This window comes from Zingiber officinale, chromosome 6A, assembly GCF_018446385.1.
Source record: "Zingiber officinale cultivar Zhangliang chromosome 6A, Zo_v1.1, whole genome shotgun sequence".
In the NCBI taxonomy this organism is placed as follows: Eukaryota; Viridiplantae; Streptophyta; class Magnoliopsida; order Zingiberales; family Zingiberaceae; genus Zingiber; species Zingiber officinale.
Genome location: NC_055997.1, coordinates 8,878,763 through 9,022,941, shown reverse-complemented (window position 1 = coordinate 9,022,941; position 144,179 = coordinate 8,878,763). Strand labels below are relative to the sequence as shown.

At 39.6% G+C, this 144,179-nt stretch overlaps 4 protein-coding genes across 5 annotated transcripts; 1 reads left to right on the top strand and 3 right to left on the bottom strand.

The window, feature by feature from the left end:
- Positions 1-41,279: 41,279 nt before the first annotated feature.
- On the bottom strand, positions 41,280-47,857 carry LOC121995744 (polyadenylate-binding protein-interacting protein 8-like). Its single transcript, XM_042549510.1, has 10 exons — positions 47,402-47,857; positions 47,046-47,156; positions 46,833-46,877; positions 43,347-43,419; positions 43,155-43,267; positions 42,954-43,013; positions 42,753-42,800; positions 42,602-42,670; positions 41,878-41,939; positions 41,280-41,768 (listed from the first exon to the last, which is right to left on the bottom strand). Exons 1-10 carry the CDS (start codon positions 47,675-47,677, stop codon positions 41,651-41,653), a joined length of 975 nt encoding a protein of 324 aa, XP_042405444.1. The 5' UTR covers positions 47,678-47,857; the 3' UTR covers positions 41,280-41,650.
- Positions 47,858-49,205: 1,348 nt separating this feature from the next.
- LOC121994593 (putative RING-H2 finger protein ATL21B) lies at positions 49,206-87,454 on the bottom strand. The gene is made up of 2 exons (XM_042548576.1): positions 86,991-87,454; positions 49,206-50,064 (listed from the first exon to the last, which is right to left on the bottom strand). Exons 1-2 carry the CDS (start codon positions 87,452-87,454, stop codon positions 49,464-49,466), a joined length of 1,065 nt encoding a protein of 354 aa, XP_042404510.1. The 3' UTR covers positions 49,206-49,463.
- Positions 87,455-109,379: 21,925 nt separating this feature from the next.
- Positions 109,380-110,843, bottom strand: LOC121995743 (zinc finger CCCH domain-containing protein 2-like). The gene has a single exon (XM_042549509.1). The coding sequence runs from the start codon at positions 110,742-110,744 to the stop codon at positions 109,572-109,574; it is 1,173 nt and encodes a 390-aa protein (XP_042405443.1). The 5' UTR covers positions 110,745-110,843; the 3' UTR covers positions 109,380-109,571.
- A 4,726-nt stretch (positions 110,844-115,569) lies between these two features.
- LOC121995741 (K(+) efflux antiporter 4-like) lies at positions 115,570-131,932 on the top strand. Of its 2 annotated transcripts, XM_042549507.1 has the most exons (20): positions 115,573-116,028; positions 116,673-116,716; positions 117,775-117,833; positions 118,058-118,136; positions 118,299-118,360; positions 118,438-118,513; positions 118,680-118,754; positions 119,172-119,243; positions 119,339-119,422; positions 123,882-123,950; positions 124,616-124,693; positions 124,862-124,950; positions 127,873-127,969; positions 128,085-128,138; positions 128,917-129,012; positions 130,288-130,476; positions 130,547-130,624; positions 131,070-131,114; positions 131,244-131,330; positions 131,413-131,932. In XM_042549507.1, the coding sequence occupies exons 1-20, from the start codon at positions 115,812-115,814 to the stop codon at positions 131,494-131,496; spliced, it is 1,734 nt and encodes a 577-aa protein (XP_042405441.1). In that variant the 5' UTR covers positions 115,573-115,811; the 3' UTR covers positions 131,497-131,932. The 2 variants fall into 2 exon arrangements, with proteins under 2 accessions (XP_042405442.1, XP_042405441.1); XM_042549508.1 differs by lacking the exon at positions 130,288-130,476 and having other exon boundaries at positions 115,570-116,028.
- Positions 131,933-144,179: the final 12,247 nt, after the last annotated feature.

The following is a 144,179-nucleotide window of genomic DNA, read 5'->3' as shown; positions in this document are numbered from 1 at the left end:
GCAATTATAATAAGCATAAGCAGTCAATGTAGGGAATAGATGTCCATTATATATATATATATATATATATATATATATATATATATATATATATATATATATATATATATATATAGAAGATGACATGATGATCAAAGTAAAGATGACGCAGCGGTTAAAGTCAAAGTGACATGATGGTTAAAGTCAATGGAGGAGAGTGTCCCTCACCGGACCTTGATTATTTGCCCAGTGCTAAGGCTCGCCGGTCCAGCCCATCTGGATTGCAAGCCGTTCGGATAGGGTCGTCCGACCCTTAAGTCGATCAGACCTAAGGAATTTAGTGCTTTACTCTGGAGCTAAAAAGGCAGAGTGTCCGGGCATTCAATAGCAGACCGGGTTTAAGGATGGCTGGCCTTACAAGTCAGCCGGAATGTCCGATCCACCTCGTACTCGATCGACAATAGGTTTGGTCAAAGGAAAGGTCAGACTCCTTACTCCGTACGAGCCTCTCTACACACGCTTGGCCGGCCCTATTATTGGCCGCCCCTATGGGTGGTTACACAACAATATGCTTGTGTATCCATTCGGTCATAGAACTGAACAGGTTTACACACCCGGCCGGACAAAAGGCCGACCGAGCCTAAGGCACCTCGGCTTAAAATATCGATTAAACTTCTCAGAACACAGCTTCCTTTCTCTAGGTGGCCTATTATATGCCCATTCCGACAAAAGACTGACCGGGCTTGTAGTACTTAACTTCATATTGCTCCCCAGATGGATTTCCAGTACGCCTAGTTCATCATATTATTATTTCCCGAATGGATTTTCAAAAGCCTTCAATAAATAACAAAGCAACTTAATATAAGGACATGCATAAAGACAGCCGGCCTTATGGCCGATATATACTCAGAAGATAGCATGAGCAGAGAATCCAAATAAACTGTTAGAACAACAACTATGTATTAGAGAATATTCTTCTAGAACCTTATTCAGGGACCATCATGTCTCTCATCAGCAGACCACTTATGATAGCATATTCCTTCAACAATCTCAACAACGATATAAGGTATAAATGACAAAAGAGGTATACATATGGGTAAATGGAAGATTCCTCAGACAATTATTGAATATTGCCTAGGTTGTACACTCTACTTTACCTAACAACCTCTGATATACTTTGCCACCTCATGATTGCAGAGGTAATGAGAGGTGGTATATAAAGGGGGGCCCTCTCCGTTGTCAAGGTACGTTCTCTGAACATCTGAACTCTACTCTCGCGCGCATGTGCCTTCCTGTTCTCCATTCACCCGTCTGGACTTGTACTGACTTGAGCGTCAGAGAGCCTTCGCCAGGAACTCCCCCTGGTTTTTGTTATCTCATCTCTGTGTGCACAAGATTAAAAAGGAGCCCCTCCGTGAAGTAAGAAGTCTTCTCTTAGTCAACCATCAAGTCACCGTGCCCAGCGCTCCATCTCCACATCTTTCAGACATGATCAAATTTAGTGTCGTCTATGGGAACTTTCGCTTGAATCTGAAGATCAGAGATAGAAGAAGCTGGACAACTCATCACTATCACCTTAACACAAGAAGATCTAGATGTGTTCATCAATGCCCGAGCACAAAAACTATTGCAACAACAACAAGTAGAAACTGGTGGTACTCTGCCACCACCTAATCTCATCGCATCAACAACAACACATCAAAGGGAGAGAGGAGTTAGGGAGGAAGGCCCAACTCATCTGCCTCCTGCGTCCCACTCACCAATCCCTCATCATCGGGCTCTCTTCCGTATGCCTGAGCACATGGGTCAAGAAAGACTACACTAAGATTCCTCTAGAGAAGCACCTGTCTGAGACAGATGCAAACGAAAAGTGTTGGAATGTATACTGAAAGCCTAAGCTTTGTAAACATTTATTATGAATAAAGAATCACATTTGGTCTAATTGTCTACATTTGTTTGTAGTTGTTCATTTAATTTATATTGTAGATAACATAGTATGTGGTATCACATACAGAAGATGATGTTATCAGTACCTTATAAATTATAAACAGTAGCTCACGACCAAAATGGAAAAGGAACAAATCATTAGAAGGTCGTAGTGTAATTAGGTATTAGTTTATCTTGACTATATAATTACACTAGTACACTCAGAGTGTATTGAGTAGGACCATTTGAGGTCGTTTCTTTTATACTGACTTTATAAAGGAACAAAGACCTTAGTTATTATGGAAGTGTGTGCTCTTAATCCTAATATAATAACAAGCACATATATTTGATATTCATTTCTTTAATTTATCAATGGGTGAGATTTAGTTCGTTGAATCAATAAACCCGATAAGTTGGGAAATGGTATCACTTATAGTGTGTGTTGTTGATTATAGAAGGAAACTGTGTCCTAGAGATACTAGGTTGATAATGTCCTCAAGAGGAGCTCATAAAGATTGTCATGTTAAACCCTGCAGGTGGACTTAGTCCGACATGACGATAAGGTTGAGTGGTACTACTCTTGGACTTAGATATTAATTAAATGAGTTGTCAGTAACTCACTTAATTAGTGGACATTCGATATCTTAAACACAGGGAGACTAACACACTCATAATAAGAAGGAGCCCAAAAATGTAATTTGGGATTGGTGCGGTAGTTCAATGATAGTTCTCTAGTGGAATGAATTATCATTGATAAAATTAAGTTGTGTGTTCGGGGCGAACATGGGATGCTTAATTTTATCAGGAGACCAAAACCAATTCCTCCTCTCGGTCCCTATCGTAGCCTCTTATTTATAGAGTACTATACCCACATATACCCACCTTCTATACCCACCTAAAGGGGGCCGGCCAAGCTAGCTTGGGAACCAAGCTAGGGCCGACCTAAGCTTGGGTTTAAGGTGGCCGGCCCTAGCTTGAACCCAAGCTAGTAGGGCCGGCCATAATTAATTAAAAAGAAATTTTAATTTTAATGTTTATTATTATGTGGAAGATTTAATTTAAAAGAGAATTAAAATTAAAATATCTCTCTTGTAAAAGATTTACAAAAGATTAAAGAAAGAGATTAGATCTCTTTCCTTATTTGTAGATTGGAGAGATGTTTTATTTTCTCTTTAAAATTATTCACATGTTAATAAAATTAAAATTATAGATATTTCCTTTTATTAACCATGAAGAGATTTTAAAGAGAAATTTTATTTTTTAAAATTTCCGGAAACAAATTAGGAAGTTTTAATTGTTGATTAAAACTTGTCCTCTTTTGTTTCCAATGATGTGGCCGACCATCTCAAGTTAATTGGGAAATTTTGTTTTATTTTTCTCAATTAATTCATGTCAAGGAAAATTAAGGAAGTTTTATTGTAATTAAATTTCCTAATTTGCCTAGGCCAAGGAATATAAAAGAAGGGGTAGGGGTGCCTTCATGAGATACAACTTCTATTGTTTTCTCTCCTTTTCCTTGGTGTGGCCGGCCATTATCTCCCTCTCTTCCTCTTGTGGTGGCCGAATACTTCATCTCTCTTGGAGTTCTTGTGGTGGCCGGATACTACTTGGAGAAGAAGAAGAAGAAGGAGAGAAAGTTAGCATCTCTTGGAGCTTGGTTAGTATTTTGATTTTCTTCTTTGGTAAAGTTCTTCCTTTGTGGCCGAACCTTGCTTGGAGGAGAAGAAGGTGGTTGGTGGTTTCTCATCTTGGTAGATCGTTGCCCACACAACGTCCGAGGTTAGAAGAGGAATACGGTAGAAGATCAAGAGGTTTTTCTACAAGGTATAACTAGTAATTTCTATTTCCGCATCATGCTAGTTATTTATGGAAATAATACCAAATACAAGAGGCTTACGTTCTAGTATTTCGAATATGTTTTTTTGAAGTTGTGTTCTTTTGTTTCTTTCTTTTCCTTGTGATTTGATTGTTCTCTTTGGTTAACCTAAAGTTATTTTAGGAAATTAAATATTAGCTTTCTATTAAAGGTTTTGTCTAGTCGGTGGTGGTTACTCCCATATCCAAGAAGGTCATGTGCCTCGCCACATCAGTACTGGGAACCTTTTATGGAAATTAATATTTAATGGAATTAGTAACTTAAGGAGACTTGGGTCGAACGTGTTAAGTTCCGCAGGAGATCCAAGTCAAAACCTAAAAGAACAAATAGGTTAAGTTTTGGATCAAACGTGTTAAGTTCCGCAGGCGATCCAAAATTTAATTTAAAAGAACACATGGTAGCTAGGAAAAGGTTCAGACCTTTGTACAAAATTTTTGTACAGTGGAACCTATAGGTTTTCCGAGTAGCAACCAACAATTGGTATCAGAGCTAGGGTTTTGCCTCTGTGTATTTGGTATTTAGTTTAATTATGCACATGTCATACATAATTTAGGCAGGATAATAGTAGGATGTGCTAACTTTGTGGATGCAGGATCCAACTATTATGGCTTTTAGTTAATTATGTGTGTGATTGGACCCTTGGACATGTCAAGGGTAATTTATATGTGTGTGCATGATTGTATTAAAATACAGCAGTATTTAGTTTTATTAGGATTTTATTTTTGATCTAGATACATGTACATTCCTTTTATGGAATATAGGATCAAAATGTAAAATTCTATTTATGTCGCGGATCGAATCTTGCAAAGCGTGGAACCTTCTAAGGACCAGAGGCGCAGCGGAACTCGGAGCAAAATGGATGCGACAGTTAGACCCGGTGGCGGTGGCCAAATATGGCAGCAGCTTCGGATGACAACACACGAAGGACAATTAAAGATAAAAGCCATAATAGTTGAAAATTAGATTTTCTATTTATTGCTTTTATATTATGCTGTGTGTGCATGTTAGTTTACAAGTTTAGTAGGCTAGTATAGTTAAAATTCCTCATTTATAAATAACTAAGTGGGAGAGGGATTTTTAAATAAATCTCATGGTCTCCATTACTGGTTTGTAAGTGATGCAAACAAGCTTGCGCGTTGGCTCTGAGTGCCTTCCTCCATAACGGATGAGCTTGTTTGTGGATCACTAGAACAGACTTCCATTTTTGGATGACTATAGGAAATTAATTAAGAGTGTGTGATCTTCCCCAACGGAAGGGGCATAATCTTATTAATGGACTTAGTGTCAAGTAATGGTATACACTTAGACACATCTAATAGTATCCTCCCCAACGGAGTCACTATTATTATTTGTGTGACCAAATAATACCAACTATTAATTTTATTTGTCAAAAAGTTAGGTTGACAAAATAATAAAATTAATGGGTTAAAACCCTCCTTTTACAAATGTTGAATTTGTATACGTCCACACTAACGTGGCATACAAAATTCACGGTGTGATGAGGTGTTGGTTAATTTAAAATAGTATTGTTTGAGGAATCAATATTATTCTAAATTTAGAATTCTGACCAAAAGTTATTTGTGATTCTTAGGATGTCTTTCAACCCACTGTCCATCATACTTCAATAGAATAGACTAACTGGACCAAACTACATAGATTGGAAAAGAAACCTGGACATTGTTCTTCTGAAAGTTATAAATATGTCTTGGTAAAGCGGTGCTGATGCACCCATCTGGTGAATCTACCCAAGAGGAGATTGAATATCATAGGAAATGGGTAAAAGCGATGAGATGGCGCGGTGTTACATTTTGGCTTCAATGTCAAATGTATTGCAACATCAAGATTCAATTACCAAGACTATGATATTATGAACAATCTCAAGGAACTCTTTGGTCATCGGATAGGGCTTCTAGGCAAGAAGCCATGAGAAAGATAATGACCACCATGCAAGAGGGTACTCCTGTAGGGATCATATCCTAAATATGATGGCTTATTTGAGCGAGATACTGATCCTTGGAGGAGAAATTGATGGGGAAACCCAGATCGATATGATCCTCCAAACGCTACCTAGAAGTTTTGAGCAGTTTCGCCTGAACTATAATATGAATAAGAGGGCTTATTCATTAGCGGAACTACTGACAGAACTTCAAGCAGCAGAAGGATTATTTCGTCACAATGCTCATATTCACTATGCTGAAAATGGTTCTACTTCTAAACCGAAAGGAAAGAAGAAGAAGAAACAAGCTGGTTCAGCAAAGAAAGTGAATAAATCTCAGAGTACGGGATTTAAAGCTGGAATGAAGAAGCCGAAGGGCAAGTGCTTCATCTGTAAGCAAGCAGGACATTGGAAGGCGGACTGTCCTCGTAGGAACCAAAACAAAGGTATATCTCATACTCTAGTTGTTGAAACATGTTTAGCGGTGTTATCTACCAGCACCTGGTGTGTAGATACGGGAGCCACTGATCATGTCTGTAATTCCTTGCAGGGGTTTCAGGAAACCCGACGACTATCTGAAGGAGAAATTACCGTCTACATGGGCAATGCTACTAAGGTGGCAGCTGTTGCAGTGGGAGACGTCTACTTATCTTTTAGTAGAAATAGGAATTTGGTTTTAAGAAATTGTCTTTATGTACCCAGTTTTAGAAAGAATTTAATTTCAGTTTCTAAACTGTTTATAGATGGATATTCAGTTTCTTTCAGTAACGATGTAGTTATTAAAAGAAATAAAGTGATTATCTGTTCTGGTGCATTAGTTGACAATTTGTATATTTTAAATCCAATTTCTTCCACAAAGCAAAACATGGAAATTTATAACTCATCTTCTAATTCTAATAAGAGAAAAGAACCTTCAGAAATGAACCAAGCATATCTTTGGCATCTAAGACTTGGTCATATTAATTTAAGTAGGATTCAGAGGCTTATAGCCGATGGACTTTTGAGTTCATTAGAGTTGGAAAATTTTCCAACTTGTGAATCTTGCTTAGAAGGTAAAATGACCAAGAGGCCGTTCAAGGCCAAGGGGTATAGAGCCAAAGAAGTGTTAGAGTTGGTTCACTCTGATTTGTGTGGTCCTATGTCTGTCCAGGCAAGAGGAGGTTTTGAATATTTTGTCTCTTTCATAGACGATTATTCAAGATATGGATACATTTACCTAATGCGCCGCAAGTCCGAGTGCTTTGACAAGTTCAAAGAATACAAGGCTGATGTGGAGAAACGATTAGGTAAAAGTATCAAGACACTACGATCTGATCGTGGTGGCGAATACCTCTTAGGAGAGTTTAGGAATTACTTATCAGAGGCTGGGATTCAATCCCAATTATCCGCACTGGAACACCCCAACAGAATGGTGTGGCAGAACGAAGGAATAGGACTCTTATGGAAATGGTTAGATCGATGATGAGTTATTCAGAATTACCAAATTCGTTTTGGGGATATGCTCTGGAAACAGCAGTGTATGTTCTGAACTTAGTACCTTCTAAATCAGTTTCTTCTACTCCCATAGAATTGTGGAATGGGCGAAAACCCAGTCTAAGACATATTCGGATTTGGGGTAGTCCAGCACATGTGCTGAAACCAGATGCTGATAAGTTAGAATCTCGTACAGAAGTTCGTGTGTTTGTAGGATATCCCAAAGGAACGAAAGGTGGTTTATTTTATAGTCCTAAAGACCAGAAGGTCATTGTTAGCACCAATGCCCAGTTTTTAGAAGAAGACTATATAATGGATCACAAGCCCAGTAGTAAAGTTGTTCTAGAAGAACTTAGAGAGGACATGTCTACTTCAGTACCAACAGTACAAGATGAAGTACCACAAGAGACTGCAACACGTGTCACACACGATACACAACCACAGATAGTGCCTCGTCGTAGTGGGAGGGTTGTGAGGCAGCCTGAAAGATTCATGTTTTTGGGAGAGTCTTCGGACTTGATCCCGGGTAAACATGAACCTGATCCCCGGTCATATGACGAAGCACTCCAAGATATAGATGCAGCATCTTGGCAAAAGGCAATGAATTCTGAAATAGAGTCCATGTACTCTAATAAGGTCTGGGAGCTTGTAGAACCACCTGATGGTGTAAAAGCCGTTGGATGCAAGTGGATCTACAAAAGGAAAAGAGGGACAGACGGGAAGGTAGAAACCTTCAAAGCTAGGCTTGTTGCGAAAGGGTACACTCAGAAAGAGGGAATCGATTATGAGGAAACCTTTTCACCGGTAGTCATGCTTAAGTCTATCCGGATACTCTTATCCATTGCTGCTCATATGGATTATGAGATTTGGCAAATGGATGTCAAGACAGCTTTCCTTAATGGAAGTCTTGAAGAGAACATCCATATGAAGCAACTAGAAGGACTTATTGAAAAAGGCAAAGAACATCTAGTATGCAAGCTCAATTGGTCCATTTATGGACTGAAGCAAGCTTCAAGGTCTTGGAACATCCGGTTTAATGAAGTAATCCAATCATATGGATTTATTCAAAGTCCGGATGAGTCTTGTGTATATAAGAAGTGTAACAGAAACGTGGTGGTATTTCTTGTACTATACGTAGATGATATTTTGTTAATTGGCAACAATGTCAAGGTATTATCAGACGTAAGGGTATGGTTGTCCAAACAATTTGATATGAAGGACTTAGGAGAATGTGCACACATTCTTGGGATCAAAGTTATAAGGGATCGCAAGAAAAGAATGTTGTGTCTATCCCAAGCTTCATATATAGATACAATCCTTGCTCGTTTTAGCATGCAAGACTCCAAGAAAGGTTTCTTACCTTTTAGACATGGAGTAGCTCTATCTAAAGAGATGTCTCCAAAGACATCAAAAGAGATAGAGGACATGAAAGCAGTTCCTTATGCTTGGTGTAGGAAGCCTAATGTATGCAATGCTATATACGAGACCCGATATCCATTTTGTAGGGCATGGTCAGCAGATATCGAGTAATCCTGGACAAGGACATTGGAATGCGGTAAAGCATATATTAAAGTACACGAGAAGGACTAGGGATTATATGCTAGTTTACCAAGCAGATGATTTGCTCCCTGGGTTACACGGATTGATTTTCAATCAGATAGGGACAATAGTAAGTCTACATCGGGCTATGTGTTTACTTTAGGAGGTGGAGCCATTTCATGGAGGAGTGTTAAGCGAAATGCGTTTCGGACTCAACCATGGAAGTCGAGTATGTAGCAGCCTCGAGGCAAAGAAGCAGTATGGCTCGGGAACTTTCTAATGGACTTAGATGTGATTCTGGTTTGCCCAAGATCATCACAATTTATTGTGATAATAGCGATTGCAAACTCGAAGGAACCACGAGCTCATAAGGCAAGTAAACATATAGAGCGCAAGTACCACCTGATACGAGATATCGTGAAGCGAGGAGAAGTTGTCATCGCCAAGATTGCATCGGCGGATAACCTGGCGGATCCTTTCACTAAGGCCCTTCCTTTCGATCGGCATGTGGAGGAATGGGAATCGGATGTATGGTAGAAGATATGGCGACTTAGTCATTAGTATAAGTGGGAGATTGTTGGAATGTATCTTGAAAGCCTAAGCTTTGTAAACATTTATTATGAATAAAGAATCACATTTGGTCTAATTGTCTACATTTGTTTGTAGTTGTTCATTTAATTTATATTGTAGATAACATAGTATGTGGTGTCACATACAGAAGATGATGTTATCAGTACCTTATAAATTATAAACAGTAGCTCACGACCAAAATGGAAAAGGAACAAACCATTAGAAGGTCGTAGTGTAATTAGGTATTAGTTTATCTTGACTATATAATGACACTAGTACACTCAGAGTGTATTGAGTAGGACCATTTGAGGTCGTTTCTTTTATACTGACTTTATAAAGGAACAAAGACCTTAGTTATTATGGAAGTGTGTGCTCTTAATCCTAATATAATAACAAGCACATATATTTGATATTCATTTCTTTAATTTATCAATGGGTGAGATTTAGTTCGTTGAATCAATAAACCCGATAAGTTGGGAAATGGTATCACTTATAGCGTGTGTTGTTGATTATAGAAGGAAATTGTGTCCTAGAGATACTAGGTTGATAATGTCCTCAAGAGGAGCTCATAAAGATTGTCATGTTAAACCCTGCAGGTGGACTTAGTCCGACATGACGATAAGGTTGAGTGGTACTACTCTTGGACTTAGATATTAATTAAATGAGTTGTCAGTAACTCACTTAATTAGTGGACATTCGATATCTTAAACACAGGGAGACTAACACACTCATAATAAGAAGGAGCCCAAAAATGTAATTTGGGATTGGTGCGGTAGTTCAATGATAGTTATCTAGTGGAATGAATTATCATTGATAAAATTAAGTTGTGTGTTCGGGGCGAACATGGGATGCTTAATTTTATCAGGAGACCAAAACCAATTCCTCCTCTCGGTCCCTATCGTAGCCTCTTATTTATAGAGTACTATACCCACATATACCCACCTTCTATACCCTCCTAAAGGGGGCCGGCCAAGCTAGCTTGGGAACCAAGCTAGGGCCGGCCTAAGCTTGGGTTTAAGGTGGCCGGCCCTAGCTTGAACCCAAGCTAGTAGGGCCGGCCATAATTAATTAAAAAGAAAATTTAATTTTAATGTTTATTATTATGTGGAAGATTTAATTTAAAAGAGAATTAAAATTAAAATATCTCTCTTGTAAAAGATTTACAAAAGATTAAAGAAAGAGATTAGATCTCTTTCCTTATTTGTAGATTGGAGAGATGTTTTATTTTCTCTTTAAAATTATTCACATGTTAATAAAATTAAAATTATAGATATTTCCTTTTATTAACCATGAAGAGATTTTAAAGAGAAATTTTATTTTTTAAAATTTCCGGAAACAAATTAGGAAGTTTTAATTGTTGATTAAAACTTGTCCTCGTTTGTTTCCAATGATGTGGCCGGCCATCTCAAGTTAATTGGGAAATTTTGTTTTATTTTTCTCAATTAATTCATGTCAAGGAAAATTAAGGAAGTTTTATTGTAATTAAATTTCCTAATTTGCCTAGGCCAAGGAATATAAAAGAAGGGGTAGGGGTGCCTTCATGAGATACAACTTCTATTGTTTTCTCTCCCTTTTTCCTTGGTGTTGTGGCCGGCCATTACCCTCTCCCTCTCTTCCTCTTGTGGTGGCCGAATACTTCATCTTTCTTGGAGTTCTTGTGGTGGCCGGATACTACTTGGAGAAGAAGAAGAAGAAGGAGAGAAAGTTAGCATCTCTTGGAGCTTGGTTAGTATTTTGATTTTCTTCTTTGGTAAAGTTCTTCCTTTGTGGCCGAACCTTGCTTGGAGGAGAAGAAGGTGGTTGGTGGTTTCTCATCTTGGTAGATCGTTGCCCACACAACGTCCGAGGTTAGAAGAGGAATACGGTAGAAGATCAAGAGGTTTTTTCTACAAGGTATAACTAGTAATTTCTATTTCCGCATCATGCTAGTTATTTATGGAAATAATACCAAATACAAGAGGCTTACGTTCTAGTATTTCGAATATGTTTTTTTGAAGTTGTGTTCTTTTGTTTCTTTCTTTTCCTTGTGATTTGATTGTTCTCTTTGGTTAACCTAAAGTTATTTTAGGAAATTAAATATTAGCTTTCTATTAAAGGTTTTGTCTAGTCGGTGGTGGTTGCTCCCATATCCAAGAAGGTCATGTGCCTCGCCACGTCAGTACTGGGAACCTTTTATAGAAATTAATATTTAATGGAATTAGTAACTTAAGGAGACTTGGGTCGAACGTGTTAAGTTCCGCAGGAGATCCAAGTCAAAACCTAAAAGAACAAATAGGTTAAGTTTTGGATCAAACGTGTTAAGTTCCGCAGGCGATCCAAAATTTAATTTAAAAGAACACATGGTAGCTAGGAAAAGGTTCAGACCTTTGTACAAAATTTTTGTACAGTGGAACCTATAGGTTTTCCGAGTAGCAACCAACAAAAAGCTCCAGCAAATTGTAGCTCTCTTGAGAAAACTAGTACTTCGTTCTCTCAGAGGGTGCTAGAAGATAAGCTGCCCAAACATTATCAATCCCTAGCGATAGGGGAATACTCAGTGTCAACTAACCCTGAGGATCATTTCCTCAAATTTAAGAATTTCATCCTCTTGCATCAATATACAGATGACGTAAAGTGTCGGGTGTTCCTTACCATCCTCTCTTGCTCAGTAGTATGATGGTTCAAGCGACTGCCGGCTAAATCCATCTGTAGTTTTAAGAACTTTCATGAGGATTTCTTTCATCATTTTGTCAGCAGTCGCCATAACCAAAAGATCCCCCTGAGCCTTTTCTCTCTCAAGCAAGGACCCAAGGAGACGCTCAGAACCTATATCAAAAAATTTAATCAGGTGGTTATGGATATCCCTACAACCACCACCAAAATTTTGGTGAGCGCCTTCTCTCAAGACCTCATCGATAATGATTTTTTTCGTTCCTTAATCAGAAAATCTCCAAGGAACTTCGACCATTTACTTGACCGGGCGACTGAGTTTATCAATGTCAATGAGGTGCAAGCCACCCGAAAGAAGGAAGTTACTGCATCGACTAGAGTTCCAGCGCCCGAGCGTCAAGCACTACCGGCTCCACCACATAGAGGACCCCAGACGAGTCCTCAACCTCGTCATCAAGAACCACGGCCCCACACCATGCAGCATATGGAGGCCGAGTGAGAACAATATCCCGAGCCCCCTCGGAGAGCCTCGCGACAGTGGTGCACATACCACCGATCAGCCACTCATGACATCCAGGATTGTTATAATCTGGCAAGTCACCAGAACAACAATTAAAGATTCCACCGACACTCCCCATCACCCAATCGCCACCCTTATCAATGGCCGAATGGCTCACCCAAAAAGACCAACGGGAGGCTGAACGATGCCAAAGAAAACCCCCACCGCCAACCGACCGGGCACAAGCTCCCACTCGGGTACAACTAGAGTATTGATACAATTTGCACTAATGTTCTAACTCATTTTTTGTTGAATGATAAAGGATCTAAAGTTAGAGTATTTTGTTGTCTAACCTTTCTACCAAGTGTGCAGGAGTTGACTGATCTAAATGACCTGACACTAGGCTGAAATCCAGCTAGGTCTGCAGGACCCGACAGCTATTGAGAAGTCTAGATAGGTCCATGAGGCCTGATATCTGGTAGAAAGTCCGGTTGGGTCCGCAGAACCTGACAACCGACCAAAATCTAGTTGGGTCTACGAACCTGACAATTGGCAAGAAGACTTGGTGAGTCAAAGGCAAGTTAAGTGACTGCAAGTGGTAAGTGAAGGTAAGCAACTAGAGGAGAGATCCAATGAGGGTGTGTTCCCCGTTGAGGGAATTGCACACTTCAATCCAACTTAGGTCCATTTGAGAAACCTAAGTTGAGATCTTGGCTATATCCTAGTCTTAGGGAGACATGATCTAATTACTATAATCATATTTTATCATGTTGTGCTAACTCTGTTTTGCAGGGTAAAAATATTTTCTATTGTCTGGACTAACCTTTTTCTTGTAGGAGAAAGCTGTTGAAGAAAAGGGGGTCTGGGCGCTTGGACTTCGGGCGCCCGGAGCAAGCTCACTATGGCAGGTGCTTGGGGTGCCCTGGCAGTCTGGGCGCTCGGACCTGAAAAATCATCCATAAGCTGATGTGAAGCGCGTCGATTGGCCAAGCCACATGGTCCTAGCGCCCGGAGGAGTTCCAAGCACCCGGAATGGACCTATTTAAAGGCCTTCGACCAGGAGCTTCAAAAGTACAACTGCTATAACTTTCACTCTTGCTTGGTGCTCCGAAAAAGCTCCTGCGATATTGTGAAGCTCCTCCGACAACCGACGATCAAGACTCTCTTACTTTCTTTATTGTCGATAATTTTCATATATAGTTCTTGTACTCAATTTGTAACCATTCGAATTATTAGTGGATTGCCCAACGAAATTACTTAACGAGTATGAGCCTTGGAGTAGAAGTCGTCGAAGGCTCCGACCTAAGTAAAACTAACTTGTGTTAGCATTGTCTTTTTGTTTCCGTTTTCCACTGCGTAACTTAGTTTTAAATTGAGTTTTTCGACGAACGCTATTCACCCCCCCCCCCCAGCGTCTTTCCAATCCTACACAGAGCTCCCAACCCGACAGGAGGGGAATCGCAATAACGTTTTCTGGGGTAATATTAGCATGATAGTCGGGGGTCCAACTGATGGAGACTCCAACTGAGCGAGGAAGTCACACGCTCGCCACTTAGAGATTCATGCGGTCGGCTACAGTACACAACAGGCAGCCGAGCCCAAAATCATGTTCGAGCCCAAAGACCTAGATGAGTGGAAGTCCCCCATGATGATACTTTAATAATTATGGTTATTATAGTCAATTATAATATTTATCGTACTTTCATAGGCACAGGTAGCTCAGTTAATATCATATTCAAGCAAGCATCTGAGCAACTGCAAATAGATTCGAGCGAGCTTCAACCCATGGCAACTCCTTTGTATGGGTTCATGGGCAATGAGGTCTAGCCGCTCGTCGAAATAAAGTTGGTCATATATTTGGGGGAGGAGCCCTTAATGAGGACATGTCGATCGACTTTCATAGTCGTGGACACACCCTCAGCCTACAACGTCATTTTGGGCCGACTGACCCTAAATGAATTTTGGGTAGTTATCTCAACTTTCTGCCAGAAAATAAAGTTCTCTATGGATGATTAGGTGGAGGAAGTCAAGGGGGATCAGCTAGTAGCACGCAAGTGTTACGTAGAAATCATCAAGACAGAGGCCAACTCTGCACAGAAGGTGCAACAGATGGAAGTCAACACCATCCGGGAAACACCTCCCACCCTGGTCTATGAACAGAAAGAGGAGGTTCAAATTCGACCAGGCCGGTCGAAAGCCACTACCCATGTAGCTGTCGACTGACCTCCAGAGCTTAAAGAAGAGCTTGTTGCGTCTTTGACACGTATGAATGATGTTTTTACTTAGGAACCTAAAGAGATCATGAGCGTCTCTCCCATAGTCATGGAGCACGTGCTCCATGTCTAAAGGTGTCAATTCGGGTGGGTCAGGTCAGATTGGGTCAGGTTGAATTTTTTTAAAAAAAATCTCAACCTGAACCCGAATTCAACCCGAAACCCCTAAACCTGAACCTAAACCCGACTAACCCGACCAACTTGAACTCGACCTGGATAACCCGAAAACTCAATTCAAAATAACTTTTTTTTTTGACTATTTTTCCTATAATTCTTCATTTTTATCCCAATACTCCATCATTATCATACTAACATTGATATTAATATATATAAAAATATCTTAATTTTCAAAATAAAATTTGATTTAACCTGAAAAAATTGAATAAACCCTATATTTGGGTCAACCCGAACCTGACCCGACCCAACCCAAAAATTTTCAACTCGAAAACTCTCCAACCTAAACCCAACCCGAACCCAAAATGCCCAACCCGAATATGAATTTTTCGGGTCAACTTGGGTTGGGTCGTCGGGTCGGGTTCATTTTTGACACCCCTATCCATGTCTTCCTTAAAGCCCGGCTAGTCAAACAGAGGAAGAGAGATTTCAGAGCAAACAAGAACACGATCATCCGCACTGAAGTAGACAAGTTACTAGAAGTTGATTATATCTGAGAGGTATAGTTCCTGAGCTGGTTAGCCAATTTGGTTATGGTATCTAAGCCAGGAAACAAATGGAGGGTCTGCATCACTTTAGGGACCTCAACAAAGCATACCCCAAGGATTACTACCCCTTGTCGAAAATTGACCAGGTAATATATTCAACTTCTGGCTGCAAGTTAATTTGCATGTTGGACGCTTATTAGGAGAGTCATCTGTTGGTCCCTTTGGAGGCCGACAAGAGGGGAGGGGTGAATTGTCCTACAAAAATTAAACCAAAAACCTTTCTCGGATATTCAACTAATTTAACAGACACTTGTAATAATAAAACTAAGAGACTAAAAGAAAAGAGCAGACATAGGAGATTTACTTGGTTTGCAATCAGGGGATTGTTAATCCAAGGAAAGTAAGCGCACTATCTGATAATCTCCTTCAGGCAAAGTAGCCTTCTTATAGCGTTGACAACACAAATAAAAAAAATAGAAATGAAAGTACAGAGAAAACTGATTACAAGTGAGATAATTTAACTATGTAGATCAGTGTTATATTTATAGCACTGGTCGGGGCGCCCCGAAGGGGTTTCGGGCGACCTAGGGGGGATAAAATTTTATCCCCTAACTATTAGATCGTGTTTGACGCAATCCTAGTCAAAATCTGGGTCCGGGCGCCCGGAACCACCAGGAAAGTCAACACAGTTGACTTTTCTCGGTCCGGGACCTCTGCTCCGGTTCAACTCGTCTCGGTCTGGGTCTTTCACTCCAGCTCCGCTAGCTTGGGTGATCTCGGCCATCCGGAATTGGGCTCACCCGAACCCAAGTTCCGGCGTTCTCCTCGAGCAGCCTTCCTTCCCGGTTTCTCGTCCCTCGAACGTCGCACACGTTCTTCTCGTCCATCGGTGTACTCTTCCGCGGTCACCTCGTCCCTCGGACGCACCGAACCCATCGGCTCTCTCCCCGTGTCATCCTTCTCGCTAGCCGTGTCTTCCGCTCGACTTCCTGTGTTCCTAAGCTCCTGCACACTTAGACACAAGGGTTAGACAACGTAGGACTTAACTTAGCTTGTTTGATCACATCAAAACGCTTTGGGTTCCAACAATCTCCCCCTTTTTGATGTGAGCAACCCAAGTTAAGTTAGGGAAAACATATGCAATAAAAACAGTTAATTTGCAAATAAGTCTAAAGATATTTCAATTAAAAAAATATATTACCTCCCCCTAGACTTAACATCTTTCTCCCCCTTTGATCAATAAAAAATAGGGGTTCCTAAACAAGTCTAAGGTAAAAAAAAAATAAATTCTATGGCAAATCTTAAAAACATTTTTTTTAAAAAAATATTCTAATTTTCAATTTCTAAGGTAAAAATTTCTAAATCAATTTTAAATATTTTCTAACATAAATTGAATAAATCTTTTAAAGCATTAAGTAAATTAAATTAATGCTTTTTCAGTTAGTTAATTAAACTTTTCATTTCGATACTTGGCTTCTAGGTCGTGGTGAGGCATTAGGCCTTCTTGGTTATTAGAGCAACAACCACTTCCTTAGACAAAGTCTCATAAAGAAATTAGTTGTTTAATTTTCTTACTGAAAATGCTAAGTCTAATTTTAATTTTAAATTAAACAAGTTTTTGGAACCCAATAGAGGTTCCTTCCTACAGGGTTAATTAAATATTTTCTAGGTATATAGGCCTTTGATATTTTTCTAATTTGATTTTGGTGAAATCTATAATACCAGTTTAGTCCTCTATATTTCTAAAAGTAGAAATATTTGAACCATTAGACTTTTTCAATCTTTCTATTTCTTCTTTTAGTTTTTCATTTTCAATTTTCAATTTATCTAAATCCTCTATAAGACATGATTTTGCCAAAATTCATTTTGTTTCTAAAATTTTATTTTCTAATTTGGTATTTTATTTTCTAATTTATACATGGATTTAGCCATTGCCTTAATACCAAAGTAAAGTTGATCAGGGGGTAAGAGGCATACCTCACTTACCATATCAAACTTGAAGCCTGAATCTCCCCCTGCTTCGCTGCTTTCATCTGAGGTCGCTCCCCCTTCATCGATGCTAGTGTCTGATGTGCTTTGCCCTTTGTAGCTTGCCATCAGTGCTAGCCCGGTATATTTTTGAATCTCGAACTCAGATGATGAAGTATCGTCCCAAGTAGCTTTTAGATTCTTGTGCTTCTTGGGAATTTTGCCTTTGTCCTTCTTTAGTTCTGGGCAATCCTCTTTTAGGTGTCTTTCCTTTTGACACTAGTAGCAACGCATCCTTCTTCTATTTCTTGGATTCTTTTTATTCTGCATTTCTTTGAATTTATTAGATCTAAAAAACTTTTTAAAGTTTCTGACCATGTATGCTTCCTGATCGTCTTCTGAATCTGACTCGGGTTCATCCTTCTTGGTTGCGTTTAGTGCAATCATCTGGCTTGCTTCCTTTGTTGTCCCGGCACACCTAGTTTCATGTAATTCAAGAGTGGAGAATAGTTCTTCTAAAGTACTTACCTCCAAGTCTTTCGAAATATAGCAGGCATCGACGATTGATGTCCATTCTGAAGTTCTGGGACACGCGTTGAGTGCGTAGCGTATTGTGTCCCGATTTGATACCATTTCTCCGAGGTTCTCGAGACCAGTAATCAGATCTTTTACTTTCGCGTGTAGACTAGCTACCTTCTCACCTTTTTCCAGTCGGATGTTCATCAGCTTGTTCCGGAGGATGTCTCTTCTAGCGAGCTTTACTTCGGACGTGCCTTCGTGGAGTTCCAGGAACTTCTCCCAGAGTTCTTTGGCATATGAATAGCTTCCAATGCGGTTGACCTCTTGAGGCGGCAACACGCTCAGCAAGTGATATTCCGCACGGCTATTTGCTACAGACTCATTCTGCTCCTTCTTTGTCCAATGGCTCTCTTCTTTTTCATCTTCATCATGATTCATCGGAGCTACAAAACCATACTTCATAATAAACCAAATTTCAAAATCAGTTCTTAGGAATACCTCCATACGTCGCTTCCAGTCTGCGAAGTCCCCCTTGAATTTTGGTGGAACGATGCTTGGTCCGGCCATCTCGTTGCTTCAATCGGTGGTTAGTCCTCCTGAAGCATCTTACTCTGATACCACTTGTTGGTCCCTTTGGAGGCCGGCAAGAGGGGAGGGGTGAATTGCTCTACAAAAATTAAACCAAAAACCTTTCTCGGATATTCAACTAATTTAACAGACACTTGTAATAATAAAACTAAGAGACTAAAAGAAAAGAGCAGACATAGGAGATTTACTTGGTTTGCAATCAGGGGATTGCTAATCCAAGGAAAGTAAGGGCACTATCTGATGATCTCCTTCGGGCGGAGTAACCTCTTTACAGCATTGACAGCACAAATAAAAGAAACAGAAATGAAAGCACAGAGAAAACTGATTACAAGTGAGATAATTTAAATGTGCAGATTAGTGTTATATTTATAGCACTGGTCGGGGCGCCCTGGGAGGATAAAATTTTATCCCCCTACGATCAGATCGCGTTTGACGCGATCCTGGTCAAAATCCAAGTTCGGGCGCCCCGGACTGGTCCGGGCGACCGGAATGGTTCCGGGTGCCCAGACCAAGAAAGTCAACATAGTTGACTTTTCTCGGTCCGGAACCTCTGCTCCGGTTCAGGTCGTCTCGATCTGGGTCTTTCGCTCCAGCTCCGCTAGCTTGGGTGATCTCGGCCATCCGGAATAGGGCTCACCCGAACCTAAGTTCCGGCCTTCTCCTCGAGCAGCCTTCCTTCCCGGTTTCTCGTCCCTCGAACGCCGTGCACGTTCTTCTCGTCCATCGGTGTACTCTTCCGCGGTCACCTCGTCCCTCGGACGCACCAAGCCCGTCAGCTCTCTCCTTGTGTCGTCCTTCTCGCTAGCCGCGTCTTCCGCTCGACTTCCTGTGTTCCTAAGCTCCCGCACACTTAGACACAAGGGTTAGACAACGCAAGACCTAACTTAGCTTGTTTGATCACATCAAAACACCTTGAGGTTCCAACACCATCAAGTACCACTCGCCAAGCACGACCAAGAGAAGGTTAGCTTTATAACTGTTGAAGACACTTACTGCTACAATATTATGTCGTTCAAATTAAAGAATGCAGATGCTACTTACCAACGACTTATGAGCAAAGTGTTACAAAAGCAGATTGGGCGAAATATGGAGGTTTATGTGGATAACATCCTTATTAAGTCCCTCAAAGCGGTCGACCTATACACTAAGGCGGAGGAAATCTGCCAGACTTTAAGGCGGTACTAACTGAAACTTAACCCCAGTAAATGTTTGTTCAGAGCAAAGAGTGAGCGGTTCCTGAGATACAATGTGACTGAGCGAGGGATAGAAGTCAACCCGAGCAAAGTGCAAGCCCTCCAAGACATGGCTCCCCCACATAATCTAAAGAAGGCACAAAAACTGACCTATCGGATCTAGCCCTGTCTCGCTTCATCTCCTAATCGGTCGATCGAAGCTTGCCTTTTTTCAAGATCCATCACCGAGTGACTAAATTCCAATGGGATGCTGACTGCGACAAAGCTTTTAAGGATTTAAAAAAGTTATTTGTTCGCCCTGCCTATACTTGCTAAGCCAGTGGTTGGCGAACCTTCGTGGCTGTATTTGTCATCCAATGAGCACGTAGTCGGATCAATGCGGGTAAAGCAAAAGGGAAAAGAGTAACAGCATGTATACTTTTTAAGTCATTTATTAAAAGGAGTCAAGTGTCATTACACCACACTCGAGAAATTAGCATATGGATTGGTCTTAGCGGCTCAAAGGTTATGCCCCTATTTCCTTTCTCACCCGATCATGGTACCTACTAATAACACTTTGGGTCGAGTACTTGTCAACCTAGAAGCCTCTGGGAGGTTGATTAAGTGAACCACGGAGCTTAGTAAATATGATATACAATATCAACCCCGAGCGACTATAAAGGCTCAAGCCTTAGCCGATTTCATAACAGAGGTGCAAAACCCTAAGTCTAAGGGAACTTAGAAAATATACATAGATGGATCCTCCACTTGGTAAAGTAGTGCAATAGGTATTCTAATGACATCGCCCAGGGAAGATAGAATGTAGCTATTTGTTCGGCTGAATTATCAGACTACCAACAATAAAGTAGAATATGAAGCGTTGATAGTCAGGCTACAAGCTGCTAAATATGTGCAAGCTTATCGGGTTTTAATTTATTCAGATTCTCAGTTAGCTGCTCAGTAATTATCAAAAAAATTTGAAATCAATAATGAGCAGCTCAATCTCTATGCAGAGGCATTCAAGAAGCTTAGAGCCGGATTCCAAGAAGTGATCATACAAAAGGTTCCTCGGGTAAAAAATCAAATAGCAGATGATTTGTCCAAATTGGCTTCCTCTATAGTTCTATGGATCCTGGATAAGCTTGTAGAATAAACACTACTAGTAGTCTGCATTGAGCGACGGGCTGACCTTGAATTACAGAGTGACTGGAGAACACCATTCATCTTGTTTCTACAACAGGGTGTTATACCACCTGAGGGAGAGCAAGCACACATGATTAAGAAAAGGGTTAGTTGGTTCACTATGATTGGAGACCATCTTTATAAACCAATCTTCTCATGTCCTTTACTTAAATGTATTATGTCGAACGATGTCCAATATATTTTACAGGAAGTTCATCAAAGTTCCTGTGGAAGTCATGCTGGTAGTCGGTCTCTCACTTGAAAAGTATTACTGACCGGATATTTTTGGCCCACTATATTGGCTGATGAAACTCAGTTAGTAAGAACTTACTTATCCTATCAGAAACACCAAAACATCTCATACCACCCCACGGAGTTGCTAAAAACTTCCATTGTCTCCTGCCCATTCGATCAGTGAGGTAGGGATATAGTGGGGCATTTCTCCTAAGCCCCTGCCTAGAAAAAATTCTTGTTGGTGACAGTGAACTATTTTTTGAAAGGTGGAGGTCGAGCCCTTGGCTAAGATAACTAAGTAGATGGTTATTAAATTTCTATGGCAGCATATCATTTATAGGTTCGGAATTCTACATAAACTGATTTCATATAATGGAAGAAAATTCCAAGGCAGAAAAATTTGAGAGTGGTCTTCAACATATGGTATCACACAAGCCTTCACATCTATAGTTTACCCTAGAGTAACGTCTAGGCAGAAGTAACAAATAGAGAAATTATCAGAGGGTTTAAAATCAAATTAGACCATGTTGGAGGAAGTTGGGTTGACGAGCTACCCAGTGTACTATGGGCATATCCTACAACCCTCCCCCCCCCCCCCCCTCGAGAGGCAATAGGTATAACCCCTTTTCACCTGGTTTATGATGGTGAAACAGTGGTCCTGGTCGAGATTAGCATGGAGTCCGATCAGAGGCAGCTGTATGACGAGGAAAATACCGGTCGGCGCCTTATGGAGCTTGATTTGATAGAAGAAGTCAGAGACAAGGTGGTAGCTCAACTCATGGCATCTTGTCAAAGGATAAGACAAATTACAACAGAAGGATCATCCCCCAATTTTTTTCAGGTTGACGATCTGGTCTAGAAGCGGGTCATGCCAATCGTGGATGTTAACAAGCTAGAGACAAAGTGGGGAGGACCATACAAGGTGGTACAAAAGCTCATCTCGGGCTCCTATTATCTCCAAGATGCAGGTGGAGCGACCTTGGAGTACCAACTGCTTGCAGCCTTATAAGTGTTAGGACCTTCGGATGCGGCTAGAGAGAGGGGGTGTGAATAGTCGACCCCAAATTCACGTTTCTTCCTATAATTTTAGTTAGCGCAGCGGAAATAAAAAGTAGACACGAAAATGGAGAAGATCAAACCTCAAACATGACGATATAACGAGGTTCGGAGTGATACTCCTACTCCTCGGCGTGTCCGTAAGGTGGACGAATCCTATCAATCCGTCGGTGGATGAGACCACGGAAAATCGGCGAATGAAAACTCCTTCTGGGTGGAGAAACCTCGCCACAATTTCTCTTGCAACAGCAAGATCAAAGTACAAGAAATACAGCAAGAAGCCAAGAACAATATGAATGTAAAAACACTAGTTTGCTTGCCTTCTTGTCGACTGTTGATGAAGCAGCAACTTCACGGATGCCAACCACAGCAGCAACTGATCGGTTGGAAACCCAGCCGAGGGAAGCTCACACGAAGCTTCAGTAATGGAGAGCTCAGCAAAGCTCAGATCGCAAGGAGCAAGAAGAAGTCCAAAACTTTTCTCTTATTTTCTGTAGAGGCCCTCCAACCTCGATTTATATCCTGAACCTGCGAAGAAGACAAAGAAGACACAGAAATCTAGCCGTTGTGACTCAACGGCTAGGCCTGGACCGATCAGGCTCCACCCTGATCGGTCCAGGATGGGTCTAATCGGTCATGGGACCGATCAGGCCCTAGGCTGATCGGTCCCCAGACCGATCCCAACTCTGACAGAGAGTTGTTGCCGATCCCTGATCGGTCTGTGGACCGATCAGGTCATAGGTGGATTGGTCCACAGACCGATCCCACCTATTCCTTCTCCCAATCTGTTTGTTTACTTATCGGTTACCAGACCGATCAGATGACCCACAGTGAGAATCAGTGTATCACTGGATCGGTCAGCAGACCGATCCAATTTTCCAGCCTTAAACCCTAAAGTCTTCCTGATCTAGAGAACGAGCTACCGAGCCCTCCCTGACCTAGTCCAGAGAACGAGCTACCGAGCCCTCTCCGACTTCCACGTCCGGTCCAGAGAACGAGCTACCGAGCCCTCTCTGACCTAGTCCAGAGAACGAGCTACTGAGCCCTCTCTGACCTAGTCCGGAGAACGAGCTACCGAGCCCTCTCCGACTTCCACGTCCGGTCCAGAGAACGAGCTACCGAGCCCTCTCCGACTCCATCCAATCCAGAGAACGAGCTACCGAGCCCTCTCTGACCTAGTCCGGAGAACGAGCTACCGAGCCCTCTCCGACTCCATCCAGTCCAGAGAACGAGCTACCGAGCCCTCTCCGACCTCCCATGCCAAGCTTCCATACTTGGACTTTTCCCGTACCAAGCTCCCTGCTTGGACTTTTCCCGTGCCAAGCTCCCTGCTTGGACTTTTCCGTGCCAAGTCTCCATACTTGGGCTTTTCCCGTGCTAAGCTCCCTGCTTGGACTTTTCCCGTGCCAAGCTCCCTGCTTGGACTTTTCCGTGCCAAGTCTCCATACTTGGACTTTTCCCGAATCAGGTCAACTCAAGTCGGGTCAACCAGGTCAACCTTGACCAAAGATTGCACCCACAATCCCCAAAGTTCCTAATCTTGTCAAACATCAAAATATAACTTCTCTTCTCTATTCTTGTCAAACATCAAAATATACCTCGAGTCGGGTCAACTCGAGTCGGGTCACCCAGGTCAACCTTGACCTAAGATTGCACCAACAATCTCCCCCTTTTTGATGTTTGATAAAAACCATAATCAAGTTAGGTTAACCCGATAACCTAACTTAGGTTTTCCAATAGTTCTCCAATGTTCTTCCTTGAACATTCTCTGAATATTCTCCCCAAACTCCAATGTTCTTCCTTGAACATTCTCTGGACATTCTTCCCCTTTTTGACACACATCAAAAAGAGTGAATCAAGGTCAAGAGTTTCTTCCTAATGAAAGTCTCATACCTTTCATTGAAACCCTTAATTTCCCCCTTGATACTAAAGTCAACAATCAACTTAGTGATAATCCCATATCACTCATCCTCAGAAATCTTGACGAGTAAAAACTCCCCCTATAAGTCAACTCCCCCTTGACCAATAGGTAAAACTCCCCCTAAAGGTCAACTCCTCCTTGACCATTGCACCAACAATGTCTTGGAGAGTTTCAACCCTTTAGAAATCTAAAGCACCAACTTCTATAGCTGAAATTTCAGACAACAGTCGAAAATCAGCATTTTGGCACGCTCTGATCGGTCACCAGACCGATCAGGACTCCACTGGATCGGTCACCAGACCGATCCACACTGCCCTGGATCGGTCCAGTGACCGATCCAGACTTCCCTGGACCGATCAGGATCTCCTCTGATCGGTCTACGACTCTCTGATAAGGATTTCTGGTTTTTCTCCCGAAATTCAGAAACCCCTAAAAAATTATAGAAAATTTCAAAAATTGTAAAATTTTGAGGATGCATTCCTCATAACATATATTATCATGGAAAAATAGTTTTCTATGAAAATAACTCCCATTTTTTAATATTGATACAAAGTTCGAAAGACTTTGAAATAGCTCAAGGTTAATCCATCTTTGTATCAACTTGCTCAATGATGAATGCTATCACTAGAAAAGCTTCATCAAGGTTTTTCAAATCAATTTTGAAATGATCTTAAACCATTCAATTTAGGACCACAATCTTAGGGCTAAATGTACATGACTTGTATACAAGTTTTCCCTATGATCCTCAAATTCGAATTAGGCTCATCTAGGTACAAGAACTATGCACCTTGATCCTAACTCATAATCCTAATATCTCACACACATCTAAGGTGTATCAAACACATCCAAGTCAATTTTGATGTGAGATATGGGTTTAGGTCATCTTAAGCTAAGTTCTCATGCATTTTCTAAATAACAATTTGATCTCCATATCAAATCATGTTTCTATCCTTAAATCAAGTTAATTGATCATAAATGCAAGAGATGATGACATGGCATAAAATAATATCATAAGTGAAAATATGTGCCAATGTCATGATGTCATGTCATCAAGTATGAAACTTAAATAAGGCATGACATATAACTAACCTAAGCATTATCATGACATTTCAAATGATAAGAAAATAAATATGATGTCATGACATGGCATATGACAAACAATGTATGGCAAATAACATATAAAGGTATAGAAAATACCTAATTCTAGCCTTAGTTGTCATTTTTGATCATTTTGATCATTTTACCATAAATTCTATATTCCTAAGTGTAATAGACCTAAAATCATATATTAAAGATTTTTAGATCACTATGTGCCAATTAGATTGACCCTAGAAAACTCCTCAAATGTGGTTGGCGCATCCTAATCACCTTAGGAATAATTTTTTGATTTCATTTTCAAGGCTTGATTACACCTTGAAAATTCTTAAAATGTCACCTTTTGCCATGAGTAGGTTAACTACCTATCCAATTAAGGTTGGCACACCCTAAACCATCTAGCGTGAAGGAATCACGCTCCTAGGAACCCAATACCTATTTGAGCTCATTGGGTTCACTAAATATATTCACTAGGGATGACTTCCCTAGCAACCCTCCTAATGACCCTCCTAGGCTTTAAAGCCTTGGTCATTTGGGACTCATCAAGATCAACTCTAGGGGTGACTCCCCTTGTGACCTTGGTGATTGTCTTCTTAGCCTTAGGTCTTGTTCCGTAATCGAATGGAACATTATGATAAGCGGGCTTGACCACTTGAGACTTAGGTTTGTAACCCAAACCTCTCATGTCCTTGGGCTTTGATTTTTGACCCTTAGACCCTAGAGTTGACTTCTCCAAATTCTTAAGAGCCTTTTCTAAAGTGTCAAGTCTTGACCTCAAGACTTGATTTTCCTTCTTTAATACCTCAAGCTTTAATTTTCCATTTTTCTTTGAGTTATTCCTAGGCATATGTCTAGTTGTTTTGGGATTCCTATCTAGGTTTTCCTTAACCTTAGATGAGTTAACTCTAGGGTTGGCATTTCTAGCATTGCCTTTATCTAGGCTAACATGTTTGGCACCTAAGCACATGTATCGGTTTCTATGGTTATCATGCTTATCATTATTGACAATTGCAACAAAACTACTAGCATGTGTCTTATTAGAATTGCAAGAATGTGCCTTAAAGGATACCTTAGGATTTGCCTTAGCTCCCCCCATAGATGTGCTTGGTCTCTTGTCCTTGTGAGGTTGCCTCCCCCTTGGACATTGACTCCTATAATGTCCCCTTTGCTTGCATTGGAAGCACACCACGTGCTCCTTGCCCTTGCGTATCGGGACTCTGGCTTCCTTGACCTTTGGCGCCGGTGGAGTCTTCCTAATTCTCTTTGGACATTTACTCTTGTAATGCCCATAATCCCTACACTCAAAGCACATTATATGTAATTTACTTAAGATTAAGTTGCTTGAGTTACCTAGGGTTGATGATGGATATAAGCTCTCTCCTTCATCCCTTCCGGAGGTAGAGGCTTCTTCTTCTTGCTCCAATCTTGAAGAAGAACTCTCCTCCTCTTCTTCCTTAGATGTTGAGTAGCTCTCAACTTCTAATTCCATATCTCCATGATGTGAGCTACTTGGCTCACTTGACTCCTCTTCATGACTTGAATTGGAGCTCTCCTCATGGAACTTAGCCAAGTTGTTCCACAACTCCTTGGCATTGTTGTATCCACCTATCTTACATAAGATATCATTAGGTAATGAAAATTCAAAGATTTTCGTTACCTCGTCGTTGATTATGGATTGGTGGATTTGTTCCTTCGTCCACTTCTTCTTCTCGAGAGGTTCTCCTTCTTTATCCACCGGAGGAATAAAACCTACTTGTACACAATTCCAATTTACTAGGTTAGTCATAAGAAAATACTTCATTCTTATCTTCCAATACACGAAGTTGTCACGATCGTAGAAGGGTGGAATCGTGACATCTTCTCCAAGTTGATCCATTCTCTAGCTCGTGCTCCCCCGGGTGTTAATCCGACGAAAAGCGACCTCGCTCTGATACCACTTGTTAGGACCTTCGGATGCGGCTAGAGAGGAGGGTGTGAATAGCCGATCCCAAATTCACGTTTCTTCCTATAATTTTAGTTAGCGCAGCGGAAATAAAAAGTAGAGACGAAAATGGAGAAGATCAAACCTCAAACATGACGATATAACGAGGTTCGGAGATGATACTCCTACTCCTCGGTGTGTTCGTAAGGTGGACGAATCCTATCAATCCGTCGGTGGATGAGACCCCGGAAAACCGGCTAATGAAAACTCCTTCTGGGTGGAGAAACCTCGCCACAATTTCTCTTGCAACAGCAAGATCAAAGTATAAGAAATATAGCAAGAAGCCAAGAATAATACGAATGTAAAAACACTAGTTTGCTTACCTTCTCGTCGACTGTTGATGAAGCAGCAACTTCACGGATGCCAACCACAGCAGCAACTGATCAGTTGGAAACCCAGCCGAGGGAACCTCACACGAAGCTTCAGTAATGGAGAGCTCAGCAAAGCTCAGATCGCAAGGAGCAAGAAGAAGTCCAAAACTTTTCTCTTATTTTCTGTAGAGGCCCTCCAACCTCGATTTATATCCTGAACCTGCGAAGAAGACAAAGAAGACACAGAAATCTAGCCGTTGTGACTCAACGGCTAGGCCTGGACCGATCAGGCTCCACCCTGATCGGTCCAGGATGGGTCTGATCGGTCATGGGACCGATCAGGCCCTAGGCTGATCGGTCCCCAGACCGATCCCAACTCTCACAGAGAGTTGTTGCCGATCCCTGATCGGTCTGTGGACCGATTAGGCCATAGGTGGATCGGTCCACAAACCGATCCCTCCTATTCCTTCTCCCAATCTATTTGTTTACTGATCGGTCACCAGACCGATCAGATGACCCACAGTGAGAATCAGTGTATCACTGGATCGGTCAGCAGACCGATCCAGATACCCATAGTATCACTGGATCGGTCAGCAGACCGATCCAATTTCCCAGCCTTAAACCCTAAAGCCTTCCTGATCTAGAGAACGAGCTACCGAGCCCTCTCTGACTTCCACGTCCGGTCCAGAGAACGAGCTACCGAGCCCTCTCCAACTTCCACGTCCGGTCCAGAGAACGAGCTACCGAGCCCTCTCTGACTCCATCCAGTCCAGAGAACGAGCTATCGAGCCCTCTTTGACCTAGTCCGGAGAACGAGCTACCGATCCCTCTCCGACTCCATCCAGTCCAGAGAACGAGCTACCGAGCCCTCTCCGACCTCCCATGCCAAGCTTCCATACTTGGACTTTTCCCGTGCCAAGCTCCCTGCTTGGACTTTTCCCGTGCCAAGCTCCCTGCTTGGACTTTTCCGTGCCAAGTCTCCATACTTAGACTTTTCTCGTGCCAAGCTCCCTGCTTGGACTTTTCCCGTGCCAAGCTCCCTGCTTGGACTTTTCCGTGCCAAGTCTCCATACTTGGACTTTTCCCGAATCAGGTCAACTCAAGTCGGGTCAACCAGGTCAACCTTGACCAAAGATTGCACCCACAATCCCCCAAGTTCCTATTCTTGTCAAACATCAAAATATAACTTTCTTCTCTATTCTTGTCAAACATCAAAATACACCTCGAGTCGGGTCAACTCGAGTCGGGTCACCCAGGTCAACCTTGACCTAAGGTTGCACCAACAATAAGGCCTAAGAGTACACTTGTAATACATTGATGTAGTACTTTAAATATTTTATACTCAATGCAAATGCAGGCGATTCTATCTCAAAAGGTCCTACTAAATTCTAGACTCCTGAGCCTCTGGACGGGTTATAAGCGAGTATGCTCTCGAGTCTATATTCCAAACTCCCGAGCCATCGGCCGGGTTATAAGCGAGCATGCTCTCGCACCTTCAAATTCCATACTCCCAAGCCACCGGTCGGGTTATAAGCGAGCATTCTCTCACGCCTATTTTCTAGACTCTCACACATATATTCTAGACTCCCGAGCCACCAATCGAGCTATAAACAAGCATGCTCTCGTGCCTATATTCCAGACTCCTGAGCCACCAGTCAGGTTATAAGCGGCCATGTTATCGCGCTTATATTCCATACTCCTGAGCCACAGGCTGGGTTATAAGTGAGCATGCTCTCACACCTTTAAATTCCAGACTCCTAAGCCTTCTAGTGGATTATAAGTAAGCATGCTCTCGCGCACTCCCGAGCCTCCAAGCGGGTTATAAGTAAACATGCTCTCGCGCCTATATTCTAGACTCCCGAGCCACTGGCCGGGTTATAAGTGAGCATGCTCATACACCTATATTCCAGACTTTCAAGCCACCGGTCGGGTTATAAGTGAGCACACTCTCGTGCCTATATTACATACTCTAGAACCACCGACCGAGATATAAGTGAGCATGCACTCACACCCATATTCTAGACTCCCAAGCCACCAGCCGAGTTATAAGCAAGCATACTCTCGTATCTTATATTCCAGACTCCCGAGCCTCTGGCCAAGTTATAAACAAGCATATTCTCACACTTTTATATTTTGGACTCTTAAATTCCCGCATGGGTTCTTATTATAAGGGGTGCATCGTATTAGTCGGCCTAGTTATTCCACTCAACATTAGTATCTCGTCCGATTTATTATTCAGTCCAACAATCAATGATGAAAATTAGCCGGCCTGGTTATTCTGCTCAACATTATTATCTCATCCAGTTAATTATTCAGTCCAGCAATCAATGATGAAAAATTACTAGCCTGGTTATTTCATTCGGTATCATCTCTCCCAGTTTAATATTCAATTTAGCTCGACGTTAGCATTTCACCCAACATATTATGTAGCCCAGAGATCCCTTCTTAGATAATTCATTCGCTCAGTTTGATTATTCTGACCGGCGTTACTGTCCCGCCCAATTTAGTATTTAGACTGAGATATTTCATAAGGAATGCATGCATAAGTCATTTTACAAGAAGTACTGGTGGTTCTGAAGGTATATCGGGAAACATGTGTGATTTAATAATGTTTAATACGCATCTTAACATTCAATTTCTATTCCTTTCAACAATTACACACTATGAAAACATAACATGAAAGATACTAATCGAACTTGCTCAAGAGGTCCTTCGGAAGCTCTTTGAGATGTCCATGATAGTCTATAGCTTGCCAAGGAGGTTCTGTCAATAGATAGATGCCCTCCCATAATTTTTGGGCAACTCCTCCGACTGCATAGGAGAGCATTCTTGAAATGCGCTTGGCGAATTTTTTACTGAATTTATTGGAATCGAGATAAGCCCTCTATCTGACTCAAAATACTCGTCCTCCCCGATTTTGTACGTTTCTGGTTCAGTTTTAGCATAGTCTAACTCTGCTTGTAGCAGCTTCAGCTGGTCTTCTTGTGCATTCAATTTCCTCTGTTGTTCCAATATTACTAAGTCCTTGAAAGATAATTCATCGGTTTGTTCAAAGGATCTGGACACGTGAGAAAGTTTTAGCTCCTCTAGCAGGATATTTTTCTAAGCTAGGTCGAAAATGGTTCTGGCCATCATAGCCCTTTCTACTCAGAGTTGAGATTCACTAGTTTGCAACAAGACTTCTAGTCTTTTCTTGTCCATATAGTGAAAATCCGCCAGCAATTGAGATTCCTTCAAAGTTTGCCTCATGCTTAAGAGAAGCTCGGCTTGAGCTTTAACCACTTCTTGCAAGTTGGTTGTTTCGGTGCTTAGAGCAGATACGACAGATTCTAATTCCTCTACTTGTTCTCTTAAGAGCTTGTTAGCACGTTCCAAGTCCATGGCCAGTTGGCTTAAATGTAGCCCAGAAGCGTAAAGCTGAAAAAGAACAATGATGAGGTCCCAATCCATATGGTAGGCCAAGTTAGGAGTTAGGAGCTTACCGCAATAGTATTTTGAGTGTGTTCATCTGTGCATGTCGATACCGTGGACCCTTTTGACTATCCACGTGCCTTCACCCAAGATTCGGCTAACAGACTATTTAGCTTTAGTATCCTATAGGAGGATGAGGCAGTAGCCCCTAACCCTTGTTGAGAGGGTAATCCGCGGGATTGTTTGGAGTACTAGTGGGGGCCAGTCAAAAAGTTGGGCCTTGAAAGAGGAGCACCTAAAGCTTGTGGCGATGCCAGCCGAGCTGGTAAAGTTTCTAGCACTATCTTGACCGATTCAAAAGCATGTACGATCTCAGAAGAAGTAAGTATAGGGTCGGTCGGCTTCATGACGGGTGCTAGTGTCGAACTCCCCAATATAGCTGGAGTACCCAAGACCTTCGGGGTGTTGAACAAGCAGACTCCGGCACTATCTAGACCAATTCAGAAGCCCCTACGACCACATGACGTGCAAGTGTAATATTGGTCGGCTTCGCATCAAGCTTAGATCAAAGACCTTTGGGGGGCATGGGCCCTTTTCCTCAGGCAGAAAAAACTTCGGTCATATCGATGGAAGTCCTCTCATCCAACAATTGCTTGAGAAAGTCTAAAGCTTCCGATCTAGGTCTTTTACGCTTGAGTATGAGGGGAATATCCGAATTAGAAGAATTTGAAGAGGAGGTTTTTATCGGGCAATCCATAGGAGGAAGGTAGCCAACAGAAGATGAGGCTCGCTCGATTTTGCGCTCATTTAGCAAGCCATCACCGAGGCGGTTTAGAGCGTCCTCCTTTATTTAAGTACTCTTAAAAAGAAATGATGGGATAATGACCTCCACTATAAAAAAAAAAAAAGTAAATACTATAAGAAAAGCCTTCATAAATAATTAGGAGGGGTGATAAAATTCCTTACCAAAAGTGGCGCTTAGCCCAAGATCAACCAGACTAAGCCCAAAAACGTACAACAAAATCAATTGGTAGTTGAAACCAATCGATTAAGAAGACTGCTTTTGGTTTAAGTGGTTTGATTTTAGTCTATTAAGCCACGTTTAGTCAAGTTAACTATCCCTAACCTTTTAAAATACTTTCATAAGTATCTAAAGGTAAATTTTCTTGATGAAAATAAGAAAGGAATAGTTAAAGGGGATTAACTTGGAATTTGGGAGGAGGTTCAGTTTTAAAATTAAATTTTGAATCTCAAAACTTTAATTTTATGTTTTTAAAGGTTTAAGAACTCTAAATTATTGTTAGTGCAATGATAGATGTTTAGTGCAATTTTGAGGGGGAGAACTTCCTTAAAAGCATGATTTTTTTTATATATATAAGGATGAAAAAACAATGGAAAGTAAGAAACCTTCATTGTTATGAATGCTTGAGGATGAGCATTAGAAACAATGGAAGATTAGAAATCCTCATTGTGATGGAGGTATGCTCAAGGTTGAGCATAGGATACAATAAAAAGTATGAGGCTTTCATTGAGTTCTTTTGACAAAATTGACTCTTAATGTAACGAGTTTTTGATGTGTGTCAAAGGGAGCGAAAATGTGGGGTTTAAGTTAGAAACCCACATTCATGCATTTGGGTTAATATGGATTAGCCTAACTTAAACATATTGTCAAACATTAAAAAAAAAGAGATTGTTGGTGCAATTGTCCCTAGGTCAAGGTTGACTAGTTTGACTAACCTTAAGTGGATTCGAGCTTGAGTTTTGATATTTAGACAATATGTTTGAAAAATATCTGAAAGAGGTTAAGTAGGTCAAGGTTGACCCTATACTTGATGATATATAAGAGGAAAGTCAAGCAGATCATGGAGGACCTATACTTAACCGGCAAAATCTTAACTCAAGGTTTAGGCAAGGGTAAAATCCTAATTGGAGGTTAAGCAAAGGCAAAGTCCTAACTCGGAGGTTAGGCAAGGCAAAGTCCTAACTCAAAGATTAGGCAAAGAAAAGTTCAAGTGGGTCAAGGAGGATCGCACATTGATAAAGGGAAGTCTAAGTGGGTCAAGGAGGATCGCACATTGACAAGAGAAAATTCCTAAATGCTGTTAGGCAAGAGGAAAATCTAAGTCGGTCAAGGAGGATAACACTTGGTGATCGAAAGTTCAACAGAAAGTTGGCACAAGATGGAAAATCCAAGTGGGTTAAAGGTTAACTAGACACTTAGTGAAGAAGTCCCAACAAGTCACGGTTGACTGAATGTTAAGTAAGGAAACTCTAGAATCAGGTTAAGTGAGTTAGGGTTAGGAAGTTGATTAGGCCAAAGCCAATCGACTAGGTGACCGATTGGGGGATGTTCTCGTAAGAATAAAGAGGCGCTGAATCAATTGGCTAATCAATTCAACACTCTTTAATCGATGGGTAATCGATTGAAGAGGGGTTTTTCAAAAAGCACGATGTTTTATTATGTTGAATCTATTGGGAAAGTACCCAATTGATTGGTAGAAGCTTGCGACAAACAATGGGCTTCTAAATCAATCAAGTGATTGATTGAGTTACATGAATTAATTAGTAGATCAATTGGGAGAAGTTCGCGAGCGGATAGTAGGCTTCTAAATTGATTAGGTGATCGATTAAGAAGCCTTGTAATTGATTGACTAATCTATTGAGAGAAGAAGAAAACAGTTGTTGCGAGATTTGGACGGCTGGATTTGTTTGGATCTGACATGGTAATCGATTGGGGATAAGGTCAATCGATTGAGAACCCTAATTCGTGGGATACAAAGGCGTTAGAAGATTCAAATTATCAAATTCTTCTCCACTCTTCATCGTCGGGTCTTGGAAGACTCCTAGAGAAGTGATGTTGCATTTTCAAGCCCACGAAAGGCATTTTAAGCAACAAGAGATCAAAAAAGCAAGGTTTTCATCTGTATTGTGTATTTACATCTTGTTGTCATTGTATTCTTGTATGTGAGCTTGTACGAGGTTTCTTCACCTCTAGATTATTTCCAAGAAAGAGTGATTTTCATAGTGGAGTGTGTGCATCGTGTGTATCATTGGATTAGTCACCTCAATGAGGTGGATACCAAGTAAATCTGGGTGTTAACATTACTTCAAGTTTTTTCACTGCAACAAATTCTCATCAATAAAGCGATTGGAGCTAATCCCCCTAGCTCCCAAAGTGTCCTAGAAAGTGGTATCAGAGTGTGATTACTCTTCATTGGACTAATTGCCGAGAGAGAAATGAGTTAGAGGAAGAAGAAAAAATTGAAACTTGAAGCCCTAATTTCAATAAGTCAGGAAATTATCATTCAAGGAGCTCAAATTTCAAAAATATAGTGCCAAGATGGATTCAAAAATGATATCTGAGCACCTCTACCATTAGAATTGAAAGCGTTTACCTTTGGAAATAAAGGGTTGAAAATTTCTTTATGATGAACATAGAGCAATGGTTTGCTCTAATGGAGAGTTTCGAAGCTTCGAGGGATTCAAAGGGAAAGTTTCTCAAGAAGAAGAAATAGAATGAGGAGCAAATCAAGAGATGCGAGACAAATGAGAAAATAACCAAATTATTAATTAATTTATTGTTGAATACCATCTTTGCAAGATTGGAGAATATCGAGGTGCCAAGGAGCTATGGAGAAAGTTGGCACAACTTCATGAAGATCCAACCTTGAGGCAAAGTGAAGCAAAATCTAAAGAAGAAAACTCTTTGGATTAAGAACAAGAGGTTTCGAAGGTTGGAAGATGCTCAACATCCAAGGATGATGTTGAAGAGTCATCCACCTCAAGAATTGAGGGAGAGAGAAGATCATCGATTCTAGAACAAGAAGTTTCTACTTCTGAATCAAATGAAGAGTCATGTGTCATCACTACAAGCAAAGGTATAAAAATTTTAATTTGTAAAAATAAAAATCATATCATTTGCTTTGAGTATAGGGACAACAGACACTACAAGAGAAAGTGTCAAAAATTGGTTAATAAAAAGGGTCAAGTGGCACTCAAGGGTAAGTAAAAGTCAAATGAGGCCTTGCCCAAGATACTCAAAGATAGAAAGTACATTGTGTGCTTCATGTGCAATCAAAAGGACCATTACCAGAATCTTACGTTGTTCAAGCGAATTATAAGTGAACTTACTCTCACAACCACAAGTCTCAGACTCTTATGTCATTCGACCGAGTTATAAGTGAGCTTGCTCTCACGCCCATAAGTCTCAGACTCTCACACCATTTTGGCGAGTTCCAAGTGAGCTTGCTCTCACGACCACAAGTCCTAGACTCTCGCATTGTTCGGATGAGTTCTAAGTGAGCTTGCTTTCATGACCATAAGTGTTAGACTCTCACACCGTTCGACCGAGTTCTAAGTGAGCTTGCTCTCACGCCCTCAAGTCCTAGACTCTCGTGTCGTTCGGGTGAGTTATAAGCTTGCTCTCACGACCACAAATCCCAAACTCTCACGTCGTTTGAGAGAGTTATAAGTGAGCTTGCTCTCATGACCACAAGTCTCAGACTCTCACGTCATTCGGGCGAGTTATAAATGAGTTTGCTCTCACGACTAAGTCTCAAACTCTCACATCATTCGGGTGAGTTATAAGTGAGCTTGCTCTCGCAACCACAAGTCCCAAACTCTTGGTCATTCGACTGAGTTATAAGTAAGCTTGCTCTCATGCCCACAAGTCCTAGAATCTTGCACCATTCAGGCGAGTTATAAGTGGGCTTGCTCTCAGGCCTACAAGTCTCAGACTATCATACCGATCGGTCGAGTTATAATTGGGCTCGCCCCCATGCCTAAGTTCTACATTCTTATCATAAATTTGGGCAATGCGAAATATTTAGTTCTTATAGGAACATAAACTGTTAGAAATTTTTACAAAGTCACTGCACTTCAACAGAAGAATTAAGCAAGGTCGGTGAAAGCGTTATCTGGGATAAGCTCCAGTATCTTCTAACGTTTGATGAAATTTTTAGGGATCTCCACGGTTAGATAGCTACTATCCTTTAGTTGGCTGACGGTCCTCTCAGAGTCATATCCGAACATTTTGTTTGTCTAATTGGCCAACATCCGATTGAAGATTCGAGAGTGCATGTACTTCACTCTAAAGGCTTCTAGCTGATCGAGCTCTCCTTTATACTTGGAAAACTCATCTTTGGAGGCCTCTAGCTCAGCTTTCAAAGCATTCAGTTCGACGTCTTTCTCGGTAATGATCCTCTGGTGCTCGCCGAGTTAAAGCTCTTATGTCGCTTGTTCGGTCGTTCGACTAACTTGCTCGAGGAGCAGAGCAACTTTTGTCTCTTTAAGCTTCTTGGCCAAAGCACGGGTTTCCTTGTTTTTAATATCTAAGTCGTTGATGGCCCTAACTTTTCTAGCGTTAGCTGAATTAATACGTGACTTAGTTTTGGCCTGCTTCATTAGCCTTTTGAGCTGGATGACTTGGTCATGATTTTTATCTTTCTCCAAGCTTATTAGCCATTTGGACCCAAGTAACTACTCAGATTGGGTCTCTAGCTCTTTCTTTAGTTGGCCTACCTCTTGTGAGAGTCGATCGGATTGATAATGGGAAGTGCCCTCTTTGCCGATCGAGTTCTGCAACTTCTTGTGCTCATAGCTCAGCTAGGCCAATTTTCTGGCTAAGTGCTAAGCCATCAACCCAGAACTGCCGAAATGAAAAAAGCCTTAGAAATAATAAATAAGAAGAGTAAGGGTGTTAAGAGACTTACACTAGTGGCCCCTAGACTAAAGTGGTTGACTAGCTCCTCAGGGGAACTGGCGGCTGCTCGGGCCCGTGCATCTGCCCAAATCTAGGCTAAGGGTCCTTGTGCTTTGGAGCTAAGGACTCAACAGAATGTGTAAACAACAAATCCTGAGTGGGTAGCCTAATGATGACCCATATTTTCTTCTGCTTGCCTGGCCCACTGGGCTCTGTCGAAGTGGATTTGGACTTACCTTTGGACTTAGAGAGAGGAGATGAGTGTATCGTTGATACTGGTCGCACTGGTTCAGTTGGTGGCGACATTAGATAGGATATAGGTTGAACGAATAGGGGGTCAACCAGCAACTCAGACAACGAGGGAATCTGATTGGAAGAAGTGGGAGAGAATTGACCAGCCGCTACTTTGAGAATCGCGGATGTGGAGCTTTCTCCCCGCTCAGACAGTGGTCGAACTATCGATGTGGAAGTCGATGCTTGTGGAACGGAGGTCGCCGATCAGATTGGAGTCTCCACACGATGCCTTTTATGATGTTGGTGATGGATCAATGGTTCAGCCGAAGTCGTGTACTCTGAAGGAACTACGATGGGCATCAGGGAAGGGCGCTAGGGGGTAGCTCGTCAGTGTTAGTGGTTGTGTCACTCCCCACTACTTGACTCGCTCCTTCTTCGTCAATCGGCCCTTCTGATGGTTCGACCGGTAGAAGCCCGTGGCTCTCCAGCTTGGCGGTACCGTGAACTTCAAGCTCTTCATCGGTTAATTTGGTGGACTCACTCAGCAAAGCTTTCCATATTATTCTAGTTGCAAAAAAAAAAAAGTAAATCAGTTAGACCCAAAAATAACATATGGAAGAATTTCTCACCAAAAGGGTCGGGCAGCCGAGCACGGACGAGACTCAGCCCAAACATATACAAAATGCTCTCAATCGGTAACTTGTGAATATGATACTTCAAGCCGGTTAATTGGGCAGCGGATTCAAGGTAGACCAACACCCATCGATATTTACCCAATGTAGGAGGATTGAATAGCTCCATTTACCAGTCGATTGGGAAGGTCACCAGATCGAGGAGTTGAAGGTAAAAATAGTGAGATTTTGAACCCTTGTTAAAAGAGGGCATTTTTTCAAAGTATACAGCACCCACTCGGGCTTGGAAAAGAAAAACGTCCGACTCAGATTTTTTTCGAATAATAGAAGTAATTAAAAACGTGAGGGTGTAGAGGAATTCTATACAAATGAAACAGCACTGCAACCTCACACAATAGCCTGAAGGAGTTGGGCGCTAACTGTTATGAGGGAATGTGAAAGTAAGTGCAAACTTCAGTGAAAATGGGTGTAAAGGAAAATGAATGTCGGCATAGAGTTGATCTTTGAAAAAGGTAAGGAAGTCGGCTGGAGGCGTGTGAGGACGATCATAGGCAGAAGGAATAACAATCTGATAATCGAGAGAAATACAATAAGTTTCATTGGATCCACTTCATTCCTATTGAAGAAGGATGAAGTGGAAGTGTAACAAAGTCCAGGGACGGAAAGAGGAGCAGGCGAAGAAGCCATCAAGAGAGAATATTGAAGATTGAAAAAAAGGAAGAAAAGTGAAATTTACTGAACACTAATCGCCTGTGACAAGAAGACGAGGAAGAAGAAGATGAGGAGGGAAGGTGTTACAGTGCATTGAAAATTGAGGACTTTAAAAACCTTAGTGATAGTTATTGGGAGTCGTCTGATCCAAAGATTAAAAAGGGTAGATTTAATCTGGACCATCGAATTTGAAAAGGTAGCTATCACATCAAATCACAACAGTCGTCTATCACATCGAATATTTTCCTGTACAGGCGTGTGACACATGTCAGTGTAATACAAGTCGCATTAATGAGGGATGGAAGGCAATAAGTAAGCTTATGATGAAAAGTTGTGCTCGACATGCTTTACATTAATGGTAGGTGATTTGCTCAGATTCCAAGAAATCGAAATGACGTCAGCCCAAAATTCATCGTTTAGGCCCTCATCCAAGCCAACGAATATATTTTTATTAGTTTTGATCATTTCCATTTTTATGGTATTTAGGGTAATTTTGATATTTCTGATATATATGGGTCAAGATTTGTCTATCTCAGCGCCCTGCTTTGATAATTTCAATTTCTGTTAAGAATTTTTTTTCGAAGGATCTCTTTTCTTTCTCTACAAGATAGGAATTGAGATTTCTTTCCTATTTTAGTTTTAGGTCTAGAGTCTATAAAAATACATGTTTAACTATATAAGGATTGATCCTCTATTATTAACAAAGTTTTCTTTTTTGGCGAACAATAATTTTCTCCTTGTTATTGGAGGTTTTTTTTTATCTTCTCCTCAATATCGTCTTCTTATTAGCTTGTAGGATAATCATTATCTTGTCTGGCGTCAAACTTAGTGGTTACAAGTTCCATTCAATTACAAATATAGATCTCTAAAAGAGCTATGTGTGAGTACAGACAAAACTTCGATCCGATATCCATATCAAAAGTTATAACATGTTGCCGGTTAGGTCCTCCTATATTGGTCCTACACTAATATACTAATCTCTATCATTACTAAACCCTAGTTTCTGATCAAAGTTAATCACATTCTCTTGATAATATTAATATTGTTTAGCCTTGCTAACATATTGCAGGAATATATTCTTAACCATCCGGAAGAGACTACCACAACACAAGCCGTACATGTGTCTCAACTATTTGGGATCCACATTTAGTGTAGATCAAGAGGTCGAAAAGCCATCCTCATCGGTGTTTAATTTGTATGATCCCAAAAGCTTACTTGCAGGAGGGCATTCTTACCTTGAGGGACGAAGATGAAATACTTTGCAGGTATATATAAGTATTTATGTACTATACATAATAATTCTTATCTTTCTATGTATATGTGTGTTTTAATGCATTGCGAGCTTGTTGGTTTTGTGTAATCATGCATTAAGGAGTCGGAGAATAACGAGGGAAAAGTTGACCTAAGGCTAAGCTTGGAGAGGAACTCGGTGGACGAAGAAGTGAGTGTGCAGAAAAGACTAGGAGGAGGAGGAGGAGGAGGAGGAGAGGAAGCCAAGAGTGTAAGATTAGGGCATGAAGAAGCTAGTAGAGAAGAAGTAGAGAGAGAAAGCATCTTGGAGTGAGATCTTACAAGTGTCTGTCTCAAGGTCTTCAGCGCATATATTGATACAACTATAATATATACATGGATAAATGTTGATCATGGAAGACAGGAAGAGGTTAATAAGTCCAATATTCATTAGAGCATTGTTTGTTTTGAGAAAAAAAAAAAGAGATGAAAGAAATTAAGGATGATATAAAAAACATATTGATTTTTTTGTTAATTATCATCCATAAATTTGCTCTCTTCTCGTTTCTAACTAGATGTGATTAGAATTGGCATCAATCTTATTGACTTGGAAATGAGAATAATGAATGGATTTTTTTTTTTTTAGTTTTGGATATATCAACTCAAGTGACTTGGCTAAAGCATTATATATTAGCTAGTGTAGTGAGTCCACTAAGTTAATTGTAACCTCGACCTAAAGATATCAACATGAAGACACCATATTTGCAGTTTACTACTTACAAATAACAGGTTGTCAAAATATAATACATAGGGAGTATACTTTTAGCTCGAGAGATATATAATTAGATGGGATTTCTACTTAAGTCGCATGAATGTGATCAATACTCTCCTAGGAAGAATTGTCAATGGTGCATCCCTAATGAAGCTTTAAAACAACCATAAGTCAAATTGGAGGATTACCAAACTTGTTAAAAGTTAGCTTCGAGACAAATTAAATGGCACTCAAGAGGAATAACTCTCCCTTTATAATGATTTAGAGACTTACTCATTATAGCAATCTCATAATCACCACTGTAAATGGTTAACAAAAAAATTGGCGATTTGCCATGATGCACAACAAGGCAAGGCAAAAGTCGAGGATCAAGAGCCTCATTTGCAGGTACTAATGGCAATCAATAAAGGTACTCATCAAAACAACATGTAACATATGATATATACACGAAGGATTCGTGTGTTAAATATTGGTTGGGTTCGTGAATTAATCTCAATTTTGTTTGTGGTCGGGTACTCTGATTTGGTTCTACAAGAGGGATGTTATTTTGGCATTAATGTGATATTAGTTTGCAATTATCTTGCTGATCACCTCCCCCTCTACTGATCTCGCCTTCATTGACTCCTATGTATCCACCAGCCCTTGTAATGTTGCATCTCATTCGTGGCTACATGACTAGCAAAGAAGTGCCTTCGACACTCACTCGATGGTGAGGGCTGAGGGGTAGACACTTGATAATGCAAAGTTCTTCACCACCACCCCTTCCTCTGTGACAGGTTGCAAGGCACACAATCTGAGTGAGCAAAGACCTCAGTTGCCTCTTCACCTTTGGTGCTTTTGGGAGAGGCATAGAAGAAGGATAAGAATCTCAAAAATCCAACGAGAGATCATAGTGATTTGCTTCCTTCCCATCTCCTTTCGCTTTTCCCTTCCAATCACCCAAGTAAACATGAACCTAGATGTAATAGTCAAGTTACAGGTGCCTAACTTGTAAGAGCTATTGTTATTCTCAGAAAGGAACATTTAGACAATATCTACTGTTACATAGATTGTCTAAAGCTATTGCATAACAATTTGATTTCAAAACAGAGAACTTAAGCTTATGTATTATACGCGATAGAAAAAAACAGGTAGTACCGTAGACGAGAGAGTTAAAAAACATACAAACATTGTTTAAAATATTAATGAAAAAGCATAACGTTTTCGATTTTACCATCACTGAAGAATTTAGCTCGAGTTTTAACTCACAAAAGTGGCTGCATTGGTATCTGCCACCACTGTACAAGTTTATTTCATGATAATTAAAACAAAAAAAATAACCAACCTTGAGCATATAAGTAAGATGCTAATAGATGAGGATCAGTAACCGGTTACTCAGAGCATCTAGTTCACTAGTTCAATAGAGAGGCTCCAACTGGCTAGACTTGGATAAATAAGTTGATCTAAGGAATTACTAAGTTGTGCTGGACCGAGCTGCTTTGACTTACAGACTAAATGAACAAATGGAAGGAACAAGGAGCCTACTTCAAACATTAAGGATTTTCTCGGAATTAATTGGGAAACGTATGAGATTCAAGGAATTGCAGGGACGAATTGTCATTAAGCTTGATATAAGAGGAAGACGGCCGTGGTACGCGTACCCTCACCGGTGTCTTTGAAGGACTCACCCTGTAGCACACCCAATGATCCCATCAATTCTGACTAAATATGCAAGATGTTTGAAAGGACTGCTTTTCAGCAACAAGTAGTAAATTCAGTAAAAAGAAAAAAAAATTACCTGATTGGCAAAGATCCCAAAATGATGCCACTACAGTTCAGGGCTAAAATTGCACTTTCAGCCTGGCACATTTTACAGAATATGAACAAACTTAGACACGGCAGGCACACAATAAAATTGACGGAAATTGTTCCATGAACAGGAGTGGTATCTATAAATACAATGATGAGCAAATATAACTCTAAATGTAATAACATCTGTACTTGAATCCATTATGTCATTAAATTTTGTTGACATCGGGATGTTATTCGGCATCAAAATCAGACCATCATTTCAGAAATCACCAAATTTTTACATATACAAGAGATTGTCTGACACACTTTGAAAGGTTTAGATGTTGAGAAAAAAAAAATCAAGGAAAGATTTTGTTACAAGAACTCCAAGAGAAGATAATTCTGGAGATGTCGTGTTTCATCTGAACAAGCAATGCTTTACTTTCCAAACTATTCTTGTTCACCACATGGAATTTCGATCTAATGTAAATATAAACTTTAAGAATCTATTAATTGGATGGAAGATAGGGATAGGAGGGAAAGAATTACAAAGATAAACACAAATAATGGAGCTCCATAGGTAATTTTGTGATAATTTCTCTTTTTTCCTTCACAATAGAATAGAATGAACAATTGAACTCTAAATCCATAAACCACTGGCTATGAAAAAACATAATAGAACAGATTGAACAATCAAATTAGTCTTTGAACTCTGAATGCATAAATATTACCTGAACAAATTCAACAAATGCTATGTGGGTTGTGTGTCTAGTATCACCAAGGAGTCTCAGACAAGAAACCTAAACAAAAACAGATTGATTCGCTATTACTGTAACGATTACAATGATTATTCTTTATCCTAGTTTATGGGCGTAGACTGACCTCACCACAGAGTTGCTCAAACAAAAGTTTCACGTCTGTTTGAGTTGACTGCAGTAGAATATAACAGAATGTTCATGAATCATTATTCCACTGAAACTGTAGGGTGGCAAATATCTTTCTGCTACATATTCTTCTCATAAAGTAGTAATAGCAGATCAAGATACATAGGTACCAAAATACTGAGCGCAGACGATGACCTACCCTTTTATCAATGTTTGTGCAGTAAACTGTCCTGACAACCATTTCCTTTTCATCATCAGACTACAAGATGTCACAAAAGTTGATAGCGTTCAGAGCAAACTAAATAAACACTTGGTTGTAATTTGGGTGTGAAGTGGAAAATCTATATAAAAATCAGTAGCCATCCAGGCATGGAACAAAAATAGAAAGAATAGCTCTCACCCTAGGAAGAAACTTTCGATTCACAGGTAGAATAGCAGTCTTTGAAGGTAATACTTTCACTGGAAAGTAACCAAGCATGGTCCCATCAAGGTTCAAAGCTGCCCTCGCACCAGCTAAAGAAAATATCAATTGTTTTTATAACTCCATGACATATGCATTTGCATGAAAAGAACTTAAATTCAATTAACTCACCCTGGTCTAAGAACTCTATAAAGGCAAATCGCAGAGCTGAATGAGGATCACTGCAAATTCGACAATCAACTACCTGAGGAACATCAATCTTATGATAGTCAATAAAAAGATTGGCCATTTTACTCAGCATGTCTACATTGTCAAACAAAAAAAGCATTGACAAGAGGCATCAACTGAAAAAATAACAATAACATAAAAAAGAAACTAAGATTGTGGATGGCACTAACTTTCTCATTTAATAGGAACCAAACCAGTTTCTCTTATCTCACTTCTCACAGTGATTAGTGAATATGTAGGTTCACTATAGTTTTAGATCAATTCAGCATCTAAAAGCATTCGAAAATTAAATTATAAAAATTTTGCAGCAAAAGAAAATTAGAATGGAAATGAATAAGAAAAGTGGAAATTTGTCATTAATGAGCAATTTGAAGATGAAAGCAGCCCATAGCTGTTGAAGGGAAAAATGGTCTATTGAAAACAAATTTCTGAACTGCTTATATCAACTGTTCAAGATACAAAATAATATTAGAAACACTACAAATGTTTCTTAGTTGCTCCATATAAACAGCTCAAACAGTGAACAGCTAGATAATGTCATTTAGTGTGTCTACTACAGTTTTGATTTAGGGACAGAGATGGCATCATGCCTAAGTCTTATTTTGCCTAGAATGAAAATGAAAGAAAACTACCATAATTTCTGGAATCTTATTTTGTGACTTAACAATTCCCACGTACAACTTTAAATTACAGGCTGAATAATCTAGTGCAAGTTATTTCATGTAAAGAGGTATTAGTTGGCAGAACCAAGGTTTAAACATTTGTCCGCTTCCACTTAGTCGTTTACCTTCCAAGTCTACACTAATCTGAAACTTGAATTAAAACTATAAACAAATTGGAAAAACGTAATAAGTATCTCAAATAATGGCAATACCTTACTAATACCAAATTGAATGTGTTCTATTAGCATCCTAGTGAGTTCAAGTCCATAATTTTCCAAGACCCAGCTTATATAACACTCTCAGGACATATTGTATTAGAACTAATTTCTTCAAATGTCCATGAATATGTCTCAGTTAACCTTTTGAAGTTGGAATTGCAATGGCATAACTAGAATTGGAATTGGCACAAGGGCAAAAGGTAAATACATCTCAATTTCTCTAACTCCAATATTATTCTTGTTTGTTATTGACAGTTCTTTGATTGGCGATTCCCTCCCCTCTCTTATGGAAACTCAAATGTCAAAATTGTGTCAAGCAACAAAACGAAAGTTCCTATGCCAACAAAGAATTGGTATTGGCCAATGGTTGCAACAATATGTTTCAGTCATGCCAACAGATATCAGGTGACACTTGAAGGCAGGGGAAGAAGACTCAAACTTTGTTGAAGGTATGACAAGAAAATGTGAACCTACAATCCTTAAATTAGCTTTTTTGAATCCCACCAATCAAACAATTAACTGCTATGTAAATCTCATCTAACTAGTCTTACCAATTGTGATTTATGGGCAAAAATGAGACTAAACAAAAAGTAACACATCTTTAATCATCGAGGTATATCAATTCTCATTAGTAAAGTACAAACAAACTCAATGTTCTCCAATCTATCCAAAGGTAGGATGTCCCCCATATTAAACTACTAATCATGAAATTAAAGACCTTGTTTCCTATGATGGAAGAAAGTTGTGGAGGAAAGAAAGAGAAACAGGAAAAAAAAATCATAGGGAAAGAATAGGTAATATTTCCCTAGTTTGCATTTCAAAGGAGAGTTTCCTTCTTGCCATTTCCTTGAAGGAAACAAGGAGTAAAAATATTTCCCTAGTTTGTATTCCCTTGGAGAGAAGGAAAGAAAGAGAGTTTCCTTCTCGACATTTCCATGAAGCGAAAAAAAAAGTAGGGAAACTTAAATTTTAAAAATGATTAAAAGATTATACAAACTAATTTCAAACAAAGATAAACAGAAAACAAATTAACATTAAATTCTTTTTTTTCAAAAATGGTCAGTATTCTGCTCAAATCATGCCCTTTTTGCACAATTTGGCAGAAGCCAAAACACATACTCCCCTCATTTCCTCCCAATGAAGCAAAGGGAAAGGCCGCCTAGGGAGACAATTCCAGAGGAATTTACTGTAGCAGCATACTTCCCTCATTGGAAACAAGAGCTAAAATATATTCAGAGAAAAATCACTGGAAAACAAGACAAAAACCATATAAGACAACTATAAAGAGATGCATATGGTTGTGATACCACAAGTGATCTCTATACTAGCTTGTATCACTACTATTACCTAGATTATTTTGATCATAAAAAAATGTTTGTCTCTACCCTTGTGCCTTACCTGATTTAACTTACTTGATAATAAATATATAGTTTGTACACCTGGTTCTGCAAATAATGTCTAAAATGTCTTTATTTTATTTGTTTATTCATTTATACCATCAACAACAACAACAACAACATAAAATTATTTTATACCAACTATTTGGGGTTGGCTACATGAATCTCATCTCTCCATTATAGTAAAAAAAAAAAGGTAATTACGCTCACCCCAGGCACCCCTCACAGCCCATTCCCAAGTTATGGGAAGGGAGGTAAATCACGAGGTCAGCTTATAACCGACCGCCAAGTGGCTAGGGGTGGGAGGAGTTTTTTTCCCAAGGACATGCCCCCGTTGGGAATTGATTCTTGCCCCATTGTAGCAAATCTACCACTCTCTAGCCAACTAGGTACCCTATGGGGGCAATCTCATCCTTCCATTGATCTCTATGCAAGTATGTATAATATTCAAATCAATCAAAGTAATCATTTATTAACTGATACTTCCTTTGCATTTTCTCTTCCAATTAATTCAACACGTCTAACTATAAATTTATTGGTCATTTGTGGGCATATATATCATCTTAATATATTTTCTCTCATTTTATCATTTATTGAGTTACATCTATTACTCTAGAATATAATTTTTATTTTATCCTTTACGGTGACTTCAAGGCATTTACTTTAGCATTGCATCTCCACTTCATTAACTTTTTTATGCTTTATTAACTTATTTTGGCATGTATAGCCTGCTTCCTACCAGGTTAACAGCCCAACGATTTGATTTATAAAATATCATAGGGCATGCCAAATTACAGAAATACGATGATCAGACAAGACTTCACAAATTCCTCTCTAATACAACCGTGAATTCTTTATCTGGTTAATTATACCTTCATGAATATTGATTCCTGTCTATTCAGTAGATTTGTTTCATGACACTCTTAAAGGATATAATTTAAATGGTCTTTAAATGATTAATAAAATAATTATGCATCATTATCTTCAACAGGTAGCACTGCTGCTATCAGGATAGAGAAATGGACATACAAAATTTGAGTTCATCAAATTTCTACATAGATAACTAATTAACAAATAATGTAGTCACTTGAATCAACCCCCATGTATTGCAAGTCAGAAATGTTTCATATAGACAAAATTCAAGAAACTCACCTGACCATAGTTAGCAAATATTTCAGCAAGCTTCTCTTCAGTGACCTGATATACATTTGTCAAAGTTAACATTAACATAATTAACACCCGCTACATGTAAAAAAATCCAATACATAAAGATTGAAGTGATAAGAATGCAAGAACTAGAAGAATACGACACGACCAAATAAACAAACTAACAGATTTTTTTTTTTTTTGGCCAAAATTACTCACATGCCGATCTAAGTCGGATACATAAACAGTACGCCTAATGCTATCCTCCCTTTCATCTCCTCGAGCTCTATCATTCTTCTTCTTGCGTCCCTGATTATAGACATTCCACCTCTGGGAAACAAACATGACGGAAACAGTTCCATAAAAAAACTAAAAAGAATTGCTTAAGCATCGTTGTTATGCTTTATAGAAAATGAACTAGGAGAAAAAGGAAAGTTCACCAAATCGTGGAGGTAATAGGAGGGGCCGAAATGCACTTCTAAAATTTCAACCCATCTTTGAAATGAAGGGCAAATCGTTGAATATCAATTGCACGAAGTCAAAAATTTAGGTGTTAAGGCGAAAAAAAAAATTACTCGGTAATTAGGCTGACTATTCGGCGATCCATCTCCACTCGATGCCTCAAAAACGGGCGCATCGGCGGAAAGCCGCCCGTCGGGTTTTTGGCAGCCGACAGAATCGGCTGCAGCGTAATTGGAAGGGAAGAACTCCTTCGCGGCCGGGTTCAAATTGGAAAGCAAATCAACCAGCTTCCGCACATCGCTCTGGTATTCCGCCTCGGCCAACTCCTCCGGCTGGCGTCCGATGAACGAATCATCCGCCCCGATCGTCTTCTCCGCCACCGCAGCCATTTTATCCGTTCGGAGTACCGGAAAACACGACCAAGAGACCGATCGAATCTCCGCCAATTCGACTGGACGGCAGCGAAAAATCGAAGCGGTCGAATCAAAATCGGCTTTCGATCGCCATCGCCGACGCCACTCTCGCTCTCAAGATGGGCGAGAATCCGTGATGCAGATTTGAGAGAGGAAGAGGTTGAGTCCAGAAGACGAGTATGCTATAAATAGCAAGTTTTTCCAATTTCGGAATTAAAATAAAACTCTTTTTATTTCTTTTATTTATTTATTTTATAAGAAAATTTAAAACTTCTACAATATATTATTACGGTTGTTGCCATTTCTACTGTGTAAGTTCCAATTATCAGTTGAACGGTGGTTGACTGGCTAAACAATACAATATTGATTTCTCCAAATGAGAATGAAGGAAGTCACACAAAAATGAGGAACTCCTCAAGAACAGAGCCATTCCTTCATTTTCCTGGTTTGCATGGAGTGCACACCAAGGAATGTCTCCGGAAAATTTAACAATAATGCCAATTTATTAAATTGGCCAAAGGGTGAGAGAGAGAGAGAGAGAGAGAGAGAAATAAAATCGACTACGGATGCGCCGGCGACGTGGATTTGCCGGCGTAGAAGAGTTGGACGGACTCCGGCGAGTCGTTGTGGCTCCAAGAAGAGTCCGACGGCGGAACGAAGCCGCGAGGCAGCATCGCTGTGAACGCGCCGCTCCGCGCCCTTCTCGCCCTCCGGGTGCGGTGTGGCCATGGCCGTGGCTTCAGGACATGGACGTGGCGGCGGCCTTGGTGGTCCACTGCGCCAGCTCGGACGTCGGAGGAGGTGGACACAGAGAGAGGGAGAGAGGAGAGGAGGAGAAGGGAGAAGAGCAGGAGAAGGGAGACCGAGGAACCCATTAGAGGACATGGAGGAGAGGAAGGCGTGTTGATTAAGAGGTGCAACAAAACAGGCATGGCAAGAAGAGAGGTTGGCAAGTTAGTACTACTAACACCGCTAGCTCATTGGAAAGTTTGGTTCAGTTTTTAGTAAAAAAAAGTTAGTTGAACCAGCTAACTGACTACATAGATATATACACAGAGATCACCTTAGAGAATTGAAAGTAGGAAATATATCTTCAACACCATCACCATTTATGCTACTTAATTTCAGAAGAAGAAAAAAGGTTTCAGAACCAATTGTGCTTCAACAAAGTTGGAAGTTGTGTGATTAATTTATAAATATATAATTTAGAATCAGTTCAGTCCACTGAATGAAGTTTAAATTGTACTTGCTAATCATTCTGGATGGAAATTAGCAATCACAAATGAAACAAACAACAACAACATCCATCATGCTCAAAACAAATAATGATTTTCTCAGAAAAAAAAAAAGACTACTGTGAATTGTAGCAAAAGAAAATATGGACGACTAATGTCTACATCACTCAAGTTCATGAGATTATATCGTCGAGGATGTAGACAAATCAAATAATCTGGAATTCTTTCTTATCATCATCAGATTAATTATAATTTAACCACAGACAGAGTGCACTGTGCAAATGGCTGATTGATTTGTAACTAACATGGGGATGATAAACTTTTAAAAAAAATTGAGGGTCAGAAACTTTCGTATTAAGTTCTGACCAAACAACAGAGAGATCCACCTCGGTTACAAGTGTTAAACACTGTTTCTCAAAATTTAAGTGCAGTTTGCCCTTGCGACAGAAGAAGCTCCCTTGTTTTGTTCATCAACACACACAATTTAAGATTTCACTGAAGCAACGAATTAAAATGTTCAAAGAACTTTATACTTGCTGTGAACTAAATTCCAGAAATCTTAGAATTGGCGAAGCGTTGACTACATGGATTCCATCACCTACGAGGATCCTATCTCGGCCTTGTCCGTTCCCCGACGTCTCCCCTATATCCAGAACAACGGCGCCGCCTCGGATCATTGGCGGCGGGCGGGCGTCGGCCCGGCACACGGGGCACGTGGAGTCCTTCTGCAGCCACAGGTCGACGCAGGGGGCGTGGAACACGTGCGCGCAGCCCGGGAGCGCCCGCGCTGTCTCTCCCTCCTCCAGCGCGCTCAGGCACACCACGCACTCCGGCGCCGACACCTGGCCGTTCTCGGCGCCGCCATCGGTGCCCTTCCGGTAGGAGAAGGAGGGGAGGGCGGAGATGGTGGAGGGGTCGAGCCCGGACTTCTGCCTCCGGGGCCGAGCGCTGGGGGGAGGCGCGCGCCACCGCTCGAGCAGAGCGATGGCGAAGTGGATGACGAGGTAGATGACGACGAAGACGCTGAAGCAGATGCCGATGAGCTCGAGCGTGGTATCCAGATTGCAGGCGTCGCTTTGATCCTCTGCAGCCGCCACTGTTGGACACGATGACTTTTCTATCCCCCTTCTTTAAGGATGAGCATCGAGGCGGACGGACATCGACTATTGTCCACTATCACTGGCCAACCATAATGAGAAATTTTCATTCCCCCCCCCCCCCCTCAAACTTTGCCTTTTTTTAGAACCCTATAATTTTGAATATTTCATTTTTCTTACGATTTATGAATTAAACATAAAATACCTCAAATCATTAAATCTCTCTCATCAGTTCTAAATCATAGATGGAATCCTTAGTTCATCTATCCTGGTCCATCCTTATATTAAGGATAGTGATTAAAGAGATTCAAGGATCCTATCTACTTAACAAGTAGAGATCATTAAATTCTTCCAATCAGTATAATGGATTAGAATTTGATCCGTTAAAAATGGACCAGAAGATCTTGTTCAAATCATAGACGGGATCCTCTAGTCCCGTCTACCCTAGTCCACCTTTAGATTAGGAGTAATAATTCGAATGATTCAATACTCTCTATCTATTTAATAAGTAGAGATTATTAAATCTCTCTAATTAGTATAGTGGATCATATTTCATAATTTTCAAAATATCCTTAACATTCTTTTTAAATAAAGATAACTCAATGGTGCAATCATAAAATTTTTATTATAAAAAATAGTCTCTTATATAAATAAGTGGTAAGACTATATATAATAAATCTAATGGTCGATTTGTGTGTGAGACTCTATTAATGAAAATTGTATGCATCATATTGCTCTTCTAATATTTTCTTTGGATAATATCATAACAGTGGAAGAAATTTAGGGGGAAAATAATAAAGTACACAACTGTGGAATTGACAGGATTTTTGTGGTTTCTTTTAATTGCAGCTATTTTTTTTTATTAAAAAATCAAAATCATACAGTAGTATTAATCATTAAAAGGGGCTCCTTGTTTTTATAAATCTCAAAACAACACCACCTTTATTTCAATAATATTACAAAATAATTAGTGTACTAAGATAAAATATCTCTTAATTTATTTATATGTATCTAATTATGTTAAGGTAAAATGTCTTCCTAATTTATTTGTATCTAATTGAGGTTGATCTGAATCATTTGGAATGAGTATTATCATCTTTTTACCTAATAATATTATAATTATAAAAATAAATTCTACACCACATAAAATTAAATTATTTTTTACATTTAATTAAGTCAAAATATTATATAGTCAAAATTAATTAATTTTGATTGGAAATTACTATAAAATCCAAATAAATTTTATTAATATCGATTAAATTTGTCTGAATTTTTATAAAATTGATTTATATATTATTTTTTTAATTGAATTAAATTTATTTATTTTTATATATTGTAACCCCTAGTCTCTCTCTATGATAAACTTGATATAATAATATTTTCGGAATAAAGGTAGTATTTTAATGTTTAATATATATATATATATATATATATATATATATATATATATATATATATATATATATATATATATATATATAACACCTTTTGTACAGGCGCTCTTTTAATTTTTACCTTTCTAATTTTTTTTAAGTAATTGTTTTGATTTTCTAAAAGCCAACGGATTTGTTTTGTTTAAAAAAATAACAGAAGAGGCGTATCTTTTGGATTTTCTGATAACGTGGGCACGAACAAACGGACAATTACTGGGCCTCGGTCTAAATAAATGGGCCTCTAGTACTCCACAAGAATAATAATTTTTTTTCCTATCACTCGATTAAATCGGAAAGTGCCTTATTAGGTCACATGGTCAATTATCCATTAAAAAAAATTATTCGTTAATAATCTTTTTTTATTACAAAATAATTTAACTTTATCAAATTAAAATATTTATATCTATTTATTTTTTACCGAGTCTATTTTTAGACCGAAATATATTACAGGACTTCCAACGTATAAAATACAAAGACATCTAATGTTAAAAATGAAGGAACATCTAAAGATGATCCTATTACTCTTGAGATATTAGCTAGGTATCAAACCAAGAATGAGGTAGCTGTTAAGAATGTTGGTCATTTGGATAAGTTTTTATGAGCACTTTTTGATTTATCTAATGGTCAGTGGAAAATTTTCATAGACTGGGCAGACCAATCACTTTCAGAATTAGTCATTTCAAAAAGTTAAATATTGAATTACTTGAAAAACAAATGAGATAACGGTTAAAAAGAGGAAGTTTAAAATATATATAATTTAATAAGAGTTTAGATGCTCATGGTAATAAAATATACTTTTATCTACGTTGTTCATGAAAAGAAATCATGTTAGGAAAGAAAGTTACTGAGCAATTTAAATCTCTTGTGACCCGACTCACTGATATCAAATCCTCCTTACAAGATGGCACGCCAAGAACATTCTTTAAATAAATAATAGAACTCAAAGGTAAGTTTCCAGTAGAGATAATTGGAGCCTGGTCTCTATTTGGCATAACAACTGGTGGTAAAGAAGTGTTCTCTTTACTATTGACAAGCAAAGCTGGAGAAGAAGTAATGTGATCTGTTGCACCACTATCGATTATCAGTTCAGGTGAGGACAAACCTAAAGAAGTAGTGACATTATTGCCTTGGAAGTAGATGTTTGAGATGTTCCATTGTTCTGTATAATGGATAAAAGTTGTTGTAGTTGTAATTCAGTCAATTCAGTCATAATTGGTTGAAGTTGTTGCATCGTTGGAGTCTCTCTGGTATTATGAATTGAAGATTGATTGTTATCATTGTGCTTGAAATGATTATTTTTTATCGTTGAATGCTTGGGATGCCCATGTGGATAACCATGTAGTTTCCAACATGTCTCTCTCGTATGATGATCTCTATGTAGCGGCTTGCGGTTATTGGAATTAGGGCAAAAGGAGGGACTAGATTTGTGTCGAACAGCAAGGGCTACTGATTCACTTTTTTGAACGACCATGGCAAAAGCTTCTATTGTCTCTCGTCTTGCAACTAAATTTCGTTGCTTTTCTTCTTGAATAATGGAAGAATAAGCTTGTGAAACATCAGGTAATGGGTTCATGAGAAGGAGTTGACCACGAATAACATTATAAGACTCATTCAATCATAGGATCTTCTCTAATTTCCTGGCGAACAAAGAGACAAAAAACAGTTTATCTATCCTCAGCGGAGGTTGAATATAGAGCTATGACTGGTACATGTTGTGAGTTATCTTGGCTACAATCATTGTTGAAAGATCTACAAATATTGCACTCAAAACCAGCATTATTGTACTATGACAACCAAGCAGTACTTCATATTGCAGTCAACCCAATATTTCATGAAAGAACCCGACATATAGAAATAGATTGTCACTTTATCCGTGACAAGATTCAAGATGGTTCAGTTACTATTGAATATATCCCTTTAGAAGAACAACTTGCAGATGTGTTTACTCAACCATTGGGAAAGGAAGTTTTTTCTACAATGAAGCGCAAGTTGAGAGTTCTTGACATTCACTCTCCAACTTGAGGGGGAGTGTTAGGAAAGAAAATCGCATCCCATGATTATTGCTCTAAATATGTTAGGGAAGTAAATGATATTTAATGATATTTATATGTTAGGGAAGTAAATGATATTTAATGATTTTTGCTGTAAATATGGTAACTATCCTATGAGAATTACTAAATTATAGGAGAGGAAGAAGATATGTATACTTGTATATATATTACATCTTGTTAATGAGAAAAGTAGAACAGATTATTATTTTTTTCTTCTATTTTTACATGGTATCAGAGCAGTGATGATCTGCTCTATTTTTACATGGATTCCAACAATTCTTATTCTCTACATCCTTCGGATCATCCCGGAATGATTCTTGTTTCTAAATCTCTTGATGATGACAACTATTCAACTTGGCGCAGAGCAATGGTCATCTCTTTAAATACAAAATCCAAATTTTGCTTTGTTGATGGAACCCTCGAGGCACCATCTGCGCAAAACAAATCAGAGGACTACGCGACATGGAAAAAATGCAATGATATGGTATTATCCTGGATTCTTAATTCTTTGATACCTGATATTGCAGATAGCGTCATTTTTTATGACACTGCTCATGATGTTTGGGAAGATCTTCAAAATCACTTTTCTCAAAGCAACGCACCACGAATTTTCCAGATCGAGAAAGAGATTGCTTGTCTTGCTCAAGATCAAATGACAGTTGCGTCTTATTATACAAAGTAAAAAAAATTGTGGGATGAGTTAGGATTCTACAATGATGCTGCTTGCACTTGTGGTGTAAACAATAAAAGACGTAAGTTGATGCAATTCATCATGGGATACGATTTTTTTTCCTAACAAATTAGATATGCATATAATATTAAAATTAACAAAACTAGTGATATACAAAAAAAGCTACCTCAGAACCATGAGCTACTTATTAATAGCATTCAGATCTTAAGTCTCTTGTGAGTCAAAATCATGCGATGTTAGAAAAGCAGAATGACTCATTAATGGAAAGTGAGAGAAAAATTCTTACATTTATCGAACTACTAACGTCTTGACTCGATCTTCCATCGTCTACTCACTACTGACTTGAGACTACTCTAATATCGTGACTCAATCCTTCAATTCTTGATTTTCTTGTTTTAAAGTTTGCACTTCTATAAAATGAAACATTAGGGTGATCCCTAAGGCTAGGAGCCAACACACAATATGCGACTTTTGCCTGGGAGCCAAAGCTATATAACTCCTTTCCCTCTATAGCACGCTCAAACGTTTAAGTAATTTAGTCATGATTTCATCCTATGAAAAAAAATATTATTAATATCTAATATAGAATTGATAAAGCTAGTAATTATTAAATATGAGTGTAATAAAGTTTATATTCTTATGTCTATGGCTTGTGATCGAGCATCGACAAAAATGTCATTCTTTTTTTTATGTGTAACAACTAGGAGGTCTCTATAAGTAAGCCTACATACACAATTTTTTTATAAAATAAAATAAGTTCATTAATAATTAAAAAAATCTAATATAACTTTATAATAAACTTACCAAATCAATATGCATGCTCTATAATAGATTGTGTTCCAACCATATGTTTTGTGGACCAGTGCTTTGGCCAGTGAGCTTAGTATTTCTATTGTTTTGGCCAGTAGATGAAATTTGCTATCTTTTTTTTGCATCCCAAGTGTTCTTCCGTGCATCTCAAATATTCTCGAGTACATGGGATGACCTCGTTCCCTTCATTCTCTACTTGTATAATAAGTTCTTGTATAATTTTATATAATAATTGTTTCATATTTCTTTAAATTACACTTGCATCCTAACTACCAAATATTTTTTTTTGCAACAATACCAATATATATATATATATATATATATATATATATAATTCCTAATAATAATTTTTTTAATATCTTGGTAACATTACTTAAAATAACATCAATATTTATCGATCCCCAATAATCCTTAAAATAACCTAGCCACCGTATATTGCTTTAATATCCAACATGATTATTTCTATGAAATAACATCATAACAAATACACATTCCAAATAATAATTAAATTAGAATAATAATGTATATATGGTAGAATTAGTAAAATTTACATGAATATAATCATCATTTCAATATAAATCATTAACATGCATGCATATAGTTTAAACTTAATCTTAAGTAAATCATCAAAACTTAATACTATCAATAAATAACAATTCATTATATACTTGGATGAATCTAAATTTTAATGGGTCATAACTTTTGAATCAAGATTGAAATCAAGCTCTATCAATAGTCACGGTAAAATTTCAAAATCTACATTTTTATAAGGGAATCATGACTATTCAATTTCAAGCCAAAATTTCACTGTTTAGATTTTTTTTTTGAGCAATTTTGCTAATTTTAGAAAATTTTGTTTTTATTGTATTTTATAGCATTTTTGGAATTTTTTATATTTGTGGATTAGAATTTGTCTACATAAACATCATGTATTTTTTACTTTTCTGATATTTTTTTTTCTTTACAAAATAGGAATTGAGGGTCATATATTAGAATTTTTATTTTTTTTTTAAGTTTTAAGGTTAAGAGTCTATATAAGCACTTGTATAGTTGTTAAGAAATTACTCATCCATAGTGAATAATATTATTTTTTTTAGTATATCCAATGAGTTTCTTTTTGTTTTTGGCGTTCTCTCTACTTCCTCTCTTCTCCAATCTCCCTTCTCGTTAGCCCGTAAGATAATCATTATTAGGGGTGTAAACGAATCGAATCAAGCTGAATATGAAAAAAAATCTAAGGCACAAATTCAGCTCAAATTAGTTATATTCGAGTTCGAGCTTGATTCAAAGCTCGAAAAGTTTAAAAATTTTAGCTCGGATTAGGTTTGAATCAGAGCTCGGGTTTGAGTTTGGCTCGAAAAATTTGAACATGTTCGTGAGCTATTCGAACTATTGCTCAAAAACAAGTATTCGAAAGACTCAAAATTTATTTATTTAATATATAACTATATTATATTAATAAAATATATTAAGACTCGCAAGCGGCTCACGAACTATCGAACTAAATAATTTGGGCTTGAGTTTGGCTCAAAAAAAGTTCGAACATATTTGAGTTCGGCTCAAATTCGATAAGTTCGAATAAAAATCAAATATTTATCGAATCGGCTTGAAAAACTCGCGAACCGGCTCAATTTGTTTACACCCCTAATCACTATCCTGCCTGACATTAACACATCTATGAATTATGTATAACAAATATATATTTATATTAGGGATGACAACGGATCTAGTTTGGGGCAAGTTTGGCCAAACCCGGGACCCACCCCTTCTCTTTAGACTCGCTCCACCCCACGAACCTTGCAGGATGGATCTGGGTTAGAGCCGCTAGACCCACAATATATATATTTTTTAAAATACAAAATAAAAAATTTAAAAAATTAATTAAACATTAAATTTATTTTCAACATTTATATTAATAATATTTTGTAACAAAAAAATATTATCATAAATTAAAATCTATTAATTTTGATTCAATTAAAAATTAATTATCAATTTTTATTCAATTAATAATTAATAAAAAAATAAAAAATATATTATATGGGGTGGGTCCGGTTAAACTCGTGCCCTGCCTCGAATCAGCCTTGAGACTCGTTTAGGCGGGTTTAAACCCCCGCCCCACCGAGATAGATTTATTACGAGACTGGGTTTCAACCGATCTCATTATCATCCCTAATTTATATCATATAAGTAAATCAACTTATTATTACCTAACTTATCTAATGGATTATCCATAACAATATTTAATAATTTATGTAAGTTAAGTACAAAAATATCATATTGGCATGTCAAACAAATAATAAAATAATCTTAAAAGATACATAATCAATATAATTAAGCATATTCTTTAAGCATACATTCATCAATACAAGAGAGACGCTACCAATAAGAATTCATATCTTACTATTTTATTAAAAATCTCCCTCCTTTACTAACTAACTTTGGTGAAGCCTAAAATGAATTTACGTGTGATCTAGAGTTCGAGACTCAGCTGCGGCATATTATTATGAATTTTTCTCATCATTAATTTTCTCTAGTTGTTTTATATAAAAAAATATAGTTCTCTTTAGTCCCACATCTTAGAATTGACAACACTATAATCAAATAAGGTTCTATAAATATTTTAGGTCAATAATGTTAAAAAATATACTTTTCTTAATTTTTTTTACTAAGATAAGTATAATATTAAATTAAATTAATTTTTTTCATAGGAAAGTCATAAGGGTTACACTCGAAAATCCAAACAATTCGAATTTTCAAAGACCCAAATAATTTAGATTTTCAAAAGTCAGATACTTTACCCTAATGACTCTACTAATGACTCTACTTTAGTATTTTAATGCTAAAATATTTTAATTAATATAATTCCATTATAAAAGGGTTAACGTGATTTCAATGTATTATATTACACAAGCGATGCATGTGCACGATCACTAGTATTAACTAAGCAAGTCATTAACAAAAAAAATAAATTTACAAGAAATTGCTCAATTAAAGGAATCAAAATTTTCTAACGAGTCTCCGCCAAGTTAGAATTTCGACTTTAAACCCTACAATTTGTCAAAATCTAGGTTAAAAGCATTACATATTTAGGATTTTTTCCTAAACCCTACGACTCACAATCGACAGAGGCCTCTCAACCAAGGCTAAGGCCACGGTCGGCCGAGGCCTCGTGGCTAGGGCACATCCCAACTAGCTGAGGCCTCGCGGCCAGGGCTGAGTGCGTAGTCGGCCGATGACTCTTGGTCGCGGCCTTGTCAATGAGGTTAATGGGAGAATGAGATGAGCTTACGTGATGAGGAGAGTAGATCGTGCATGTCGAAGAGGATCTCGATCGGACGGAGATAAGATCGGGCGCATGGGTATACAAATATCCGAAACTAAAACCCTAATTAAATTAATTTAGTGACGGATTTTTTTAACGATGATTTTTTCGTTGATATTTTAGCTACGGAATGTTTATTCCGTCACTATTTAGCAACGTATGTTTATTTTCATCGCTATGTTAGTGACGAATAGAAATTTCCTTTGCTATTTAAATAGAATAAATAAAAAATATGTTGAAATTAGTAAACAACGACAGATTTTTTTTTACCGTCACTAATTAACCATCAAATTTAAAATCCGTTGTCAATTAGCTACGGAATTTAAATTCGATAACTAATTAGCGATCAAAACTAGATTTTTCTACCGTTGCTAGCTAACTTAACAATGAAAAAAAAATCCATCGTTAATTTCAGATTTTCTTATAGTGTTTTATGTAGATCGTAGATTTTTCATGTAGAACTCGACCAAAATAGATGAGAACAGATCTTCTGATCCATAATTTACGGATCAAAGGATAGTCTATTGTATAAATTGATCTATTTTGATAGATCTTACCTGTTAATAGGTAAGGTCCATCATAATCTACCAATTAAAGATAATGAATCATCGTCTAGTCTTTAAATTCCTACCTGAAAATTGATGATATGGTTAGAAATTCTAATAGGAGAGAGTTTAGACTGTCATCCTGATTGAATTGTTTGTGCAATATAATTTGAACTATTTGACAGAAACTTCTCGTTAAATAGACAACTTTAATTTGCCCATATAAATGCGGATTCGCGTCTTTTTACTGTCAAAGTTGGTTTCATGAGCACTCATAAAAGTGACATTATTATGGCTCGAATGGATAATCTTGCATAGACTTTATTTAAATTTGAGTATTTTTTTATATTAAGATTATATAAAAATAAAATAAAGTTCGGTTCAAATTCAACTCTCAAACGCTTCATGAGCAGTATTTTATCTGGAACGATATGATAGATAGAAGCATACTGTATCAGTCCAGATTTTCTGTGATTGAATCGTGATTAGAACTCTATCGTAATTAATTATGATATTTTTCTAAATTCATATTTTAGATCCGGACAGGAAACTGAAAGCCGCTGACAGTGGACAAACAACTAAACTACCAAACAACAAGCAACGAGCAGAAGGCGGCCTTCGACCATCTACCATAACCCAAATTATAATCTGAATAAAAATATAAACCTAAAAATAAATTACAATCAATTATGACCAAATTCTAACTACGATACAATCGTAATTACTAAAAGAATCCGGAGGTGACCATCATCAAATAGATCAAAGAATCTGCTCCCATACTTTCTACCCTCTCAAAAATCAATATTGAAATTTTTTATTTATTATTATCTTTTTCTAAATATTTTATCCTTACATCACACTTAATTAGTTTCTGAATAAGGACACTCTACATCAGCCAATTGGATAATTTCTCCACCATTAAACGATCGAAACGATGTGCGGTTTGACAATGTTTTTAAGCAGATAAGGCATGAGACCTCACATCCAAGAAGACAGAAGATCTTAATAAATTGTTTTTTTTCCTTCCCTGCAATATATTTACTTGAAAGGACCTTCGCAAACCTACAAAACATGCACCTCTCACACATTTTTTTAATCAATTTTAGATCGATTAGTCAATGTTTATCATGAAAAGGACAAATCGACTTCTTCTTGATCGATCGTCATAAATTTGGCCAAGAAAGAGGCCAACGAAAATGGCTCAGCCATTAATTAGTACATTTCGTTATCTCATAGCCAACGATGACATAACGATTGACGAGGTCTTCTGTAACTTAGTCCCATTTTTCCTCTATGACATAATTAATCATCTTTGTAAATTGTATAAAAGCCACATGGTTTGATTTATCATATTGCATGCGAATGAGGCTGACGTTAACGTGTTCTTTTGATTAGATAATATAGAATAATTCCAATCTTTGTCTAGTATTTTTTTTATATAAAGCAGCAGTATCCAATTAATCAATTATTCGGGAGGAGATCCATCCAATCCCGAAAAATTTTCAGATAATTTAAAAGTACAAGCGTCACATTATCCAACCGTCAACTCCCTAAGTTTATCATCCCATTAGAAAAAAAAAAACTTTACAATATAGAATCAAATAGTTAATATTTAAAAATCACTAAAATATAGTTGCAGCGTCGTCCAATAAATTTTCTATCAACTATTATGATAAATCCAGAAATATATTAGGATATAGCTAGGATTTTGAAATAAGGGACTGGAAAATTGAATCTTAAAATTTACTATATCATTTTCAATATAACAAAAAAATTTAAGTGCAAACTATAAGTTTCTCTATAAAATCATCAAATCTAGATAAATGTTTACCAAAAGTTTAAGCTTTAATAATGATATAGTATGCATAAATAAAAATAATACAATTTATGTCAAAAGAAATGTAACTTCAATAAAATACTCTATTTTGGTGGCTAACTTTCTATTTTTTAAGAGATCAAATCTATCAATTATGCACTCTATATCAATTTCACTAGTTATCTCTTTCGCAATATACAAAATCATTATATTATTCAAATATTCTTGCTCCATTTTATTGCGAAGTGGTATCTTGAGAAGTTCCATTCTTGAAAATGCTCATTCTGTTGTAGCTGTTGAAATCAAAAGAGTTAAGATCAGACGAATCAAACTATCAATAACGAAATAAATCCTTGACTTCTTTGTTTCAACCAGCAGTCGACATAATTTAGGAAGAGAATTGACATCTTTAAACCTTCGGGTCCTCAAATACATCAAGCTTGTAATGATTCAATTGAATCTTCAAATGTTTCATGTAATCTTTGGAAAAATCACTGGGATAAAATTTCTCAATTAATGAATAAATTGCACTTTTAGAGAATGATTTGAAACCATCACTTGGATTCAAGACTTCACACAGAGTGAGAAGCTCTATTGATTTTTCCAGTAAATCTTGTATTCAATTCCATCAACTTTTTGTCAATCACAACATTAAATACATGAAAATGATAGTATTCCTCCACTATAAACTTATTTTTTACTAACAAGAATGCTTAGTACCTTCAATGTAACGGTCAGTCACATCAGACACTACAATATCATGAGTATCATAAAAATTATTCACACTCCATAGAAAATCATTCCATTCATCATCTCGCATTTTATGGAAAAGCAATTTCATAGTAGCGACTAAACTCATTGCAATCAAAATGTCTTAATTTTTTCATTGCAATGCTTGGCACACCATATCAGATGTTTCCAAAACTCTATGCATCAACAATAACATAAACACAAAATCAAATATCATCATTCCTTTAAGTAAACCTTTAGCATCCGCACAAATACTAAAGGTTAACTCCCCTTGGGATCTTCTAGAAGTATACAAATTGAGCCAAATAATTCAATAACTCGAATAAGAGAAGTGTAATGTGAACTCCAACGAGTAGATGCAGGTTGTTGCAAAGTACTAGCTTGATTGACTCCGGTACCAATCCCAAGTTCTCCAGATTTTATCAAATCAATTATTTCATCTCCTTGAATTGATTTCAATTGAGAATGTCGCTTTAAAGAAGAACCCACAAAATTGACAATTGAACTCAATTTGGAAAAAAAAAATAGTCATACATTTGATACCGCTTTAGCTGCTGCAACTAAAGTAAGTTGTAGTCGATGAACAAAACAATGAATATAATATGTAGACGGACAATCTTTGAGGAATAGTGTTTATAATCCATTTTATTCTCCCCGCATATAGCTAGCACCATCGTATCCTTGACCTCACATATTTTCAATCAAAAGCTGATGTTGTGTCAAGATGTTACATATATTTGTTTTCAAAGTCAAGGAATTAGTGTCATCAACACTAACAACCTCAAAAAATCTCTCTCTAACAAATTCATCACAATCTATGTACCGCAAAATAATAGTCATTTGTGATCCATGAGATTCATCAACTACTTCATAAACAAGAATATAAATTTTAGCATCCCCCACTTCATCACGGATTTTAATTCACACTAGATCAGCAATAATTTTTAATATCTCCTGTTGAATTAATGGTGATATATATTTAACATTTTTAGCAGCTTTATCTAATATAATATCACAAATTTCTTTGCACAATTCTTCTTAAAATTTGATCAATTAAATAAAATTTTCATGATTATGAGAATCTACCATCTCATTTGTTAGGTCACATCGGAGCTAGAGGGGAAGGAGGGATGAATAGCTGCTCGTGCTTTGATGATGATACTTTGCAGCGGAATACTCAAAGCAAGCTCTCCAATGCTAAAAATATGGATTTACTTGATATTCACCTTAAGAAGAGGTGACTAATCCAAGGATCCGACCCTCACACACATCTATTATCAAATACACTCCTTCTCGATAACTACCAGAGGTGGAGAAACCTCGTACAACACCACTCAACAAGAATACAACTCATACAAAAAGAAAATACAATAACACAAAAAGAAAACCTCTTCTTGCTTGCTCTTTTGTTGATGAAGATGTCTCTGGACTAGTTGGAAAGTGTAGCAACACTTCTCTTCCAAGCTTGAAGTTCGGCGATGAGTAGCAGAGAAAAATGTGGAGGCAGTCGTAGTGAAACAGTGCATGCGAAGCCCTTTTATCGCGTGCACAACGGCTAGTTTTTCAAGCTTAATCGACTAGCCTACTCGATTAAGCCTTCCTAATCGATTAGCCTAATAGATTAGGAAGCTTTATGTTTCGCGAGAACCTGCCGTAAATGATTAAACTTCCCTGCTTAATCATTTACCAAACTCTCTGTGCGTTTGTGAAATCCAAGCTTAATCGATTGTCATAATCGATTAAGCATTCATAATCGATTGACCTAATTGATTACGAACCTTTCTGTGCACTCGCGAACTTCGCTTAATCGATTTCCCTAATCAATTAAGCTTCAGTAATCGACTAACCTAGTCGATTATATTACTAAACCCTAAGTTCCAAACCGAAGTCTAGGGTTCCCTTACTCAACATTTGGTCAACCTTGACCTGTTGGGACTTCTCATTGCCTAGCATTTGGTCAACCTTGACCTGTTAGGATTTTTTCACCAAGTGTCCGATCAATCATTTGACCCACTTGGACTTTCCATCTCATGCCAAGTGTCAGGTCAATCTTGACCCACTTAGACTTTTCAACACCAAATGTTCGATCTACCTTGACCCACCTAGATCTCCACATGCTTGATTGCACTCACCAGGACTTTCGTCTGCCTGGCTTCACTCACCGAGACTTTCACCTGGCTTCACTCACCAAGATTTTCCTTCTACCTAGCTTCACTCACTAGAGCTTTCACCTGCCTTCACTCATCAAGGTTTTTCTTCTGCCTAACTTCACTCACTAAGATTTTCACCTGGCTTCACTCACCAGGATTTTTCATTTACCTAGCTTCACTCACCAGGACTTTCCTTCTACCTAACTCCACTCATTAGGACTTTCATCTGGCTTCACTCACAAGATTTCCTTCTGCCTAGCTTCATTCACTAGGGCGTTCACCTGTGTTCACTCATAAGCTTTCCTTCTGCCTAATTTCACTCACTAGGGCTTTCACCAGTGTTCACTCATAAGTTTTCCTTCTGCCTAGCTTCACTCACTAGGGCTTTCACCTGGCTTCACTCACTAGGATTCTCTTTCTTCTTCCAACCTTTCCGTTAGACTTCCCAGTTAAGTATCCGGTCAGCATTGACCTACTTGACTCTCATTCACATCAAACTGATCAAACCTTGATCAAAAGGGAACATCAAAACTCAACTATCAAGACTCACGCTTGAGCCAACTCAAGCTTAGTCAAACTGGTCAACCTTGACCTAAGGAAATTGTACCAATAATTTTTCCCTTTTTGATATTTGACAATCCGTTTAAGTTAGGCTAATCCTATAGCTTTAACTCCTTCTTCATGCCAAATCATGAATAAGGGTTTCCTTCATTCTCCCCCTTTCTAAGAGGGTAACCTCCCTCTTTAGGTAATGAAGGCTTCATAACTTAAACCTTATATTCTCCCCCTTTGGCACACATAAAAAAAAACTCTCCCCCTGAAGAGTTATCCACACGTTATTCACAACCTCACTTGTTGTTCACAACACCACAATAAAAGTCACATACCCTTCTTTGTTCCCAAATGATCACCCTTGAGCATTAATCATTCAATGATCATCCTAGATCATTCACCCATTATAATGAAGATCTCCAATCTTCCATAGTTTTCAAATGATCAACCTTGTGCATTCACAATAACGAAGGCTTACAACCTTCCATGGTTTTGAAAATGAATAAAAGTTCATGTTTTTAAGGAGTAGCTCCCCCTCAAAACATGCTCCAAACTTCTATCATTGCATCAACAATGACTTGGAATTCCTAAACCTTTAGAAAACCCAAAATATGAAGTTATGAGGTTCAAATATCAATATTTAATGCAAACCTCATTCGAAACTTCAACTTAGTCTTTCTTAATCATTCCAATCTTGTTTTCATCAAGAAAACTATCCTTGAATACTTATCCAAGCACTTCCTAGGGTTAGGGATGGTTAACACGACTAAATACGACTTATTCAACTTAAATAACCTTATTTAAGCTTAAAATAGGATCTTAAGCACTTAAAGAAGGCTCTTAATCATTTAAGATCAGTCATAATCAACTGAAGTTAGGATTCAATCGATTCCCAGAGGTTAATCGATTGTTGTAGTCAATTTAGATCTTTAATCGATTGTTGTAATCGATTCCGTAAGTTACTATGCTCACGAGAATTTGCCTAATCGATCAACTTGATTGATTAGGATGTGGTAATTGACTAGCCTAGTCGATTATTATTTCTAATTTCTGAAATTGATTTCAGTCAAATTTCAAAAATATCCCAAAAATTCTATAAACTTCTAAAAATCATGAAAATTCTTATAGACATTATTTAAGGCATATACAGTTATGAAAAAATAGTTTTCTAAAAAATATATCTTATTTTCAAATATTGACACAAACTTGAAAGTTCTTAAAAACTTCAATGTTTTACTTTAGTTTGTGTTTAACTATCCAATGGTGATTACTATCAAAAGATAGTCTTTACCCAGGTTTTCCAAAAATATTTTGAAATGATTTTTTAAACCAATTTCCAACTATGTTCTTTAGGCTAAATGCACATGACTTGTACATTAGCTTTCCCAATGATTGGATAAAACATAACGATGTGTTTTGATAAAATTAAAGCTAAAAAAGATAAACTAAATCAGCATCTTGAGCTTTATTCAGCATCTTAACATCTCACTTCTATCTAATGTGCACTAAAATACATACAAGTTAACTTATAGTCTTTGTGAGATGTAGATTTTGATTTTGCCCTAAACTAGGGATCATGCATATCTATCTAGACATACTAAATTGATCATCCACCTAAGATGTCACTTGTTGATAAATTTCTTTACCACCTCTTGTTAGTAAATGTCATTATCCTTAATTACAAGAAATTTTAAAATAATGCATGATAATTTATGACATACATTAAAATGAATATTTTTTAAAAGAGAAACACTTTTATCTACATGATGTATGTATAACATAACATGATATTTTTATAGTATTTTTTATAATAAAATGAATGCAAAATACAATGCCATGACATATGATGGGCAAATAATCATGGTAATTTAACATAAATAAATATATCTAGATTAGCTATCTCAGGATCCTTAATTATTTGCTAAATTAAAAAATTACTCCTAGATCACTCTCATTTTCCTAAGAAAATGTCAAAATCCCACTTGACATTTCTTTAGTTTTTCTTATTTGTGTTAATTTTAATTAAATCCAATTCTTTAAATTTTGGCACATTTTATTCTTCTAAAGAGTAAGCATTTAAACTTTCTCATTTTCAAGGAGTACAACTATCTTGAAAATTCCCTCTAAGTATCAACTTCACCAAGGTTGGGTTAACTACCCTTCCAATTGGAGTTAACACTCTCTAAATCCATCTAGGGTATAGAGAACACCTATGAACCCAAAATTGATTGGTGTTCCTTGGATGTTCTAGGTATTCACTAGGGATGACTTCCCTAGATATCTTCCTAATGACTTTTCTAGACTACTTAGAAATCTTGGTCACACTTGACTCATTTAGATAAACTCTAGGGATAGCTTTCCTTGTGACTTTCTTGGTGACTTTCTTTGAATTCTTAGAAGTCTTAGTCACATTGGTCTTTTCAAGGTTAATTCTAGGGATGACCTCTCTTATAATCTTGGTTTGACCCCTAGACCTACGGTTAGTTCCATAGCTATATGGAACCCTGTGACGAGAAGAGACATCCTTCTTGGCTTTGGGTTTGTATCCCAAATCTCTATGGCTAATGGATGACTTTCACATTCCTAAACCTAGGTTTTTATTCTTGAACCCTTGTTCTTCATGTGTGATTTTTCTAAGGGTCCTTTCTAATTTATCAAGTCTTGACCTGAAAATTTGATTTTCCTTCCATAACTCCTCAACCTTATATTTTTCATTAAAACCATGATTTTTATTTCTCTTAGGCATGTATCTAAAATATTTAAAGTTATTGTCTAAGTTGTTATCTACCTTCCTAACATTAGGTTGAGTTATCTTAGCATGATATACTACATATTTATCCTTAATCCTATCATGCTTTCTATTCTCATGATAAATAGCATTAAAATGATATAAATTATTTCTAGCATGCCTTTTACCGTGACTTGAAAGAATTGACTCAATAAATGATACCTTGGGTTTGCTCTTGAGAGCTCCCCCTTGACTTGCACTTCCTCCTTTAAGCTTGGTTGGTTTCTTCCCTTTTGGATATTGGCTCCTATAATGTCCTCTTTGATTGTAAGAAAAGCATAAAATGTGCTTCTTGCCCTTTCGTTCCATGGGACCGACTTCCTTGTAATGCCCACCTTCCTTACACTCAAAGCAATAATGTGACTTTTATTTTTACAAATTAAAATAGTTATACCTTCTTTGCTTGTAGGGGTGGCATATGATCCTCCATTTAATTTTTCTTGACTTCTGGAGGCGCCACGATCTTCTTCTCCATTTGACCCAGAAGTAGAAGCTTCCCCTTGCTCCGGTGTCAATGAATGATACCCCCTCCTCTCAATCCTAGAGGTGGAGGCCTCTTAATCTTCATCCTCTTGTACATGAAATAAAGAGTATGCTCCCTCTTTGCCTTCTTCGTTGCACTCCATTGAGGATGAAGCTTCTTGATTTTCTTCTTCCGATGTTAAGTATCTCTCAACTTCAGACTCCCCTTCTTCTTGATCTAAAGAGTTACTCTCTTTTGATTTGTCTTGATTTGGTGTAGTAGAGGGGGCCTCATGAATCTTTGCCAACTTGCTCCAAAACTCCTTAGCATCTTCAAATTCTCCTATCTTGTTCAAGATATGTTACTAGGCAATAAATTGGCCAAAAGCTTGGTCACTTTATCATTGATCTAACATCTTTGGATTTGCTCTTGACTCCATTTGATCCTGATGCTCTTGCCCTTGTCGTTTGTTGGAGCTTGAAATCCTACCATTGCTCTATCTCCATCATGAAGAAACTTTCGATTCTTGATTTCCAAGAATTGAGGCTCATTGATGTGAATGGTGGAAGCACTCTTGTGTCAAATCCGAGTCCATCTCGGAATTCCATTTTGAAGTTGAGCTCCTCTTGATGAAGTCTTTGACTTATTGAAATTTTACTTCAAGTTCTTTTTACTCTAGCGCGTTACCCTTCCGGCGATGAGTCTGATGAAGAGCGATCTCACTCTGATACCACTTGTTGGATCACTTTGGAACTAGAGGGGGGGTTGAATAGCTTCTCGCGCTTCGATGATGATGATTTATAGTGGAATACTCAAAACAAGCTTTCCAATGCTAACAATATAAATTTACTTGGTATCCACCTCAAGAAGAGATAACTAATCCAAGGATTTAGCCCTCACACACATCCACTATCAAATAAACCCCTTCTCGGTAATTACCGGAGGTGGAGAAACCTTATACAACACTACTCAACAACAATACAACTCACGTAAGAGAAAATGCAATAATACAAAAAGAAAACCTCTTCTTGCTTGCTCTGTTATTGATTAAGATGCCTCTGGACTAGTTGGAAAGTGTAGCAACACTTCTCTTCCAAGCTCAAAGTCCTGCGATGAGTAACGGAGAAGAATGTGGAGGCAATCGTAGTGAAACAGTGCATGCGAAGCCCTTTTATCGCGTGCATAATGGCTAGTTTTTCAAGTTTAATCAACTAGCCTAATCGATTAGCCCAATCAATTAGGAAGCTTTATGTTCGCGTGAGAACCTGCCGTAAGCAATTAAGCTTCCCTGCTTAATCGCTTACTAAGCTCTCTGTGCGTTTGTGAAATCCAAGCTTAATCGATTGTCATAATCAATTAAGCATTCGTAATCAATTGACCTAATCGATTACGAACCTTTCTTTGCACTCACGAACTTCGCTTAATCGATTTCCCTAATCGATTAAAGTTCGGTAATTGACTAACCTAGTCGATTACCAAACCCTAACTTCCAAACCAAAGTCTAGGGTTTCTTTACCCAACATCCGGTCAACATTGACCTGTTGGGACCCCTCATTGCCTAACATCTAGTCAACCTTGACATGCTGGGACTTCTTCACCAAGTGTCCGGTCAATCATTTGACCCACTTGGACTTTCCATCTCATGCCAAGTGTCAGGTCAATCTTGACTCACTTGGTCTTCTCAATTCCAGATGTTTGGTCTATCTTGACCCACCTGGATCTCCACACGTCTGCTTTACTCACCAGGACTTTTATCTACCCGTCTTCACTCACCGAAACTTTCACCTGACTTCACTCACCAAATTTTTCCTTCTGCCTAGCTTCACTCACTAGGATTTTCCATTTGCCTAGCTTCACTCACCAGGACTTTCCTTCTGCCTAGCTTTACTCACTAGGTTTTTACCTGGCTTCACTCACTAGGATTTTCTTTTGCCTAACTTCACTCACTAGGGCTTTCACCTGGCTTTACTCACCAGAATTCTCCTTCTTCTTCCAACGTTTCCGTTGGACTTCCCAGTCAAGTATCCAGTCAATCTTGACCTACTTAACTCTCTTTCACATCAAACTGGTCAAACCTTGACCAAAAGAGAAATGTACCAACAATCTCCCTAGATGGATGATTGCACCTGTAATCTTCATACATTGTCAAACATCAAAACTCAACCATCAAGACTCACGCTTGAGCCAACTCAACTTTAGTCACACTGGTCAACTTTGACCTAGGAAAATTGCACCAACATCATCATGTCCTCTAAATACACACCCTTGCAATGCTAGCCACCTCACAACTCTAATTGGTGTTTTTAGAACAATCTATTTTACTTTATAATATTTTTAGATTGTATATTCATTCTTCTATCAATATGTCGAGTTACATTTTTCAAGCCCTCCCATTTTTATATAGCAGTACCATGTAGTGAATTGCAATCTCCTTCATAACTTTTTAATGGACATCTTTTGCAATTCACTTTTTTCCAATTTTTGAACCCTTCAATTGTGAATTTTGTATGATGTGATGAATGAATATCAAAAAATAACATGGAAAACAAAATGCACTTTCCTTTACTTTAGAAAGCTCGAGCCATGAAAACCTTACGAACTAAGAAAATTGAATACTACACTTTGATGTTTAAAATCAACAAGTGGATATTCATAAATGGGTTGGTACAATCTCATACCAATATATTCTCTCTGAATCTCATCTTGTTTATCACATGGATATTCCCAAATTGTAATTTGTTTCCCATGGTCTCGCTTATAATATGTATTATTTCATTCTAATGGATCAAGAACAACTTCATTGTCAAGTTTGAGTTCTTTGGTTTCTAATGTTGATCATGAACTTAATAGAGGAGGATTATTTGGAGCATTTGAATCTTTTGATAATTGCTCACTATTTTTTTTAATGAAATAATTCATGGTACTTCTTTTTGACATTTTAATTCACCTATAAATAAATAATTCCTAACTCATTATTTATTTCACCTATAAACATAATATTAATGATAAAAAAAACTAAAAATAATTTAATAAAATATGCCTTTATAAATTCTAAATTATGATTTTAATTTATGAAGTAATGTTTACTACTAAGACAAATTAAAGTTTCAAAACTTACAAATGCAAATTGTAAAAAAAACAACGTAAATTCTAATCATAAATTCACAACCAAAATATGTAATATTAATAATCAAATACTATAATTAACAATAAAAATAAGTAAATGAGTATCCTCAAAAAATCAATTCACTGAATGACTCTGATAAAATTAGTTTAGGACTGCAAAGATGAGTGGAGATGAATCAACTCATGGTCACACAACTCAAGGCTGAAGATGGGCAAGAGAAGAGGATCATGGACATTAGGGAAGTTACGGTCGAGGTGGAGAGCACCAACAAACAACACCGCAACAACCGCGTGGTGGAGTTTCAAGAGAGGAAGTGTGTCGCGTTCATGGATCCTCCGGCAGTTTAGGCGAAGCAAGCGCTATTGCAGAGGTGAAGCAAGCGCTATTGCAGTGATGAAGGAGAAGGAGGAGGAGGAGGAGGAAAAAAAGAAGAAGATTAGTGAATGATTCAAATATTTTTACCTTTATGCTTTTCTCGCTTTCTGTCATTCACTCGTTTTTTTCTTTCTACCGATTTATTTTGGGAGAAAGAATTGTGAAAGGATTCTAGTACATGTGATTTGATAAAATTTTAGATTATATATATATCTATATGTTGGTGCAATCGACCTCCAAGGGTTTAATGTCAGACAAATATGTTTAAGTATGTTCCTTGATCTAGGGAAGTCTTAGTTGTAGGCTAGGCAAGAGAAGTCCTAGTTGCAGACTAGGCAAGAGAAATCTCGATAGATCGTGGAAGCCAGGTGGATAAGTCTGGAGGACCTGATCCCTGGGTAATCGAATACTGAGGCAAGGAAAATCTTGGTAGATCGGGGAAGCCGGGTGGATAGGTCTGGAGGACCTAATCCCTGGGTAGCGGAATACTGAGTTCTGGTGAGTGAAGCCAGATTGAGAAAATCCTAGGGGATGGTAACCTTAGGTAACGGGAAGTCTTGGAGGAGTGAACTCCAAGCAAGGTTGATCAGATGGTTTCCGGTCGACCGCGTGCGGTCAACCGGACCAGCAGATCTTGGTGATTCTAAGTTTAGTTTTACCATAGCATTATATATTACTATTATTGTTATTGGCTAATGTAGTATTGCAGGAAAGGCCTTAGTGGATCAAGTGATCAGACACTGAGCAGAGAATGTCCAAACAAGTCTGGAGGACCAATGTTTGGCAGGTATTGAGGTAAACAACTGGAGGAGCGATAGTGAGGTTAGGTTCTTGAAGTGAACAACCTAAGATCGCTGATCCAACTGAAGAAGCCGGGAAGATTTCCAAGTTGAGATCAAGACATTTTTATTGCCTTAAATTGCTCATGCATTATATATTGTTGTGCTAATCTTTCTGTTGCAGGAATACCTTATTTAACTCTGTGTTACAGGTTTAGCCGGATCGGTCGACCGAACATGGGGATCGGTCGACTGAACCTTATGACTCAGCACAGAACAATCCAATCAGCAATGATCAGAAGAAGAAAGAAAATGCACTGATCGGTCGACCGAACCTGATGATCGGTCGACCGAACGATCAACATTAAATGCGCGAATCACGGTAAAATCTCGACGAACAGAGAAGGAACATGTTCGATCGACTGAACAAAGGGATCGGTCGACCGAACCCTTAATGAACATTAAATGTCGAAGATCGAATCAGCATCAAGCAAGGAAAGTAGCTGGTTCGGTCGACCGAACCTAGGGATCGGTCGACCAGACATAGACGATTCTTATAAAAAGAAGCTTGAGGTCTGAGGCACAGTAACGCTTTCTGATTGACTCAAAGTTCTCCTCTATGCAAGCTACTCGTGCTACAAGTCTTCTACAACTCTTTAAGCTACTCCGCCCGGAAGTGCCGACCAAGCTTCAACTTCATATTTGTTGGTATATTATTTTAGCTTGCATTGTATTCATTTATCAGTAAGATAGTAGGGTGTTACTATCTTGCTCGTCTGTATGACTGCTTCTTTTCGAGGTTTTCATAAAGAAGAGTTATAATAGATTGTCCATCGGTGCGGTCAAGGATCGCAGACCATGGAGTAGGAATCGACCAAGACTTCGAACCGAGTAACCGAACGAGTCTCTTTTTACTTTCCACTGCACGACTTTGTTTTAATCTCTTAAAAGATTTTTTTTTTAAAAGCGTGATATTCACTCCCCCCCCCCTCCCCCTCTATCACAATCATTCGATCCAACACTATATATAAAAAAATAACTTATGGGTCTTTGCTAGGCATGCGCCCAGCCAAACCCATACTGACCATATGCCATTGGAAATACAAGTGTCACATCACTTAACAACCAACGTCCTAAATTTGTCATCCCACTGAAAAAAATATTTTACAACAATGTACCGTAGACGGAAATCAAACCACGAGTGATTGAGAGCCACTGGAATGTTGTTGAAGTGTCGTCTAGTAATTTTTTATAATACAAGTATACAATTAACCAATTAATTCGGTAGGAGATTGATCCGACCCCATAAAAATTTTTCACTTGCTACTAAAGTAAGTCTAGAAGTGTAAATGTTACATCGTCCTATAGCTAATGTCCCATGTTTGTCATTACACTAAAATAAAATATCCTACAATGCACCATAGTTGGGAATCAAACCATAAGTGCTTGAGAACCACTAGAACGTCATTATAGCGTTGTCTAGTATTTTTTAAAATAATCTAGGTATCTAATTAATGAATTAATCCTAGAGGAGACCAATTTGACCCCATGAAAAATTTTCACCGACTACTTGAATAAATATGAAAAAAATACCATCACACCATCCAACAACCAACGTCTCAAGTTTGTCATCCCACTGGAAGAAAATATTTGTACAATCAACTTCTAAGATTTAGATGTTTATTTGACAATATGTTTAATGAGATCTAGTCAAGATTAAAGAAGTCAATTAGAATTCCTGATAGGTCAAGATTGATCTAGGAAAAGGAAAAAAGTCAAATAGGTCAAAGTTGATCGGGATGCTCACAAGGAAAAAGTTCAGTCTAATCAATATTGATCGGATAATTGACAAGGGTAGAAGCTCTGACAAATTAAGGTTGACCTAGGCAAAGGTAGAAGTCCTGACTGGTTAAAGTTGACCTAGGTAAAGGTAGAAGTTTTGATAGGTCAAGGTTAACCTAGACAAAGAGAGAAGTTCTTATAGGTCAAAACTGATCTAGCTAGTGAGAAGTTTTAGAGCAGTGAACTATAAGAAAGTATAACCAAAAAGGTTTTCGATCGACCATGCATATTTAGTTGACCAAAGTATATTGTTTCTAATACTATTTTAGATGACTATTGTGCTTCAGTGGATATTGTAGGAAAGTCTTAATGGATCAAGTCGATCAGACACTAAACAGAAGAAGAAATCCAAATAAGTCAGTTGGATCAGATGTTTAGCGGGTAAGTAAAGTAAGCCCTAGAGAGACCTTTCGTTCTGAAATATAATGAGGATGCATCCCAATTGAGTTAACCTTAGATGTTGATCCAACTGAAGAAACCAACGGAGATTTCTAGTTAGGTTGATATACTACCAAATTAATATATATTCTAACTCTATTTTGCAAAATTATTATTGCTATCATTATGCTAACTCTATTATGCAGAAAATACTCTTCGGTCTATAGAAAATAATAGTTTAGTCGATCGATCCAAATAGATAAGAATCGATCATATTCGAATCAAGTCAACAAAAGAAATAATGGTTCAGTGAACTGATAAGGATAATCAGTAGACTGATCATATTTAGTGATATGGGTTAGGTTTTGTGGGTCTTCAGATGAGGAAAGAAAAGGAAGAAAAGAGTCAAAGGAGGTAGGCCAATATCGGTCGATACATGCTTGCCGTATGAAGGTAAGTTAATAACGACCAATGCACACTCCAAAGCAAAGATAGACCAATATCGGTCGATACATGCCTGCCGAACGAAGGTAGGCCAATATCGGTCGATACCTGCTTGCCGAGCGAATGTAGGCCAATATCGGTCGATACATGCTTACCGTATGAAGGTAAGTTAATAACGACCGACGCACACTCCAAAGCAAAGATAGACCAATATCGGTCGATACATGCCTGCCGAACGAAGGTAGGCCAATATCGGTCGATACATGCATGCCGAACGAAGATAGGCCAATATCGGTCGACACATGCTTGCCGTATGAAGGTAAGCCAATTACGACCGCTACCTACTCTGAAGCAAAGATAGACCAATATCGGTCAAGAGGGTTCTTTCGAGCAAAGAACCCGCATAGTTCCTTCAATGAATAGTACCTTAGAAACATGTTGAATAAAATGTTATTTTTTAACATAACAAAAATACAAACAGAAGGCACATGAAGGAGAATCATACATGAATATACCGAATAGAATAATTCATGATAGAGAATATATATTTTGGCGGGAAATATGCTTTCAGCTTGTCTTACAGGCGCTAAACGACAAAGAAGGTACATCTGGGGTACAAAAAAGATTCCTTAAAAATCATCTTCCCCAAGTACGCAGCTAATGTCATAACGAACTCTAACAAACCGGGGTCCACTTCAGGACTACGGAGGTTATATGAAGTGGTATAAAAGGGGGAATCCTCTCCGTTGGCTGGGTAAGTTCACATCTCTAATTATGGGGCTACTGTTCATCTTCTTTCTTCTTCTTTCCTCAGCATCAAGAGAGATCACTAACTTGAGCGTCGGAGGGCCTAGCCAGGGATTCCCACCCCGGTCTTAGGTCACTGACGATAGTGTTGGTTGGTCTCTTGTGCGCAGGGAGCCTCGAGAGCTTGAAGGTTCGGCTTTCTCCTATTTGGACGGGGATTTCTTCCTACTTATCAGATTTCCTTCGGTGACTCGGGTTTTCTTCCGATCCGCTTTGGGTTTCTTGGGTCGAGGTTTCACCGGCATTATTCTTCGTCATTACAGTGGGTCTCCTTCTTCCGGATCTCCTTCACGGTCAGCTTCTCAGACAGGATCAAATTTGACGCCGTCTGTGGGAAACTTCGCCTGAATCTGAGACTACGTGATGGAAGAGGCTGGGAAGTCGAACCTACTTACTATCAGTCGCGAAGATTTGGATCTCCTCATTAATTCTCATGTTCAGAAAGCCCTACAACAACAGCAACAACAACTGTAAGCTCATACTGGGGCCACTTTGCCGACGGCTCATCATCCGGCGATATCAACTACTGAGCATCGGAAAGGAAAGGAGATGGAAGAAGAAGAACCTTTGTATTTTCCTCCAGCTACTGTTTCTCCAACCAGGCGTCCACGAGCTTTCCTTCGCACTCCCTTGGATCCAGGGGGTAAGAGGCCTGTGTTCCAAGAGTCCTCTGGTGAGGCGCCGGACAGAGAGAAGCGTAAGATTAAAATGATAACTAGTGATAGTTCACCAGAAAAGGTCATCTCCCCATTTTCACAAAGTGTATTAGATGACCCACTTCCTAAGCGATATCAGAATCTGCAAATTGGAGAATATACCGGAACCACAGATCCGGAAGATCACTTGTTAAAATTTGAGAATGTAGCCTTGTTGCAACAATTCTCCGATGGGGTGAAGTGTCGGATGTTTCTCACTACTCTTGGGGGAGCAGCGCAACGCTGGTTCAAGAGATTGCCTGAAAAGTCTATTCGAAAATTTAAAGATTTCAAGAAAGTCTTTCTACATCATTTCTCCAGCAACAAAAGGTATCATAAGACCCCGTGGAGCCTATTTTCAATTAAGCAGACGTCTCAAGAATCCATCCGGGCATATATTAAAAGGTTCAATCAAGTAGCTATAGATGTACCTAATGCTACTACTGAAATATTAGTAAGTGATTTCTCTCAGGGCCTAAATGATAATGATTTCTTTAAAGATCTGGTAAGAAATCCTCCTGTTAATTTTGATTCCCTGATTGAACGTGCCACTGAGTTCATTAACGTAGAAGAAGCCCAAGCCGCTCGTAGGAAAGAAGGTGTTCCCTCTTCTCCTACTCATGCGAAGGAGAAGGCTCCGACCCCGGTACCCCCACCAAGAGGACCTAGAACTACTCATCCACCTCATCGACAACCAGATTATCGTCCACAAGCTGTACAGCATGTAGAGATGCAGCCGGAGGCACCGAGGAGATGGTGTACTTATCATAAAACTAGCAGTCATCACTCTGATGACTGTTTTGTTTTGAGAAATAGAAGAGTCAATAAAGAGCGCTATCAGAAGCAGAACTATTACCGGCAATAATGCCCCAGGCAGCAAAGTCCACTCAAACCGGAATATCACCCGGATGGAACCCGGCAAGAAGCAATGTCGGTCCCAGCTGGTACCAGCCAAGTAGCAGATAAAGCACCTTCCGAAGCCACAATGACTCGTCAGGAAGAGAACAGAAACAATGCTGCTCGAGGCAATATTAACATGATTACGGGCGGACCCACTGATGAGGATTCTAACAGAGCCAGAAAAGCACATGCCCGAAGGTTGGAGATTCATGCAGTAGGATGCAGCATGGAACGAGCAGCCGGTCCTGAAATAAGCTTCGGGCCCAAGGATCTTGAGGGGGTAGAGATACCTCATGATGACGCATTAATCATCAAAGCTGTGATAGCTAACTACGCCATCGCCCGTACCTTCATAGACACTGGCAGCTCAGTCAACATTATATTCAAAAAGGCTTTTGATCAGCTACAAGTTAACCCCAGTGAACTTCAACCGATTGCAACTCCTCTGTATGGATTCACAGGCAATGAAGTGCAACCTTTGGGTCAAATAAAATTGACCATTTCTCTGGGAGAGGACCCCCTGATGAGAACCAGGAGATCCTACTTTATGGTAGTAGATGCTCCATCTTCTTATAATGTGATATTGGGTCGGCCTGCCCTGAATGAGTTCAGGGCGGTCGTTTCTACTTTCTGTCAGAAGATTAAGTTTCCCGTGGAGGATCAGGTCGGAGAAGTACGGGGTGATCAAAAGACAGCCCGAAAATGTTACGTAGAAATCATTCGGACTGAGGCTAACACCGCTCGGAAGATTCAAAGAATGGAAGTTAATGCCATTCGCGAAAAGCAGCCTGTCCTGGTTTATGAGGAAAAGGAGAAGTTCAAATCCAGACTGGGCGGCCAAAAGCTACCACCTACGTTGCAGCTGATCTCGATCCTGATCTTAAAGCTGAGTTGGTGCAATGTTTGAAGAAGAATAATGATGTATTTCCCTGGACTCCCAAAGAAGTTTCGGGCATTTCTCCTGCTGTCATGGAACATTCCTTGCATGTCTTTCTGGATGCCCGCCCCGTCATGCAAAGGAAGAGGAGTTTCAGCATGGAGCAAAATCAGATTATCAAGGAAGAAATAACCAAGCTTATGGAGGCCGGATACATTAGGGAAGTGCAATTTCCAAGTTGGTTGACTAATGTGGTGTTAGTCTCTAAACCTGGGAATAAATGGCGAGTGTGCATTGACTTTCGAGATCTCAACAAAGCTTGCCCGAAGGATTACTATCCTCTACTACGCATTGATCAATAGTTGATTCTACTACTAGATGTGAATATATTTCCATCTTGGATGCATATCAAGGTTATCATCAAGTCTTGCTCGCCAATGAGGATCAAGAAAAGGTTAGTTTTATAACCGTCGAAGGCACTTATTGTTATAATGTTATGCCCTTTGGACTAAAGAATGCAGGAGCAACCTATCAAAGGCTTATGAATAAGGTCTTTCAGAAGCAGATTGGTAGGAATATGGAAGTATATGTTGATGACATCTTAATTAAGTCTCTTCAAGCTGCTGATCTATACAGGGATATAGAGGAGACTTGCAAGACATTAAGACAGTATGGGCTCAAGTTGAACCCAAGCAAATGCTTGTTCGGCGCAAAGGGAGGAAAATTCCTGGGATATATGGTGTCCGAACGGGGGATAGAGGCCAACCCGAGCAAGGTCAAGGCATTGCAGAGCATGGAGCCACCCCGCAGCCTGAGAGAAGCTCAAAGATTGACAGGTTGAATCACAGCCTTGTCTAGATTTATTTCCGGATCAGCCGATCGCAGTTTTCATTTCTTTAAAATACTCAGAAAGGCTACAAAGTTTCAATGGAATGAAGAATGCGATAAGGCTTTTCAGGAGTTGAAAGATTATTTAGCTACCCTCCCTGTGTTGGCTAAACCTATGGCAGGAGAGACTTTGTGGGTGTATTTGTCGGCTAATGAAAACGCCGTAGGCTCTGTATTAGTCAGACAGGAAGGAAAAGAGCAACAACCTGTATATTTTTCTAGTCATTTATTAAAAGGAGCGGAGTGTAGATACACTACACTAGAAAAACTGGCTTATGCTCTGATATTGACTGCTCGGAGGTTGCGCCCATATTTCTTAGCACATGAGATTATTGTCTTAACCAATAGCACTCTCGGACGGGTATTGCTCAACCCAGAAGCATCAGGACTGATCCGGCAGTAAGAATGGGGGACCCCATTTAGCAGTCAACGCCGCGAGGAGGGCCAAAGGCCTTGGCCGAGCGGATAAGGAGGGCGACGACCAGCTGAAGCTTCCGAGCGGAAGCAATACACCCCGCCGGAGTCGGGGTTCCGACGCTCATGATGAACAGTAGGAAAGGCCGAGCAGAAGGCCTGCTCGGCCGAAGGAATAAAACATCAACGCTGCGAACAGTCGAGAGCACATGACCAGGAAGCTCCCGCGTGGATCAGAACACCCGATCGGCCGGACGCGAGGAAACTGCCAACCGGTCGGACGATCGACGGGGAGTAAGAAAAGGCAAGGATAGAAACATCTTCTGACAGCAGATGATATGCAGGATCTTAGGACATGCGCTCACTGTCCCATCAAAGACGTGCTCACTGTCCCATCAAAGACGTGCTCACTGTCCCATCAAAGACGTGCTCGTACTGTAGCAGTAAGGAGTCAGGCAAGCTCCTCTGACAAGCCCATACTGGGTATGGGTTGAGGACACGTGTGTGTGCCTCGGTATATGTACATCAGCCTCCTCAGAAGTCTATATAAGGCCTCCACTTCTTCAACCGGAGGTACGCGAGTCTTCATCCGGCAACCACTTTCATCTATTCCTTCGCCTGACTTGAGCGTCGGAGGGCCGTCGTCGGGACACCCCTCCCGGCTCGGTTTTGTTGCAGGTTCGCCGGAGCACCCGAGGATCCAGCAGGGAGCGCCACGTCCCCAGCGTTTGTTGACCCCTGGTTCGGACAGGATCAAGGACGATTAGTCAAATGGACGACCGAGCTTGGGGAATATGACATCCAATATCAACCCCGCTCGGCCATCAAGGCACAAGCTCTAGCAGATTTCATCATAGAGGTTCAAGGCCCAGAAGAAGAAGATACCTCGAAAATATATGTGGATGGCTCTGCAACTAGACAAGGCAGTGGGATTGGTATTCTTCTTATATCCCCAAAAGAAGACAGACTTCAACTCTCCATTAGATTAAATTATAGAGCCACCAACAATGAGGCTGAATATGAAGCTCTCATAGCTGGCTTACAAGCTGCTCGGCATGTAGGAGCAGTTCGAGTCCTTATATATTCTGATTCTCAGCTAGCAGCTCAACAATTATCAGGTAATTTTGAAATCAATAATGACAGGCTTAAGTTATATGCAGAGGCATTCGATAAGTTGAAGTCTCAATTTCAAGATGTGAGCATACAGAAAATTCCTCGATCAGAGAATCAAGTGGTAGATGAATTAGCTAAGCTAGCCTCTGCTGTAGTACCATGGAGTCTTGATCGACCAGTGGAACAGACCCTGTTAATTTCCTGTATTGAAAGACAGACTGATATAGAAATTCAAGGTGATTGGCGAGCTCAAATTATATTATATTTACAGCAAGGTCTTCTTCCGAGAGATACAGAACAAGCCAGGGTATTTAAGAAATGAGCTGCTCAATATACTATGGTGGGGGAGCAATTATATAAAAGAGCTTTTTCCAGACCTTTGTTCAAGTGTGTAGGCACAGAAGACACACAATTTATTTTACAGGAGGTGCATCAGGGCTCTTGTGGTAGTCATATAGGAGGAAGATCTTTGGCTCGTAAAATCCTCCTAGCGGGATATTTCTGGCCTACTCTACAAGAAGATGCCGCTAAATTGGTAAGAACTTGTATTTCTTGTCAAAAGCATCAGAATATATTACATCACCTTACCCAGTTATTAAGAACCTCTATAGTTTCGTGTCCCTTTGATCAATGGGGTATGGACATAGTGGGTCCATTTCCTATGGCTGCTGCACAGAGGAGGTTCTTGCTGGTGGCTGTGGATTATTTCTCTAAATGGGTGGAAACAGAACCACTTGCTAGAATTACAGAAGACGCGGTCATTAAATTCTTATGGAAAAATATAATCTGTAGGTTTGGCATTCCTCATAAGTTGGTCTCTGATAATAGAAGGCAGTTTCAAGGTGATAGAATCCTAGACTGGTGTCAGAGTTATGGGATTACCCAGGCCTTCACCTCTGTAGCTTACCCGCAGAGCAATGGTCAAGCAGAAGTAACTAATAGGGAGATTATTAGAGGACTAAAAACTAAGCTAGATCATGTTGGAGGTAACTGGGTAGACGAGTTACCCAGTGTTCTCTGGGCATATCGTACTACGCCTCGTGAAGCTACAGGAATCACTCCTTTCCAATTAGTCTATGGAGGAGAAGCAGTAATCCCCATTGAGGTAGGAGTAGAGTCTGACAGAAGACAATTGTATGATGAAGATAATAGAGACCGACGACTTATGGAGCTGGACTTAATCGAGGAAATAAGGGATAAAGCTGCTACTCGTCTTATATCATATCGACAAAGGATGAGACAGAATTATAACAAAAGGGCCATCCCCAGATTCTTCCAAGTAGGGGATTTGGTATGGAAACGAGTTAAGCCTGTGGCTGTGGGAGATGTCAGCAAGTTGGCACCACAATGGGGAGGGCCTTATAAAGTGATAGAAAAGCTCGCGTCAGACTCATACTATCTCCAAGATGCCGAAGGAAGAATGTTGGAACGCCCTTGGAGCGCTAATCATTTGCAACCCTATCGAGCTTGATTTGATCATATTACTTTAAATATGTTCACAGTTATTGGAATTCCCAGACGAGTTGAGATACTTGCAGTTTATGTACTTTGTTTCTTTGATGAAAGTCAAGCAAGATAAATATTGACACAGGAGATAAATATGGTTCATACAAATTGATAAATATCAGGAGAAGCCTCCTTTCTATTTTTCAAGCAGTAAAATAAGGGGAAATCATAAAAGCCTATTCAGCTCCCCTCAAGGAATTACAGGCCAACACGAGGTTAGCCCAAGTATTATACTTTCGTACAGATCAAAGTCGATCGAGAAAATCCTATGAAGTAACCTGGTCGGGCATTCATAGGAATACTCGGAGACTATAAACCAAAGTCGATCGGGAAGATTCTATGAAGTAACCCGGCAGACCTTCATAGGAAAAACCGGAGACTATAAACTGAGACAAAGCAAAGTCGATCGAGAAAATCCTATGGAGTAACCCGGTCGGGCCTTCATAGGAAGACTCGGAGACTATAAACCAAAGTCGATCGGGAAGATTCTATGAAGTAACCCGGCAGGCCTTCATAGGAAAAACCGGAGACTATAAACTGAGATAAAGCAAAGTCGATCGAGAAAATCCTATGAAGTAACCCGGTCGGGTTTTCATAGGAAGACTCGGAGACTATAAACCAAAGTCGATCGGGAAGATTCTATGAAGTAACCCGGCAGGCCTTCATAGGAAAAATCGGAGACTATAAACTGAGACAAAGCAAAGTCGATCGGGAAGATTCTATGAAGTAACCCGGCAGGCCTTCATAGGAAAAACCGGAGACTATAAACTGAGACAAAGTAAAGTCAATCGAGAAAATCCTATGAAGTAACCCGGTCGGGTTTTCATAGGAAGACTCGGAGACTATAAACCAAAGTCGATCGAGAAAATCCTATGAAGTAACCCGGTCGGGTTTTCATAGGAAGACTCGGAGACTATAAACCAAAGTCGATCGAGAAAATCCTATGGAGTAACCCGGTCGGGCCTTCATAGGAAGACTCGGATACTATAAACCAAAGTCGATCGGGAAGATTCTATGAAGTAACCCGGCAGGCCTTCATAGGAAAAACCGGAGACTATAAACTGAGACAAAGCAAAGTCGATCGAGAAAATCCTATGAAGTAACCCGGTCGGGTTTTCATAGGAAGACTCGGAGACTATAAACCAAAGTCGATCGGGAAGATTCTATGAAGTAACCCAGCAAGCCTTCATAGGAAAAACCGGAGACTATAAACTGAGACAAAGCAAAGTCGATCGGGAAGATTCTATGAAGTAACCCGGCAGGCCTTCATAGGAAAAACCGGAGACTATAAACTGAGACAAAGCAAAGTCGATCGAGAAAATCCTATGAAGTAACTCGGTTGGGTTTTCATAGGAAGACTCGGAGACTATAAACCAAAGTCGATCGAGAAAATCCTATGAAGTAACCCGGTCGGGTTTTCATAGGAAGACTCGGAGACTATAAACCAAAGTCGATCGGGAAGATTCTATGAAGTAATCCGGTCGGGCTTTCATAGGAAGACTCGGAGACTATAAACCAAAGTCGATAGGGAAATTCTATGAAATACATCAGGCAAGATTTCACGGATGAAATCAGAGATTTCGAACTAACACAAGGTATAATTAATCAGGGAATCTCCGGGCTTCGAAGCCTAATTAAGCAGGAATTGAGAAGGGATTCTATATGGGAGCTCAGATATATGAAAGTCTTTATTCAAAATCCGGTTGGGATATTATACTTAACCTGAAGATCAATAATACAATTCTGTATCCAGTCTCAACTAAGATCATTCATCCTCGGGGAGATACAAAGCATACCGGATGTTACTTAAGGAAGAATCCATCAAGATAAGGTTTAACTCTGAAAGATGAACAAGGGATTTTTCCAATAAAGTTTATACTTAGCAATCAAAAGCATGTCAGGAAGGGGTATTCTTGAACTAGCATAAAAGAGAAGCAAGTAAGTGTTAAAGTTTTTCTTACACCTTGCAAGTACTTAATTAATCAGTATCAAATGCACTTTTTCCACTGTCAGTTCTTACTTTACAAGTTTTTATGAATAATTTCCTTAGACATTAGGAAAAGGGCCTTTCAAATCTGAGGGTAGTTCTTCATTAAGCCTGCGGCGATTTATGAAAGATAGGGGAGGTTCTTTGGGTAGATATCCACCCTCTTTTAACTGTCGTAGAACTCCCGATACGGAATGATTTAGCGCACCCACTATCCTGCGAACAAATTCCCGGGCAAATGCCGGGGACTGTAAGTAAACTTGCCGCCATTCTTCCCACCGACCCTTTTCCTGCTCCTTATAATTCTGGAAATCAGCTTGCAGCTTTGTGTTTTGTTCTTTTAAAACATCTTTCTCCGATCTTAGCTGTTCCAATTCCTTCTGGAGCAGTGATAATTCGTTATCTTGAGCTTTCCTCAGCTCTTGTTCCTGTAGAATAGTGAAATCATAAGAAGCCAGGTCCTGAGCTTGGTCAGAAAGACAGGCATTATGAAGCTTCTTTACTTTCTCTAAGATAAGACTTTTCTGAGAAGCATCTAAGAGAGCTTTCTCTTTTAGAGCGATCTCCAAACGAAGACCGGAATGCAGACGATCCACCTGTAATTCTAAGGTTTTTCTAGCCAGCTCTTTGTCTTTTAATAGTTGCTCGCATTCTTCCAACTCTTGTTTTAGGATCCCCAACTGTTGATCCTGCAAGGCCACCTTCTCCTGCAATTGAGTCGGGTCGCTAGCGGAAGAAGGAGACGCGACCCTCAATGTTTCCAATTGAGCTTTCAATTTAGTGTTCTCATGATCTTTAGTTGTGAGTAGCTGATCGATATGCAGACTTTTGGCTAGAAACTAAATAAAAGGATAATGTCAGTTAGAGATAAAGTTACAAAGCTAATAAACACATAACTAGGAATACTTACAGCCACTGCCTGACGACTATGGCAATCCGCTCGATGTGGGAGACTAAGGCCTCGTAATTGTTCATAACCTTGCGACCAAGATTCAGCCAATAAACCTTGCAGTTGCAAAGTGCCATAGCCAGGAGGATTAGAAGGATGTCCCAATTGAGAAGGTAAGCCCGCAGCCACTCTAAATAAAGGAGGGGGATGAGAGGAAGCCAGAGATGGAGAAGAAGAGGAGGCAATCTGAGGAAAAGGGATAGTAAAAGCAGGAGGAGCAGAGTGGGAGCTAGAGGGAACAGAAGGTAGTAGTGCAGGAGGGGTTGTTACAATTGTGGAAACACTAGCGGTTGAAGGGCTGACAATGGGAGAAGATCTCCGGCAAGGTGTTCGTTTCGCTCGAGGCCTATAAGCCAAGGGAGGCAAGGCCAATGCCAAGGATGTAGAAGGCACAGGAGAGATAGCAGCCATCTCAGAAGCAGGAGCAGGAGAAGCTGAAACAGTAGAAGAAGAAGAGATAAGCAGACCAGGCCTCATCATTCGAAGAGCAGGATTGGAGATGATATTGGTGGGAGTCATCGGTGCTTTACCTCTTTCAAAAGAAATAGGCGCCGGAACAAGAGGAGTTTGTACAAAGGTACCAAAGAAATCACCAAAGGGAGAATCCTTGGTAAGATTTGGCTTTTTAACTAAAGTGACAAAAGGCTCTTCTTCTTCCTCTTCCATGAGTGCGACACCCTCTGCTTGTTGTTCTTCTTCAGAAAGCAAGCCCAAGATAGAGGGATTGGGATCAGATTGGCGAGCCAGTAACCATTGTTCTCCAAGATTATTGATAAAGGACTTGGTCATAGCAGAATTCCTGTACATAAGAGCCAGAAGAATAGCGTCGGCTGAAAAACAGAGTATAAACATCATGGTTATAGAGATATATTAATCAGCAAAGGCGAAGTAAAATAATTATACTCACCAAAGGAACTATCCAAAGGAGTATTAATGTTGCCTATCCCAAAGGGAAATATTAAGCCCTCTTCAATTAGATGCGGTAAACTGAATTTCGCTCCCCGCAGTTTAGGCAAGGCAGAGGCCACAGAAGGATCATTGAGAAGACCTTGAGTGTCAGGAAGCGAGGGCAGATCATGTATCCATTGAATAGGAAAAGGAGGGGGAGAAGGTAGACGCATATAGAAAATTTTTTTATACCATTCACCTTCAGGGGGAATACGATTAAATAGAATGGCTTTGGGACGAGACTGAAACTTAAAAATACCAACATCTACCCGACGAGGGATAAAGAAATGATGGAAAAGACGAGGAGATAGTGGGAAATCTAACAGTTTGGATACTCCAATGAAACCCACTAGAATGGAAAAGGATTGAGGGACAAACTGGTTTAACGGGATAGCAAAATAACGGCTAACCTAACAAAAAAAGGAGTGAAGAGGAAATCTGAAACCTTGCAGGACTTGGTCCCTGAAGATGGAGATACAGTCTAAGGGAGGAAGGTGAGGACCCTCATGGGGAGCAGGGCGGACAATGTAAGAGGGAAAACCATAGGTTGCCTGTAAGTCTACTTCTTCTGTATCTGTGAGGTCGGAAGAGCAAGAGAGGAACCATGCCGGAGAAGAAACCGCCATGAAGAGAGAAGGTCGAAAGAAGAGGAATTGAGAAGCGAAAAGATGGACGGAGGGAAGCAGAATAAGATTCCGTAAACCCTTGTCCCTTTTCTAGTCCTATGCTAAAACCTCTAAACATAAGATACGAAAGGGAAATAAAAGGTGCTCAGAATGTCAAGCGTCATAAAAGGTAATAATATCATAGAATAAAGGGAAAGAGATAAAGTCAAATAAACTACCTCGGAAAAAACGTAAAATTTCCCTAGAAATAATTTTTGAAGAAACTTGATGAGATAAAAACAAAAATTAATAGGTTTAAAGCACGGGTCAAAGCCTCAAATATTGATTAATGAAAACAACCTGGTTAAATTGAACCATCTTAATAAATCGACCGATAATTGGGGGTATCTTCGAAATATCGAACGATACCTACCAATGATTATACCTAAGTCGACCGGGTCAGTAAAGAATGAGGATAATTGGGGGTATCTCCGAAATATCGGACGGTACTTACCAATGTTTATACATAAGTCGACCGGGTCAGTAAAGAATGAGGATAATTGGGGGTATCTCCGAAATATCGGACGGTACTTACCAATGTTTATACATATATCGACCGGGTCATTGAAGAATGGGTCATAGGGAAAAATTGGACACTAACAAGCTAAGTAGCATTTAGTACACGTACATGAAACCGACAAATTTTCTAAAAATTTGAATAAGATCAGCAATCAAAAGAGACTATTCAGATTCACGTAAGTTTGTAAAACCTTAATTCCCCTTCTCTACAACCACTGGAGAATGAGTTAGAACTAGTTTGGGGTACAAATCAGGAGGTCTTTCTTCAATGAGTCTGCGGCGGTTCAGGAAATTGAGAGGAGGAACGCGTGCTAAGTAGCCCTCCTCTTCCAATTGTCGAATCGCTCCTTTGGCCCCTGCCGTAAAAGCAGACAAGATGGATCTCACAATCGGCCGGTTGAACTCAGTAGACTCGATCATGGCGGTGGCTCGTTCCTTATAACGAACGTCCTCGCCCCCTCTGTAGACTACCAGCGCCATCTGAGAGGATTTTAATTCATCTGTTCTGGCAGAAGCCTCGGCTTTAGCCGAATCAAGGGAGGTGGTCAAAGAAGCTACCTCCTCCTCTTTCAGCTGTAAGGCTTTAAGTTTCTCAGCCAATTCTGCTTCATAATTCTCTTTTAGTTCGCCAAGTTTTGAGGTTAGCTCTTGATTGAGGTCTGTAACTAATTTGAATCGGGCTTCAAGGTTCTCAATTTGAATTTCAAATTGCTTCTTGGCGGCAGCAGAAAACTCGGCAGAAGACAATTCAATAACCTGCTGTTGCAACCCCTTGTTCTCTGATTTCAATTTCTCGTTCTCAGTGTACAGATTATGCAATAGTCGGGAGAAACCCATGTTTTCTAGCCACCGCTGGGAGTATATTCAAAACCGTAAGACGATACTTCATAAACAGAAAGCAGAAGTATGTAAACATACCTTATTCTCTTTATTAGAAAAGCGGTCAATCGCTTCAGGAACGGAAAGCCCCTCAAAGAGGGGACGCACCTCATCCCAGGAACTAGCGAAAGAACCCCCCAGTAATATGGGGAGAACAGGAATGGTAGAAGAGCCAGTTGAGAAGGAAGAAGTAGGGATAGACGGTGGAGCAAAAACCAAGTAAGAAGAAGGCGAAGAGGGTAGAGATCCTGAAGTCAGAATAGACAGAGGAAAAGTAAAAGAAACGTCGCCAGAAGTACTAGTTTTAGGAAAAGGAGAGCCAGGAAAATTCAAGGAAGGATAAAGTTCTGCTAATGTGGGCTCATCGGAAAGAAGGTCAGTTGACACAAAATCTTCTGAAGCAAGTTCATCAGCAGTAAGAATGAGCCTCCTTTTTGGAGGAGGAGCCCTGGTCAGCTTGCGTCCCGGACGCTTGCCCACAGAAATCTCAGTTAGAGGTTTATCAGAACTACAAGGAGATGTAAGCTCAATAAGAGGAATAGAGGCAGATGGGGAGACAGTGACAGCTGCGAAAGACGTAATAGCAGGAGCAGGATCCCTAGAAGAGCCTCCTGGAGTCTCATGAAGCCCAGAAGAGCTAGGTATTTCGGCTAAGGGAGTCGGCTCTTCAATTAAAGGTGGAGGGGCGATAGCGGCCAGAAATTCGGCCTCCTTGGCGCGAAGCAATTCTTCTTCCACGCGTATTTCTTCATCAATCAAAGCATCATAGAAACTCTCCATTGTATAGAACAGAGAAACAATTTAGGCAGTTATAAGCAAAAAGAAAAGAACAAGACGTTACCTAAGGAAATGTGAGTATCAGGTTTGACGGGGCTTAAACCAAATAGGTATAAAAGCTCGACCTTCAACCATTTAGGGATCGAGAGCCGGTGACCTAATAACTTCTCACAATAAATAAGAAAAGTAGGAAGGAGATGAAACTCTCTAACATCGGGTAAGGGAGGCAAGAAAGACTTCCAAGCATGAGACCAAGGAATAGGTCCCGGAAACTTTAAAAAGAAAAAACGAGATTTCCAGGCTTTGAGAGACGATGGCATATCTCCAAAAAGGACCATTTTAGTTCTCGATTGGAATAAGAAGACACCAGGTTCCGAAAGCTTGGGGTAGGAAAACATGAAGAAATTTTGAGGAGTAGGGGGAATATCTCGTAGACGAAACAACATATAAGTGTCGCATAGATAACGAAAGGCATTTGGAGCAAATTGTTGCAAAGGAATATCAAAATATCGACTTATTTCAATTAAGAAAGGAGGAATAGGGAACCTTAAGCCCCCTATCAACTGATCCCTGAAAAAAGTCACGCAGTTATCAGGGGGGTGATGAGGTCGATCAGTCGGTGCTGGGAGTATGATTTTATATTCCTTAGGAATTTCATATTGACGACGGATGGATAATCTAGCATTCTTATCAAAGATAGAAGACATATGGACATACTAAGGAGCAATTGCTTCTTCAGCCATGGACAAAGGTATGGGCTAGAGCAGTAATGGATTACTTACTGAAGACAAGAAAGGGGATCGTCGTGAAACGGCGAGCACGAGGACTGGTTGAAGACAGCAACAGGAAAAAAGCTCTAGAGAAGGAAAAAGGAAGGACGAGGTTTAAAGAGGAGACGAAAGGTTTAGGGTTTGAAAAACGCAAGACGGTCGTCAGATTAGGACGTTGGTAGCTCAGCAGACGCTGAGGATCGCAAAAGAAAGGCGAAAGGCCTATGTGACGTGGTGATCAGAAAAGGCATGTGTCAGAGGGGCGTTTATATCAGACGTGACGAATTGGATCGCGATGGGGTTGGTAGTGCCTTGAACATTCTCTCACCCGAAGGAGAGCCAATCACCAGTTCAGAAACCTCGAAAGGAAACGTGATCGACTGGGCCTAATGAAATAGAAAGGGGCAGAACTTAAGACAAAAATATTTTAAGGGTAATATTTTAGGAAGAAGGATAAATTTTAATTTGGGCGTACGAAACATAAAGTTAGTATTTGTTGAAATAACTTTATGTTTACAGAGATAATTGCGGGTATGAATGTTTCAGTCTAAGGAATAGCATCCGTTGATGTAGAAATACCGAACCATGCCAACAGGTAAGATAGTGTTAGCCATGATGAATAGCACATAAAATACCCGAAGAAATGATGAGTGCAACACAACATCTGGTAAATAACAGAAGATTTAGTAACAAGAACAAAGCATCTGAGACAAAAGTTGGTCTTTACATGTATGATCTGATCAGATACACAATATTACATTCCCCTCAGGAACAATAAACCTCAAATAGAAAACAAATATTACAAGCATACACTCTTGGAGCACGCAGAAAATTTCAATCACCACTGGATTCAAACTTACCATGGAGCGGAGATGGAAATAGCTCACTTCGTCCGAACTTACCAAGGCACATAAGAGGCAATATTTTGCCCTGGACGAAGAAAGCAACAAAAAACAAAAATGCTCAAGGGCAACAAGACAGGGGAACATTGATTCATTCCATGATGGAAAAGTAAATACCACTTCCCCTCTCAAGTCATGTGAGCTCAGCGAGTGGAGCAGTCAAATTCAACCCAAGGGTAACATGTGTTGTGCCCTTCACACAACACCCAAGGGTCATTTGGCTGCCCCCCTATAAGTAGTAAAAATTTCTCTGAAGTTTCTTGGGTCCTTTAGAGCACTTGCATCTTTGGATAGAAGATTTGAACTGTGAAGTTTCCTCTCTTAAGACGATCCCTTGAACCTCTGAAGTAGCCGAAGCAAAAATCCCGATAAACTCATATATAGATCTCACCTGGTCCAACAAAAGTTGCCTCCAAAAAGGAGGATCCACGACCATGGCCTTAGCAACAAAAAGTGGCAAGGAAGAAAAAGAACTGAGGGAGGTTGTGGGTGAAGAGAAGGTTGTAGCCCTATTTAAAGGAGAAAAAGGCTTACAGTATGGCCACACTTAATCTATTAAGACAGTGGTACACAAAATCTGTGAGGTCATTTCAAAATCAGGAGCAGAGTCACGGGTAGGAAAAAATAAGATCATACTTCTGTCTAGTCAGTCGTCTACACCTCCTTCGACTAGACTTGAAGGAAAGGCTAGTGATATGGGTTAGGTTTTGTGGGTCTTCAGATGAGGAAAGAAAAGGAAGAAAAGAGTCAAAGGAGGTAGGCCAATATCAGTCGATACATGCTTGCCGTATGAAGGTAAGTTAATAACGACCAATGCACACTCCAAAGCAAAGATAGACCAATATCGGTCCATACATGCCTGCCGAACGAAGGTAGGCCAATATCGGTCGATACCTGCTTGCCGAGCGAAGGTAGGCCAATATCGGTCGATACATGCTTACCGTATGAAGGTAAGTTAATAACGAACGACGCACACTCCAAAGCAAAGATAGACCAATATCGGTCGATACATGCCTGCCGAACGAAGGTAGGCCAATATCGGTCGATACATGCATGTCGAACGAAGATAGGCCAATATCGGTCGACACATGCTTGCCGTATGAAGGTAAGCCAATAACGACCGCTACATACTCTGAAGCAAAGATAGACCAATATCGGTCAAGAGGGTTCTTTCGAGCAAAGAACCCGCATAGTTCCTTCAATGAATACCTTAGAAACATGTTGAATAAAATGTTATTTTTTAACATAACAAAAATACAAACAGAAGGCACATGAAGGAGAATCATACATGTGTTGGATCGAGACGCGCTAGAGGGGGGGTGAATAGCGCTCGTGGCTATAATCGTTCAATTATCGGAATCGTAAAACGTAAGAGTTAATGCAGCGGAATAAAATGACACAGAGAGACAAGGGATTTTTACTTCGTTCGGAGCCTGTGACGACTCCTACTCGAAGGCCCGCGATCCTTGATCGCTTTCCGTGGGCAACAACTATAAGCTCGACAAGAGTACAAGTATTACAGTTAAGTATTAAAAAGAACACAGTTATACCGACGACAATATCGTAATCTGAAGATTGAGCTCCGGGTCGTCGATGTCTCGCAACAGCACTTCGGAAGAGCAGCTTGTAGCAGTAAGATCACTTGAAAGTTGTTATCGGAGCGCTAGTCGAAACCCCTTATAAAGGGTGTTCAAGGCGCCTTCACTGTTCACCAAGGCGAGTCAGCCGAGGAGATGAGGAGCGAACTGGTGAATCTTATCACAGACTCAAGGCGCCTTCCACTATTCACCGGGCGCCTTCATCTTCAAGGCGCCTTCCATTGTTCATCAAGGCGCCTTGAGCAGCTTCTTGACCAGATCCGAGGCGCCTCAAGCTCCATGGGCGCCTTGGACTGTTCATCCGAGGCTTTAAGTTGCTCCTTTGCACTGCAAGATACGTTAGTCCCAAACACTACCTGCAGCACAAAGTTAGCACAAAACAATGATATTATAAATGAAGTATTAACAGTCTCCGGCCAAGTCTGACTTCGGGTTTCCAACCGGGAACCCTAGGTCGACCCGACCTCTTGTTCCCTCTACGGGGAACGCGTCCTCACCTACTCCACTCGGAGATTTACTGTTGCAGCACGATCCTCCAGATTGACTGCACTCGATGCTTCCGGACTTTCTGCTGGACATCCGCTTCCGGCTAGTCCAGACTTTCACCTGGTTCGCCACAGGACTTTTCACCTAGGGTTACCACCCCTAGGACTTTGCCTGAAGCCGACTCGCCAAGACTTCCCGCATGGGTTACCACCCCTATGACCTAGGGTTACCACCCCTAGGGTTTTACTGTCCGCAGTTAGGACTTTTGCCTAAGTATCACTTAGGATTTTCCCGCAAGCTCCATGAACTTTGTTAGATAACACCACCCCTTAACTTTGAGGCCCTTTGCCATAATCAAAACTCGGGTTCGATCATCGGTGCTCACCGCACCAACAATCTCCCCTTTTGATTATGGCAATCTTGGTTCAAAGTTAAGTAAACTATAACTTTTAAATAAAGGAATAAATAATGAAAGTTAACGGAAGCATCAATGCATAAATAAAATTTAAAGTTTATGCTCCCCCTTTCATTCTTGATTTCTTAACTTAGACTTTTCTCTCCCCCTTTGACATAAATCAAAAAGAATTAAGAAGAGAGAAATAGTCTAGTTAATTTAAGCTCCCCCTAAAGGGTAGCACAGACTTAAAAAAAATTTAGGTGAAGTACTTAGCTCAATTCATAAGGTGTTTGAAAAGAATTGTTGCATAGATAATTTAAATTTTAAGTTAATGCCTTAATAACTTCTTTGAGTTTAGGTGTCCAACCATGAATCAAATTAAATTATTTAACTTGATTGGGTATCAGAGCCCTAAAGGAATTTGTTTAGCCTTAAAGTACTAGCATGACTCTGTTCATTCCCCCTTAATTAATGTCAAATTAAATTCTTAGGGTCTTAGAGTACAAGTATAAGAAGAATATTATCCTAATTCCAGCTCATCCATTCTAGATTATCAAACATGTGCAGCTTATGAATGAGTTTGAGATGAGATTATTTGAAAATATTGAAAATTTAAGTTCCAAATGAGAAAATGCTAAACTTTTGAGAATTTATTGAAAATTAATTAGAGTTAACTTTAGCAATCAGAATTTGATAATTAAATATTTTTAAATCCTTGTAAATTAATATTTTGACAGTAATTGAATTAATTTTAAAAGATTTTGAAAAGAATTTTCAAAAGATTTTTGAAATGAATTTTCAAAGGATTTTTAAATAAGTTTTTCAAAAGATTTTTGAAATGATTTTGAAATTAAGTTTTAAAAGATTTTTGAAATGATTTTTAAATAATTTTGAAATTGATTTTCAAAAGATTTTTGAAATGATTTTTAAATAATTTTGAAATTGATTTTCAAAAGATTTTTGAAATGATTTTTAAATAAAGTTTTAAAAGATTTTTGAAATGATTTTTAAATAATTTTGAAATTGATTTTCAAAAGATTTTTGAAATGATTTTTAAATAAAGTTTTAAAAGATTTTTGAAATGATTTTTAAATAAAGTTTTAAAAGATTTTTGAAATGAATTTTGAATTAACTTGATTTAAGTTAATTTTAGTTTTAATTTCTTAGTCATCTCACCCGATCTAAATTTTCAATCAGGTAATCCTATAATTGTGGTGAGATGAATTGTGGTTCAGTTTAAGTGGTTGGTTTAAATTTGTGTTAGATTCAGGTTTAGCTTTGGGTTCAACAAGTAAGCATTCTTTGGATAAACTTCTGGGCTATGGTGAGTCACAAGGAACTCATTAAAGTAACCATGCCTTCGAAGTTTTCCAAATAGTCTTACCCATTGAACTTAAGACTAAAACTTGGTCTAACTAGTTAGGATCCATTTAAGGGTAGCTTCGGTCAGTTCCACTTGGCCAAATGCACCAGGTCGAAGCCATATCTTCCTAGACATGCGATGCCCAAGCTTCCCTAACGTACTATCATCCAAAAACTTCACCAGTACTGTTAGTAAAGTTAAACCTAGCCTATTTTATCCAATCTTAATTACCCTGCCGGGTAGTCTACTCTTGTTTACCCATTTCGGGTAGATTAAGTTCGGTTATCCAGTCGGGTAATTTAGTTGGGAGTGCCAGCTATTCTGGATCCTCCTTCTATTAAATTTTAAATATCAAATTTTGAATTTAATTTTGAATTCAAATTTTGAATTTGTAATTTGAATTTTGAATTTTTGAATTTTAATTTCGAATTTTGAATTTTAATTAAATTTTGAATTTTGAATTTTAATTAAATTTCGAATTTTAATTTTTGAATTTTAATTTAATTGTGAATTTTAGATTTATGAATTTTGAATTTAATTTATTAAAATTGTTTTCCTTCTTGCTCCCCCTGGATCATAGCCTCGATATGGTCTATCGAGGTAGTGGACCTGATCCTTGGGGACCCAATATTGTCCAAGTCCAATTTGATTAACTAGGTTGGACTTGGGGACCCATGCTTGAATTATGTTCCTTTTATTTCTATTTACCAACGACAGATATGATCTATATTTAGTTTTGGGCTTGAATCCAAGTCCGGATTTGTTGTAAACGGCACGCTGTTTTCCAAGAATCAGATCCAAATTCTTGGAACCCAACGTAAAGCGTTCTAACGTATCCTTGAGTTCTTTAATTTGAGTTTTCAAATTGGAATTTTCTTCCTCAAGTTGTTGGACTTGAGTTGAACTGACTCAGTTAAAGAACTCGAGTCAGTCGCTTCCTTAAGGGCTATTACTTCCTTTTGGAGCGACTTAACCCGGATGTTGGATTTAGCCAATTTTTTAAGCAAATAAGGAACTAAATTTCTTAAGTCATCTATTTGAGTTTCGGCGAGAAAAGAACTTACAGTGGGGATCGGGCCTTCGGAAACGGATGCGGATCCGTGGCTTCGCTCGGACTCTGTTTCTGACTTCGGACTCGAGTTCGGACTCGATTTCGTCAATTAAGTTAGCCTGCGCCGGTAATGCGAGAAAGCTCGTTGGTTCTTCTTCCTTGTCAGTCTCGGATTCGTCTGACGACTCGGACCAGGTTGCTTTCAATGCCTTTCTTCTTTTCTTCTTGTTTGGGCAATCTGGCTTGTAGTGACCTTTTTGGTTACAGCCGTAGCAGGTGACATCTGATCTGTCCTTTGTGTTCATTTGAGTTGCCTTCTTCGACTTGCACATCTTCCGTACGAGTTTTATCAACTTGGAAATAACTTCGTCTTCGTCTTCTACGTCTGATTCATCGTCTTCGTCCTCTGATATTTTAGATTTGCGCCTTGACGTCGGTTCACGTGTTCTGCTAGTACCTGCAACCAAAGCAACACCTTTCTCGACCGGGCGTGCATTAGTCTGCTCATGCAATTCTAATTCAGAAAACAATTCATCTAGTTTTATTGAGGATAAATCCTTGGAAACTTTGTAAGCATCCACCATGGATGCCCACAAAGTGTTCCTCGGAAAAGCACTTAGCGCGTACCTTATTACGTCTCGGTTTTCCACTTTTTGGCCGATCGCATGAAGCCCGTTGAGTAGGTCCCGGATGCGTGCGTGAAGCTGGTTCGCCGTCTCACCTTCCTGCATTTTAATATTATATAATTTATTTAAAATTAAATCACGCTTACTTACTTTAGCGTCTGGCGTGCCCTCGTGCAGCTCGATTAGTTTGTTCCACAGCTCCTTCGCACTTGAAAATGGTCCGACTCTATTCAGTTCTTCTTTTGTCAACCCGCATTGCAGCATACAGGTTGCTTTGGCATCAGCTTCGACCTTCTTTCTTATGCTGGTATCCCAGTTAGTGCATGAAACGAGTTCTCCAGCGCCGTCAAGTGGTAGCTCGAGACCGGTCTGGATGATGATCCACATCTCGACTTGCGTCTTGAGATGGTAGATCATCCGGTTCTTCCAATAGGTAAAGTCTTCGCCGGAGAAGAGCAGGGGGCGAAAAGTGCTAAAGCCTTCTTGGAGGGCCATTTAAAAGAACCTTGCCCACAAAAAAAATAGCAAAAAAAATGTACCAGGACTTGATCCTGGATTAGCAGTGCGGTATGGAAGGATAGAAATAGAAGTTCACCAGTTTCGAAAAAAAATAATAAAATATTATAAAAAAAATATTTTAAAAGATATTATTTCAAATTTTGCCAAATTCAATATTTTATCAATACTAATAAGCCGTGAAAAGGATGATAATGAATTTTTCGAAAATAATTTTGGAGGGAAAAAAAACGAAAGGCGTAAGGTTTTATTTTTACCCTATACACACGACAAAGCCACGAAAAATGCTTGAATGGTGGTTGCACCAGTTCAAAGTGACCCCGCTCTGATACCAATTGTTTGATCGAGACGCGCTAGAGGGGGGGGGGGGGTGAATAGCGCTCGTGGCTATAATCGTTCAATTATCGGAATCGTAAAACGTAAGAGTTAATGCAGCGGAATAAAATGACACAGAGAGACAAGGGATTTTTACTTCGTTCGGAGCCTGTGACGACTCCTACTCGAAGGCCCGCGATCCTTGATCGCTTTCCGTGGGCAACAACTATAAGCTCGACAAGAGTACAAGTATTACAGTTAAGTATTAAAAAGAACACAGTTATACCGACGACAATATCGTAATCTGAAGATTCAGAGCTCCGGGTCGTCGATGTCTCGCAACAGCACTTCGGAATCGTCTCGTGAGTAGCTTGTAGCAGTAAGATCAAACCCCTTATAAAGGGTGTTCAAGGCGCCTTGAACAGCCGAGTCAGCCGGGAAGATGAGGAGCGAACTGGTCGAATCTTATCACAGACTCAAGGCGCCTTCCACTGTTCACAAGGCGCCTTCATCTGTTCAAGGCGCCTTCCACTGTTCATCAAGGTGCCTTGAGCAGCTTCTCGCAGCCAGCTCCAGCCTTGCATCCGAGGCGCCTCCAAGCTCCATGGAGGCGCCTTGGACACTGTTCATCCGAGGCTTTAAGTTGCTCCTTTGCACCTGCAAGATACGTTAGTCCCAAACACTACCCTGCAGCACAAAGTTAGCACATAATATAATAGATATTATAAATGAAGTATTAACAGTCTTCGGACTGTCCGAGTCTGACTTCAGGTTTCCAACCGGAAACCCTAGGTCGACCCGACGCCTACTGTTCCCTCTACGGGGAACGCGTCCTCACCTACTCCACTCAGGAGATTTACCTGTTGCCAGTACGATCCTCCAGATCGGCATTTGACGCTTCCGGACTTTCTGCTGGACATCCGCTTCCCGGCTAGTCCAGACTTTCACCTGGTTCGTGACACCAGGACTTTTCACCTAGGGTTACCACCCCCTAGGACTTTTGCCTGAAGTCATCGACCTGCCAAGACTTCCCGCATAGGGTTACCACCCCCTATGACCTAGGGTTACCACCCCCTAGGGTTTTTACCTGCCTAACCGCAGCTAGGACTTTTGCCTAAGTATCACTTAGGACTTTCCTGCAAGCTCCATGAACTTTGTTAGATAACACCACCCCTTAACTTTGAGCCCTTTGTCATAATCAAAACTCAGGTTCGATCATCTGGTGCTCACTGCACCAACAACATGAATATACCGAATAGAATAATTCATGATAGAGAATATATATTTTGGCGGGAAATATGCCTTCAGCTTGTCTTACAGGCGCTAAACGACAAAGAAGGTACATCTGGGGTACAAAAAAGATTCCTTAAAAATCATCTTCCCCAAGTACGCAGCTGATGTCATAACGAACTCTAACAAACCGGGGTCCACTTCATGACTACGGAGGTTATATGAAGTGGTATAAAAGGGGGAATCCTCTCCGTTGGCTGGGTAAGTTCACATCTCTAATTCTGGGGCTACTGTTCATCTTCTTTCTTCTTCTTTCCTCGGCATCAAGAGAGATCACTAACTTGAGCGTCGGAGGGCCTAGCCAGGGATTCCCACCCCGGTCTTAGGTCACTGACGATAGTGTTGGTTGGTCTCTTGTGCGCAGGGAGCCTCGGGAGCTTGAAGGTTCGGCTTTCTCCTATTTGGACGGGGATTTCTTCCTACTTATCAGATTTCCTTCGGTGACTCAGGTTTTCTTCCGATCCGCTTTGGGTTTCTCGGGTCGAGGTTTCACCGGCATTATTCTTCGTCATTACAGTGGGTCTCCTTCTTCCGGATCTCCTTCACGGTCAGCTTCTCAGACAGGATCATTTAGTAACCGAAGATTAGATATGATTGAATCAGTTAACAAGGAAATTCTACAATTCAATCAACTGTATATGAGGTTAGTCGACCGAATACATATGTTAAGCACATATCGGATCAAGTAGTAAAGGAAGTTCTAATGTCTAGCCAACTAATCAGGAAGATCAATCACCCGATAAAGTATATTTTGTAGAAGATATGATCTGGATAGATCATAAACTTGGACGAAAACTTAGACATATTTGATGTTTGGTCAACCGAATAATAAATTTAGCCGACCGAATAAAAAGTTTATAAAAGAAATCTCAGGATCTAAAGTTTTGTAATCAATTCTCTAATTGATCCTTCCTTCTTTACTGCTCTAATAGTGCAAGTTTAATTATAACCACGTTGAGAGACTCTCTAACAACCTATGAAAAATATCTACATCCAAAGTTATCAGTATATTTAATGCATACATTTAAATTAAAGAGCTAGTTTAACTTATTATCATTCTCTTTAATTTTTTTTTAATGATATCTCCCTTTACTGAAAGGTTTCGAAAGGAAAGCCTATTCTTAAATGGTCCAAGAAATTGTAGGTATTAAAATAGTAGTCATAGAATTACAAACTAAATAATCACCCGAAACTTTGTATTTTTTATTTTCCACCACATCTCTGCTTTTGTATTATATATTATAGTATGAAATCAAATCATATATGTTTAACAACCACCCTCTCTAACCCAAAGATACTATTTGTTATCTAATATTAGAGGAAAAAAATAATATCACTCATTCTAAATTTCAAATCCCAAACGATCGAATATCTCGAAGCACTATTTATTATTTAGAGAAAAAAAATATCACTTATTCCAAATTTTAAATCTCGATCCGGCGGATAGAACAGGTGACCCTCATTTGGAGGGGTCGATGTCATGTGGAAGTCAAAAGGCCAGGTGGACAGGTAGGCTGACCGGAGAAGGAGGGGCTGACCTCCCGGCCGGTCGGATAGGAGTCGGGATCCGGCGCTCAATGGAACAGTAAAGAATGGCCGAGCGGAAGTCAGGCTTGGTCGAAGATATAAGGTAGCATAGTGCTAACAGTCCTTACGTAGCACCCGCCCGGAAGTCTCCCCAGCATATCAATGCAAACGACAGGCGGGACGTGATGGGCGTGCCGCCCGGCCGACGCAGGGGATGAGGGTCGTCCGGACGACGCTCTTCGTCCAGCCGGCCGGATGGACGTCCCGGCCGGTGGTGGGTAAATAAGGACAGGAACATCTTCTGACAGCCGTCAAGTCCTATGGCTAGGCCATACTTCAAGTCTGACAACGGGGTGTTCTATTGTCCCATCGAAGACGTGATTGGACTGTAGCAGTATGGCGTCAGGTAAGCTTTCTGACAGACACATACCGAGGTATGGGTTGCGGATACGTACGCGCCTCGGTGGACGTGTAGGAGCTCTTTCACCGCTCTATATAAAGAGCCACATACTTCGCCGGAGGTACGCGTAAGACATCTTTGAAGCCACCTTTTTCACTACTTGCTTGCCTGACTTGAGCGTCGGAGGGTCGCCGCCGGGAACCCCTTCCCGGCTCGACTTCTGTGCAGGTTCGCCGGAGCTTCGTACGACTAGCCGGAGATCTATATCAGCAAATCGGAGAGCACCACGTGCCCAGCGTCCGTTGAGTCAGCGTTCGGACAGGATCAATTTGGCGCCGTCTGTGGGAACGCTCCTGTATCCGAACGGAAACAATGGACGAGGCTGGACGACAACACACGGTGACGCTTTCCACGGAGGAACTCGACGCTCTGTTCGAGTTGAGGGCCGCCAAGCTCGTGGAACAAAAACAGAAAGCAACAGCCGAGCGGCCAGAGCAGCAAGCAACATCAACGTCTGGTGGTCGAGCGGAAGCACCACCTGCCACCGTTGCATTTCATCGGGCTCTATTCCGCACCCCCGAAGCCGCACCCACTCATAGAGATCGGAGATCTTCTTCTGATGAGATACCGAGACGAGATGACAGAAAAGGGAAAGCCCCCCGAGCGGACTCATCGCCCGAGCGGATTAATCGCCAATTTTCAGAGGCTATCCTACGAGACCCTCTGCCCAAACACTACGTACCTCCAACGATCGGCGAATACAATGGAACCACCGATCCGGATGATCATTTAGGCAAGTTTGATAACACGGCAACCCTACATCAATACACAGATGGGGTGAAGTGTCGGGTTTTCCTCACCACCCTATATGGATCGGCTCAACGTTGGTTTCGGAGGCTGCCGGACGGATCCATCTCAAGCTTCAAGGACTTCCGAACGGCCTTCCTCCATTATTTTGCAAGCAGTCGGCGCTATAAAAAAACCAGCGTTAGTCTGTTCGCCATCAAACAAGAAGCCCGTGAATCGCTCCGAGCTTACATCCAGCGGTTCAACAAAGTAGCCATGGATATTCCAACGGCCACCTCGGAGACCATGATGAATGCCTTTACACAGGGCCTCGTGGATGGGGATTTCTTCCGATGGCTCATTCGGAAGCCGCCCTGAGACTACGACCACATGCTACACCGGGCCAACGAATACATCAACGTGGAGGAAGTGCAAGCGGCCAGGAAGAAAGAAACTCCAACCGAGCGGGCTCCTCATGCTGAGCGGAAACAGCACGCCGCTCATCAGCCGCCCAGAGGACCGAGGGCCGAAGCAATCCGCTCCCCCCATGCCAGGTCTCACGTGCAAGAGGTAGCGGCCGCCCGGCCCAAGCCAAAGAAGAAATGGACCCCGATGTTCTGCTCCTTCCACCGGACGGATACGCACAACACAAGGGATTGTCGAAGTCTTCCCTTCGTGGCTCATCCCGTTCCCCGGAATGTCGACCGACGGTCTCCCTTAGTCGACAAGCGACAGAGAACTAATGAAGCCGATCGGACGCGAGCTGATAGGCGACAGCAACAGACTCCCGACCGGCATCGCTCCCCAAGGCAGGAGAATCGCCGAATGTCCAGAGAACGGTCTCGACCATCCGCTCGGGAAGAAGAAAATAGAAGTAATATTTCCCGAGGCGAGATCAACATTATCGCTGGCGGGCCGACCGGAGGAGACTCCAATCGAGCAAGAAAGGCGAGCGTCCGGCAGCTCCAAATCCATGCAGTCGGCTGCAGCAGAGAGCAGGCGAGTGGACCCGAAATCAGTTTCGGTCCCGGGGACTTGGAAGGAGTTGAAGTGCCCCACGACGACGCTCTGCTCATCACAGCGGTAATAGCCAACTACACTATTCACCGCGTATTTATTGACACAGGAAGTTTGGTCAACATCATATTTAAGAAGGCGTTCGATCAACTACAAATCGACCGAGTCGAACTGCTGCCCATGACAACCTCGCTCTACGGGTTTACGGGCAATGAAGTCCTGCCGGTCGGGCAAATCCGGCTGGCTATCTCGCTGGGAGAGGAGCCGCTCAGAAGGACGCGTATAGCAAACTTCGTGGTGGTCGACTCTCCCTCATCATACAACGTCATTCTGGGACGACCTGCGCTCAGTGAGTTCCGAGCGGCCGTCTCTACCTTCCACCAGAAGATCAAGTTCCCCGTCGAAGACAAAGTGGGAGAAGTACGGGGAGATCAACTGGCAATAGTATCTGAGCCAAGCGCTTGATGCCGAAGGCCCCGAGCCGTTCGGCCGGAGGTATAATATTCGAGCCAAACGTTGGACGAGGAAGACCCCGCACCGTTCGGCCAGTAGTACAGTATCCGAGCCAAGCGCTCGACAAAGAAGACCACGAGCCGTTCGGCCGGGAGTATGTTATCCGAGCCAAGCGCTCGACGAAGAAGACCCCGAGCCGTTCGGCCGGGAGTACGTTATCCGAGCTGGGTGAAAGGTGCGCTAAATGTAAATTTATATACATCTCGGTCGCCTATGTCCTTGTAATGCAGGAAGCAAAATTATAAAGATGGCAAATATCTTTGCCGACCGGCTGTGTTAAAAGTAGCCTTAAAGGTCGTCGAGCTCCGACGTTAAAAATCGAGAGACGAGCCGGCGTCTATAAACGTCCGAGCGGAAGACCGTCGAGCTCCGATGTTAAATATCGAGAGACGAGCCGGCGTCTATAAACGTCCAAGCGGAAGACCGTCGAGCTCCGACGTTAAATATCGAGAGACGAGCCGGCATCTATAAACAACCGAGCGGAAGACCGTCGAGCTCCGACGTTAAATATCGAGAGACGAGCCGGCGTCTATAAACGTCCGAGCGGAAGATCGTCGAGCTCCGACGTTAAATATCGAGAGACGAGCCGGCGTCTATAAACGTCCGAGCGGAAGACCGTCGAGCTCCGACGTTAAATATCGAGAGACGAGCCGGCGTCTATAAACGTCCGAGCGGAAGACCGTCGAGCTCCGACGTTAAATATCGAGAGACGAGCCGGCGTCTATAAATGTCCGAGCGGAAGACCATCGAGCTCCGACGTTAAATATCGAGAGACGAGCCGGCGTCTATAAACGTCCGAGCGGAAGACCGTCGAGCTCCGACGTTAAATATCGAGAGACGAGCCGGCGTCTATAAACGTCCGAGAGCCGAAGACCGTCGAGCTCCGGCGTTAAATATCGAGAGAGGAGCGGGGAAGACCGTCGGCGGAAGACCGTCGAGCTCCGGCGTTAAATATCGAGACGAGCCGGCTATAAACGTCCGAGCGGAAGACCGCCGAGCTCCGACGTTAAATATCGAGAGGCGAGCCGTCGTCTAAACGGCCGAAGCGGAAGACCGTCGAGCTCCGGCGTTAAATATCGAGAGGAGCCGGCGTCTAAACGATCGAGCGGAAGACCGTCGAGCTCCGGCGTTAAATATCGAGAGAGGAGGCGGCGTCTAAATGACCGATCGGAAGACCGTCGAGCTCCGGCGTTAAATATCGAGAGGCGAGCCGCGTCTATAAACGCTCCGGAAGGAAGACCGCCGAGCTCCGACGCGTTAAATATCGAGACGAGCCGGCGTCTATAAGCGTCCGAAGCGGAAGTCCGCCGAGCTCGGCGTTAAATATCGAGGTCGAGAGATGAGCCGGCGTCTATAAACGTCCGAGCGGAAGACCGTCGAGCTCCGACGTTAAATATCGAGAGACGAGCCGACGTCTATAAACAACCGAGCGGAAGACCGTCGAGCTCCGACGTTAAACATCGAGAGACCAGCCGGCGTCTATAAACGTCCGAGCGGAAGACCGTCGAGCTCCGACGTTAAATATCGAGAGACGAGCCGGCGTCTATAAACGTCCGAGCGGAAGACCGTCGAGCTCCGACGTTAAATATCGAGAGACGAGCCGGCGTCTATAAACGTCCGAGCGGAAGACCGTCGAGCTCCGACGTTAAATATCGAGAGACGAGCCGGTGTCTATAAACGTCCGAGCGGAAGACCGTCGTGAGACGACTCGGCGTTTATAAACCCACCGATCGGACAGTAGTCAAGTTCCGAAGGTAAAATTCGACGAGTGACCGAAGCCTATAGGGTCGCCGGATGGATGGTTTTCTGCGTAGCCCTCGGTCGGATCCGACGTAATAGCGTAAGGCCGAGCGGCCCCTTTATAAAATGTACTTGGGGCACAAAAAGCTCAAGACCAAGGCGAAAAACAAAAATCGGACGCAGGAAGAATGGACAAATAACAAGACACAGTTCATTCACGCCGACCGGCGGATAGACAAAATTTCTAAAGTTTGCCCCGACCGGCACGGATACAGAAAAATTACAAAATAGCCTCACAGATAGATTCTTAGTCATCAAAATTAAAAAGATGGTCAGGGATGGAGCCCATCATGGTCGCCAGGTCTTCGGCAGGGACGGACAGATCGGCAGGAGCATGGCCTTTGTTCTTCATGTAGTTCACCGCCACTTTGATTGCCTCCTCAAAAGTCAAGGAGAGCTTGTCGGTAAATTTCTCGCCAAACTCGTCCGAGCGGACGAAGGCTTTGCGTACCTCTGCTGATCGACCGGGCTCTCCATCGTGGTAATCCTTGAGAGCGGTCTGGGAAGCATCCAGGGCAGCCTGAAGATCTTGCAAGGCTCCTTCTGCTCTGGTCCGATCGGCGGAGCGACCTTCCCGCTCGGCAGTTAGTGAGGCGTCTAGCTCCTTCACCTGTTGTTCCAGCCCCCGGTTCTCCACCTTCATCAAGTCCATATCATCAATGACCTTGAGCTTCCGAGCGGTCGCGATCTTTACTTCTTTATCCCGCTGCTTGACTAAGGCTTCGAGGTGGGCAACCTCGCTTGTCAAGCCGGAAGTCTTACCCCGCTCAGCTTCCAGCAACCTTTTGGCCTTCTCCAGAGCGGCCGTCGATTGTCTACTGTCCCCCGCAGCCTTGAGCTTCTTCAGTTCGTCCTCCAGTTCGGCCAGGCGATTGCTGATGGCAATCTGCTCCACCCAGTTCTGCGAACGAACATGAGCAGGTTAGAAGCTCGATCCGAAATAACTAACAAAGCAAGACAACATACCCCGGTCGCCTGTTGTAGATTGCTGTCGCCGAGCTGACCAGGAGTCATCATGGTGATCCGAAGACGAGCATCCTCCCATGCTTTGGCGAGGGGACCCGTGAGTGTGATTTGCTGCTCGGGAACGATAGGCCGATCAGCGGCTGCCATGTATTCTTCAGACGGGAGGCGCAAGATGGTCTTTATCAATTTCGGACCGCTCGGATCACCTTTAGAAGCAGTAGCCTTGCCGGACGGCTCACCGGCGGAGGAGGAAGGACGGTCGCCCAATCGCTTAATACGTCGCAGCGTTCTTGGAGGACTGGAGAGCGGCACCTCAGAGGTTGCCCTTGGAGAGCCGAGCGGCGTCGGGGTACTCTCAATAGAAATCGTCCCGGACAACACTAGAGCTTCATCGCCCCGCTCGGATTGCGGTTCATCGGATGGAATCGGTTGAGAGGTTGCCTCCGGCTGTTTGCACTTCCGAGTTGCCAGAGGAACGTCGTCGGCCGAACGACCCTCTACCTCGACTCGAGCGGAGGGTTCTATGTCGCCCGCAGCCTCGTCGTGAGAGGCAGGAGCGGCTAAGGCTTCGGGGACATCCTGAGTCCCCTCACCTTCTTCGCCGGCCAGATCCGCTGGAGCAAGGCCCCGCTCGGTGACCTCCTTGTTCTTGGCTGCCTCGATCTCGGCGGCTCGCAGTTTCAGCCGCTCGGTAGCCTTGGTGAGCCACATAACTTCAGCTGCAGAAGCAAAAAATAAATCAGTTAGAACAAAATAAACGAGAAGATAAGGGAACTTACTCATGCTGCAGGGCAGATCGGCTGGGGTAGAAGACAAGCCGAATATGTACATTACTCCCGGAAGGAGCAGCTTGTCGATGTGATATCGTTGGCCGACCAGTCGATCGGCTGCATGAAGATAGGTTGCATCGCCTCTAAATTTGCCGAGCTCCGGGTGCGCTGGCATCGCCGTCTGCCACTTGATACGAAAGGTCGGTGGCTCGGGAAAACGTACGTAGAAAAAATGCTCCTTCCAATGTTTGTTGGAGCTCGGCATGTTATCAAAGAGGACGAAACCTATCCTAGACTGGAAAATGAAAGTACCCCACTCGGCTTGCTTGGGGTAATAAAAGTAATGAAAAATCTTAGGGTCGAGGGGGATGCCGGTCAGTTTAAAGAGAATTATCACCCCGCTCAGTAGCCTAATGGAGTTAGGAACTATCTGGCCGAGCGGGATGCGGAAGTAATTGCAGACTTGCAAGATAAACTTATGGGGTGGGAAGCGTAGCCCGACCAAAAATTGGTCTCGGAAGAAAAGAACAGTGACGGGCGGCGGTTCATGAGGCCGATCGGCCGGTGTGGCTAATACTATGTGATGGTCAGGAGGAATATCGTAGGTCCGAGCAAGACGCAACACGTCCTCCTCGTCGAAACGGCTCTCCATGGTCGTATACCATAGACCAGGAGCGCTGCCGGTCGACTGTGAGGTACTAGTCATGGTCTAGGACCAGGAATGAACGCGGAATGGAAGGGGAAGAAGAAATAAAGCCAGGAAAGAAGGCAGAATGACAAAGGTGACTAGCAGGAAGAAAAGGAGCAAGGAATCGAGGAGAAGAAAGGCTTACTAGTAAAAAGATAGTCGCAGGGGGCTTTGGGGTCGTCGGAGGTGCAAGGTCGTCGGAGAAGAAGAGAGCAATGAGGTGTCTGGATCGATGAAGCCAAAGTGCGGCGATGAGCAGAGGTCGGGGGCTTTATATCGCCGCCTGAGAGCTACCCCCACCGTCCGATCCAGGTCGTGAAGAACGAGGCCATCATCTAGCCGTTCGTTTCAAACGGCGGATGTCCCATCGGAGGTGATGCCACCGCCATACCCTGACAATAGAAAGGTCGCCACGTGTCAGCAAGATACGGGTTACATTTAATGAGCTCCCTATACCGCACGCAACGCACGTGGTTGGCAGTAGAGAAGAAGATTCGGCATAAATTCCAAGGCAATACAAGGCATGGGCAAGGTACCACCGAACGGATTAGCGTCCATAAGCCTGGCCGAGCGGATTAATATGGCGATCGTTACTCGGTCAGATCGGCAGTCCAGTCAGTCGGACTTCGCCTCCTTCGACTAGACTTGAAGGGGAGGCAAGTGATCTGGCGGATAGAACAGGTGGCCCTCGTTTGGAGGGGTCGACGCCATGTGGAAGTCAAAAGGCCAGGTGGACAGGTAGGTTGACCGGAGAAGGAGGGGCTGACCTCCCGGCCGGTCGGATAGGAGTCGGGATCCGGCGCTCAATGGAACAGTAAAGAATGGTCGAGCGGAAGTCAGGCTTGGTCGAAGATATAAGGTAGCATAGTGCTAATAGTCCTTACGTAGCACCCGCCCGGAAGTCTCCCCAGCATATCAATGCAAACGACAGGCGGGACGTGATGGGCGTGCCGCCCGACCGGCATAGGGGATGAGGGCCGTCCGGACGACGCTCTTCGTCCAGCCGGCCGGATGGACGTCCCGGCCAGTGGTGGGTAAAGAAGGACATGAACATCTTCTGACAGCCGTCAAGTCCTATGGCTAGGCCATACTCCAAGTCTGACAACGGAGTGTTCTGTTGTCCCATCGAAGACGTGATTGGACTATAGCAGTATGACGTCAGGTAAGCTTTCTGACAGACACATACCGAGGTATGAGCTGCGGATACGTACGTGCCTCGGTGGACGTGTAGGAGCTCTTTCACCGCTCTATATAAAGAGCCGCATACTTCGCCGGAGGTACGCGTAAGACATCTTTGAAGCCACCTTTTTCACTACTTGCTTGCCTGACTTGAGCGTCGGAGGGTCACCGCCGGGAACCCCTTCCCGGCCCGACTTCTGTGCAAGTTCGCCGGAACTTCGTACGACTAGCCGGAGATCTATATCAGTAAATCAGAGAGCACCACGTGCCCAGCATCCGTTGAGTCAGCATTCGGACAGGATCAGCATACATTTAAATTAAAGAACTAGTGTAACTTATTATCATTCTCTTTAATTTTTTTTAATGATATCTCCCTTTACTGAAAGGTTTCGAAAGGAAAGCCTATTCTTAAATGGTCCAAGAAATTGTAGGTATTAAAATAGTAGTCATAGAATTACAAACTAAATAATCACCCAAAACTTTGTATTTTTTATTTTCCACCACATCTCTGCTTTTGTATTATATATTATAGTATGTAGGGGTGTCAATTCGGGTGGGTCGGGTCGGGTTGGGTCGGGTTGAGTTTTTTTTTTTTTTTTTTTAACCCAACCCGAACCCGACCCGAACCCGAGTTCAACCCAAAACACCTCAACCCGAACCCGAACCCGACCAACCCGATCAACCCGAACCCGACCCATATAACCCGAAAATCCGATTCAAAACGACTTTTTTGGGCTATTTTCCCTATAATTCTTCACTTTTATCTCAATATTCCATCATTATCATACAAACATGATATTAATATACATAAAAACATCTAAATTTTTAAAATAAAATTTGATTTAACTCTAAAAAAACCCACAAAACCCTATATTTAAGCCAACCCGGGTCAACCCGGGTCAACCCGAACCCAACCCGACCCAACCCGAAATTTTTTTACTCTCCAACCCTCCAACCCGAACCCGACCCGAACCCGAAAATGCCCAACCCGAACCCGATTTTTTTCGGGTCGACTCGGGTTGGGTCGTCGGGTCGGGTTCATTTTTGACACCCCTAATAGTATGAAATCAAATCATATATGTTTAACAACTACCCTCTCTAACCCAAAGATACTATTTGTTATCTAATATTAGAGGAAAAAAATAATATCACTCATTCTAAATTTCAAATCCCAAACGATCGAATATCTCGAAGCACTATTTATTATTTAGAGAAAAAAATATCACTTATTCCTAATTTTAAATCTCAAACAATCCAATATCATTAATTTCACAATAAAATACAAATAAATAAATTATAATTTTTTTTTACTCTAATACAATAACATTTTATATGAAAAAAATTAGACACATATTTTACACCCACTAAAATTTAATCTTAAAATACTCATTTAAATACTAATTATGTCAGCAAAAATTTTCCGTAAATCAATTTTTCATTGATAGTCAAAATAAATCAAAAAACACCCACAACAATCAATCCAAAAATTTAACATCATTTAATTATGCCCCATTTAAAAAAAAAATCCTATAAATACACTATAACTAAAATTCGAACTGCAAACCTAAATAACAATCTAATTTATACTATAACTAAAATTCGAACTACATACCTAAATAACAATCTAAATAGAAATAACAATCTAAATATCTTAGTATGATACCATAATCCCAAAGACTAACTGTGCCAACCCCAAGACTCTTCTATTTGTTGTCTTCCATAAAATAAAGATAGAAGATTATGAAAATTTATCAGCCCATGAAAATTATATGAAATTAACCAAAACCTCAAAAAGTCTTCAGAAATTATCAATTCATTTATTTTTATATCCTATTAGATTGATTTTTAAGGATTTGAAAAATATTAAATCCTTCAAAAAAATTTAAGCGAAAAAGGATGAGCTACGGCTACTGCCATCAACCTTCCCTTTCTCACATGCCTTCCACAACCACATCGAAAGTAGGAAGCGCCATGAACCACAAACTCGGCGCGTACGGAGAACTCTGTTCCTGCCACTGCTTCTGCCTCGGAGGACAGTGTGCCGTTGGACTGGGAGCGACAGAGTCCCCTGTCCCAACTGCCCACGACAGCCTTCCCATTCAACAAAACAAAATACATGTAAAATTTGAAATCCAAAAGAGAATTCTTAACAAATGCAAATCTGAAGCGGTCTTCTTGCCCCCAAAATCCCCCCAAACAAATCCCTACCTGCTCTTCCTGCTGCTTGCCATTTGCTATGCACAGGTTTACACACGCGTCTACTGAACATAACGACGAGCTTTGTGAGTTCGGTATTTACACGGAGCCCTGTTTTTTGAATTTGGGATTGTTTGTTTGTTTATTTGACTAATTCGGAAACCCAATCGACGTTCGGCGTTGCTGCTGCCGCCGGGGAAGCGGGGCCGGATCTATCCACCACGCACTCCTTGCTTAGCTTCTCGAATATCTTGGCCCTCAGAGCTCTCCCGGACTCCACCCTCTCCGCTGGCTCTTCCGCGTTCGGGTAGGTCGCATCCGCGCCGTCGAACCACCCCATTTCGCTGGTCAAGGCGGTGGGAGTCGTCGGCAGACTGCTGAACCCGGATTTGCCTCTGGGAGAGCTGAAGAAACGGCCGTTACCTGTTTGTAGTCCCCAGGAGCTGGGTAGAGAGTTCGCCTTGCTGATCTGCAACTGGCGCAGAGAAGCCACGACGTCGTTGATGGATGTGCCGGGTGGCCACGACGCCCTCAGGAACGCGGCCGTGTTTGGCGAGGCCGGAGGGGAATCTGACGGCGCGGAGAGAGGAGAAGACATTAGCGTCGAGGTCGGTGAAGACGAGAGGCGTTGGTTGGTTATGTAGTTTTCCACCGCAATTTGGCGCAGCGGAGAGCCATCATACGACTCGATGCCTACGCTGGCCGGCTTCGTCGGCGTCATCTGCTGCTGCTGCTGCTGCGAGAGGACGCGGAGCTGATCCGCGGTATGAGCGAAGAAGCAGACGCGGCGGCGACAGGCGGTGCCGTCTTTGCACGGCTGGGTGCGGTAGCGCGCGGGATGGAGCCAGCACTCAAACACCCCGTGCGCGAACTCACAGGCGTCGCCGCGCTTGCATCCGCCCTTGCGGAACTCGGGACAGGACGTCCCGGAGTAGTGGTACTTCCGGGGATCACGGCGGCGCGCCTTCTCTCCCGGATGCGCAAAGGGGCACTCTGTCCAGTCGTGGGAGCGGCGGCGCACGCACCGCCGGACCTTAAAATCATACATCCGGAACTCGTCAGACGAGTACAAGTCCACGTCGCGGTAAGGTTCATCCTCCGCCTCCCCCTCTTCCTCCTCCTCCTCGATCAAGTCGCCGTTGCAAGGCAAGTACCTCTGCAGCGACGCAGCGAGGGCGGCGGAGTCGCCGAGCGAGTAAACCCCGACACCACAGGCGGCACGGCAATAGCCGATCGGATCTTCCAAGTGCGAAGACCAAGGCGGAACGCGCGCCAACAGATCTCGGTGACGACCAGTTTCCCCTCCCACCATCATTTTCTCCTCCTCTCGCTTTCACAATACTCAACAGTCTTCCTCCCCGGCGATCTACTTCAGTTTCCAAGGCAGGTAGTGGAGGCGGTGAGAGGGAAGGGTCCCTATAAACATGCAGCTAACCCCGGTCGAGTTAACGCAGTAACCACGGTTTATTCGACCAGTGTGGCAGTATCGACGGCGTCCAAACTAACGGTGCCGCCAGCGCACCGATAAGCAAGGGAGCAAGCGGGACGCGTGGAGGCAGCAGAGGACGGCCGAGCCATGCGCGGAGCGCGAGGTGGTATCGAGGCGGGCCCAGCGACAGGACACGTCCTCTCATTCGGCGGAGGGTGTGCCCTTCAATTTCCTTAAAATCACGCTTCTGCCACTCCCCTCCTCTAGAGGAGTCTAGAGCAGATAAGTCCAAAGCGGTTTCTCACCCTTCGGCTCGTTGCGGATTCCCGAGCCGGTTCGACCGCCGGACGAACCGAGTAAGTCGGACGACGGTTCGACGAAGCAGGTGCCTCCGCGTGCTGCTGGTCCAGTAATTCCTTCTTAATTCCGCATCATGATGATCGACCGGAGGAGGTGGTCCAGTTCGGTTCGGTCCGATTTAGCTGTCAGTACGGCCATCGGGGTACGCCTGCACATGTAGCCCACTGTTGCAGGAGCAATAATGGAACTGGTTCGACGAATCGAATCGATCCAGCAGACGATCGATGGGTCCGATTAAATCGACACCCAATCACGAGTCGCCAAATGCCACTAGATAATTTAAAAACGTAATCAATGCACCCCTTTCGGGCTGTGTCCGCGAACCCAAACAATGAATTTTTTTTATTATTTTTATTTAAAATAATAAAAAACAAGGGAACAACTTTAATTTTAAAGGCACGGAGTTGACAATACCACCCCCCCTCTTTGATGGAAATTATAGAAAAAAAAATATCTTCTCGATATTAATCAGAACTAATATTTTCTTCGAACGCACTAGCAATTAATTAATCAGATAAAATCTAAAGATTCATTCGGATAAGAACCAACAAACTTCATCATCACCTCAATTAATAATTAATTAACACATGGATGGGATTCAAAGCAAGAAAAGTTCATTAAGCACTTAATCAGTCATAGCCAAACTACGGCAGAAAAAGCATAATGTCCAATAAGTTTTAGTCTTTTCTTACAATCTGTGGATAATATAAAAACACCCTCCTTTCCTTTCGTGCAGTGGTTTAGGAGATAACATATTTCAATTTAAACTAATAAGAATAACAATTAGGGTTAGGGAGATTAATTAATTGTGAGAATTGTTTTGATTAATAAGTCTGAGCAAAGGAGACCTTGGAGAGCTTATCCTCATGCTTCCATTTTAAATTTTTAAGTATGCATAAGTTATCCACGTCAATTTCTCTATCCAAAATACATAATTTAAGATAAAAAAATTACTTTATTAAATTTGGATATCCATTTTTTAATATATCATATATCAACTTCCCTATTTCTTCTCTTTCCTCTATAATATTTAGAGAATGTAATTCATTCCTGAGAAGTATTGTTCATAAATACATAATTTAAGGAATCGATAGTATAATTAATGTAAAGATTTTTTAGCTATCCTATTCAAAATTTAAGATAAAATTTTTGAATGAGGTATCTGATGTAGATGCTCTAAATTAGGAGGAAAGATCACTTATCTCTATAATAAATCGGATAAAATTTAGATGCCTATATTATTTTTTTTAAAAAAACTTTAATTGTTTCCATTAATTTGAGAGTACCATATAATTAGAGCAAAAGTAATATGTCTAATATTATCAACTTCATAATAAAATATAGATATATAATTCATGAAAGATATTTATCTTGATATAATGATCTTTTATATAGAGAGATCAGATATTCAATTAGATATTTTATATCCATTAAAAATTGACCTTAAAATTTATTTGAGTAAACAGGGTTGACAGTAAAGTATAATTGATTGATGACTTATAGGTTTGTATATACAATTATCTATCTTAATCCTAGATGCATGGAAATCTATATATATGCAGATGGGTGCAACAAATACTAGGTAATTAAATCTGATTTTGATATTAATAAAAAAAATTAAAATTAAAATTAAACTGGGTTGTGATCTACTTCTTCGACCCTATCATATGTGCCATCACATGGGATAGTGATATAAATTTGTGGAGTGCGTCCAAGTGAAAAAGATTTTGCTTAAATTTTGCAGAATCCAAGTTTAATGCCCAATCTATTAAAAAAATAACCCTGTCTTATTAACAGTTATAGAAATTTTAAGGATTTATGCAATCTCATTCAATCACTCATAAATTATTTTTTTTCCAGGAGTTATATTTGCAATATATAATATGATTTCTAATCATAGGCGTCTGAGAAGGCATTAATTAGAGCTTGTTTCCTTTGGATACTTATGAAAGTTCGACCGGGCTAACTGGTCCAAGAAATTGGACCCAGTTGATCCGGCCCGATTCTATAGGTGAATTAGCTGCGCAATTTTATTTTATTTTTTATAGCATATGTTATCTAGCTTACCTTAATTAATCTTTAAAGTGATTAATAGGATCTCATAAACATTTTAGTAAATCAAGAAATACTCATAACGGGTGATTCATCGACCTAGTGTTCTTATATCAACCGTTCATTCAAGAAAATTAACTACTTTCAATTTATATTATTAAATTTAAATATGAGATATGTTTAAAAATATATTGATTTTGATTTGAAATGATTAAATTATTTTTTTTAAGTATTCATCAACCCAAAACTAACTAACTAACAGCTTAGAACTCAATCATTTTAAAATAAAATCAATGTACTATTCAAAATCTCCTTAATATATTTATGCTCGGATCATAATTTGATAACATAAATTGAGAATAATGATTTTTTAAACTTGTAAAGGTTTGATAAATATATTATAAGCTCATTATAAGACCTCAGATATTAATACCCACTAACCAACACTTATTGGTTCTTAATACTCATCAAAAATATCAAACGTTTGAATTTTTTGAATGATATATATTGATTAGTCATTTTGGTTTGAAAATAGTTGACAGATTTAGAAAACTCTAAATTATTTCAAATTAAAAATAATTTATTTTTGAAAACTTCTTTAATATTGTATCCGTGCTCTCATACCTTAATTTAATAATACAAATTGAGAGAAAGTAAAATTTTAAACTGATGAAGACTTGATAAAATTTATCACAGATTTATTATTAAACTTAAGACAATGATACTTACTAACTAACATTATCAATGGATTCATAGGACTCTATAGTTAAGAAAATATCAAATTTTTGAAGGGTGTGAATGAAATTAGATGATAGACTCAGAAAACTTTAAATCACTTTAAATCAAAACTAAAACCAATGTACTCCTATAGATCTTTTAATGGATTAATGTTATCAAATCTGAATTTGATAGCGTAAATTAGAAATAGTAATTTTTTAAACAAACAGAATAAAAATTTATATGAAAAATAAAGAAGGGGTATAATGAAAATAAGATACCTATTTTTTGAATAATGAAAGTTGAGTACAAATATTGAATTTTTCTCACGCTACTTAGTACAATTAATGTTAAAAAAATAGTTCAATCGACCAATTTTTTTTTCAAACCGGCAAAATTAATTTGTTTGACGGAAACTAAATTTTTAATAAATATTTATCACTGTCATGCGATAATATAGAAATAAAAAATTTCTTCACCATATCCACTTTTATATTTTTATATTTGAAACGCCAATAAATAAGTTCTCATGAGATTGCAGTAGTAAAATATTTAGAGGAACAAGAGAATAAATTAGAATTAGAGTTTAGATTCCAACAATGATAATTACTACCTCTAAAATTAATCATATTTTTATCGTATTTCTTTGAAATGTTTTTGTGATGTAATTGGAACGTTTCATAGACTCCTCAATCCAACCGAATAGCGTGATTAATCTTCCATTCCGATGTGGGAGAATAAAAAATTATATCTCAATCCATTTTCTTACTTTGATTCCACTTTCTCATCAATGAAACGTTCTTCAGGTCCTACGGGTATGATGTAGTGATTAAGACGTGATCTGATCTTCTCCTTGTGGCATAAAGGTCAATACGTTCGTCCTCAACGTCTCTGTCAATTCGTCTCAGGGTCAACACGGAGAAGATAAATCACGGGGACTACTAGCCTTTAGAATAGTGACTAATACATAAGAGAGGTATTTACCTCGACTTTATCGAGATGATATGATCTTCTCTTGAATATATATATTGATGTTGAATTTAGCAAAAATTTTTAAGTTGGATGGCTATGAATCGAAATATTTATGAATGAAAAAAGTTTACGAGTTTATCTTTACGAGCAAACTACTACATTAGATCATTTTACAAGGACGAAAAAAATCATGACCGACGAATTATTAGAGCGCTTACCTAATTTATCTTAGACAATCGATAGCAAAATTTCTATAGGATTAAACTGGGATTAATTGAATAATATGAACGGGACACCTAGCTTTAAAAAAAAATTGTTTAGACTTTATTTTTTAAGATTTCTTGCGGTACTAACAAAGCTATTAAATAAAAATTTCCTATATAATGAAAAGATAGAGCAGATACAATTTGTTGTTACAAAATATCTTATAAATATCATTAATTCGAATTAAACTCGTAAGGATAAATATATAAAAGCATTATGTTCGTAAGTAATTTAAGCATAACTTAGAAAATGGGAAGCAAATATATTTATTTATTTATATTTGGTTAATAACCATCTAATTTGGTTCCATCGTACGGATCCGAACAGCCTAAGATATTTCCCGAGGTCATTTCATCGGTCGGATCTCCGTGGAATGCTCAACCACTAAAACGTGCCCCAGCTTGGCTTTCCGGTGCTCCGCCCACCCGAATCACAGTGAAATAATTAAAGAGATCCAGCGGCGGAGTCAAAGACCGCAAAGGGAAGAAGGAAGAAGAAGAGACGGTGTGGTGACCGGACCTCGCCGTTCCCCCAACTCTTCCCCTTCGCTTTCTGACCTTCTGGCCTGTAGCTGATCCGAGGGCGTCGATGGGGGCCCTCCGCGCCGACGGGTGGCTCCTCACGTCGGTGCTCCTCGTCGCCGTTTGCTTCTACGGCTTGGCCTGCTTGGCCGGAGCCGATGACTCGGAGGTAGTCAATGCGACGGAGGTGATCAAGGGGGTTTCCGACAAGGAGGGTAGCTTCGCGGACATGATCGACCGCGCGCTCGAGAAGGAGTTTCCCGAGAACGAGCAGAGTGGTGGAGGTTTGTGCAGATCTGAGTTCTCAGTCTCTCGTTCTTTTATTCCACGGATGGGTTTGCTGACGTGTGAAGATGTGATCTGGGAGGTAGATCGTTAGGATATTTGGAGGCTGGACCTCTGTTTCGCTATTTCTTGGTAGCTTGGTCTTGATATAGCAATGAATGCAGAAACGCCCATTTTAGGTTTTTAAGGTCCCTTGCGTCTTCTCTTCTCTTTTGCTCCTATTTTCTGTTAATAAGTTCCACTTTGTTCGATGCTGAAATTGTACAAGTGAGCTTACTATCATACTATGGTCCTTGTGTTGGAGAGTCCGGTTGTCCGGCTGCTTTAGGAGTTGCTTTCCAAGCTCATTTGGTTGCTAATTTACAGGATCTGATTAAATTGACCTCCAAATTTAGGGTGGGTTCTGGGAGTTTGGTTCAGATTTAAGCTTATCTCAATTGGTATATGTAAATTCAGTCAATTTATCTTCCTTGTAACTCAGGCTTTAGTAGTTCATGATATGAATTTTTTAATCCTTGCAGCCATAACATCCGTTTGCCTTTTTATTTCTGTGAGATATACTGTAAATACTGACTTCTACTTGAAATTTTATATTGCAAAGGAAAAGTTGATCAATCTACTAACGATTTTATTTACCCGGTAGAAACTGACCCTGGCGGCTTCAACAATAGTGTTGCTGAAAATCAGGTATAGTTTATAAAAAAATTAGATATTTGAGTGATTTCATAAAAAATGAGCTTTATGCATTAAATTTTCTGTCTTTAAACTTGTTTATTTCAGTTATAAATGAATTAGTTTTTTTCCTGCATCTTTGTTCCTTGTCAGTCTTCCCGAAAAGTATGAAGCAAATGTCAACATGCTTTCATGAGAGTTTAAGGTTCCGTCAAGGTAGTTGTAGGTGTTGGATGATGATCTTATACATGAAATTTGCTATGCTAAGTATTTTTCAACTGGAGTGAACTTTGTTTTATAGGAGGCATGTTACCAAGCTGAAGTTTAAGTTGTGTGGATAGCAAATTGTACCTTATGAGTCAACTATCTTATCTTGTCAGCTATATCTTGATGGTGGAGCTAAATCTGTGTAGAAACACATTGCAGATATCTAGGTGTTAATTTTGAAAGTTCTGTGCTTAGTGGTTCTGATTTATATTGCAACTGTTTGGGCTGCCTAAGTTGAACATAACAAGCTTGGAATACCGATAGGAACTTTTAACATGCCTTTGTCTGATTGGTGTGTGCAATAAAGAATAAATGATGACAGAAACCTTGTTAAACAATTGATTTGTGTATACAACTATTTTAGACAAAACATGGAAAATTATCTCTGACAATCATTGACAAGAATAAAACTAGTTCATCGTTGAAAGCTTTTTTGTCCCTATTTAGTTCTTTGCTATAGCTCCCATTATGATGCTTATATCTGTCAGGAATTTCTTGGATGTAGATTATTGTACCTTTTGATCATATTCATAATCGTTCATCCTTTCAAAAGATTTAAAATTTCTCAAGTTTTTCTTGATAATTGTTCTCATCATTGCTATGCTTCTTAACAATTGTTTTGATTCTGATACTGAATTGACTGTAGATTTTTACATGAAGTTCAAACAGATATAACTGTTCATTTTTATTGTTTTATTCTTTATCTAACTTCTTTAACTAAAGCACTATCAATGTTTTTTCGGTTATTAGAACTTAATGGTGGTGATAATTGAGCAACTCATGATTATTCTTCTTTTGTATACTAGGCAGTTCTGGAGACTGTAGCTAGAGTCACTACAAAGAAGAATGAAACCAAAGAGGAAAAGTATGCGCTCCTTTCTTTTAATATATATTTTATTTACATTTCTCTCTTTTTTTTTCTAATTTTTTTATGGCTTCTATAAAGTTCAATGGAGGGACAAGATGAAAAAATGAAGGTAGCCGACTCCAAATACTTGGGAGTTGGGACCATCGTGGCTTGTATTTTAAAATGACTTTACAGAAATTATAACCAAGTGACTCCCTTAAACCATCTTATGTGCTTTCTAGGTCATTTCAGTTTCATGATGTTTTTAATCTGGATAACGAGAACCGAGTTGAAGACATTCCTACCTTAATAGATCGTAAGGTATGACAAATACCTGTCCAACACTCCAAAGTGTGAATGCTAGAAATTTTTTTTGTATACACACAAAACTTGTGAATCTTTTCTGTTATCAAATCTTCCTATGCTTATTTTGACCTTTTATCATTAAGGATACTCAATTTTTGAAGAATCCTTTTATGATAGGATAATGTTTTCATCATATCGAATCCAAAGTCAAAATATCCGGTGCTACAATTAGACCTAAGGTAAATTCACAAGATTATGACTGAAGGTTTCAGTAGAATGATTTGTCTGTCTTACATACTATAGACAAGCTGTGCAGGTTGATTTCTGATCTTGTGGTGGTTATTGTGTCTGCAACATGTGGTGGAATTGCATTTGCCTGTGCTGGGCAGCCAGTGAGTATTGAAAGTATTAGAAACTAGTGTTCTTTTTTTTGGGATCATCTTTCTTTACTTTGAATAATTAATAAAATTTACCATCTATATTATCTTCAATTGTGCGCTCCATTTGCCGTTCTTATTACTATGTGTTTGATATCTACTAATTCATGAAGTATTTCAGGTAATAACTGGCTACTTGCTTGCTGGATCTATAATTGGACCTGGAGGCTTTCGCTTTATTAGTGAAATGGTGCAAGTTAGTTACTTTTACCTTTCTTGTAAAGCAACTGAAATTAAGCAAACTATGTTGATTTACTTTGATGACTCAATATTGTATCCAAAAACTTATCTTGTTTGTTCACCAATGCTATTAGTATCTAACTATGATCATCCACTTCCATATATTAAAAGAAACAAACTCTACTCTTATATTTTTTTTCTTGGGCAAACTTTACTTTTGATTGTGAAATTAGCTTATGATAAAACCCAACAAACATTGCTTTGAAGCAACATAAAGAGAAATTTGCAAACATCTTGTTGTAGTAATTAATATTAATATTTTTTGTTATGTTATATGATTTTATCCTACTTGTCGAGCTTTTATTAGGACATTGACTGCTATTTTATGTTGTTTGTACTTTTTAGAAATCATCTTTGGCATTGCTGTATCTAGGTTGAAACAGTAGCTCAGTTTGGTGTAATCTTTCTTCTTTTTGCTTTGGGCCTGGAATTCTCCATAAGTAAGGTATTTTGTCAGAATCTTTTTTACTTGACCTAGAAAGGCACTTGGATGTCATAGATCTTGATGCTATTATAGTTGCTCTTCCATTGCATTTACAGATTAGAGTTGTCCGTGCTGTGGCTATTGGTGGAGGATTTCTCCAAATTCTACTATTCATGTGCTTATGTGGTGTAATTGCATCAGTACGTCCACAAGTCTGATGCACTATTTTTTGTTGGAATCATCCTTTCTACTATCAAATATGCTTCATACTACTTTTACAGTTTTACCTCCATCAGCTTCTTATGCACAGTAACTGCAGAAGGAAAGTCATTTCTTTCCTTTTGCTTTCAGAAAGTATAAAGTTATGTTAGAAAAGGCTCAATCTATAACTTTATATTCTTAACACTATGCTAAAAGCAAAGTTTAAAATTTCGACCCGTACCGAGGTTTCGGTTCTAGACCCGAACGATATGGTTTCGGTATTGTATCGTGCTATGCCGATACAGTTTTGGTATTTTTTTTATTTATATATAGTAATTATTAGATAAATATGTTTATTGTGTATAATTTAAAAATAAGTGGTATATTGATTTTATATAAGTTGTTTAAACATGGTTAAAAAAATAATTAAATATAGTTTTCTTTAAAAATATATTAATTACTCGAATAAAAATTGATACATCATAATTATATAAATTAATTGTTTATTCATTTAATTAATTATTAGTTTAAATATTATATATTTTAAATAGTAAAAATTTAAAATATCAATTAAACAGTAAAAAATTAAAAGAATAATAATAATAAATTATCAGAATATAAATATGATTTATTAGATTTTTTTTAGAATTTTTAAATAAATTTAAAACAGTAGAAAAGAATTTTTTATAATATCAATTAATAATTTTTATTTTTTTTTAAATTTTAAATATATTTTTATATATTTTATAGGGATAATTTAATTATGATTTATAAAAGTCTATTCAAAATATCACAGTCTAGTTGGGAATTGTTTAATTAATTAAATCTTTTTACTTTTGTGCAACAGTGATCCTATACCGATCTCGTCGTGCGAGTCCCGCGAGCAGCACTCGAGTGACACTTCTGGCGGCGCCATAAGCGTTGCATGATGCCTTTGCCGCCGTTAGAAGCGTCTGACAATGCTTCCAGCGGCACAGAGGCGTCAATGGCTGGTGGATGATGAAGGCAAAATTTGTCCGCCTGTTGTGCCGGTTTCGCTTCCTCACTGGAATGGTAAATTCCGGTGGTTTCGGGCGGCACGACATGACACTTCAAACCTGGGCTAAAAGTAGATATATTCATAATTTTTGATACCATACTGACTTAAATTATCACAAATAAAAATGTGTAAACACTAAAAAAAAAATAAAGCCTTTAGACTGGATTATATTCTTTTGTGTATTTCATTCATCACAATCCTCTGTCTATTTGCCATACTCCTATGGGATCTTCATTTAAATATGGATTAGATCTGTTTGAGGAGTTGGTGAGTGTAACAAAAAAAGTTCAATCTTAAGAATCTACCAGCAACATGCGGTAAGTTCATTAGTTTATTCTATGTGATTTACCTTCCTTCACATAACTTGGGGACCGGCTGTGAGGTGTGCTTGGGGTGAGCGTAATCATCTTTTGCTACAATTAATTTATACCATGTGATATATACTTGAGCAGAAGAATTTTGGTGTGCTTAGTTCTGTATCAAAATTTTGATGTTATCAACAAAGTGGACGCTTAGAACCTCAATGATTTTATTTCTTCTTTTCTACGCAGGGCACCTTTGCAACATGGCTTGGTATATTATTGGTTGATACTCGGAATATCATACCAGTTCCCCTGTACAAAATTTTGTACAAGTCCTGAACCATTTCTAACAACTTATTGTTTTCTTTAGAAATTAAATTAGGAATCGCAAGCGGAACTTAACATTATTGATTCCAAATTTAACTTATCTGTTCTTAGAGGTTTAGATTTGGATTGCAAACGATACTTAACATTATTGATCCAAATCCATCCATGTTACTTAATATTAATTTCAGAGATTGACTTCCAGGTTAAACATGACGAGACACTAGGCCTTCTTGGATATGGGAGCAACCACCACTTCCTAGACAAAGTCTTTCAACGAAATTTAATATTTAATTTCCTTATAGTAACCCTAGATTTAACCAAAAAGAACAATCGAATCACAAATTCGAAAAACAAAAAAAACACAAACTCGAATCACAAATTTGAAACCTAGAATCATATGCCTCTTGTGTTTCGTATTTCAAAATCCATACAAAGAAAACTAGTATGATGCGGAATAAAATTACTAGTTATACCTTTTTTTGTAAACAACAACCTCTTGATCTTCTATCGTATTCCTCTTCTTATCTCGGACGTTGTGTGAGCAACGATCTACTGAGATGAGAACCACCAAGACAACTTCCTTCTTGCAAGTTTCGGCCACCAACCTTCAAGCTCCAAGTGATGCAAGAGCAAAGCCTCCTTTCTCTCCTTCTCCGAGCAAAATCCGGCCACCACAAGAACTCCTAGAGATGATATGGTTCGGCCACAAGAAGAAGAGAGGAGAGGATGATTAGGGCCGGCCACACCAAGGAAGAAAAGAGAGAGGAATAATAGATGATATGTTATTAGGTGAGACAGCTCTACCCTCTCTTTTATATTTCTTGGTCTTGGCAAATAAGGAAATTTTTAATAAAAACTTCCTTATTCTCTTTGCCAATGAAAGGAAAATTTAATTAAAATTTCCTTTAATCCTTTATCATGGCCGACCACATCAATTGCTCCAAATAAGGCAAGTTTTAAACACAAAATTAAAACTTCCTTATTTGTTTCCGGAAATTTTTAAAATAAAAATTTCTCTATTAATTTTCCCTTCATGGTTGGTTATAATAGGAAATTTTATAAATTAAAACCTCTCTTATTAAAACATGTGGATGATTTTCAAAAAGGAAAGTTTTCTTTAAAATTAAAATCTTCCTCTCAATCTACAAATAAGGAAAGATATCAAATCTTTTCTTAATCTTTTGTAGAAACTATAATAGGAAAGATTTAATTTTAAAACTCTTTTTTAAATTATGAAGATGGTTACAAAAAAGGAAAGTTTTATCCAGAATTAAAATCTTCCTTTTAACTACAAATAAGGAAAGATATCAAACCTTTTCTTAATCTTTTGTAGAAAGCTATAAAAGGAAAGATTTAAATTTTTAACTCTCTTTTAAAACTATGGTATCCACATAAGAAAAGATTTCAAAAATAAAATCCTTTTATTTTATATGGCCGGCCACATCAAGCTTGGGCTCCAAGCTATGGCCGGCCACCCTACTTGGCTCAAGCCTTTGGCTTGGCCGGCCCAAGCTTGGGTTCCAAGCTTGCTTGGCCGGCCACCTAAGGGTGGGTAGGAAGTGGGTATTTGGTGGATATAATTCTCTATATATAAGAGGCTACGATAGGGATCGAGAGGAGGAATTGGTTTTGGTCTCCCGATGAAATTAAGCTTCCCGTGTTCGCCCCGAACACCCAACTTAATTTCATCAATAATAATTCATACCACTAAAGAATTATTATTGAATTACCGCATCAATCCCAAATTACATTTTGGGCTCCTTCTTATCATGAGTGTGTTAATCTCTCTGTGTTTAAGATGTCGAATGTCCACTAATTAAATGAGTTACTGACAACTCACTTTAATTAATATCTTAGTCCAAGAGTAGTACCACTCAACTTTATTGTCGTGTTGGACTAAGTCCACTTGCAGGGTTTAACATGACAATCCTTATGAGTTCCTCTTGGGGACATTATCAACCTAGATTACTAGGACACAGTTTCATTTTATAATCAACAACACACCATATAAATAATACTGTTTCCCAACTTATCGGACCTATTGATTTATCAAACTAAATCGCACCCTTTGATAAATCAAAGAAATGAATATTAAGTATATGTGCTTGTTATTATATCATGATTAAAAGCACAAACTTCCATAATAACAAAGGTCTTGTTCTTTTATTCAGTCAGTATAAAAAGAACTTACCTTAAATGGTCCAGCTCAATACACTCTGAGTGTACTAGTGTAATTTCATAGTTAAGATAAACTAATACCAAATTACACTACGACTATTCCAATGGTTTGTTCCTATCCATCTTAGTCATGAGCAACTGTTTATAATTTATAAAGAACTGATAACATTTTCTTCTGTGTGTGACACCACACACCATGTTATCTACAATATAAATTAATTGAACAACTATACGTAGTATAAATGTAGACATTTGACCAATGTGATTCTTTATTTATAAAGTAAATGTTTATACAAGAGCTAGACTTTTAGTATACACTCTAACAATTGCCATAAACATATCATTTAACAATTAGCTTCCTTTTTCTGTCCTGTAATTGACAACAATATTAATTTAATAGTTTAATGTCTATGTAGCGCTGTCTGTCCCACTATTTTTTTCCGTTTATGTTGTTTGTTTTGTAGATGTTAAATTACTGGGTTGAAACTATATGAATATTTAATTAATACAAATTGGAACAAAAAATTCATGGCACATGTAATAGTACTATACATAATGCTTTGCTACACACACTAATGGTTAGTGATATAATCTTTATATGTGCTGTTTCAGTTATGTGGAGGCAAAACTTCAGAAGGGATATTTGTTGGTGCCTTTTTGTCTATGTCTTCAACTGCTGTGGTTAGTTTCCATTTACTGTAGGCCAAGATGTTAATTACTCTTTTTTCTCCTCTTGGTGAATATAATTATATATATTTCAGAAACTAATACTAAAAACAGGCTCTGCTTGGTTGTGTTTGCACGATTGCCCACTGGTGGGTTTAAAGGCCCACAAACATGGCATGTTTCATTGTGCAATCCTTTGAATTCTTGTTACACCCTTTTCGTGTGTCAAAGCATATCGATGAAAATAGTTCAGATGAAAATATTCTTGTTGAACTGTGTATTGCTCAGATTACTCTTTCTTTTATCTTGTTCTTTTGTTTCAAACTTGGTAGGTATAGAGAGCTTACAATTTGCAATGAACAAGCAGAAATTTCTGATGATCAACTGATGTTCTCATGTAAAATTGTGGTGTAGTGAGCCAAATAATTTGTTCCAATGTATAGTTCTAATAGCAGTTTCATTTTCCTTTGTGTTGAATAGGTATCTTTTCATAATATGCTTCTTTGCAGCATGGTGAAATAATTCCTTTATTTTGATTATTTTAGATGTTCAATGTTCTTCTGAACATTAGTATTATACATCCATATAGACAGTTTACTTGATAATAATTGTTCATCGGAAGCAGTTGAGTCGTAAGTCAAATCAAGTAGCATTTGATAATAGCGAACCTAGTGATGCAGGTTTTGAAGTTTTTGATGGAAAGGAACACTATCAGTGCTCTTCATGGTCAAGTTACTGTTGGGACACTCATACTCCAGGTACTACAAAGAGTTTCTTCTAGTCCTTTTGTGACAAGTGCTCCATATCAAAATTGCTGTTTGTATGAACTGGGATATCAATAAAATTTTAAGTAACTTTTCAGTAGCGCTAGGCTCATTTCTTGAGACCATTCAATTTATGTTTGCGGTGGTTGAAACTTATTTTAGGATTGTGCTGTTGGCTTGCTGTTTGCACTGCTTCCCATTTTGGGTGGCTCGTCTGGTATTTTCCAGGGGCTTATGTCAGTTACCAAGTCGTAAGTAGTTTATTGTCCTATAGGTTTATTTTTTATCCAGTATTTTTTTTTTCTCTCCAATGCTTTTTTTATTCTATGCGGGCTTACTTTTTGATGTTAAATTTATCCAAATGATAGGGCGAAGATTGAAGTTTAGTCTACTGGTTTTTCCTTATACAGTATAAGAATTTCAGTTATATTGTGTATATGTTAAGTAATTGTTTAGAGCTCATAATCATGATCCACAGTTATTGACAACATATGGAGGATCCATTTGTTCGTTGTGTGATAATAATTTATGAAGCATTAAATCCATAGTTTGAAATCTCGTATCATGTTGAGCAGTACGATTGAAATTTTCTATTTCAATAAATAACTAAAACTCCATACTACTTGACATTGATACACATAATGTCTCGTATGACGTTGTGTCAATTGTGTCAATAAGTAATGTGTCATGCCAATGCTTGACAACTCCTTGGCATGCTATAACATAGATCAAGATAAATTCTGATAATATTTTTTTTATAGGTCGTGTTCATAAAAAAAATGTCAAAGTTATACTATTTTAGATGAAACACAAAGTCAAATTATATAGATGCCTTATCTTCTTTTCTCTTTCATCCCTTTCCTCCAATTTACCAACGGCACTATACATTGGAATGTCGACAAATACTACTCAAAGACCAAAACTCCGGTACAACTTGAGATTTTGAACATTGGTTAAATCCTATGAACACAGCATTTTGTTTTTGTTAAAAATGAATATTAGATAGCTTCTATTTTAGTATTTAATTAATTTTGGTTAGTTGCTTGGAAGTTATAAACGTGAAACTATGCTTGAGTTTGCCTTTATAATGGGTTCCTTGCCAGTCGGGTGTTGAAAGAAGGCTTCATATGGGATGGGATCAGAATAGTTTATAGTCTAATGAGATATAAGACATTTACACCTCTTGTAATTTTTTTTAAAAGGGAAAAAGATAAAAGGTGGAAACTCCTTGTAAATTTTATCCCATTTTCCAAATCTATGGAGGATGAGATATGGTTCCTTATTCAAAATCTATCATGGTTTATCCTCTTTCTATGGAGCACCTATATCTTAAGTTTTCCTTTTAATTAATACTATTCGCTACACTTTTCCTCACATGAGAATTTATACTCTTGCTCCCTCAAAAGTTTGTTTGGAAAGAAACTCACTTCCCTTAGAGAGAGGATGTAAGATTGATATGATTAGACACCCTTCCCTCCACCCCCTATCCCTATGCCTCTTCTTTCCACATCTCAGCAACATTCCCACATCCAATGCTGACAATTGTGGTTTCCACCTCGTTCCTCCATCTCTGAGAACAATCGTCAATGCCTTCACTTTTTACTCAGTTGAAATGATGCTAATTTGGTGTCCACTACAAGTCAATTATCCAAGATCTCTTGCCCTCCTCACAAAAGGACTAAGAAATGAATGTCCTATAAATCTACTCACAATTTCATTAGATCTATTTGTTTTCTGCTACAAGTTCATGCCTAGATTGACCAGGGGTTGATCGATGATCCCCCTGCATCTCCACTGCTTTTGATCCAATCTTGGTCTAATGTGTGAAGGGCCTAGGTAGTGACACCTTACTACCTAGTATATATTTTTTTTCTGAAGAAAAATGAGTTTATTTTTTTGGCAGGGGAGAGAGGACAATTGAATGAACTTAAAACTAGAAGGAGAGGTAAATTTGAGAAAAAAAATAAGGCATTAAACTTTTCAAAAGGAAGCATTTTCTTTAAAAAAAAAACTGGAAGTCAAAAATATGAATTTGAAAGAAAAAATTATCACAACAATAAGAACTTTAACATGAAATCTGAAAGAAAAACTAGAGGGTTGAAAATATGAAATTTGCTTCTCAGGTGGCAAAGTAAAAAAGGCCGTCTCATGTTGGCAAATTGTATGTTTCCCTCAGAATGTGTTAAACATTTGAAGGATTTTTAACATTTTGAACTATAGTTATAAAAGTTGAACCAGATCAGTTTCGAGCCATTTGTTTAGTTATCAGATTGGTGGGCCAACTGGTCGAACTGCATGTAGACCCAAACATCAAGTTGGTTGAGCCCATTAGTCAAACAAACCTAGATCTATTGTTTAAACCATAAATTCCAACTAAAAGAAAATATATTACTTCCATTACATCAGATGTTGGTGACAATTGGAAATAAATTTCCATTCTTGTCTCAAGTAAACAATCAAATTATCTTTTAGCAAAATTAAGCTGTATAACTTGTATCCAAACTACAAAGTACAAACTATAAACTATTAAAATAAATCTGCTGAATAGGAAAAGCCATAAGATAATTAAATTATTAACTATACCTAAACCACATGTAAGAACTTCTACAGCTAGAAAACTCCTAAAGAATCACAAATATAAAAATATGGTTGAGTTATAATTTATCTAATCTTGTATGTGACCTTTGTATTTTAGTCATGAAAATGGGGATTTTTTTGTTATTTTTAGATAAATGAAAAAACTACACCAGTTTTCTGAAAACCTGCAGATTTTTCCAGTTTTCAAAAAACAGGTGATCAAACTGTTTTTGGCTGGGTTTTTGATCTGTGGTTGGAATCGATCCAGCGAGTAAACTCATTTCCCCTCTTTTCCAGTTGAAATGCCAGTTCGGTCTGGTTTTAATAACTATGTCCTCAGCATTTGGTTTATACCAATGAATTAATTATTTGGCTAGTCTCTGCAGTTAGTTTGAATTACAGGGGATTAATATACACTGTGCTCAGATTGTGATTGTAATTATAGGACGTTACTTTTTAGCTCAGCTAATGATTTTAGCATTTGGTAGTAAATTTATGCCAAAATTATGAAATCATTCTTCCTAGTTCTTTTGCTTCATATTCACATTTTATTAACTATAGATTTTGTTAATTGCTCTCCATGAAAATGCCACCAGGTTGATTATGCTTTTCACCTTTTTGGCAATTCTTTCTATACTATCTCGTACTGCAGTTCCATGGTTTCTTAAGCTGATGATCAGTCTTTCAACCCAGGTACTTTCAACCAAATTAGCAAGCTATTGTACAAAAAAGTTTCACTTGTTATCATGCTCAAAGCTTTATGACATGATTGATTATATGCTAACAAATTCACATGTCTTTTGTGCAGACCAATGAACTTTATCAATTGGCCTCTGTCGCATTCTGTCTGCTGGTTGCTTGGGTTTGTTCCCTACTGATTGTTTAGCTTTATCCTTGGATTATTTCTCCATGTTAGCACAATTTTTTATATCTTCAATTATGGGCTATGATGCAATTACATCACAGCCTAGGGATCTTTGACTTGCTCTAATGCATTTGCTCTATTTGAGCCTAATCTGTTATCTTAGGTTGATGTTATGTTCTTAAGTTGAGTTCTTTTTAACTGTTTAATATTGTTGGAATATCAATTTTTTTTACTGGAATAAATAGAAAAATGAGCTTTAATTTCTTCAGAACTGACTCATTGTCCAAATCCAAAAAAAATTGAGCTTTAATTTCTTTAGAATCAACTCAAATCAAATCCAAAATAGCTCGATTTTGGTTCAAAATATTTATTATCTGTGAATATTTTCTACATTGGAATTCAAATGTTAGAAATCTGTCCATCTTTGTATTTTAGCAGATTGTTTTTATTTAAACAGGAAGAACTAAACAAGAATTTGAAACTTCTGGTTTTGAGTCAAAATATTGTATAGATAATATTGGCTTGAAATCAATGTGTTTCGGAAGTTGTCATCTCTGTTTTGATTAAAGGTGTTTTCTGCCTGTTAACAAGTATTTCTATCAGGGTTTTCCCTTGAATTCCTCCAATCCTAGAATGAGAAACTCTACGTATTGAGGAATCAACAAAGCTTTTTGGCAGATTGTCAGTTTAATGCCCAATTATCTTTCAATAAACTATTTACTATCTGAAGTTGTTTCTATCTCAAATATTCCTTTTTGTATTCTAATTATCTCAGGGTAGTGATAAGCTGGGTTTGAGTCTTGAGTTGGGTTCTTTTGCTGCTGGAGTAATGATATCAACAACAGATCTTGCACAACATACCCTTGAGCAAGTCAGTACTTCTCTATCACTGTGTTTTGACATATATATTTTTTTTTTTTGCACGTCAATAATTTCACGATACTGCTAATATTACTTGTTTGATTATTTTTTATTTAAATATATATTTTTTTTTGTGTGTGTAAACTCAGATGGGAAAAGTTTGCTGTTTGTTTTTTCTTGCTACTTTGTTTTTTTTTACTTGCATGATGGGGCTAAGCTTTTATGATTAATTTATGACTCATGTTTGCCCTCTAGGAATGTAGCAACTTCCATACTGTGTTTTAATTAAGCTCATTTTTCTAGTGTGTTAGTGTTGTCTGCTGTGTGTAAGTTTACATCCTCAGTTATTCATTGTCCAACAGCGAAAGTCAGGTTCAGAGACTAGAAGGAATGATGCCTCCAGCCTTGGTTTTACACAAGTTAGAGTTGATCTGATCAACCATATTACATGTCTTGGATTTACCTAGCTCTTTAGATACAGCTTAAATGAGGGTTAATCTCAAGGTTAATACCTAATGGTGTGTGGAAAAGGACATTGAGGCATTTGGAAACTCTGAAGGCTGAACAATAGAAAAAGAAATTCAGTTGCTTTAGTTTCACTACGTATGTATAACCCATTTTATAACAAGTGAAAAAAGATGCTGTGAAACCTACCCCAGATAGCTGGTGTGTTTTACTTCCTCATCAATATACAATCATTAGGCTATGCAACCAAGCCTAAGATGTGTATTGATCAAATGCATATTATGAGTATGTGCTGTTCACTCCAATCAACCATATGGATAACATAGAAGTTTAATAGACACGTCGAGGTAATAGGATCTAGAACTTGAATTGTTTATTTTCTGCAAACTGAAGGGTAACCACTCATGGAAATTTACTAATCTATGCTAGATTGTTCAAACTGTCATCACTTAAGTTAAACTATGCCTTTGTTATTGATGAAATCTGACTACATAAATAGTTGGGACTTTCCAACAAAATGATGAAGTTAGCATCAATAAATTCAATAATCACTTTGTTCTTTGCCTCAACCCCTTCTTGCATGCACTGTTGTTGCTGGGCGAAACCTCTGTGATTTACCTCCCTTCCATATAGTGGGTGGCCACCCTGGAGGGGCTGCCGAGGTGACAGTTTCACTTTTTTGCTGCCAATAATCACTTTGTTCTTTATGTGGAATTCAGGTTTTAGTTATTCATACTAAAATGTTGTCCTCAAGTTTCTGACATCACTTCATTGCTGCAATATTTCTTCTAAATTCTCTTCTGGTTTATTCTTTTTGCAGATTGAACCCATTCGTAACTTCTTTGCAGCTCTTTTTCTTGCTAGCATTGGAATGCTAATACATGTTCAATTCCTATGGAATCATGTAGATATTTTATTGGCAGCCGTAATCCTAGTAATCATTGTAAAAACAATAGTGATGACTCTAGTTGTAAAAGGATTTGGATACAATAACAAGACCTCACTTCTTGTAAGTCTAAATCTCACATTCTTATATATGTGGTCATACTATGCTTATCTTATCTTTTTTTTCTTTGTAGGTTGGCTTGTCCTTAGCGCAGATAGGAGAATTTGCATTTGTCCTCTTAAGTCGTGCTTCAAACCTTCATCTTGTTGAGGTTGTATGGATATTTCCTTTTCGAATTCTTAATTTAGTTTGTGCTCAGTCATCGTTAGTCAGGTTTGCAATTGCCACTTAGTCTTGGGACTTGAGTCATAACTGAAATTGTTTATCTGTACCTTTAATTCTGGTCTCATGGGGCAGCCGAAGAATGACAAAAAGTTAGCATGTGTTTCTGTCAGATTATTTTAAAACTTCTCTTGGTAAATACAATATGGTGATCCTTTGATACCTTTCTGTGGAACACAAAATGAAACTTCCCAGATAATAGGTCCGTAAGCAATTCATGAATCATGATGCTGCTACATGTTGATGAGAATTGACTAATTTCATGCATTTATACGATTTAGGTTTTCATACTACCACATACTTTCACTATTTAGATGTCAACGTTCATAGTAGTTGTCCTTCAAAATGGTAACTTCAGCTGCACCGTTTTACAGGGTAAATTGTACCTTTTACTTCTGGGGACAACTGCACTTAGCTTGGTAAGTACTTCTCAATAATCAAGATTTAGGAGATAGGAAGCCACTGCTATTAAGATTTTTCTTTCATCTACAGCTTGCCTCGTTAAGAAATATCAAGGATTAATCATATCTTTGCATGCTTGTTTTTAGGTAACTACTCCATTGTTATTCAAGTTTATCCCCGCAATCATTCATCTTGGTGTTTTGCTGCGATGGTTTGCTCCTGATAGCATCGAGGTAATGATATTGCATCCTTGACTATCCTCTTGGGGATGTTTGGATGTTCCATTCCATGTTAATAAACCAGTTTTATCTGCAGTTAGGGCATAAAGGTGATAGTCTTCGGTCCGATAGTGCAAATAAGCGCATGACTTCAATAATTCAGGGTTCTCATGATTCATGATAAAAGAAATTCACAGGAGTCCATGCTGCAGCTAATTAGTAACTGAAGATAATGACTTGCAAGAGCATGTATCGCAGGGAGAACATGTACTGAAACCAGACTATTTCATGGTGCATATTAAATTTCAAAAGCATGGATGAATCCGCTGCATTATTATCTGAACGAGCATACTTTCTATCCTCGGGAGAAAGCCTTCCAAAAAGCTATATTGATTACATTTTAGCACTAAATGGGATTTATCATACCCTATCCTGGTGCAGTTTTTGTGTAAAGCACACGATAATGTATATTTTTGTTTGTTGATATGCTGCATCTTTGAGATTTGAGTTTTTCCTTCATATTCATTCAAACAAGTCTAGAATTGCTGATTCATCAGCATCCATTTTGTACTTAAACCTTATCCTCTTTTTTATAGTTGAAGTCTTGATTTGTTGTACAATTTTATCCGATTTGTAACAGAGTTCTTCAATTACTTCAAGTTTTTCTCCATAAACCTCATAGTATGATGCTAAAATTTGATCTGGTAGCTGTGGTTTGTTCAGATTGTACTGGGCTTGGATTCAGAGGTCCCATCTAATTTGTTGGCTCATTATTGTTGTTGCTCAAAAGTTATTACTGTTCATAGTTGCAGCTCAGTTGTAAATGCAAATTTGTGAATCTATGACGCATGTCTGTATACGATTTAATGTCAATGTCATTTTATTGATGTTAAATAATTGTTTCAGATCATAGTATACTAGAGAAGGTGTTAGCTTGTTTCCTGCTGGATCTAAATTCTAATAGACATTCCTTGTAACTCTGTTTCCTTTATTGAATCTGGTTACAGGAAAGTACGTGTATTGCTTAATTTACCTCTAAAAGATCTTTGATTTCATACAGATCTGCCTGCCCTGAGAATACGATCCTAGGTGACATTAACTAAGCTTGCGAGAATTTGTAACTTTGTCTGAAAACATCTACTTAATGAATCTTGAGCCTGGATTTTGATCTGCTTGCACAATTTCAACATTGCAGTTTGTTATTTCTCGTGAAAATCCTTGCCACTCTACTCTGATTCTCATTTACTAGTGTTAAGATCATAATTGGTCGTTGCTTCGAGAATTTACGAAACTATGCTGTTTTATGTTATCGATTGAATCATTGCCAGAGGCTGCTGTTTTATATGGTGGGTAGAAATCAGTACGTCATTTGTCGGTTCAATTCTGATATGATCAAGTCAAGTTTGGAACCACATTACTAATGATGACCCGTGAATAACATACAAAATTAACGTGTGATGACATGTAGAAGATTTGAGAAAAATTAATCTAATTCTGATACATCAAAATAGACAAGAAATCTCTAAACCTTTAGGACTTTGATGGCTTTAAGCTGGATCGGGGACTTGGGAGGAAGCGTGATCAATTTGAAGAAAGCGCCCAAGTCGAACGCCATTCCTGCGTGAAAAAGATTAAAAAATTTCGAACTGCTACCAGTAGGAAAAAAAAATGTCACAATCAATAATTGAAATGTCTTTCATGACATTTTTTACCATTCCGACGGCAAAGTAAAACCGGCATAGTAGTAAACTCGATGATTTTATCGTGCATCATCACATGTGTCACACGCGTGTATTGCGCGCTAGAAGAGTCAATGCCAGTCGTTGGATATTTCTGGCGGCATCTGAAGTATCCCGTGTAATGCGATGCTGCCGACATTACTCGTTGAGTGCGAGCTTCTTTGTTTGCAAAAATTTAAAAATAGATTTAATTAATTAAAATAATTTCCAACTATTTTGAAGAGATTTTATAAATCCTAATTAAATTATTTTAATAAAATATATAAAAATATATTTAAAATTTTTAAAAAATCAATAAATTTTATTAATTGATATTCTTAATTTTTTACAGTTTTAAATTTTATTTAAAAATTTAAAAAAATCTAAAAATTAAATTTATTTTTTTGATATTTTTTATTTATTTATTTTTACTATTTTAATGTTTAATTGATGTTCTTATTTTTTACTATTTTAAATAAATATTATTTAAATTAATAACTAATTAAATGAATAAATAGTTAATTTATATAATTATTATATATAAAATAACATCTTTATATTAATTAATATAATTATGATTATTTAATCTGGAGAACCAATGCTTCATCTGATTCATGATACTCCTTTTAGTACTAGTAAGATAACATAATATATTAATTTTAATTCGAGTTATTTGTAAATCAATTTTCTTTAAAGAAAACTATAATTAATTATTTTTTTAATAATATTAAGTTATTCAATAATGGACAACTTATATAAAATTAATATACAACTTATTTTTAAATTATACACCATAAACATATTTATCTAATAATTACTATATATAAATAAAAAATATCAAAATCATATCGACATGACACGATACGATACCGAAATAATATCGTTCCGATCTGAAATCGAAATCTCGACATGTGTCAAGATTTTAAACCTTGGTCACGATATATGAGAATGCTGAAGAAGAAATGTGTCGTTACATATAGATGCAGGGCTCAAATTGACATCGATCAACTGCTACTTGCAAGTACCTTTCCCCTCACTGTTACCTCTAGTCTACTTACTATTAGTGTTAGCTCTAAGTGTCAATCATCATGAGATGATTGATATGAAACTATTATATCATATTCTCAATAAAAGACAACATTTTGTATTTATTATATTTACTTTAAATCTATACAAATTTGAATAAATATAACAATACCTTATAGTGGTAGGTTATATTCTATATCATATCAATTAGTTGAATTGATTATGAGATACTATAAATATATAAAATTTTCAATTATTCTTAGTCAAGTATTAATATACAAGGACAATATTAATGCATTGAGACTAGCATGTTGTTGGGGTTGCAAGGTTATAAATATAGTCCCACATTAAAAACATATGGGAAAGATCATGAGTTTATAAGAAAAAGATATTTCCATTGGCATGAGACATTTTGGGTAGAGCCCAAGAATAAAATCATGAGGGCTTAGGCCGAAAGTGGATAATATCATATTATTATGAAGATATTTGAATTTTTTCGATCCTTCAATTGGTATTAGAGCGAGGCTGCTCTTCACCGGACTAACCGCCAGAAGAAGCACGAGCCAAAGCCATGATCCAAGATCGAATCATGTGGGTGAAATGTTGAATAAAATAGGGGAAGCCTTGAGTAGGTTAGTGACCCGATGCTCAAGGGGAGGCCCTAAGCAAGTCAAGAGTGGCCCGATGCTCAAGGGGAGGCCCTGAGCAGGTCAAGAGTGACCCGATACTTGAGGAGAACCCTGTGGTCCTTTGTTTGAAAGAGGGATTGTTGGGGTTGCAAGGTTATAAACATAGTCCCACATTGAAAATACATGGGAAAGATCATACGTTTATAAGAAAAAGATATCTCCATTGGTATGAGACCTTTTGGATAGAGCCCAAGAATAAAACCATGAGGGTTTAGGTCCAAAGTGGATAATATCATACCATTGTGGAGATATCTAAATTCTTTTTGAATATAGAGCTTATTTGGTTAAGTCTACTTAGAGATCAAGAAATACATAGATTGATAAGATGATAATACAATTTATGCCTCATAAATTAATCTAGATATCATGGACAAAAGGACTAAATTACACAATAAAATAGGATATATTAGGTTGGATCTATGACATTCTTTTCACTTGAAAAGTCATGATGCATTACTAGATGTCACTCATTGCTTGTTGTAGGATTGAGACGCGCTAGAAGGAGGGGGGATGGTAAATAGCGCTCGTGGCTTCTTCATGTCTGTTTAAAAACAATTGGAGTAAAGCATACTGGAATAAAGGAAAAATCAAAACAAGCAATCACTAACACTTTGATATACTTGGTTCGGAGTCTGTGACGACTCCTATTCCAAGGCCCGCGATCATCGATCACTTTCATTGGGCAATCACTGTCAATCCAAATAAGTTACAAAAGTAATTACAATTGTGTATAAGTAACTTGAACAATTAAAGAAAATACTGCCAACTAAGAAGAAGAAATCTTCAGCGTAGTTATCGTTGGATTAGCTTTCGGGTATCGTAGAGGTGTTTTCTGAGTAGCACGCAGAAGTAGAAGATGTTCGAAATGTTGTTTTCTAGCTGCTGGTCGAAACCTTCTTTTATAGCCCACTCCGGGCACCTGAAACCTCCCCAGGGCGGCCTAACAAGGCTGACGTGGCGTACTCTCGTCAAAACTCGATCCGGCAGAAGTTATACACCTTCGGGCGCCCGGACTACCCTCGGGCACCTGGACTGTGACGTAGGTCCGCTAATCACCGCTCATTGTGAAGATTGAGTTTTAGTCATCCGAGCGCTTAGAGAAACTCCAGGTGCCTGGACCACGAGGGCGCCTGGCCAGGCACCCTACCTGTCGACAAAGCCAGCCCGAGAGCCCGAACCAACTTTGGGTGCCCGAACTCCGAGCGCCTAGACCACCATTTTTACAACTTTATCTTCCTGTAAAATAAGGTGAATAATATGTAAAGAATGATAAGATCTGACAGCCTTAGGACTGTCCGGTTCTGACTTTAAGTTTCACTGAAACTCTAGGTCGGACCAACACTTACTGTTCCCTCTTTGGGGAACACGTCCTCACATATTTCTCTTAGGAGAAATTACCTTTTGCCAGACCGGTCCTCCAAATCATCTGTACCCAGTCTTCCACCTGGAGTCCACAATCCCCATAATTTTCGCCTAGAGTCCTCAACTCTAGGATTTCACCCAAAGTCCTTGACCCGTCAAGATTTCACCCAGTCCCCGAACCAGGACTTCGTTGCCTAACCACAACTAGGACTTTTCACCTGCTTAACCGTAGCTAGGACTTTCCTTTACCTAAGATCACTTAGGACTTTCTTGCACACTTAGTTCAACTTATCAGAAAATAAGAAAAACTTAACTTTAAACCCCCTTGCCATTATCAAAATACAAGTTCGATCGTCTGGTGCTCTCTGCACCAACACTTGTGTCTTTAAAATATTGAGAAATTTCTACAAAAGATTAAGAAAAGATTTGATATCTTTCTTTATTTGTAGATTGAAAGGAGATTTTAATTTTAGAGAAAACTTTCCTTTTTGAAAATCATCCACATGTTTAAAAGAAAGATTTTAATTTATAAAATTTCCTTTCCCACCATGAAGGGAAAAAATTATTAGAGAAATTTCTTATAAATTTTCGGAAACAAATTAGGAAGTTTTAATTCTTGTGTGAATTAAACTTTCCTTGTTTGGAGCTTATAGGTGGCCGGTCATGTTAATAATGAAAAGGAAATTGTTTTTTAATTAAATAAATTTTATTTTTCATGGAAAAAGAATTAAGGAAGTTTTTTATTTAAATTTCCTTATTTGCTAAGACCAAGAATTATAAAAGAGGGGGTAGAGGTGTCTTCAAAATAGACGACTCTATTCTATTTCTTCCTTTCTTTTCCTCCTTGGTGGTGGCCGGCCCTATTGCTTTTCCCTCTTCTTTTTCTTTCTTCTTCATTGGCCGAACCTCATCATCTCTTAGAGCTTGAAGGTGGCCGGGTTCTAGCTTGGAGAAGAAGGAGAGAAAGGAAGCATCCTTTTGGAGCTTGGTGGTGGTGGCCGAACCTCATCTATTCTTGGAGTACTTGTGGTGGCCGAACCTTGCAAGGAGAAGAAGGCTTTGGGTGGTTCTCATCTCGGTAGATCGTTGCCCACACAACGTCCGGGATAAGAAGAAGAATACGGTAGAAGATCAAGAGGTCATTGCATATAAAGGAAGATATAACTAGTAATTATTTTCCACATCATACTAGTTTTTCTTTTGTATGAATTCCAAACACAAGAGGCATTATATTCTAGTTTTTTGAATTATAATTCGAGTTTGTGTTTTTCTTTATTTTTTGGATTTGTGATTCGATTGTTCTTTTCGGTTAAACCTAATGTTATTTTAGGAAATTAAATATTGAATTTCTATTAAAGGCTTTGTCGAGGCAGTGGTGATGATCCCATACCCAAGAAGGCCTAGTGCCTCGCCATGTTTGACCTGGGAGCCGATTTTAGAAATAAATATTTAATCAACTTTATAACATAGGCGGGTTTGGATCAATAGTGTTAAGTTCCGCTTGTGATCCAAATCTAAACCATTAAGAACAGATAAGTTAAATTTGGAATCAATAATGTTAAGTTCCGTTTGCGATTCCTAATTTAATTTCTAAAGAACACAATAGGTTGTTTAGGAAAGGTTCGACACTTGTATAAAATTTTTGTACAGTGGAACCGGTACGATCTTCCTAGGACCAACCAACAACACTTGTGTCTTTAAAATATGATTTTAGGGTCACTGCCAATGCTATGAGAACCTATTGGGTCACACAGAGAGAGCACATCAATTTCAAAGTTTGTTTTATTTTAGTATGACTAAAATAAAGTGGGCCTAAGTTTTAAGTCTGAAATTAGTTTCGATATTAAACTTGTTAGATTAATAAGTTAATCTAATAGGATCTTACTATATTACTGGGCTAATCTAATTAGATTTTAAACTTTTGGATTAATGATTAATCCAATATTCGTTTGGGTTTTTCAAACAAACCCAAACAAATGGAGCTCACGTTATTAGATAATGTCTTAGTACATAAAACTTGACCACATTTTACAAGTCTTATTAGATAAGACTTGATGATTGCATGAGTTAAAAACACATCTTATCTGATAAGATCATGATAACCCTAAAAGTTAGGGTTTAATCTCAACTCATATATATACATGGTAGCTAGCACTGCATGTACAAAATCGTGATACTCCAATTATGCTCATGAAACAGGCGATAACTGTGCTCATGTGGATACTAAAGAAGCATGAACACTTTAATCGTGCTTAGATCGGCTTAACTCTCTAGATTCACAAGGGTTCTTCACATCTAGAATTATCTTTCCGCAACAAATTAGAATTCATATGGATCTCTGGTGAATTTCTTTTTCCATTATATTCTACTGTTTGATTTTGCTTTAGAACCCAACACTTACCTTTATCCCCATCACAACGTAATGCACCACGTCGCGTTTAGCTAATTTTTTCGATCTGGGCGCCCGGAAGGGTTCCGGGCGCCTGGGCCAAGTCTGAGTGCCCCGGACAGGTCCAGGTGCCCCGGACCGAAAAATTAACTTTTTGTTGATTTTTGATCCCAGTCTTCTGCTCTGTTTCCGCTCGCATTGGTCTAGGTCTTCCGCTCCAACTCCGCTTGTTTCGGTGATCTCGGCCATCCGGAATAGGGTTTGCCCGAACTCAATTTCTGGCCTTCTCGAGTAATCTTCTACTCCTGCTTTTCATCTCTTGGAAATGTTGAGCGCCTCCTACTCGTCCGCCAACGTGTTCTTTCACAGCACCTCGTCCCTCAGACGCACCAAGCCCGTCGGCTCTCTTCCATGCCCTCCTTCTCGCTAGCTGCGTCTTTTGCTTAACTTCTTGTGCTCCTAAATTCCTGCACACTTAGACACAGGGGTTAAATACCAACAGGACCTAACCTGACTTGGTTGATTACATCAAAACTACCTTGGGATACTTACAATATCTTTCTTTTTGATGTGAGCAAACCCAAGTTATGTTAGGGTAAACTATAAACAAATAACAGTTATAATTTTTTACAAGAAAAAAAATTTACAAGTACAAAAAAAATTGTACTAAGTACCCTCCCCCTAAACTTAATCTTTACTACTCCCCCTTTTGTTTACATTAAAAATGGGATACTTTTAAAATAACTTTGGAAAAAGCTAAATTTAAAGTCTAAGAGAAAACAAAAAATATGAAAGGTTAAGTTTCAAAAACTTTGATTTTAAAAACTCCTTTAATTGTTAAAAAATTTAAGAAGGGTTGAACAGAAAAAATTTCACAAAAAATTAAATTTTAGACAAAAATAAAAAATTTACATTTTGATAACTAGTTCATAGAAAATTTTCTAATGGAAAAAAATTTCAAAAAATTATTTAGATTAAAGTTTCACAAAAAAATAACTTAAATAAATTTTAATCATCAGACTTTTTCTAACATAAATTGTGACAAGCAATTTAAAGTATTAGTTAAATGCTTAACAGTAAGTTAATTAAATATTTATTTTAATAATTGACTTCTAGGCTGTGGCGAGACACTAGGCCTTCTTGGTTATTGGAACAACAAACACTTTCTAGACAAAGTCTTTTAAAGAAATTAAATATTTAATTTTCTTTCTGAAGACCCTTAGTTCAAAAAATAATCAATCTAAATATGATTTTGGAATTCAAAATAGATTCCTTCCTACAGGATTAATCAGGAATTTTTTAGGAATATATTTTTATGATATTTTCCTAATTTGACTCTTATGATATTTAAGATACCAGTTAAGTCCTGAAAATTTTCTAAAATTAGAAGGAATAAAAGTTAAGCATGCACAACTTTTCAAATTTACTATTTCATTTTTCAATTTTTCATTTTCTTTTTTTATTTTGTCGAAATCTTCTAATCGACAAGAACCAACTAAGGTTGATTTTAACTCCTTATTTTCTTTTCTCTAACTTACAATAATTTTTTGATAATTGATCCTGTCCGAACCAAGAGTCAGCGGACGCTGGGCACGTGGCGCTCTCTGCTGGATCCTCGAGTGCTCCGGCGAACCTGCAACAAAACCGAGCCGGGAGGGGTGCCCCGGCGACGGTCCTCCGACGCTCAAGTCAGGTAAGTGGTGGAGAGAGTGGCTGCCAAATTTGTATTATGCGTACCTTTGGCGAAGTAATAACCTCTTTATATAGGACGAAGAAGGAACTGATGCACGCCCACCGAGGTGCGTACGTGTCAGCAACCCATACCACGGTATGCACTTGTCAGAGAGCTTACCTGACACCATGCTGCCACAGTCCGAGCATGTTCTTTGATGGGACGGCAGGACCACCCGTTGTCAGACTAGAAGTATGACACAGCCATACGACTTGACGGCTGTCAGAAGATGTCCCCGTCTTTTACCCACCGTCTGACTGGGGTGCCCGGCCCGCCGGGCGGGCGATGAACGTCGTCCGGACGGCCTTGATTCTTTGCGCCGTCCGGGCGGCACCTCCTTCCGCTCGGTCATTACGCACTGCTTTATTTGAGCGTCGGACCCCTGGTCCCTACCAGGGTGCCTTTTACTATCAGATTTCCCTTTCTTCTGAGTCCGGTCGGCTCGCCCTTTTCCGGCGAGCCACTGGACCCTTTGACCTCCCCTCAGCGTTGACTCCTTATGGGGTTCCGGATTTTTACCGCCGGATCACTTGCCTTCCTCTCGAGTCTAGTCGAAGGAGGCAAAGTCCGACTGACTGGACTGCCGATCTGTCGAACAATGATCATTGCCTTAGGCCGCTCGGCCAGGCATAAAGATGCTCATCCGTGCGGCGATATCTGTCTGTCCGGCGATACTTTGTCCATGCCTTGTATTTTCTGGGAATCGATGTCCGTTGTTCTCCCACACTACCCATCACGTGCTCTGCGCACGGTAAGGGGAGCTCATTAAATGCGGCTAGTAACCGGCTGACACGTGGCGACCGTGCATTTGTCAGAGTATGGCGGTTGCGTCACTTCCGATGGGACAGCCGCCGTTTGAAACGGACGATCCGATGACAACCTCGATATCGACGACCTGGATCGGACGGTGGAGATCGTTTCCGGGCGGCGATATAAGACTTCGTTTCCGCCGCATTTCGTCTTCTTCGTTTCCAGACTCCCGTCATTCCCCCTCTCGCCGGCGACTTTGTTCTCAGACTTTCCGACGATCACACGGCTTCTTCCGGTCATCTTTCCCGCCTGTAAGAGCCTTTTTCTCGCTTCAGACGCATTCTTCTTTCTGTTAATCATCCTTTTCAGCCGGTTTTCTTCCATTGCTTGAACCATCCTCTTCTATCCCGCATTCTGGCCTTTCGATCATGACCAGTACCTCGCAGTCAACCAGCGGTGCTCCGGGTCTTTGGTACTCGAACATGGAAAGTCGGTTCGACGAGGAAGACGCCATGCGCCTCACTCGAGCATATGACCTACCGACCGACCACGAAATAGTGTTAGCCACGCCTTCCGATCGGCCTAACGATCCTCCGCCCGGCACTGTTGTCTTCTTCAGGGATCAATTCCTGGCCGGACTACGTTTTCCTCCTCACAAGTTTTTCTTAGAAGTTTGCAACTATTTCCGCATTCCGCTCGGCCAAGTAGTTCCTAATTCTATTAGGTTGCTGAGCGGAGTGGTAGTTTTGTTCAAACTGAACGGCATTCCCTTAACCCCAAAAGTCTTCCACTACTTCTACTATCCCAAGCAAGCCGAGTGGGGCACCTTTGTTTTCCAATCTAGGATAGGCTTCGTCCTTTTCGATAATATGCCGAGCTCCAACAAACACTGGAAGGAGTATTTTTCTATATCGCTTGAGCGGCCCACTTTCCGCACCAAGTGGCAGATGGCGCAAACGGAGCTCGGCAAGTTTAGAGGTGACGCGGATCTCCATGCATCCGAACAGCTAGTCGGTCACGCTACCACATTGACAAGATGCTTCTCCCAGGAGTAATGTATATTCGGCTTGTCTTCTACACCGGCCGATCGCCTTGTAGCATGAGTAAGCTTCCTATCTTCCCTTTATTTTGTTCTAAGCGGTTTATTCTCCGCTTACTGAGGTCATGTGGCGGGCGAGCCGAGAAGCTCAAACTGAAGGCCGCTCGGATTGAGACGGTGACGAGCCAGGAGGCCGCCGAACGGGGCATTGCTCCGGCTGATCCGGCCGGCGAAGAAGGTGAGGGGACGCCAACGGTCCTAGAAGCCCCGGACGCCCCTGCCCCTCCTGATGAGGCCACGGGCAATATAGAACCTGCGAGTGAAGCTGAAGTGGAGGGCCGTTCGGCCGATGATGTGCCGCTGCGCGCTCGGAAATGCCGGCGACCGGAATCCGCACCTGCCTCTACACTTGATGAGCCGGAACAGTTTCTCTCGAGAGTACCCCGACCCCTCAGGCTTCTCCGAGGGCCAGCTTGGAAGTGCCGCCGTCCAGCCCTTCGAGGACTCGACGACGTCTCAAGCGTTTAGGCGAGCTACCCACCTCTTCTGCTGGCGGGCCATCTCAGAGCGGGCCGAGCGGCCAGAATTTACTTAAAACCGTTCTGCGCCTCCCCTCGGAGGCGTACATGGCTGCCGCCGATCGGCCGGTGTTTCCTGAGCAGATGATTACCCTAACGGGCCCTCTCGCACAAGCTTGGATAGATGCTCGGAGTCGGATAGCTAAGTTGACTCCCGGGCAGCTCGGCGACAGCAACCTTCAATCAGCCACCGGGGTATAGCCCTTCCCCCTCTTCTCTCTCTTATTTGAAGTTTTTACCCTGTTCGTGTTTGCTAGCAGAACTGGGTGGAGCAGATCGCCATTAGCGATCGGTTGGCCGAGCTGGAGGAGGAACTGAAGAAACAAAAAACAGCGGGGGACGTCAGGCAGTCGACGGCCGCTCTGGAGAAGGCCAAGAAATCGCTAGAAGCCGAACGGAAACGAGCCTCTGATCTGGCGAGCAAGGTCGTTCGGCTTGAAACAATGATTAAGCAGCGGGACAAGGAGATCCAGACGGCGACCACTCGGAAGCAACAGGCCATCAACGATATGGACCACATGAAGGTGGAGATCCGGGGGCTGGAGCAACGCATCAAGGACCTGGATGCTCTGCTGGCCACCGAAAAAGAGAGCCGCTCGGCTGATCTCCAAAGATTCGATGGAGACTTGAAGGATCTCCAAGCTGCTAGCGACGCTGCCCATGCCGCGCTCAAGGAGTATCAAGAGGGGGAGTCGGCCCGCTCGGACGAAGTGAGGAAGGCGTTCCTCCGCTCGGAAGGCTTCGGAGAGAAGTTTACCGACAAGATATCCCTCACGTTCGAGGAGGCCATCAAGGCGGCGGTGGGCTATCTGAAGACCAAAGGTCACCTGTCTGCCGAGCTGACTATCCCCCCCGAGGATCTGGCGAGCGTGATGGACGCCATCCCCGACGCTCTTTTTGATTTCGATGTGTGAGGAGCGTTTCTGTAAACTTTTTTGAATTCCCGCCGTTCGGCCCCGCTTATCTATGTAATGACTTTTTCGGCTTGCATATTAGAAAATCTTCTGCTCCTTTCTATTTTAGCAAGAAATTTTTCCCTCGTCCCAACTTTAAGTGTCTCTCGATATTTATTGTCGGAGCTCGACGGATCGGATATTTATAGCCGGTCGGCGCGGCTCTCGATTTTTAACGACGGGGCTCGTCGGTTTGTCCACTCGGATTATTTATAGACGCCGGCTCATCTCTCGATATTTATCGTCGGAGCTCGACGGCGCGGATATTTATAGCCGGTCGGCGCGGCTCTCGATTTTTAACGACGGGGCTCGTCGGTTCGTCCGCTCGGAATATTTATAGACGCCGGCTCGTCTCTCGATATTTATCGTCGGAGCTCGACGGCGCGGATATTTATAGCCGGTCGGCGCGGCTCTCGATTTTTAACGACGGGGCTCGTCGGTTTGTCCGCTCGGAATATTTATAGACGCCGGCTCGTCTCTCGATATTTATCGTCGGAGCTCGACGGCGCAGATATTTATAGCCGGTCGGCGCGGCTCTCGATTTTTAACGACGGGGCTCGTCGGTTTGTCCGCTCGGAATATTTATAGACGCCGGCTCGTCTCTCGATATTTATCGTCGGAACTCGAC

Coding starts and splice junctions, on each gene's coding strand:
- LOC121995744 (XM_042549510.1), bottom strand. CDS start 47,677: ATGGCTGCGGTGGCGGAGAAGACGATCGGGGCGGATGATTCGTTCATC. Junction 41,940..42,601: donor CATTTGTTGAATTTGTTCAG/GTAATATTTATG, acceptor AAAATGTGCCAG/GCTGAAAGTGCAATTTTAGC. Junction 41,769..41,877: donor TTGGGATCTTTGCCAATCAG/GTAATTTTTTTT, acceptor GGTGTGCTACAG/GGTGAGTCCTTCAAAGACAC.
- LOC121994593 (XM_042548576.1), bottom strand. CDS start 87,454: ATGGGTTTCTCCCGACTATTGCATAATCTGTACACTGAGAACGAGAAA. Junction 50,065..86,990: donor CCGATTGTGAGATCCATCTT/GTCTGCTTTTAC, acceptor TCATCCTTAAAG/AAGGGGGATAGAAAAGTCAT.
- LOC121995743 (XM_042549509.1), bottom strand. CDS start 110,744: ATGATGGTGGGAGGGGAAACTGGTCGTCACCGAGATCTGTTGGCGCGC.
- LOC121995741 (XM_042549507.1), top strand. CDS start 115,812: ATGGGGGCCCTCCGCGCCGACGGGTGGCTCCTCACGTCGGTGCTCCTC. Junction 119,423..123,881: donor TATGTGGTGTAATTGCATCA/GTACGTCCACAA, acceptor GTGCTGTTTCAG/TTATGTGGAGGCAAAACTTC. Junction 128,139..128,916: donor TCTGTCTGCTGGTTGCTTGG/GTTTGTTCCCTA, acceptor TAATTATCTCAG/GGTAGTGATAAGCTGGGTTT.